Below are 107879 nucleotides of genomic sequence, written 5' to 3'. Positions count from 1 at the left end.
TTTCGGTCGGACGAAAATTGTTCGCGCCTTATGCAAAAAACCTTCAAAATTAAACTCATTATCTGCTACTTAGCATTGATTGACTGACGTCAAGGTTCGACCAATCCTGTGCCATCACGATTGACCAATCCTACAGTACGGTCCCCTGATGGTTGGCCAATCGGTGTGTGTGTGTGTGGGCGGGACTAATCGTTTTCATCTCCGGGATGTGCCAGCCATTGTTTCACTGCTTCCAGCTTCAACTACTCTCCTTATCCAGCTTTGAAAAAGTTAGTATCTCTTTTAAAAATAACATAAGATTTACCAAAAACGTTTTATAAGTACTTTCACTTTCATCTTTCAAGGTATTAAAAGGTAGAAATGTTGCCCGGCAGCAGATTGACAAAGACACAGAGACAGGGCCCAAAAGCCTGGGACTCGCTTTAAAATGTTGCCCGGCAGCAGATTCACAGAGGGACACAGAGAGGCCCCAAAGCCTGGCACTCGATTTAAACCGCCCGGCCCAAAACAGCCCTGGCAAAGCCCATTGAGGGACACAGACAGGGCCCAAAAGCCTGGGACTCGATTTAAAATGTTGCCCGGCAGCAGATTCACAGAGGGACACAGAGAGGCCCCAAAGCCTGGCACTCGATTTAAACCGCCCGCCCCAAAACAGCCCTGGCAAAGCAGGGCTCCCCCAGCTAGTTTAGTTAATAAAGTTTGACTTTCTTACATCCAGATCATTTTGTCCGTTTTAATATATCATTAATTATAAGTTCCTCCAGTCAGAACTGGAAGGGTGGGTTTAGCGATTCGAAACCGCTGTTTGGTATTGGTCTCAGTGCAGTGGGAAAAAAAGGCTGCTTGACCAGGTAAATTATCGTAAACCTGGTAAAAGATGCCCCCCTACAGCGTTTCCGGTTATCCAGCATAAAGGCCACGGAGCGCTGATCGGTTATAAGTGTGAAATGGCGACGAGCGAGAAAATGACTCCATTTACGTACCGCTTCGATGATAGCCGTAGCCTCCTTCTCAACAGGAGGATAATGGAGCTCGCTACCCTGCAAAGTTCTGGACAGAAATGCAACGGGTCGACCACCTTAGTTCAAGGTAGCAGAGATCAGCACATCCGATGCATTGCACTCGACCACGAAAGGAAAATTTTCATCAATGGAACGAAGCGTGGCTTTTTCCAGTTGTCGCTTGAGGAGGTTGAAAGCTGAAATAGTCGTTGCCTCCAATGGAAATGACTTAGCGTGAAGCAGGGGCTGGATCTTGTTGGAGAAGTAGGGTATCCATTTCGCATAATAGGTGAACATGCTGAGTGCCCGAGGAAGTGAGCCGAGATTCGTAGGGGGAGGGAACTCCTGAAGCAGACAAAGTTGCTCCGGATCCGGTTTGATGACACCGTTGCCCACCCAGTAGCCAAGGATGTTGACTGATGGTACTGATTTCACAGATTTGGACTCATTTAAGGTTAAGTTGCGACGGCGGAGAACGTCAAAAAATTTCTGGAGGTTGGCATCATGCTCCTTCTGGTCATGACCTGCAATGGTGATATTATCCAGATATGGAAAAGTGTCCATTAAGTTCTCCTGTTTGACTAGGCTATCCATTGCCCGTTGAAAGACGGCCACCCCATTGGTGACCCCAAATGGAAGGCGACAAAACTGGTAAAGCCGACCATTGGTCTCAAAGGCTGTATACTTTTTGTCAGAGTCCTTTAACGGTACTTTATGATGTGCGCTCTTTAAATCAAAAGTTGAAAATACCTTGTAGTTGGCAAGGTTATTGACCATGTCATCGGTGCGTGGTAGTGGGTAGGCATCCAGGTCGGTATACTGGTTAATAGTTTGCAAGTAATCGATGCAAAGATGTTTCTTGTGTTGCTTCAGAGGATTTTTAACAATGACGACTTGAGCCCGCCAGGAAGATGAACATGGCTCAATGATACCATCAGCTAGAAGGCGAGAGATTTCTGCCTCGATAAAGGCTCGATCATCTTGGCTGAAATGTCGTGATTTAGTGACTATGGGCTTACATCAGGAGGAAAGATTGGCAAACAAGGAGGGCTCATTGAGCGAAGCCGCTGAAAGCGCACAAAACGGCACTTTGGAAATAGTAAGCTCTGGCTTTGACCCTCCAAACTCGAAAGTGAGTCTTTTGTGTTGTTTCTGGAAATCCTGTCCCAGGAGCACATCACTGCATAGGTTCTTGAGCACCCCGAGCCGGGTGGAGAAATAAGTGCGGCCATTGAGGATAAGGTCGACAAGACAAAAGCCGAAAGAATTGGTGGTCAGTGTCATCAGAGCCATTGCAATTTCCCTGTCCGAGGGGTAAATACGCAGTTTTAATTTACCGACAGCCCGCTCACTAATGAAGCTGTCAGAGCTGCATGAGTCAATTAGTGCACTCAAAATGTGTCCATTTACTGAAACCTTCGTGGCTGCATGGGACAGACTTTGGGGGAAAACAGCTGTGATGGGAGGAGGAGCAGTTTTACCTTTGACAGCTGTAACCTTAGTAGTGGTTCTTGGGGGAGGAGCAGTTTTATAGATTGCAGCTGTAACCTTAGTAGTGGCTCTCGGGGGAGGAGCAGTTTTATAGATAGTAGCTGCAAAACTAACAGGAGCTCTCGACCGGTATACCTTAGAAAAGTAGCCTTTCTTACTAACAGTGGCTCTTGACTGGCATACCTTAGAAAAGTGTCCTTTCTTGCTGCAATGATTGCAGGTTGCGTTGCGAGCAGGACAAAATTTCCTATAATGGAACGCACCTCCACAGAAGAAACACTTCCTTCCAGATTGCCAAGATGCCGCTAGGGCGGGATCGTCATCAATGTAGGTTTCTAGGGTAGGGTTGCCATCAGCCAGGTTGGAGTCATCATCCGTGAGGGCTTCCGCCCGAGGCCTATCGAAAGAGTCACTAAAAGTGATAGCAGCAGCCCATGCACGTGGTGAAAGATAGGTGTCTGCATTCCTCTTTGCTAAGTCCAGAGAACATGCCTGGTCATAGGCAGCCTGTAACTTAAGGGTTTTATTCTCCAACAGACGCTGACGTATGAAGGGAGACGCAATCCCATTAATAAAGGAATCACGAATTAACTCCTCCTGGTACTGCTCAGCTGTAACAGCTTTAAGATTACAATCCTTGCTGAGCCTGCGAAATTTCTGAAGGATTTCGTCATGTGATTCCCCGGGTTGTTGTCGAGTTGTGGCCAGTAGATGCCGAGCAAAAATTTATTTGGGGACTTGACATATAGCTGCTGTGGTATTTGGATAGCGACGTCATAGTCTACACAGTCTTCGATATAATCAAACACATGAGGGGATACATAATTCACAAGTATCTCTAATTTATCAGGAACATTTTCACCACACACTCTGAGGAAGTTGCTGAAAGTACGATACCAGTGTTTCCATACCTTAGCAGCTGTAAGTGAATTCGGGTCCAGGTCGAGACGGGCGGGGCTGAGTAGTTTCTCCATGATGGATCGATTACTTGTCTGAGTTGCCTTCTATGGTTCAAGTCGTAGCTGGCTGTTCCCGAAATCACTCAAAGTGTGGAGTCGATATCAAGTTGATTAAATTGACGTAATAAAACTCACTACGCACTTGGTTTGAGCATAAAGCAAGGCTTTAATCAACTTGTTTCAGAACATGGAGGTCTAGTTGTATTTCACTAGCTCCTTGCCTTACAAAATGTCCCTGGCAAGCTGGGGCCCAAGCCCAAGTATTTATACTCCTTGGACGGCGCCACCAGCTGGCCGTCCAGTGTTATTTCATTAGTTTTTTGATGATGAGATTTATAACAGCCTCCCCTTGAAAACATTGAGCATCTCCGCTTCCACCACTTCTGTCGGCAGTGAATTCCAGGTCACCACTCGCTGCGTAAAAAAGTTTTTCCTCACATCCCCCCTGTATCTCTTGCCCAAAACCTTAAATCTGTGTCCCCTAGTCCTTGTACCGTCAACTAGTGGGAACAGCCGTTCCCCATCTAGCCTATCCAAACCCGTTATAGTCTTGTACACCTCGATCAAATCACCCCTTAACCTCCTTTGCTCTAATGAAAACAAATCCATATTCTCCAACCTGTCCTTATAGCTAAGATCCCCCATCCCTGGAGCTATTCTGGTAAATCTCCTCTGCACTCTCTCAAGGGCCTTCACATCCTTTCTAGAGTGTGGTGACCAGAACTGGATGCAATACTCCAGTTGTGGCCTAACCAGCACTTTATAAAGGTTCAGCATAACTTCTCTATTTTTGTTCGCAATACCTCTATTTATGAAGCCCAAGATCCCATATGCTTTGTTAACCACTCTCTCAATATGTCCTGCCACCTTCAGGGACCTATGCACATTAACTCCCAGGTCCCTCTGTCCCTGCACACTCTTTAAAACTGTGCCATTAAGTGTAATATGCATCTCTCTGTTCACTACTTTTGAATTCTATAACCCTAGACATAAATCCCAGTGCTTTGTTAGCATTTTTAATTGCTTTGCTGACCTGCGATGTTGCTTTTAATGATTTGTTATTAACATTCTGTCATAATGCTCCAAGCAGTTATATGCTTGACTTTAAAACATACACACAAAAAAAAAGTGCTTCTGAGTTAAAGAGGACCCCGAGCTTCCGGTCGCCTGTCACTTTAATTCACCGTTCCATTCCCACTCAGACCTCACCGTCCTCAGCCTCTTGCATTGTTCCACGGAAGCTCAGCGTAAGCTCAAGGAACAGCACCTCATCTGACGATTAGGCACTTTACAGCCCTCTGGACTCAACATAGAGTTCAACAATTTCAGATCATAACCTCGGCCCCTATCACATATATATTTTTTATCCACACTTTTTGTTTGTGCGTTTTTTTCCCACATGGCAGCTGTCTTTCATTCTGCCAGCGCAATTCACACTCCATCTAGAGCCATCCTTTGTTTCTTAACCTGTCCCATTACCATCTCCTCTTGCCCTGAATACCTCTTAATGCCTCTTTTCTTCTCCTGCCTTCCATCCTATCACAGACCTTCCCTTTTGTTCTTTCATCCCCTCCCCCATTTCCCAGCCCCTAAACCTGCTTTCCATTTCCTGCTTGTTTCCAGTTCTGATGAAAGGCCTTCGACCTGAAATGTTATCTCTGTTTCTCTCTCCACGGATGCTGCCTGGCCTGCTGAGTTTTTCCAGCGTTTTCTGTAATTAGTTGAATTAGTTGGTTTCAGTCGAGGCAGTGATCAGGGTGTTACAATTGGCTCGAATGCCCCTGAGCTAGGGAGTGAAAAAATCAGCCAGGGCTCCCACTCCTGATTGCTATTCAATGATCCCCCTGGAGGAAAGTGGAGGGAAGTGCAAAGTGTGGACACAAGTGTCGAGTATTTCCTCAGGAGTTCTCTCGATCAGCCACTGTAAGCTTGACGGAAGATTGGCGTAAACCCTGTTTATGCGTCTATCTGAAGTTTCTGCTGATCCTCCACAGAAGTTAAGGCAGCCAATCAGGGGAACCCCTGAAGAAATGCTTGGCGTAGGTGAGGGCACTATCTGCTCCATTGTGAATAATTTATCAGCACTCATTGTCCAGGCTCACATATGAAGAATAGCCACTTGGGCAAGGTACCAGAGGGTTGTTGGTGCTAATGGAACTGGACCTTATTCACCATCTTTGGCAGCAGCGGCGACGGCGGAAATCTCGGCAAAGCGGTGAGGTATAAAAGAGCGGTGAGGCTCAGGTAGGCCTCAGAGCGGCAGCGGCGGTGGCGGGAATCTCGGCGGAGCGGCGAGGTATAAAAGAGCGGCGAGGCTCAGGTAGGCCTCAGAGCGGCAGCTGGGGTGGCAGGAATTTCGGCAGAGCGGCGAGGTATAAAAGAGCAGCGAGGCTCAGGTAGGCCTCAGAGCGGCAGCTGGGGTGGCAGGAATTTCGGCAGAGCGGCGAGGTATAAAAGAGCAGCGAGGCTCAGGTAGGCCTCAGAGCGGCAGCGGTGGCGGCGGGAAACTCGGCGGAGCGGCGAGTTATAAAAGAGCAGCGAGGCTCAGGTAGGCTTACTAATCTCCAATCTCAGAGAGAGGGAAAGTAATCGAAGTATGACATCACCAGAAAGCAGGTAAGTGATTGGTTGGTGAGTATTTCTCTCTTTTTTAAACTTTAACTCTGTGGTTTATACTTTCTAAGCTCTCTGTGGTGTAGCGGAGACTGTTTGTAGACCAGGGCCCTTAAATATATCATTTAACTGTAGTGTAATTGGTGGGATTGATTTGATTTAATTTAATTTGAATTAATTAAAGGGTAAGTCATGGCAGTACAGCTTGGTGCCATGGTATGCTCCTCCTGCGCTATGTGGGAACTCAGGGACACGTCCTGTGTCCCTGACAATCATGTGTGCAGGAAGTGTATCCAGCTGCAGCTACTGGCAGATCGCATTGCGGCGCTGGAGCTGCGATTGGATACATACTGGACCATTCACGATGCTGAGGGCATCGTGGATATCACGTTTAAGCAGTTGGTCACACCGCAGGCAAAGGTTGGACAGGCAGAAAGGGAATGGATGACCAACAGGCAGAGTAGTAGGCGCAGGCAGGTAGTGCAGGGGTCCCCTGTGGCCATCTCCCTCTCAAAAAGATATACCACTTTGGATACTGATGGGGGGATGGCTTACCAGGGGAAGGCAGCAGCAGCCAACTTCATGGCACCAGGGGTGGTTCTGCTGCACAGGACGGGAGGAAAAACAGTGGGAGAGCTATAGTGATAGGGGATTCTATTGTAAGGGGAATAGATAGGCGTTTCTGCGGCCGCAAACGAGACTCCAGGATGGTGTGTTGCCTCCCTGGTGCAAGGGTCAAGGATGTCTCAGAGCGGCTGCAGAACATTTTGGAAGGGGAGGGTGAACAGCCAGTTGTCGTGGTGCATATAGGTACCAACGATATAGGTAAAAAACGGGATGAGGGCCTAAAAGCTGAATATCGGGAGTTAGGAGGTAAATTTAAAAATAGGACCTCAAAGGTAGTAATCTCAGGATTGCTACCAGTGCCACGTGCTAGTCAGAGTAGAAATAGAAGGATATTTCAGATGAATACGTGGCTAGACGAATGGTGCCAGGGGGAGGGATTCAAATTCCTGGGACATTGGAACCGGTTCTGGGGGAGGTGGGACCAGTACAAAATGGACAGTTTGCACCTGGGCAGGGCCGGGACCGATGTCCCAGGGGGAGTGTTTGCTAGTGCTCTGGGAGAGGGTTTAAACTAAAATGGCAGAGGGTTGGGAACCTGAGCTGGGAGACAGAGGAAAGGGAAACAAGGATAAAAGCAAAACACAGGAAGGAGAAAAACAAAAGTGGCAGACAGAGAAATCAAGCGTTTAAATCAAACATGGCCACAGTAAATAATAATTCTAAAAGATCTAAGAGCGTTAAAAAAACAAGCTTGAAGGCTTTGTGTCTTAATGCGAGGAGCATTCGTAATAAGGTGGATGAATTAGCTGCGCAAATAGAGGTAAACGAATAAGATATGATTAGGATTACGGTAACATAGCTCCAGGGTGGCCAAGGCTGGGAACTCAACATCCAGGGGTATTCAACATTCAGGAAAGATAGGCAAAAAGGAAAAGGAGGTGGGGTAGCATTGCTGGTTAAAGAGGGGATTAACACAATTGTAAGGAAGGATATTAGCTCTGATGATGTGGAATCTGTATGGGTAGAACTGAGAAATACCAAGGGGCAGAAAATGTTAGTGGGTGTGGTATATAGACCTCCATACAGTAATGCGGAGGTCGGGGATGGCATTAAAAGGGAAATTAGAGAAGCGTGCAATAAGGGCACAGCAGTTATCATGGGTGACTTTAATCTACATATAGATTGGGCTAACCAAATTAGTAACAATACTGTGGAGGAGGAATTCCTGGAGTGTATACGGGATGGTTTCCTGGACCAATATGTCGAGGAACCAACTAGAGATCAGGACATTTTAGACTGGGTATTATGTAATGAGAAAGGATTAATTAGCAATCTTGTTGTGCGAGGCCCCTTGGGTCAGAGCGATCATAATATTTAATAGAATTCTTCATTAAGATGGAGAGTGAAGTAGTTGACTCAGAGACTAGGGTCCAGAATTTAAATAAAGGAAACTATGATGGTATGAGGCGCGAGTTGGGTAGGATTGATTGGGGAATGTCACTCAAACGGTTGACAGTGGATAGGCAATGGCATTTAAAGATCGCATGGATGAACTACAGAATTTGTTCATTCCAGTTCGGCATAAAAATAAAACAAAAAAGGTGACTCAACCGTGGCTAACAAGGGAAATTAGAGATCGCATAAGATCCAAGGAGAGGACATATAAATTGGCCAGAAAAAGCAGTAAACCTGAGGATTGGGAGCAGTTTAGGATTCAACAAAGGAGGACAAAGGGATTAATTAAGAAGGGGAAAATAGAGTATGAGAGTAAGCTTGCAGGGAACATAAAAACTGACTGTAAAAGCTTTTATAGATATGTGAAGAGAAAAAGATTGGTGAAGTCAAGCATAGGTCCCTTGCAGTCAGAATCAGGGGAATTTATAATGGGGAACAAAGAAATGGCAGACCAATTAAATACATACTTTGGTTCTGTCTTCACAAAGGAGGACACAAATAACCTCCTAGAGAAGTCGGGGAACATAGGGTCTAATGAAAGGGAAGAACTGATAGAAATCAGTATTTGTAGGGAAATGGTGTTAGAGAAATTGACGGGATTGAAGGCCGATAAATCCCCAGGGCCTGATAATCTACATCCTAGGGTACTTAAGGAAGTGGCCCTAGAAACAGTAGATGCATTACTGGTCATCTTCCAAAATTCGCTAGACTCTGGAACAGTACCCATGGATTGGCGAGTAGCTAATGTTACCCCACTGTTCAAAAAAGGTGGTCGAGAGAAAACGGGGAATTATAGACTGGTAAGCCTGACATCGGTAGTGGGGAAAATGCTAGAGTCCATTATAAAAGATGTAATAGCAGAGCACTTGGAAAACAGTGACAGGATCGGACAAAGTCAACATGGATTTACAAAAGGTAAATCGTGCTTGACTAATCTACTGGAATTTTTTGAAGATGTAACTGGTAAAATAGATAAGGGAGAACCAGTGGATGTGGTGTATTTGGACTTTCAAAAGGCTTTCGATAAGGTCCCGCATAAGAGATTAGCGTGTAAAGTTAAGGCACATGGGATTGGAGGCAAGGTATTGACTTGGATAGAGAACTGGTTGGCAGACAGAAAGCAAAGAGTTGGAATAAACGGTTCTTTTTCCGAGTGGCAGGCAGTGACTAGTGGGGTAGCGCAGGGATCGGTCCTTGGACCCCAGCTATTCACAATACATATTAATGATCTGGACGAGGGAACTAGATGTAATATCTCCAAGTTTGCAGACGACACAAAGCTGGGTGGGCGTGTGTGCTGTGAGGAGGATGCCGACAAACTCCAGTATGATTTGGACAGGTTGGGTGATTGGGCGGAAGCATGGCAGATGCAATATAACGTGGATAAATGCGAGGTTATCCACTTTGGTGTCTAAAACAAGAAGGCAGATTATTATCTGAATGGCAATAGATTGGGAGAAGGGGAAGTGCAACAAGACCTGGGTGTCCTTGTGCACCAGTCGCTGAAGGTAAGCATGCAGGTGCAGCAGGCGGTTAAGAAGGCAAATGGTATGTTGGCCTTCGTAGCGAGAGGGTTTGAGTACAGGAACAAGGATGTCTTGCTGCAGTTGTACAGGGCCTTGGTGAGACCACATCTTGAGTATTGTGTGCAGTTTTGGTCGCCTTATCTGAGGATGTTCTTGCCATGGAGGGAGTGCAGCGAAGATTCACCAGGCTGATACCTGGGATGGCAGGAATGACGTATGAGGAGAGATTGGGTCAATTGGGCTTGTACTCGCTGGAGTTTAGAAGAATGAGAGGGGATCTCATTGAAACTTATAAAATTCTAACAGGACTAGACAGACTAGATGCAGGAAGGATGTTCCCGATGGTCGGGGAGTCCAGAACCAGGGGTCACAGTCTAAGGATAAGGGGTAAGCCATTTAGGACAGCGATGAGGAGGAATTTTTTCACCCAGAGACTGGTGAACCTGTGAAATTCTCCACCACAGAAGGCAGTAGAGGCCAATTCATTAAATATATTGAAGAAGGAGTTGGATATATTTCTTAAGGCTAAAGGGATCAAGGGATATGGGGTGAAGGCAGGGACAGGGTACTGAGTTAGGATAAGCCATGACCTCATTGAATGGCGGAGCAGGCTCGAGGGGCCAAATGGCCTACTCCTGCTCCTATCTTCTATGTTTCTATGTTTCAGGGAAGGAGGGGAGGGAAAGAAAGGGGTAAAACAGAAAATAAAGTCAAAGAATGGTGATAAAATATATTAAAAGGGATATGTTGTGAAGTAGTATTTCAGGTAAATTTTTGTAGAAATCCCTTCTACCAAACACATTCCTAGGCCTGATTAAGCTAGATCCAGTTATATAGAGACTGCATCCAGAATATTTTGCACAGATTCACAGGAATTACAAACAGAATGATATACTAGGTCTTCAGCTGGAGTTATCTACTGAAATCCCATTTTCCTTTTCAGGTGCTTTCCCAAAATTATCCAACAGCATCTTTGGATTCAGTGTCCCTAAAGGTCCTAATTTTTTGTTTGCAGTGCATATGGGTTCAGTATCATTCCCTGAAGGTCCTGGTGTGGTGTTTACAGTGAGTTCACTGTCTGTAAAGCTCCTGGTGTGGTGTCTACCACATATCCGCAGCATAACTAAGACCGCCTATTCCCACCCCCGTAACATTGCCCGTCTCCACCCTTGCCTCAGCTCATCCGCTACTGAAACCCTCATCCATGCCTTTGTTACCTCTAGACTGGACTATTCCAATGCACTTCTGGCTGGCCTCCCACATTCCACCCTATGTAAACTTGAGGTCATCCAAAACTTGGCTGCCTGTATCCTAACTCGCACCAATTCCCGTTCACCCATCATCCCTGTGCTCGCTGACCTACATTAGCTCCCTGTTAAACAGCGCCTCGATTTCAAAATTCTCATCCTTGTTTTCAAATCCCTCCATGGCCTCGCCCCTCCCTATCTCTGTAATCTCCTTCAGCCCCACAACCCTCCCGAGATATTTGCGCTCCTCTGATTCTGCTCTCCTGAGCACCCCTGATTATAATCATTCAACCATTGGTGGCCATGCCTTCTGTTGCCTAGGCCCTAAGCTCTGGAATTCCCTGCCTAAACCTTTCCTACTTTAAGACGCTCCTTAAAACCTACCTCTTTGACCAAGCTATTGGTTAACTGCCCTAATTTCTCCTTATGTGGCTCGGTGTCAAATTTTTTGTCTTATAATACTCATGTGCAGCGCCATGGGACATTTTACTACATTAAAGGTGCTATAAAAATACAAGTTGTTGTTGTTTACAGTGAGTTCAGTGCCTCTAAAGGTCCTGGTGTGGAGTTTGCAGTGAGTTCAGTGCCTCTAAAGGTCCTGGTGTGGAGTTTGCAGTGAGTTCAGTGCCTCTAAAGCTCCTGGTGTGGAGTTTGCAGTGAGTTCAGTGCCTCTAAAGGCCCTGGTGTGGAGTTTGCAGTGAGTTCAGTGCCTCTAAAGGCCCTGGTGTGGAGTTTGCTGTGGGGTCAGAGTCTCTAAAGCTCCTGGTTTGCAGTGGGTTCCGTGCCTCCAAAGGCCCTGGTGTGGAGTCTGCAGTGCCTCTAAAGCTCCTTGTGTGGAGTTTGCGGTGGGTTCAGTGCCTTTAAAGCTCCTGGTGTGGAGTTTGTCTGCTTGCAGTGCCTGTGAGTTTTGTGGCATTCCCTGAAAGCTGACTGGAGCCGCCGGGCTGAAGTTTGCTAATCGCTCTGAGCCTCACGTCATTGGAGGAGTTGTCCGGGAGTGCAAAGATGGCAACTGCGGAGCACAGCCTGAAGAGAATGGTGTGGCAAAGTAAGTGATATACGGGGAGCAGGGGACCCGCGGCCAGGCTCCGGGACTCCCCGCCCGGCTGTGCTGCCAGTCTGGCTGCAGCTTGCGGCGGCTCCTCGAGCGCTCGGAGCCCGTTAACTAACACGGAAGTGGCCGGTCCGAGGCAACAGGTTGGCGCAGAGGGCGGAAAAAAATGTCGCTCTGCAAACCGAGCTTTCGGCCGGAGCCTCCCGTCACTCACCGCCTGCAATTTGCAGCATTCAACTGAAAAAGGTGGTGTTTTTTAGTGGCTGAAGATAACGAAAGGTCACTTTAAGTAGAGGAGGGGAACACATTAAAAGGAGTTTCTGCAGTGTTCCACTAATCCGTCCCTTAAAGTCGTCATTTGGTGTGTTTGAAACAAAAACAATCCCCCTCACAAGTTGGAAAATTGCGCCCCTGGTCAGCTGCAAAAGCAAGAAGTTGGGAATGTTAATAGTGGGTTTGCATTTCTGAGTGACAGCCCTGGTCCCGGCTCAGTGCCGTGCGCACAGGCACAGCCCGCAAAGCCGGCCCAGCAGTTTTATCCAAAGTGATCTGAAAGCGAATAGCTTGGTGCTGTACAGGCCGCCAGACTCCTTCCCTGGCCTGTGCTCCTGGCTCAGGTCACATTGGGGCGGGGCTGGGCTGGGCCCTGAGTTAGGGACTGGACATTTGGTCAGGGTTGTTTGATTGTAACTCTACTGGCAAGTGCACACAGTCAGGCCAAGATAGCAGCGGGCTTGGTTGGCTGTGCTGCACCCTATGCTGAACAGCATGAAGACACTCACTGTCTAGACTCTCTTATAATTACAACTTGGGGGAGGTTCTGCAGGGCACTTTGTAACTGTGAAATTATACTTTGGGAGAAGAGGATTAGAGCAAGGGAGAAAATTGACAGGAATTAAAAAGGAAACCAAAAAAAATCAAAAGTCTTAATTTCACAAAAATCTCGGGTTGTGTACAACGCTGGCAAAAGCCATGTTTATTGTCCATAGCTGCTTGCCCTGGGAAGGTGGGTTGACCAGCTGCAGTCCTTGTGGTTATGGTGTTAAAGAAAAATAAATGCTTGCATTTATATAGCACCTTTCACAACCACTGTATGTCCCAAAGTACTTTACAACCAATGAAGGACTGTTGTAGGGGATTTTGATCCAGTGACAAAGAAACAGCGATATATGTTCAAGTCAGGGTGTGTAACTTAGAGGACTGTTTGGAGGTGATGGTGTTCCCATAATTTTGCTGCTCTTGTCCTTGTTGGTTGTACAGGGCTGGGAAGTGCTGGTGAGATAAGCTGGTGAGTTGCTGCTGTGCATCCTGTAGTTAGTACAACTGCTGCTAGAAGCCATGGGGTGTGCATATTGAATCCAATGGCAGGAGTGTCGATGAAGTGGTCTGGACGGGGTTGAGTTTCTTGAGTATTGATGCAGCTGCACCCATCCAGGCAAGTGATCAATTTATAGTCACACTCCTGACTTGAACCTTGCAGATGCTGGAGAGGATTTGAGCAGTCAGGCTGTGAACAACTTGTTGCAGAGTACCCAGTCTCCGCCCTGCTGTTATAACCATGACATGTCTGCTTCAGTAGTTTCTGGTCAATGGTGACCTCCAGGATGTTGATGGTGGGGGACTTGACAATGGTGATGCTGCTGAAGATCAGAGGGTTCTTGTTGGAGATGGTTATTACCTAGCACTTATGTTGTACAACAGTTACCTACATTATGGATGTTGTCCAAATCCTGCTGTAACCTGACACAGGTGCATCATTACCAGAGGAGTTGCAAATGGAGCTGAACACTAGAATCATCAGTGAGCAGCCTCACTCCTGACCTTATGATGGAGGGAAAGTTACTTGTGAAGCAGCCAAAGGTGGTTGAGCTAATGATGCTGTCCTGACGAACTCCTGCCATGATGTGCTAGGCCTGTGATGATTGTCCTCCAACAACCCCAACCATCTACCTTTTGAGTCACCATGACTCCAACCGCTGGAAGGTTTCCCCTTTGACTCCTCCCCCATTGACGTCAGCTTTGCTGGGGATCCTTCGTGCCATACTTAGTCGAACACTGCCTTTACATAGGATTACATAGGATATACAGCATAGAAACAGGCCATTCAGCCCAACCAGTCCATGCCGGCGTTTATGCTCTACAGGAGCCTCCTCCCGTCTTTCCTCATCTAAATCTATCAACATAACCCTCTATTCCCTTTTTTCCTCGTATGCTTGTCTAGCCTCCCCTTAAATGCGTCTATGCTATTTGCTTCAACCACTCCCTGTGGTAGCGAGTTCCACATTCTCACCACTCTTTGGGTAAAGAAGTTTCTTCTGAATTCCCTATTGGATTTCTTGGTGACTATCTTATATTGATGGCCTATAGTTATGCGCTTTCCCACAAGTGGAAACATTCTCTTTGTAGCCACTCTATCAAAAATTTTCATCATTTTAAAGACCTCTATTAGGTCATCCCTCAGCCTTTTTTCAAGAAAAAAGAGATCCAGCCTGTTCATCCTTTCCTAATATGTATACCCTCGCATTTCTGGTATCATCCTTGTAAATATTCTCTGCACCCTCTCCAGTGCCTCTTATCTCCTTTTTATAATATGGCGACCAGAACTGTACGCAGTATTCGAAGTGTGGTCTAACCAAGTTTCGATACAGGTTTAGCATAACTTCCCTATTTTTCAATTCTATACCTCTAGAAATAAACCCTAGTGCTCGGTTTGCTTTTTTAATAGCATTGCTAACCTTTGTCGCAACTTTTAGTGATTTGTGTATTTGTACTCCGAGATCCCTTTGTTCCTCTACCCCACCTAGACTCGCACCCTCCAAGTGACCTCCCTATTCTTCCTACCAAAATGTAATACCTCCCATTTATCTGTGTTAAACTTCATTTACCAAATTATATTCCCACTCTGCAAGTTTATTAATATCCTCCTGCCATTTGTTGCAGTCCTCTTCAGTATTGACTATTCTCCACCACCCCCCCCCCCCCACCCAATTTGGTGTCATCCGCAAATTGTGTTTTTGATTCCAAAGTCTAAATCATGAATGTAAATTGTGAACAGCAGTGGTCCCAGCACTGATCCTTGTGGAACACCACTGCCCACCTTCTGCCACTGTGAATAGCTACCCTTTACTCCTACTCTCTGCTTTCTGTCCTGAAGTCAGCCAGCAATCCATTCTGCTACTTGTCCCCTGACTCCGCATTCTCTGACCTTGTTCATCAGTCTATTATGGGATACCTTATCGAAGGCCTTTACATCTACTGCATTACCATTGTCTACTCTCTCTCTTACCTCTTCAAAAAATTCAATAAGGTTGGTCAAGCAAGACTTTCCCTTTTGAAATCCATGCTGAATATTCATTATTATATTTTTGGTTTCTAGATGTTCTTCTATTTTCTCCTTTAGTAGGTATTCCATTATTTTTCCTACTACCGATGTTAAGCTGACTGGTGTATAATTCCCTGGACATGTTCTATCCTGCTTCTTAAATATCGGTATTACGTTAGCTATCCGCCAGTCCTCTGGCACTACACCTTTTTCTAACGAATTATTAAATATGCGTAGTAATGCCTCTGCTATCTCTTCCCTAGATTCTTTTAAAATGTGTGGATGCAATCCATCCGGACCAGGGGTTCGAGCCTCTTTGAATTTGATTAGTTTATTTACTATATCTCCTTTTTTATTTTAAATGACTTATCTCATTACTAGTCTCATCATCCAATGTCATGTCCACCTGTTCTATCTCCCTGGTAAATACTGAAGCAAAATAATTATTTAATATTTCTGCCATCTCTCTATCATTACCTGTGGTATTATCCTGTCTATCCCTTAATGGCCCTATTCCCATCCCAACCTTTTTTTTATTGATGTGCCTGTAAAATATTTCACTCTTTTGTTTTATGTTCCTTGATAATTTAATTTCATAGTTCCTGTTTGCCTTCCGAATTGCTTTTTTGACTTCTCTCCTAATCTTTTCATATTCTCTCTTATCATGCACTCCCCTGCTGTCTATGTACTTAATGTATCTTCTTCTTAGGCAGTCCCTCGGAACCGAGGATGACTTGCTTCCACACTAAAAATGAGTTCTCAGGTGATTGATGAGTCCAATGAGGGACCTACAGTCTCTGTCACAGGTGGGGCAGACAGTGGTTGAAGGGGCGGGTGGGTGGGGTGCTTGGGTTGACAACTTAATGTATGCCTCTTTCCCTACCCTCAATTGTTCCCTTATGGCTTTATTCATCCATGTAGTCTCATTACTGTTTAGTTTGTTCTTTCCTTTCAGCGGAATATATTTTTCCTGCACTCTGCCTTGATGTTAAGGGCAGCAACCTTAATCTCTTCTGGGATTCAGCTCTTGTGTCTGGATCGAGGTTGGCCTTGAGCCAACTGGTTCTGACAGAACCTGTACTGTAGCATTGGCGAGCGGATGATTGATGAGTAGGTGTTATTTGATGGCTCTATCCTTCCATCACTTTGCTGATGTTTGGGAAGAGACTGAGAATGGTAATTGGTTGGGTTAGAGTTATCCTGATTTTTTTGTGGATAGGACATACCTGTGCAATCTTCCACATTGTCAGGTAGATGCCAGTGTCTTAACTGAACTGGAATCGCTTGGCCAAGGAATGGCTCGTTCTGATGGGCAGATTGTCAGCACTACAGCCAGGATATTGTCAGGATCCATAGCCTTTACTGTTTCTAATGTAGTCAGCTACTTCTTACTGTCATGTGGATTAATCTAGAAATATCCTGTACAGTTCCAGTGTTAAAGCACTGGAATACATGTTGAGCTTCTTAAAAAGACACTCTTTCTATCTTGGCAGGCACCTTAAATGTTATGAATATATAATTTACAAGTTATACAATGATGTTTTTGCAATGCTGTGATGCATTTAACATAAATTGTTATCTCGGTGAGTGTTTCCGAAATGCTTTTGATCAATTGTACCCTATAAAATCCATTGTTCTGTTCAGTACAGTTTTGTTACATAAATCTTTCCACTAACATTGGAAGCTAAAAGCATCTGTATACAGTGACCACCTAACATGACTTCAACAGTAAATCAATTCTGATCATTTGATCCTATATTAAGAAATGAAATATACTATCCATCTGTAGAGACTGAAGTCAGTTGTGTATCTGATATTATATCACCACCTCAACCTATTAATAGATGCTACAAATTTAGGTCAGAAAATGTAACTAAACTACTGTACATAAGTCAAGTGCCACTTTTCCCATTGTGAGTGTCCAGTTGATTGTTTATAAAATGCTATAACAATTCCTAGGTATCCAAAAATAAAAGGTTAGCAGTTTTAAAAATACCAAAAGGAGATTTAGCCTCGCTGTAGAATGTGAAATTTGCCATATGGAGTGCAAATGAGCACAGGGTTTGAATTTGTAATATCACTTTAACAGGAAAAAGTGATTTAAAAATTAAAAATTGCACTTTGGGGATAACCGGTGACCACCTTTTGAAATACTTTTAAAAAAAAAAAATTTTTTTAAATGACTACCAAGCATCAGTCAGTCAACTAGGTGGTGCAGTCATGTGCGTCACCCTGAAACGCTAGTTATACAGTACTAGTTCTAGCGTGTGGCCACTTTCAGAAAAGCTTTGGCAAATTGCTCCGCAATGCCACAGGACAGTCAAGCAGGTTCCAGAAGATCCATGATGCTCGTCTAGGTGAACTTAACCTAGGCTCACCCTGACATACCCTAATGTTGGGCTTATTAAGTCCATTTTTTTTTTAGAAGACTGAAGCACACTGTGGTTACCATATCCTGTTCCACAGGGTAACAAGCCCCTGAGAAAATAACACTTCTTGATAGCCAGTCTGACATTTTGTAGGCATGCCCTCCAGACTTGCTATCACTATACATTTTGAGTATCTTAGATTTTCATAATTTCAAAAACCTCAATCATATATCCACCAAATCTACATTTTTCAACTCTAATTCTCCAAGCCTTTCCAAAAGATGTAAGTTTAATTATCAACTTCACTGGATATAGGAAGGAAGGACATGGGAACAGGAGTAGGCCTTCACCTCGAGCCTGTTCCACTATTCCTCTTCACCCTCTCTAGAGCTCACAATCTATAACTGGATGTGAGGACCAAAACTTGACATACTCCAAGTAGGAATGTACCAAAAAATGGGTTTGTGTGAAAGCATTGCATAGCTTAAGTTTTGTACTTGTCAACCCAGCAATCCTTCCATAACTCTATTTGGTTTTTAATACAGTTACCGCGCATTGCATTTTAGTGACCTGTCAATGACTACTCCAAGCCCTTTCCTGCCTGTAATTTAATTGAGTACCCACACAGGAAGTGAACATGCTTTGAGTTGTCTACCCCCATGTGCACAACACACACTCCTCCACATTAAATTACAGTAGCCATTTATGAGCCCATTCATTTATATAAATCATCTTTCAGTCTCCCAATTGTTTCCGTATTGCTGAAACTTTTCTATATTTTATCATCTGCAGATTTAATAGTCTTGAATCACATCTTTTGTGCACTGCAGAAATATTAGCATGGCTTTTTACACTTGGGATATTATCACAACTTTTTGTGCATTTTACATATGTTATCGCACCTTTTTGTACAATGTAGGGATATTATCACCACCTTTTGTACTGTGTAGCGATATTATCACACCGTTTATTTACACTGTAGGGATATCACACTTCTTTGTACACCTAGGGTATTATCACATTTTTGTGCACTGTAGCTATATTGCACCTTTTTATTAGAAAGAAACAAAGCAATGGGTCACTGTCCATGAAGGCAGTTGGATTTGATTTCTTATTTGTTAATTTTATTTTGTGCATTTGTGAAATGCCTTTGGTGTATTGATTCAAATTCAAGGCTACATTTCCATCTGGATTAAAAGTTTATTCAAATATGAAATGTGCCTCCCCAAAAATGATTCAGATGGGTTACTCTTGGGAAGGATTACTGGAAGGGAGGTGTCTGCTGTGGGTTGTGTTGATTTGCACAAACCTAAGAATGTAAACATGCAGATTTGATATTAATGATTGTAAGTTGATTCCATGTCCCAGCAATAGTCCAGCTGGTTTCTTTTGTGACACACCTGGAAGTGAGGGAGGTATCAGTAATCATTTATATAAAAAAAAAGTCCCATCTCCAATAATCAGGAAGTGAGCAGCAAAATGTTAATAGTGTGATATTGTGTTTCTATTATTTAACTTTTCTTAAGTGATTAAGCAGTAGTCAAAAGATAAATTATACAAGTGCACTATTAGAGTATGCCTAGATTCATAGAAACTTACTGTAATTAAATTACAGAAGGAGGCCATTTGGCCCGTTGTGCTTGTGCTGGCCCTTTGAAAGAGCAGTCGTGTTTAGTCCCACACCCCCGCTTTTTGTCTGTAAACCTGTAAGTTCCTCATCCTCAAGTACCTGTTCAACTCTGTTTTAAAATTATTTATGGAATCGGCTTCCACCAGCTTTTCAGGTAGAGCGTTCAAGATCCCGACAAATCTGAGTGAAATAATTTCTCCTCATCTTCCCTCTTTTTCCAATGAGTTTGAATCTATGACCTCTAGTTATTGACCCACTCGCCAGAGGGTATGTTTTTTCCCTATTTACTTTATCAAAACCCCTCATCATCTTGAAAACCTCTATTAGGTCACCTCTTGACCTTCTCTGTTCCAAGGAGACCAGTCCTAACTTTTTCAACTTCTTCTCATAACTGAAGTCCCTCATCCCTGGTAACATCCTGGTAAACCTGCTCTGTACCCTTTTTAATGCCTTTACATCTTTCCTGAAATGTGGTGCCCAGAATTGTCCACAATACTCCAGCTGAGGCCTAACCAGTGATTTATAAATTTCTAGCATGATCTCTTTGTTTTTATATTCTATTCCTCTATTTATAAACCAAGTAACCCATATGCTTTTTTGACCACCTTATCAACTTGCCCTGCCACATTTAAGGATTTGTGTATATGGACACCAAGGTCTCTCTGCTCATCTACACTTTTAAAAAAATGTGCCATTTATAGTATACTGTCTTTCCATTTTAGTCCTCCCAAAGTGCATCACTTCACATTTCTCTGTATTGAACTCCATTTGCCATGCTTCTGCCCATTTCACCATCCTGCCTATGTCAGCCTGAAGCCTACAACTATCCTCATCATGATCTAATACTTTGTCAAGTTTCCTATCATCTGAAAACTTTATAATTTACACCCAAGTCTAGGTCACTTATAAAAATTGTAAAGAGTAATGGACCCAAAACTGACCCTTGGGGAACACCACTGCAAACTACTTCCCAGTCTGAAAAACATCCATCCACCACCACCCATTGCTTCCTGCCACTGAACCAATTTTGTATCCATACCGCCACTTTCCCCTTAATTCCATGGGCTTCCATCTTCTTAATAAGCCTCCTGTGTGGCACTTTGTCGAATGCCTTCCGAAAGTCCATATATACAACATCTACTGCACTACCTTGATCAACCTTCTCTGTTACCTAATCAAATAATTTAATCCAGTTTGTCAGACTCAATTTACCTTTAACAAATCCATGCTGGCTCTCCTTAATTAACCCATGCCTTTCCAAGTGAAACTTTATTTTGTCCCTGATAATGGTTTCCAATAACTTCCCCACCACTGATGTTAGGCTCACCCCTTTTTTGAATAGTGGTATAACATTAGCAACCCTCCAGTCCTCTGGCATGACTACTGTATCCAATGAGGATTGAAAGACCAAAGCCTGCCTCTGCTATTGCTACCTTTTGCTTCTTTCAACAACCTAGGATGCATTCCATCTGGACCAGGTGATTTATCAACTTTCAGTAATGCTAATCTTTTTAGAACGTCTTCTCTGTCTATTATTATCCTGTCCATAACTTCCCTCTCCTCTTTTAGTGTAGCCTTCACATCATCTGCTTATCTTGTGAAGACACATGCAAAGTACTCATTTAATACTTTTGACATGTCCTCTGCCTCCCCATGAAGATTTCATTTTGGATCCTTAATAGGCCCAATCTTTTCCCTAGCAAACTGCTTACACTTTATATGTTTATAAAAAGTTTTAGGGTTCAATTTAATGTTGCCTGTTAATCTTTTCTCGTAATCTCTCTTTGCCTCCCATATTAACTTTTCCAATTCCTCCTGTACTTTCCATACTCTTCCTGGTTATTAACTGAATTTGTCATAAGCCCCCTTCTGTTTTATTTTAACTTTTATTTCTTTTGTCATTCAGGGCACATTAACTTTGGATGCTCTACCTTTTCCCTTCAAAGCAATATGCCTAGTTTGTACTTGAACTATCTCTTCCCTGAATGTCCCCCATTGCTCCGTTACTGCTTTACCCTGCAATCGCCTTTTCCAATCTACCTGTGCTAGCTAGGTCCCTTCTTAAATCACTGAAATGAGCTCTTCCCCAGTTTAGCATTTTTACCTCCAATATTTTCTGGTCTTTCCATAATTACTTTAAACCAAATTATGTTGTGGTTGCTGTTAGCTAGATGATTTCCTGCTGTAACACAATGCACTTGTCCTTCATTTCCCAGAACCAGATCCTTCCTTCCTTGTTGGATTGGAGACATATTGATCGAGAATGTTCTCCTGTGCATTTATCAGAAATTCTTCTCCTTCCCTACCCTTAACACTACGTTTTTCCCGGTCTATATTAGGGTAATTAAAGTCTTCTAATATTACTGACTCTATTTTTGTTACACGCCTTTGAAATTTGCTGACAAATTTGCTCATCTATCTTCTTCTCCCTGTTTGGAGCTCTAAACTCCCAACAATGTAGCAGCTCCCCTGTTAAAACTGTTTTTCCACCTGCAAAGTGAAGCTTGCAGGCAAGAAAATCTGCTGATTAATGAAGTAAAATGGTGATTTATGGTCATGTAATAGTGATTAAAATTACTTTTCGCTGCCCCACCCCATTTTCACTGTCTGTCAGTTTGAGAAACCCTTAAATGGAATTTAGGTTAAATAGATTAGGCTGTCAGAATATAAATATGATACAGTTCATAGAATGTCTTTGTGCTATTGAGAAATGTTAACCCTGTGACTGTAAAGTATTTCAGAAAGGAGAAAATGCAGAGTGAATGTTAAAAGAAAATTCAGAACCGAATGTGGCCACTGTAAATACTGGGATTCATGGCATTTACGTTATCATTTAAAACATGACGCTGATAAATCTTCTTTCCAGGATTAATTGTAATTAAGAAAGATGAAAAAATTCTAATGTCTTTTGTAACCAATCATATCGGTTATATTTAAGAATGAGCACAAACTTTAACCTAATGTTTGCATAAGGTAAATGTAGAATATTGCACTTCACTTACTCTGTTATTAGCTCTAACTCTCTCATGAAGAATTTTCATGTTTACCCCTTACTCTGAATTTCCTCCTATTTAACATCCCAGAAATGTTTAATCTCAAGTTATTTTCAAGGGGAGGGAATTTAACCCTTTGAGACAGCAGAAGCTCTTCTGCACCAAAGATAAATTAGGTAAATATTGTGATAAATTACAAAATGTTTTTTGCATTTTTGTAGCCCTAATTATTTTCACTAGGTAGCCAATATGATCATCCCTGGGGACATTAATAAACAGTAATCCAAAATAATCTTTTAAACTGCATGGGAACTTGTCATTTCAGGTCTGACTTGCCAAATGTTGAACACTGCAAGTATACAGTGGGCAACTGAAAGACTTGGGTTAAAAGTGATAATGTAGAGATGATGGACTAGGCTGTGATTCAAGATATTTTTGAAACTACGTCATAAAACTGTACATAAATACTCAAATGATATGATATAGAAAATGCAGTTAGAAGCAGCAGAGGACCTGCTATTGCCAATTATGCCTCTATTTGAATGAAGAAAGGTTTCAATTGCAATTTTTTTCTTGCAGAGATCAAGAAACTTGTGATCGATGACTGTACGAAAGAAGGAGAGTGGAAGGTGTGGCAAGTACTTGATTACAGCAAACTAGAATTAACCTGATCTAATGTTTGAACACGTTTGATGAATAATTTAGCACTTAACAAAAAAAGTAATTGATGCCGTAAAAATGTAATGTCTGCTGATTCTGATATGCCAGCCAATAAGTGACAGCATGGAGTTTTGGAATTCGGGCTCAATTCCCTTCACTCTGCTGCATTCTAAATGTCTGTTGTGCTGAATGAGGAGGGGAAACTGATTTCCAGTGGACCACTCATGCACACATCTCGTGATGACTAGTCAGGAGCAGCAGTGGAGCAGGCTGTCTGTCTGTTCCCCCCCTTTTGGAGGTGGGTGGTGGCAGGTGGGTGGTGGAAGGTGTGAGGCGGGGGTGGCGGAAGGCGGGTGGCGGAAGGTGTGTGTGGCGGAAGGTGTGTGGCGGAAGGTGGGTGGTTCAGGTAGGTCCACAGGAAACCTTGTACAGTACATTAAAAAAAACTAATGAATATAAGTCATTATTTTGTGAATGAACTGAGGCATCTACAGTGCACTTAATACTATCCACCCTGTGTGTACCAACATCACTTCAAAAGAGGCTGAGCGTTGGAAGTCTTATCAAATGTGATATTTGAGGAGGAACTACTCAACTGTGAAACTGTAGGGACCATCACCAATTTATCCACAGTCAGTCTCGGTTTACCCAAATATATTTGGAATACCCAAATTTGCTACGGATTGCAAATATCTGGATTAATTTTACACCAGTTTAAAAAAAAAAAAATTATATATAAAGAAATGGAAAACAACTTAAATTCAGCATATTCATTTATTAAAAAGTAAACCTGCCCACCAAAAAGTTAGCAAGCAGTTGTTGACAGACTTAACAGATTGCAGATGTTCAGAAATGCAGCCAGCAGTAGTTTAAACTATATAATTTTATTGCACTTTAAAAGTAATTCATTGTGTGAACCACTTTTGGATCTTTCAAAGTGAAAGGTGCTATGAAAATGCAAGGTTTACATTTTTCCTGGTAACTGTTGGAATCTGGATAAGAAGCTTATACTACAATCAAATCTCAATTGTCTCTAACGGCTCAATGAAAATATCTTTTATGCCGCTCTGTCTTGATTCTTGGCTACTTTGACTATCCATAAATTTAACATTGTTGGTGAAATGGCTAGTGACAGGGCATGGATATTGCTGCACATAGCCAAAGATTGAAAGGCATCACAAAAGGTCATTGATGATGGAGTGGGCAGCAGATCTGGATTATTTTCCCCTGAACACACTCTACTGTGTCAGGGTTCATAACAAAAAGGAACCAGGCCCATAGAATAGCATTGACCTCATTATTACACAGTCTGAGCAGGTAAATTAGATGCCAGAAAGTGCAAGACAGCAGGATGAGAAACTGATTTCCAGTGGACCACTCATGCACACATCTCGTGATGACTAGTCGGGAGCAGCAGTGGAGCAGGCTGTCTGTCTGTTCCCCCCTTTTGGAGGTGGGTGGTGGCAGGTGGGTGTGTGGTGGTGGCAGGTGGGTGGTGGAAGGTGTGAGGCGGGGGTGGCGGAAGGCGGGTGGCGGAAGGTGTGTGGCGGCTAATGGGCAGCAAATCAATCTAACACGCAGCTAATTTAGTTTGGTTTAATTAATCGGGAGATAAACAAGGCTGACTGTAGATGATAACTCAGTTTGAACATGACCCCCTCTAATTCAATGATCTTGATTAGCACGTCACTGATGTGGTCATATCTTAAAAATGGCATCCTTAAACTTTCTTCTTTTACACCTTTATTCTCTATTCCAATGTACTGATAATTTATAATATATAATATAAAAACAGAAAATGCTGGAAATACTCAGCAGGTTAGGCAGCATCTGTGGAGAGAGAAACAGAGTTAACGTTTCAGGTCGATGACCATTTGTCATCTCTGTTTCTGTCTCCACAGATGCTGCCTGACCTGAATATTTCCAGCATTTTCTGTTTTTATTTCAGATTTCCAGCATCTGCAGTATTTTGCTTTTGTTCTGGCAATTTATGCCTTCTTTCGTGCAAATAGTATATTAAACATTCAGATTTTATAATCAATTCAGAATTGAGAATATTAACATTGCGATTGTACTTTTTAAACTTGAAATATAAGTGATCGGTCCTAGCGAGCCCATCTTGCAATGAGATGGTTGGTTTTCCTTAATTTTGTGTACAATATAATACATGACACTAAGGTGAAGTACTGATCTATCACTTGTGGCGATGGGTAGTGGAAGCCATTTAAGATGATGAATTAAGAGTATCACACAAGAAGTATATTTGTGTTTTCTCTACCCCACCCCAACATATTAGTAACAATGCACTAAATAAGCCTATTGACAGCACTGGAGTGTTCCAGGTTTGATCCTTGGTCTGTCATAAGTTAGTTGATCTTGGCTAGCGTGGCATAGGGAGCTTGTCAACCAACCCCATGCTGAGGATGGGAAAAATCAGGTAGCCTGTCCTACTCCTGATCGCTTTCCAGGAACTCCTGTTGGAACATGTGCATAAGGGGATGTTGTGCGAGGACAGGATAAGGACAGTTGTGATGCCCCCTGCCCCACAGTCAACAGTCTGCCAATCCTCATTGTTGAGGTATACACATTAGGAATAGCCATTTCAAAGTGGCATGTTTCGGTGGAGCCGCACCCAACCTTGAGAGGAGAAAAATAAATAGCTGTAAAAGACTAGTGCAGTCTGAAGGCAGAGTGTTTCTGAAGAGTTTGGCTTAGTTTCTATTTAAACTGTTAACCAACTGAAAGTTTAGTAAACTCTATTGCAAGATGCCTAAGCTGTCACTTTTCACTTGCAGATACTTGTTTTGGACCATTATACAACAAAGCTTCTTTCATCTTGCTGTAAGATGTCTAATCTTATGGCTGAAAGGATCAGTGGTACGTACTTGCTTTAAGAACACCTTTTATTATCTGATGATGTGTGATGCTGGATAATCTTGTATTTTCTTTATTTTAGTTGTCAGTTTATTGTAAGCTCACCTATTACACAACTTATAAAGGGGACACATACATGACAGCTGTTTTTAACATTTGCTTTTTTCCTTCCTCTTCTCGTGGTTTTATTTATATTTTCCCAAATTGTAATTTCAGTCTTCCGTATTCAGTTCTTCAATTCACTCATTTTACTTAGGAAGTGAAAGTTAAAGGAACTATTCTCCCTTTATATTTGGTTGTTCTTTCAGTTCCACTGAGTCTCCTTACGCCCAAAGTACTTCTCATTCTTCCTTTGCTAATGACAAGAAAAACTGAAACTGGACCAACAATTTAATGATCCTTTAAAACTGTAGTTTAAAATTAGCAATTTCTTTGCCATGGTGTGAGAGGGGGAACAAATTGAATTTTCAGTCGGATATAAATGGTGTTAAAAGTTTAAATTTAAATTTAAACTTTTAAGGTCCAAGAATACACACAAAATAATTGAAACCGATCATCAAACTGGATCAACTCCACATTTTGTAGATTAGGAGGATTAGTGCCTGAAGTAAGGATGTTATTTTTCTAACATTATGCTGTGACCCATTTAGATTACATTGGAATCTACCCAAACGGAAGACCTTAATCTGTCAGCGTCTGTCTTTCTTTATAAAACTGCCCTAAATTTGAAAAGATTGAACAAAGTGAAAGCCAATTAGAGTAGTAACACAAAGACAATGCTATATTATGCATCTTGCTGACTAAATCCGATCGCCATAGGTGCATGTTGAAACATTCTGACGATGTTTCTATCCTACAGGTGATTCTGACCGTGCCATTTGCAAGTGATATGTAGTGGACTAGCGTGCAGGTTGACATAATCTGTTTATGCCAGAAGTATGTCTTTGAATTTAATAAATTACATATTTTCAAACATAATCTAAGCTGAAACTCTTGTGCAATACTGAGGGAGTGCTGCATTGTCGGAGGCGCCGTCCTTTAGATGGGATTCAAACCAGTCTGCCTATTCCAGTGGTGGCAATATTCAAAGAAGAGCGGAGAGTTCTCCGTGTGTTGGTCAATGTTCCTCCCTCAATTAATGTCAACAAAAATAGATTAATTAGTCATTCATCTCATTACTGTTTGTGGGACCTTGCTGTGTGCAAAATGGCTGCAACATTTGACTACATAGCAAGTCACTGCACGTCATAGTAATTAATTGTATACAAATTGTTTTGAGATGCTCCTGATGCTATATAAATGCCCTTCTCTCCCAGGTGTGTGAATGTTGCTTTTCCCAAACAGTTGTCTGGTTGATGTGTGTGGTTAAAAATAAAAATCTAAATGATTAAACTTCATTTAATCACAAACATGAGGGGAAACAAATTGCTCCCTAAATGTTCTTTCCCGCTTAAGATATGCTGTGGATGTCCATTTTATTCCTTTAAATGATCTACTAACTCAAGTGATGAGTTGGTCTATCCTTATGAATGAAATAAATTGTTTGTTCCATTATTCTGAGTTGTATGCTCTGTTTACACCATGAAGGTGGGGATACAAATATAAAATTCTCTTTGGAACCCGTTGTTTTAACTGTGTGTGCAGTTAATACTACGGCTGCATATTAATTCATTCCAGTCCTCCTCCTCTGCTCTCCTGGAGGTGGTGATTCGTGCTGGGGTATGGCCCTTTGGACACTGACAGCTATTGGGTACTTCTCCCAAGTGGCCATTTTTCATATGTGAGCAGCCACAGTAAATGTTAAGAGGGTACTGTACCATGGGAAGGTGCCAATTCTGTCATCTCCTCCTGACCACTCACCGTTGTTACTAACTGGGTGATGGTAACAGAGATTCAGGTGGAACTGTCTACATGTGACTTCACAAGATTTGTGTTGGCACACAATTGTAAATCTGCTCATGATGTAAATATTGCATATGATTTTTCTAGAACCACGATCTGTACTCTGACCGTTTCTGTTCACAGTTGTTGAAGACCTATACAAGAACCGTGAGCCAGTTCCAAACGTGAAGGCTATCTACTTCATTACTCCAACAGAAAAGGTATAATTTTCAGGATAAATTAAGAAAACTCTCAGTAAAGTGTGCTTCTGGTACAGTATTATAGAACTATAACTCAGAAGATTTCTTTTCACTGCCTCTTGTGAACATTTTAATTTCTACATGGGGGGTGGGGGGAAGTATTTCTGCAATTGTGTTGTAAGATCATAGATGGAAAAGAGAAAATTGTCTTCACCTGTTTTGTGTACTGAACCTCATTTATTGTTAAACTGAATCATAGAAAGTTACAGCACGGAAGGAGGCCATTTCGGCCCATCGTGTCTGCGCCGGCCAACAAAGAGCTTTCCAGCCTAATCCCACTTCCCAGCTCTTGGTCTGTAGCCCTGCAGGTTAGAGCATCCCAAGTGCACATCCAAGTACTTTTTAAATGTGGTTAGGGTTCCTGCCTCTACCACCCTTTCAGGCAGTGAGTTCCAAACCCCCACAACCCTCTGGGTGAAGAAATCTCCCCTCAAATCCCCTCTAAACCTTCCACCAATTATTTTAAATCTGTGCCCCCTGGTTTTTGACCCCTCTGCTAAGGGAAATAGGACCTTTCTATCCACTTTATCTATGCCTCTCATAATTTTATACACCTCTAAGGTCTCCCCTCAGCCTCCTCTGTTCCAAGGAAAACGGACCCAGCCTACCCAGTCTTTCCTCATAGCTAAGATTCTCTACTCCCAGCAACATCCTTGTAAATCTCCTCTGTACCCTCTCTAGTGCAATCACATCTTTCCTGTTAATGTGGTGACCAGAACTGCACGCAGTACTCTAGCTGAGGCCTAACTAGTGTTTTATACAGTTGAAGCATACCCCCCCCCCCGCTCTTGTATTCTATGCCACGGCTAATAAAGGCAAGCATTCCATATGCCTTCTTAACCACCTTATCTACCTGGCCTGCTACCTTCAGGGATCTGTGGACATGCACTCCAAGGTCCCTTTGTTCCTCTACACTACTCAGTGTCCTACCATTTAATGTGTATTCCCTTTCCTTGTTAGCCTTCCTCAAATGCATTACCTCACACTTCTCCAGATTGAATTCCATTTGCCACTGTTCTGTCCACCTGACCAATTTATTGATATCTTCCTGCTGTCTACAGCTCCCTTCTTCAGTATCAACCACAGCCGATTTTAGTATCATCTGCAAACTTCTTAATCATACCACCTATATTCAAGTCTAGATCATTGATATATACCACAAAAAGCAAGGGACCTAGTACTGAGCCCTGCGGAACTCCACTGGAAACAGCCTTCCAGTCACAAAAACACCATCAACCATTACCCTCTGCTTCCTGTCTCCGAGCCAGTTTTGAATCCAACTTGACACTTTGCCCTGGATCCCATGGGCTTTTAACTTTTGTGACCAGTCTGCCATGTGGAACCTTATCAAAAGCCTTGCTAAAGTCCATATACACTACATCAATCGCACTACCCTCATCTACCCTCCTTGTTATCTCCTCAAAAAATTCAGTCAAGTTTGTCAGACACGACCTTCCCTTAACAAATCCGTGCTGACTATCCTTGATTAATCTGTGTCTTTCTAAATGAAGATTTATCCTGTCCTTCGGAATTTTTTCCAATAATTTTCCCACCACCGAGGTTAGGCTGACTGGCCTGTAATTACTCGGTCCTTTTCTCCCTTTTTAAACAAGGGTACCACATTAGCAGTCCTCCAGCACCACACCTGAAGCCAGAGAGGATTGAAAAGTGATGGTCAGGGCCTCTGCTATTTCCTCTTGCTTCACTTAACAGCCTGGGATACATTTCCTCCAGGCCTGGGGATTTATCCACTTTTAAAGCTGCTAATCCCCTTAATACTTTCACTGTTTATTTCATCTAATATTTCACACCCCTCCCCCCTGATAGCAATGTCTGCTTTGCCCCTCTCTTTCGTGAAAACAGATGCAAAGTATTCATTAAGAACCCTACCGATGTCTCCCGCCTCCACACACACATTACCCTCATGATCTCTAATAGGCCCTACCCTTTCTTTAGTTATTCTCTTACTCTTAATATATTTATAAAACATCTTTGGGTTTTCCTTGATTTTACTTGCCAAGAATTTTTCATGCTCTCTCTTTGCTTTCCTAATATCCATTTTAATTGCACCTGCACTTTCTGTACTCCTCTAAAGATTCTGGAGTATTTAGCCCTCGGTATCTGTCATACGCCCCCCTTTTTTTCTTTATCCTACCCTATATGTCCCTAGAGGGGGATCTAGATTTGTTAGTCCCACCTTTTTTCTTTAAGGCACATATTTGGTCTGAACCCTCCGGATCTCCTCCTTGAATGCCTCCCACTGCTCTGACACTGATTTACCTTCAAGTAGCTGGTTCCAGTCCACTATGGCTAAACCCCCTCGGAGCTTAGCAAAATTTGCTTTTCCCCAATTTAGAATTTTTATTCCTAGTCTATCCTTGTCCTTTTCCATAACTACCTTAAATCTAACAGAATTATGGTCACTAGCACCAAAATGCTCCCCCACTGATACGCCTTCTACCTGCCCAGCTTCATTCCTTAAAACTAAGTCCAGAAACGTCCCCTCCCTTGTTGGGCTTGCTACATACTGGCTAAAAAAGTTCTCCTGGATGCATTTTAGGAATTCCACACCCTCTATACCCTTCACGCTAATTTTATCCCTGTTAATATTGGGGTAGTTGAAATCCCCTACTATTACTGCCCTATAGTTTTTGCACTTCTCAGAAATTTGTCTACATATTTGTTCTTCTATCTCCCTCTCACTGTTTGGGGGTCTGTAGTACACTCCCAGCAGTGTGATTGCCCCTTTTTTGTTTTTCAATTCGACCCATAGGGACTTGTTTGATCACTCCAACATATCATCCCTCACAGCTGTAATAGTTTCTTTAATCAGTACCACCACCCCCCTCCCTTTTTACCTCCCTCTTTCCCATCTGAAAATCCTGTAACCAATGTTGAGCTGCCATACCTGCCCCTCTTTCAACCACGTCTCTGTAATAGCTATAATGGGGCAGGAATTCCTCCCCAAACGCGTGAGTACGGAAGGGGTAATCAGGCGTCTGGCCGGAGGAAATGCCGGTTTTCAGCATACACAGCGCATGCGCTGAAAACCGGCATTTCCTCTCCTCTAACCCAAGAGGTGAAGAGGCTAGCGCGTGCGCTGTAGGGGGCAGCGCGTGCGTCTTGGATTTCCTCTGTTTTGGGGGATTTGCGCATGTGTAAAGGCCTCCGGTCTTTACGCTTGTAAAAAGCACACGTAAGTATTTATTTTTACAGGTAAGTGGTGTTTTAGTGCAATTTAGAATTTTTTTTTTCCACAGGTTTATTATTTTAATGAATCTACAATAAGGTAAGTTTAGTTTTAGACCCTTTTTATTAAAAATTTATTTTTTTCAAAAAAAAATTATTGTTTAAATTATTTTTTTAAACTTATTTATACTTAATTTAATGATTGGGATGTTTTTTAAAATTTTATTTAAAGTTTAAGTAGTGTTTTGGGGTGCAGTACTTCTCATGAGTTTGACAGTTCTTACACTCAAACTTATGAATGAAGTTTCCCCTCCCCTGATTGGCTGAACAGTGCTCACCTGATCCCAGCCGGCACATCGCACTAACTACGCCGCTGGGTCAAGTTAGCACAGCGCGCCGACACCAGAACCGGGCCACTGACAGGAAATCCACTGCGGGCCAGGTTTCAGATGTCGGCGCGCAGTGTGAGCGCACATCGGGGGCTTGCACGCGCGGCAAGCCCCCGACACCAAGTTCTGGGCCATTATCATAGTCCCAAGTATCTACCTGTGCCCTCAGCTCATCTGCCTTGTTCGCTATACTCCTTGCATTGAAGTATATACCATTTAGTATAGGCATACCTCCTTGTTGACTACTATCTAGCCCTTGATTCCTCTGTCCTTCCAATTTACTTTCTACGTTTTTGTTTTCCAATTTCAGTTTTTCTTCCCTCCCTATTGACTCTATACTTAGGTTCCCATCCCCCTGCCAAGTTAGTTTAAACGCTCCCCAACAGCACTAGCAAACCCTCCCACGAGGATATTGGTCCCGTTCCCGTTGAGGTGCAACCCGTCTGGCTTGCGGAGGTCCTACCTCCCCCAGAAACAGTTCCAATTCCTCAGGAATCTAAAGCCCTCCCTCTTACACCATCTCTCCAGCCACTCATTCATCTGATCTATCTTCCTATTTCTGTACTCACTAGCATGTGGCACTAGTAGTAATCCGGAGATTACTACCTTTTTGAGGTCCTGCTTTTTAACCTCTTTCCTAGCTCCCTAAACTCTGCCTGCAGGACCTCATCCCTCTTCCTACCTATGTCGTTGGTACCGATATGGACCATGACCTCTGGCTGTTCACCCTACCCCCTCAGAATGCCCTGCAGCCGTTCAGTGGCATCCTTGACCCTGGAACCAGGGAGGCAACATACCACCCTGGAGTCACATCTGCAGCCGCAGAAACGCCTTTTCTGCTCCCCTAACTATTTAATCCCCTATCACTATTGCTCTCCCTCTCTTTCTCCCCGCCCGCCCCCGCCCCCCCCCCCCCCCCCCTGCCTGTGCAGCTGAGCCTTCCATGGTGCTGTGGACTTGGCTCTGGCTGCACTCCCCAGAGGAACCATCCCCCTCACCAGTACTCAGCGCCGAATACTGGTTGGTGAGCAAGATGGAGGTAGCGGACATGAGAGGGAGTGAGAGCGGAGCCTGAGGATATAAAGAGCGAGGCCCGAGAGCGGAGGCAGCGGACCTGGCAACAAAAACAAGGAGTGACATCACAGGAAAGCAGGGAAGTGATTGGTTGATCAGTATTTCTCTCTTTATCTTGGGCATTGGTTTAAATTAAGAGCCGGGATTAAAAACTAAATGTTCAAAAAGAGGGAGCTGATTGGTGAGTATCTAGTAAGTGTTTTTACTTGGCTTGCTTAAAGTTTTTAAGTTTATTCCAGCTAGGATAGTAAATAGTGTTGAGATACCGTGGCAAACGTGGGAGTCGAGACCAGAGTTGGTGAAACACAACTGCTTTAATCTACATCATGGCAAAGAGAAACTGGAAAAGCCCGCGCAACCACTTAAATACTCCCCAGACAGGACGTGCTCCCGGCAGCCTGTCCCTGCGGGAAACAAGTTGCTGGAGGAAAGGGCCCCCGGCTGGGGGCGTCTGCTTAAACTGTCCGTGCCGCCGTGAGCGGATTATGTCCAGTGGTGGCGTGTCGCCACAGAGCTCCCCCCAGAATCCGCTTAGGAGGAGTGGACGAGTCGTGACGGTGGTCTGATGGTTCTGCCGCAGCGGCTCTGAGTGGTCGCCGGTCTAGTTGGTTGGGCCGGGCGGTTCGCCGCCGGCTGTGCTGGCTTGCTGGCGGGACGGCCTCTAGTTGGAGGTCGGGCCACGGGGACCTGTTCCCCTGGTTCTGTGTGTGCTGGTTTGAGCCGGTCGATGGAGACTGTGTCGACCCTGTCGCCGAGTCGCAGCTTGAAGACCTTGTCCCCGGTTTGTAGTACCTCGTACGGGGGTCGCAGGGGTCCGCGGTGCACGTCGTGTCTCACGAAGACGAAGCGCGCCTGCTGTAAGTTTGGCGGGACGTGAGGTGCGAGTTCGCCGTGTCGGTTGACCAGAAGTGGGGCGAACTGTTGAGCGGAAGAGAAAGAGTTGAGCCGCTGCTGTTCGGCCGACCAAGGCGTGGTAGCCTCCGGGAGGAATTCGCCTGGTACGCGCAGCGGTTGTCCGTAGACTAACTCCGCTGCCGAGGACTGGAGGTCTTCCTTGACCGCGGTGCGTAGGCCTAGTAGCACCCACGGTAGGCGGTCAGTCCAGGTACTGTCCTGCAGGCTGGCGCGGAGTGAGGCCTTGAGTGACCTGTGGAAGCGTTCACAGCCCATTGGCCTGCGGGTGGTACGCCGTGGTTCGGTGGAGCGTCACCCCGAGGTTGCGTGCTGTGGCCGTCCAGAGTTCGGAGGTGAACTGGGCGCCTCTGTCGGAGGTTATGTCGGCTGGTACGCCGAACCTTGCGACCCAGGTGTTAACGAACGCCTTGGCGATGTCGGCTGTGGTGGTGGAGGTCAGCGGCACTGCCTCAGGCCAGCGTGTGTAGCGGTCGACCATCGTGAGGAGATAAGTTTGGCCTTGCGATGGCGGCAGAGGACCGACTATGTCGACGTGTACGTGGTCGAAGCGGCGGCTGGGTACCTCGAAGTCTCCCAGGGGTGCTTTTGTGTGCAGCTGTACCTTAGCCCGTTGGCAGGCGAGGCAGGAGGTGGCCCAAGTCCGAACATCTCTGCTGAGGCCGCGCCAGACGAAGCGCTGGGAGAGGAGTTTGACGGATGCGCGGGCACCCGGATGGGAGAGCCCGTGTAGCGCGTTGAAGATGCGGTGGCGCCAGGTTGCAGGGACGACCGGCCTGGGTTGGCCGAGTGAGACGTCGCAAGTGACTGCCGTGGCTTCGGGCCCGTGCGCGACCTTGGCTAGGCGTAGCCCTGGCAGGCTGGTAGCCGCCGAGAGGAGGTCTGGGTCCGTGAGCTGGGCCGCTGCTAGTTGCGCGTAGTCGACCGCGAGGTGATTCGCGCAGATGGCGGGACGGGAAAGGCAGTCGGCGACAACGTTGTCTCTACCGGAGACGTGCTGGATGTCCGTAGTAAACTCGGACACGGCCGCGAGCTGGCGTTGCTGCCTAGCGGACCAGGGTTCGGTGTGCTTGGCCATCACGTATGTGAGCGGCTTGTGGTCCACGTACGCAGTGAAGGGGCGGCCCTCCAGGAGGAACCTGAAATGGCGGACTGACCGGTGGAGCGCGAGGAGCTCTCGGTCGAAAGTAGAGTATTTGACCTCCGGGGGGCGCAGTTGGCGGCTGTAGAAGGCAAGTGGCTGCCACGCGCCATTGACCCACTGCTCGAACACGGCTCCGACCGCGTGGTCGGAGGCGTCGGTAGTGAGCGCGACCCGGGCATCGGCCCTCGGGTGCGCGAGCAGGGTGGCGTCGGCGAGCGCGTTTTTGGTGGCGTCGAAGGCGGCTGATGTGTCAGTGGTCCAGGCTACGGCCATCTTGCCGGATTTACCTCGGAGGGAGTCGTATAGGGGCTTCATGAGGGCTGCAGCTCTGGGGATGAACCTGTTGTAGAAGCTCACCATCCCGAGGAACTCCTGGAGGCCCTTGATGGTTTTGGGGCGGGGGAATTGCTGGACAGCCCGCACCTTGTTGGGCAGGGGGACGGCCCCAGCAGGGGTGATGTGGTGACCGAGAAAATCGATCTCGGTTAGGCCGAATTGGCACTTCGCCGGGCTGAGGATGAGCCCGTGTTGGCCTAGGCGCCCGAACAGGATGCGAAGGTGTTCGAGGTGTTCCTGTTTGGAGGAGCTGGCCACGAGAATGTCGTCTAGATAGACGAATAGGAAGTTCAGGTCCCAGAGGACTGAGTCCATAAGGCGCTGGAAAGGCTGGGCTGCATTCTTGAGGCCGAAGGGCATCCTCAGGAACTCGAACAGGCCGAATGGGGTGATGACGGCCGTTTTGGGGATGTCCGCGAGGTGTACGGGGACTTGGTGGTAACTGCGCACCAGGTCGACCTTGGAAAAGATGGTTCGTCCGGCCAGTCGGGCCGAGAAGTCCTGGATGTGCGGCACTGGGTATCGGTCGGGGGTGGTGGCATCGTTGCGGCGGTAGTCCACGCAGGGGCGCTAGCCTCCGCCGGGCTTGGGGGCGATGTGGAGGGGCGAGGCCCAAGGGCTGCTGGAGCGGTGGATGATGCCGAGTTGCTCCATGGTGGTGAACTCGGCCCGCGTGATTTCCAGCTTGGCCGGGTTGAGTCTGCGGGCGTGGGCAGAGACCGGGGGGCCGGTGGTGGGGATATAGTGCTCCACACCGTGTTTGGCAGCTTTGGCTGAAAAGGTCGGGTTAGTGAGGGCGGGAAACTCGGCTAGTAGGGCCGAGTAGTCGTCCGTGGCTTTGGCGAGGCAGTAGGTCGTCAGGCCGGCCGAACAGGCCGGGGTGAATGCGCCAGGGATGGGGGCCACAGTGTTGATGTCGACGAGGCGGTGCCTCGGAATGTCGAGAAGGAGGCCGTGGGCGCGTAGGAAGTCGGCGCCGAGGAGTGGGCAGAGGACCTTGGCTGTGAGGAACTCGTAGCGGCAGCCTGCGAGGTCGAGCGTGACCATGCGGGTGCCGTATCTGCGGATGTCAGAGCCATTGGCTGCGGCCAGCGTGATACCCCGTGCGCCGCGTTGGATTTCGAGGGCAGAGGCGGGGGTGATGCTGTGCTGGGCTCCTGTGTCGCACAGGAATCGGCGGTTGGTGCTGTCGTCGGTGACGTACAGTAGGGGCCCCTTTTGCCCCGCGGCCATCGTGGGGGCCGGTGCGGGGGGTGGGTTTGAAAGTGCACGGTGGCGTGCAGCGTTGGGCCCTAGTGCCAAAACGGGTGTGGTAGTAGCAGTGACCCGGAGTGGAAGGGCGGTCGGGCCTAGTGGGCCGGGTAGACCGTGAGGTCGGGCGCGACGTCGCGGGCGGTTTGCGCGGAGAGCAGCCGGTCGGCCTTTTCGGCTGCCTCATTCAGGTCCGTAGAGCCAGACTCCACAATGAGCGGGCGGATGCTGCCGAATGAAAAGCGTGCGAAAGAGGGCGCCGGGGTTTTTGTCGTCCGAGAGGGACAGCATGTGGGAAAGCAGGTCCGACGGTGAAGCGTCACCAAGGCCTGGGAGGTCGAGGAGTTGCGCTGGTAAGAGGGCGCCTGAAATTTTTTAAGAAGCGCGGCCTTCAGATGTTCGTACTTGCCTTCCACTGGTGGATCCTGCAGCGCTGCCCAAACCTTGGGAACTGTGGCGTAGGTGAGAGAGGCGACGAGGTAGTCGTACTTCGTGGCATCGACTGTAATGCTTCTCAGCCGGAATCTGGACTCGGCTTGAACGAACCAGGCCTCTGCCAGGTTCTCCCAAAAGTCCGGTAGTTTAACCGTGACTGCGTTTGTATCTGCCATGCTAGCTTAGGATTCGTCCTGAGTGTCGGGGTCACCAGTGTTGAGATACCGCGGCAAACGTGGGAGTCGAGACCAGAGTTGGTGAAGCACAACTGCTTTAATCTACATCATGGCAAAGAGAAACTGGAAAAGCCCGCGCAACCACTTAAATACTCCCCAGACAGGAAGTGCTCCCGGCAGCCTGTCCCTGCGGGAAACAAGTTGCTGGAGGAAAGGGCCCCCGGCTGGGGGCGTCTGCTTAAACTGTCCGTGCCGCCGTGAGCGGATTATGTCCCGTGGTGGCGTGTCGCCACAATAGTCTGTTAATTAGAGGTATGACAGGGCAGCTCACACCCGTGGAATGCACATCCTGTGCCCTGTGGGAAGTCTTGGACACCTCCCATGGTCTGGATGACCACATGTGCAGGAAGTGTCGCCAGCTACAGCAGCTTGAGCACCGGGTTATGGAGCTTGAGCGGCGGCTGCAGTCACTGCTGTGCATCCGCGAGGCTGAGAGCTACGTGTGGATAGTACGTTTCGGGAGTCGTGGTCCATATCGGTACCAAATGCAACCTCTTCTGTAGCTTTGGTGAAGCTGATGCTCTGTTGCTTCATACTGTTCAGTGTTTAATACAGAACAAGCTTAGATAAGCATCTAGCTGCATCATTTAGAATGTTTTGGAAGAGTTGGGCAATACCTACATTATAAAGATCCAAACAACATGGACCCACAATAAATTTCACAGTAGGAACAACCAAAATTGAACAAACCACTCACTACACATACTTGGGCTTAAAAATCAGTTCTATGGGAAACTTCAAACTGGCTGTGAATGAACTGAAAGAGAAAGCAAGAAGGGCTTTCTATGCCATCAAAAAATCAATCCAAATAGAAATCCCAATTAGCATTTGGCTCAAAATTTTCAAATCAGTAATTGAACCAATTGCACTCTATGGCAGTGAGGTCTGGGGACCACTAACACAGCAAGATTTTGCAAAATGGGACAAACACCCAATTGAGATCCTACATGCGGAATTCTGTAAAAGTATCCTCCGGACTCAAAGGAAAACAGTAAACAACGCATGCAGGGCGGAACTAGGCCAATACCCATTAATAATCACTATCCAAAAAAGAGCCACCAAATTTTGGAATCACCTACAAATGAGCAACCCCCAATGCTATCACTACGACGCCCTGAAATGCCAAGAGCTGACCATAAAGAAGAATACCCTCAGTCAACTAGTCCTGGGACTCAATAAAGTAACTAATAACAATACTAACAATAACCAGCCCCAGGACAGTGACAGGGTAACACAAAGAATTCGACCCAACACAATCGTCGCTAAGCAAAAGGAAAAATATCTCTCATATTGGGCAGAAACAACAAAAACCCAAAGCAAACTCAATTGCTACTTGGCCCTAAACAGACAATACAACATAGCTGATTACCTGACCATGGTAAAGGATAACAAACTGAGAAGAACCTTGACAAGGTACAGACTTAGCGAACATAGCCTAGCGATCGAAAAAGGCAGACACAGGCAGACCAGGCTGCCAAGAGAAGACAGGATATGCTCTCACTGCAGTCAGGGAGTAGTTGAGACAGAGATGCACTTCCTCACAGCCTGTGGAAAATATCAGGGCATCAGAGAGAATTTCTATCAAAAATTCTCACAAATATGCCCTGAATTCAGAAATCTGACTGACAACCAAAAACTCCCATTCCTACTGGGGGAGGAGAGAAGCTGTGTAACACTGGCGGCACACTATGTTACAGCTTGCCATGAACAGAGGGACAACCAGTAAACTAAGACAAGAGTATATATAAACAAGGCGAAAATATATTTATAAACTCAGGGATATACCTGTTTATACACTGTATGAATGGAACCGCGTTTATGTGTTCAACCATAAATGTATTTTGATGCTTTGGCAACATAAGATGTACCTTATCATGCCAATAAAGCGATTTGTATTGTATTATTGTATTGTATTGTATTGTATAAGGGAAGGTGAAATGAAGCATGATTTTGATGTGTCCAATGACTGCCTGCAGTTTTGTGATTTGTCCCATTTCCTTTAGAAGTACCAAGGCTCAATGTTTGCATGGTGTAATTGCTAATACTTTTCTACCACTCTAATTGGAAGTTAACATTGGCTTTCTCCAGGCTAGCTTTCCACATTTCATGTATCTTGATTGTTTACACTTGGTATATTTTCACAAAACACACCTGTACAAAGCCACTTCTCAAAATAGTTTCTTTTCTCTCCCAACCAAGTTGCTGATTTACAAATGGAGCATGATAGAAACCGGTCGAATGGTGCACCATTTTTCTCTTCTGCTTATGTCTTGCATCGTCTGTGCATGATAGCCTTCTCCTATGTCCTTGCTTCTGCTATTCTATGGCAAGCTGCTAGGTGTGGTGCAAGGGAGGCTTCAGGGTGTGGTGAGTGTTGTGGTTCTCCTTACCTGACACCCTGTGGGGAGCTCAGCACCTCCCCATGATGGGATAGAGGACTTGCCATATTGTGAATTGTGAGCACAGTTGCAATGTGCCTGCTTTTTAGGAACATTTTTCATGGATCTGTTTGTGTTTTATGTTGTCACCGAAATGGTTTTGAATTTTCTATTTCTAGCAATCTTTCTTTGTTCCTAATCTATAGCTAAAGTTTATTTTTTTTTAAAAAGGTACCAGTGCTCAAACGCTTATGAATAAGGTTCTGTCTTTTTTTTCTCAAGTGAACACTTAATTCATGTTCTAAATTTGCAGCCATCTTTTCAAATTGGTTTGTTGCTTTTTGCATTTGTTTCTTTGTCTGAATTCTAGCACTGGTTGTTAAGCTCCCACATTCAACTTGCCTACTAGAAAATGTTTCTCTTGTAATTTAAAGCTAACTTAGTACCATCTCGAGATGACTGTGACTGTTATGACTGATAGCTGTGATCTGTTGGATTAAGCAAAAGGATCTGACCATAGTTAACATTGAATTTTCAAAAGTATAATGGGTATTTCTGTAAACGATGTTGGCTATGTAAAGTGGCATTTTAACACTGTGGTTATATTGAAGCAATACATTTTTAATAGAGTACAACTACCAGGTTTCCCATTTGACCAGAGTACGTCTGCTAGGAATTGAGCTGGAGACAAAAATAAGGTGCAATGTGTTATATCCGTGTATCTTAATGTTGTGTCCTTCAATAATCAGACAACAGACTGCAGGGAACGATCAACAGGTGTTGACTGAATGAGGGTTCAAACTGCAACTGACTGTACAGATCACTACTCAGGGTTTATATACAGGTGTGGTCACTGCTGGTACTACAGGATACAGGAGCTGTAAAAAGTAGTTCTCCCCCTTAAAGGTACATACATTACAATTCCTCCCCTTTTAGATTAACAGTACCATAACAGTCATTTAACAATTAAATATCAAACTAATTACAATTAACACTTTTAACATGCAACATTAACTGAAAATAGTCTATTTATAAATTCAGTCTTTGGGGAGGCTACCTGATTCTTTCTGGATAACGCCTTTCCCGAGTGTCTCACTCTTGGTGCGGAGGCGATTCTAACACCCTGTCGTCAGTTGATTCATCGGCTTCCAATGCTATTGTTTCTGAGGTAGATGCGACCTGTACGTCGGGTTCCTCACCAGGTACGTATGGCCGAGACATGGGGTTGACTCGTTCCTGTGACTCTAGGATCTGGTCAGCATGGCGTCTCACAATGTTCTCCCCAACATCCACTGTGTACATTATACATTAGTGGCCCCTGCCATGTGTATATCGTTCCTGGTTGCCATTTCTCTGTTCGGTAGTCGCGGGCCAAGACTGGTTGCCCTACATTGAAGCTCCTTGTCTGCTTCTCATTGATGTGCTGGAATTGCTTACTCTCAACATCTCTTCGTACATTTGGTCTGAGCAAATCCAGACGAGATCTTGACCTTCGGTTAAAGAACATCATGGCCGGGGCCTGGTTGGTGACTGCATGTGTCACATTTCTGTAGGCTAACGGGAAATTGTCCACCTTATGCTGCAGTGGAATGTCGTCATCGCACATGGCCCTTACTGCTTTTTTAAAGGTTTGTACGAACCTCTCAGCCAATCCATTTGTGGCTGGATGATACGGGGTGGATGTGTAATGCCTTACCCCATTCCTTTTCATAAATCTTCGAAACTCTTCGGACACAAACTGTGGTCCGTTATCAGAGCAAATCTGCTCTGGCAAGCCGTTCCTGGCAAAAATGGTCTGTAGGACTGCAATAGTTTTCTCCGTGGTGGTGGAGGACATTTTGATCACCTCGGGCCATTTCGAGTGCGCATCCACGGCTATTAAAAACATTGAGTCCGTGAATGGACCAGCAAAATCAATATGCACCCGTTGCCATGGAGATGAGGGCCACTCGCATGGGTGTAGAGGGGCATGTGGTGGTGCATTTTGGACCTTCTGGCATTCTGAGCAGCTCTTTGTCAGGTCCTCGATTTGCTGATCGATCCCTGGCCACCACACACAAGCCCTAGCAAGGCTTTTCATTTTCACCCCTCCCAGATGACCTTCGTGAAGCTCATTGAGCACTCTCTCCCTTAACTTCGGTGGAATTACCACTCGGGATCCACACATCAAGGTCCCCTGGCATACTGACAGCTGTTCTCTTCTGGATGAGAATGCTGGCAACAGTGAGTCGCCATGTGCTGGCCATCCCTTCACCGTCAAATCATATACCCGAGACAGTGTCGGGTCATTTCGGGTCTCCTTCTCTATACCAGCGTTAGTTACTGGCAAGCATTCAACTATAGTCGAATGAAATATTTCGACAGGATCCACTGCTGGTGCTTCCTCCGCAGTAGGCAGTGGCAGGCGTGATAGCCCATCAGCGTTTCCATGCTGTTTCGTGCCCTTCTACTCGATTTCATATTGGTGCGCCCCTAGAAAAAGGGACCATCTTTGTAGCCGTTGCGCAGTCATCACCGGAACGCCCTTCTTTGGATTAAAGATGGAGACAACTGGTTGGTGGTCAGTCAGCAAGGTGAACTTCTGCCCGTGCAGATAGTAATTGAACTTTTTCACTCCCCACACTAGGCTGAGGGCCTCCCTGTCAATCTGGGCGTAGTTACGCTCGGCTGAGGTTAGTGACCGAGACGCAAAGGCTCCTGGCCTCTCCAAGCTGTCCGGGAATTTGTGCGACAGCACCGCTCCAATGCCATAGGGTGATGCATCACACGCCAACCGAATTGGTAGTGCTGGGTTGAAATGAGCCAACACCTCTTTTGATGTGATCAATGCTTTGTTCTTCTGGAAAGCTCGTTTACATTCGTCACTCCACTTCCATGGTACCCCCGTTTGCAGTAGGGTGTCCAGTGGGTGTAGTACGGTAGACAAATTCGGCAAGAACTTATGGTAGTAGTTCACCAGCCCGAGGAACGACCTCAGTTGTGACATATTTTCCGGTGCTGGAGCCTTGACTACTGCCTCAATCTTTTCAGGGGACTTATGTAACCCCTCTTTATCAATAACGTGGCCACAATACGAGATCTGCTTCTGGAAAAACTCTCATTTGTGGCGATTAGCTCGGAGCCCATATTCCTTCAGTCTAGTGAGCACCTGCTCCAGGTTGGCGAGGTGATCACTGTCATTTCTGTCCGTGACCAGGATGTCGTCCAAATAACACTGGGTCCCTGGAATCCCTTGCAGGCCTTGTTCCATTGCCCTTTGCCAAATAGCCGGAGCTGATGCTACCCCGAACACCAGCTGGTTGTATTGGTAGAGACCTTTATGAGTGTTGATCGTGAGGTACTGTTTCGAGGCTTCTTCTACCTCCATTTGCAGGTACGCCTGGGCCAGATCAATCTTAGTGAAGCGTTTCCCTCCAGATAGCGAGGCGAAAATATCTTCAATCCGCGGAAGCGGATATTGTACAGTGTGAAGGACTGGGTTCACTGTCACCTTAAAGTCCCCACAGACGCGAACCTTCTTTGGTTCCCCAGGCGTATTACTCAACGACCTCTTCATTACAGGAACGATGGGTGTAGCCCACTCGCTCCAGTCCACTTTGGACAGTACTTCTGAACGTTCCAAACCTTCCAGCTCTGCTTCGACGGCTGGGCGGATCGCATAAGGTACCGGTCTGGCCTTAAAAAAAACTTTTTGGGCTTGCATTTTCCTCTATTTTGATCATCGCTGTTATGCCTTTTAGTGTTCTGAGTCCCTGCTGGAACACTTCTTGTGCGTCAGTTAGCATTTTTGACAGTCGACCAGGTGTGACGTCGTCATCCTTTTTGGCATCTACAGTCAGTGCTTGTATGGAATGCCAATCTAGCTGTACCTTCCGGATCCATTCACGTCCTAGTAGTGGTGGTCCTCCATCTGGCAATACATATAGGTCCATTTTTGGCGTTTCCTTGCCGTTATATATAACGTTCACCCTTATTTTTCCTTTGGGGTAGACTTTTTGCCCCGTGTACGTCTTCAAGACAATCTCTGTATCTCTCAAGGGTATATGTGAGAATAGCCGCTTGTAGTCCCTTCGGTTTATGACTGTTAGGGCTGATCCTGTGTCCAATTCCATTTTCACTTGGACTCCTGCTATCTTGAGCGTGACCCAGATAGTTTGGTGATCCTCCGTTTTGATCACATTATGTAGTTTCAGACAACCCAGCTCCTTGCTTCCGGAGTCTGCATCACTCTTCTGTTCATCTGAACTACTCTCCGTCACCTTATGTACCTTCTTGTACTTCTCCTGTGGAGATTTCTTGCTGCTGGTTTTCTTTCCTGACCTGCAGACTCTTGCTATGTGTCCTACTTTTCCACACTGCCTGCACACTTTGTCCTTGAACCAGCAATCATTATGGTCATGTGTTGTTCTGCCGCAGCGATAGCACTTCACTGTTCCGTATGACATTTCATTTGTGCCATATTCTTGCGGTCTCCTTTGTATCTCTGCAGCGCCCCGTGCTGCTGCTTCGTGTGATACTGCAATGCTGAAAGCCTTGTCCAGCGTAAGATCCTTTTCTGATAGAAGCCATTTCTGGGTTCCTTCACTTTGAAGCCCACACGCAAACTTGTTCCTTAAAGTATCTGCTAGTCCCGTTCCAAACTGGCAGTGTTTCGATAGCTTGCGCAGTTCTGTTAAATACTCAGCATTACTTTCATCTTTATGCTGGTTCCTTTTGTGAAACTTAAATCTTTCTGCTATCAGCAGCAGTGTGGGGTTTAAGTGGTCCTGTAGGATTGACACACTGTTTTCAAAATCCTTTTCTACTGGCTTCTCTGGGGTTACTAGGTTTCGTAGTAAGCTAAACGTTTTGGCACCCATTGAATTCAACAATACCAGCGCTTTCTTGTCATCTGGCACTTCATTCGCCTTGCTGTATACTTCTATGCGTTCGACATATGTCATCCAATCTTCGAATTCATTGTCGAACGCTGTGATACTGCCACTCTTCGGCATTTTTGGGTGTGGTTAGACTGGCTTAAAATGGCGTCTCCCGCGCTTTCCTTTCTTCCCCGCTGTGGCTTAAAATGGCGTCTCCCGCGCTGCTGCCAACGCCGCTCTCGGCGGTCCTCGTGGCAAATGGCGATGCCCTGTGGGTTTCGTGCGCTGCTCCTGCGCTGCTGCCAATGCCACTCTCTCTGCGGTCCTCGTGGCAATGGTAGTGCCTCGCGTTTTCCTGCGTGCCTCTCTCCCCCGTTGACGTTGCTCGGCCCTTGAACACTGGCTGCGCTCTGCTCTCTCTTGTCTCTCTCTCCGTTGACGGCGCTCGGTCCTGAACACCGGCTGCGCCCTGTGCACTCTGCCCTCTCTCTTTTCCCCCCCCCCCCCCCCCCCCCCCCCCCCCGTCAACGCTGCTCGGCCTTTTTCTGTGCCACTCGGTTGGCTCTAGCCGCCGCTGTCCGGGAAGGGTCTGCGCTGTACCTGTTGCCAGCCCGTTTTGCTGGACCACCGTGACTGGAAAGCCAAGCCTGGCTCTCGACAGCCTCCCCTGCAATGCTCAAATCTCCGCTGGATGACTGGGCGGTTGCCCGTGGTCGACGCCCATGCTTCTGGACTCGACCTCCTTCCACTGTTCTCCAGGAGCGAATCCCTGGGAGGTGATGCAGAGTTGCAGTTAGGTTCGAATCTGCATTGTCGCCAATGTTATATCCGTGTATCTTAATGTTGTGTCCTTCAATAATCAGACAACCGACTGCAGGGCACGATCAACAGGTGTTGACTGAATGAGGGTTCAAACTGCAACTGACTGTACAGATCACTACTCGGGGTTTATATACAGGTGTGGTCACTGCCGGTACTACAGGATACAGGAGCTGTAAAAAGTAGTTCTCCCCCTTATAAAGGTACATACATTACACAATGTTCTTGATGTTTCTCTCATATATGTAAGTCCAGTTAATAATTTGCTAAGTTTAGTGATTGCTTTGAACGTAACCACTGAAAGGAGTTGAGCAAATTTGTTATTGAGGGAAATGTTTGGTTGGTTTTGTTGTACTGGCTGGTTCTTGATGGTCCCTGGTTGTTGATTAGTAGCTTTGTTGACTGTCTAATATATGGAACTACTTTTTAATTGTTTTGCATTTAGTCAGTAAGAAATTAGAATCAATCAGCATGGTTAACAGATCAGTTTAAATAACCACTATCAGTTTTCTGCCCTATAGTCATATGACATCTTTGTGGTGTGACCCTCAATGGATGTATGCTAGATGCAATAGAGATGAATCAAACCCCTTGAACACATATGGAAAAAAATGGTTATATTAATTTTAGAGCAAATACTTGTTCCAACCCCAAAAATGATATCAATTGTTGTGCCTTAGGGCATTTGATTATAAATGAGGGAAAAATGTATTCAAGTAAATATTTGTGAACTAATGTACTTGAAAGGCAATGTTTGCTACCCCATTTATTCTTTTACTTTTCAGTCGGTAGATGTACTGATAAATGACTTCAGAAAGAAGAATTCCTACAAGTATAAAGCCGCCTACGTTTACTTTACTGACTGTAAGTAGCTTCATTGTTATCCAGTGTGCTTCCTTTTTGAAACAATTGCAGCACTACATTGTATGTGCCTTAACCCAGGCATGCCCAAACTGCCACCCTGGGGACACACATGGCCTTCAAAGTCTAGACAAGTCAGTACTGGTTTATTGGTTGAATTTTGTGGGCCTGGAGGCTTGGAAAGGGCGGTTCTTTATGTTGCTGCCTCATTGGTGGATAAATCCTAAATCAGAACTCCAAGATCTGTTAGTATCAGCAACTTCAGATGCGTATGCAAAGAAATAGGAGCATAGATTTAAACTTTATATGTGGCCCCTGAGGGTCCATAGTAGGCACCTGTGCGGCTTGAAAGACAAACCTTGGGCTCCCTTCCCTTTAATCCATTATGTCCTATTTTGCTGGTGCCAAAGGAACAATCAACTATGTTTTGTAAATGTAATGTGTTTTTTTTTCCCAAATGTATAATGTTTGTGTGAATGAAATGTTAATAAGCATTGACATTAAAGCTGTGTGACCCTCACATGGCTAAACCTGTGACTTAAGTTTCTCATTTTATCAATTGCCCAAAATTGTGTCTCAAATATTTTGAAGAGGTTTTAAAAAAATCGAGGTAGTTTTTGTTTTCTTCAAAATAAATGTTTATGCGGGACCCACCAGCTTTTGCCCCCAAAGACATCTGAACGAAATGTGTGACTTGTGTCGTATTTTAAAATAAATAGGTTGACACAAATGTGTGAGCAACACTGGAATAAAAGGTAAGGTTTGTGAATTCAGTTCTATGGACCTTGAGATTTTGAATGAATTTATGTCTTTTGCTTCAGCTGGTGATCACTGACTAATGGAATTAAAATATTATGGATCTTGAAAGATTGTGTATAGGAGTGTCATAATATTTCAGCAGTAATTTATTGTTCGAAAAGGAAATATTAATGACCAAGATGTACAGTTCAATGCATTTTCTTCTGAATAAACATGAGCTCTAAAAGTTTGGCTGGCACATGCAGTGACTTGTATTAATGGTAAATGAAAATTAATGTTTTTATAGTTTTTGCAATTAATATTTTGTATCTACGATTTTAGCAATGAAAAGGACGTGCCCTGGTTTTCAGAACCTCATTTATGCTCATTCAGGTTTATTAGAATAAAGCATATAGTTTGATTTGCTGCACTCTCAATATAGTGACTTCAGTTCAACTCCCAACACAGAGCCTTAATAGACAGGAGCACAGATGGGAAAAAGATTTTTTTATTGCGATTGTATTTACAGTAAACTCTTTCTTATCCGGCACCTATGGGACCAGGATGGTGCCGGTTGATGAAAAATTCTGGATAACAGAGGGGTATACCTACCAAGGCAATTTTTAACACAAACAAAAATAAAAACCACTGACTAACTTGGCCACCGCGGGAGACTTGAACTCGGCAAAACAAGTGCTGGATGGATTCGGCAAGATTACCGGCTATCTATTTTGCCGGTTATTAAAGTATTCCAGATGATTAAGTGCCGTTTAAACAAGAGTTTACTGTACATAGACAGTCAAGTCAGCTGTGTTAGTCCAAGTGTTCTTAGCATTCAATAGCTGAGTGAAGAACTTTGTGCAGGTCCATTAAGGAGCCAGGCAGCCCTTGCAACTTGCAGGTGTATGGCCTACAACTTCTAACTGGCCACAGCAGCAAAGGGGTGTTGGGGAGTGGGGGGGGTGGGGGTGGGAGTCATGAAGGCCCCACTTCCAGTAATTTGCAGCACATCTGATCATTCTGCATCTGAAGCCATTGAGCTTTACCCACAGATAATGTGGAAGGTCAAAACTAGGGGGCTGGGCTGTCACTAAATAGGCATAGGGTATGTTTGAAGCTCGTTCTTACTACCTAGTACGCCATTTGATGTGATATCTAGGGTCCTTAAGGAATTGTCCAAACGGAGGGCCTTGAATTCCTGGAAGGTGATAGCTTGGTGGATTAAATACATTTAAATAGAGATTGCTGTGGCATAGCTTGCACCTTAAGGAGCAGATTCTTCAAGGCAGCCTGGTGTCAGGAGGATTGATGTTGGGCAGGACCAGCAGCCAGGCCAGGTTGGTTGGTCTCATAATACCTATTATTATACTCGTGGTGTAATGCAGCTGAGTGTCTACTAGTCCTGTGTGAGAAGAGCTGAGCCATACCAGGGAGCAATAGTCTGCTGCAAAATAATATAAGGCAAGCCCAGAGTTTCTTAGTGTCTGCGCATTGTTCCTCCAGGTTGAACCAGCTAGTTTGCTGATCAAGTTGTTTCTTGTCTTTACTTTCAGCGAGGACTTGGTAAAGTGTTCCTTGAAAATAAAGGTATGGTCTAGGGTAACAATTAGATGCACGACCCAAGGTCCAGCTATGCCCATTCAGGAAGATGTTGAGCTTTTTGTTGGCCTTTGTATGGTTTAGGTGAAAACAGCTGGAAACTGTCTTTTTGACACTTGGTTTAAGTCTCCATCTTTTCCAGTAGTGAGCTATCTCTTGCATGTCGGCATTTAGGACTTCTAGGTGACTTAAATCTTGGTCCTATGCTGTCAGATAGATGTCGTCTCCATAAATAAAATGCCTGTAAGTGGGGTTGGGAAGATTATTTGTGAAGAGGTTGAAAAGTGTTGGTGCTAGAACTGAGCCCTGAGAGCCCATTATTTTGGGGTTTCCAGGAGCTTGGAAGCAAAGCCCTATCAGCCGAAGTTCCGCAGCCATGGCAATCCATTGCCAATGACGACTTGTACAGAAGGCCTGTATGCTAGATCATGTCACATGCAGCAGTAAGAGCCAGGAGTACTGGAACCTGTCTTCTGCCTGGCCTGCAAGACATTCTTGATGTAGGTGGCAGTGCCAGCATGTGATCAAGGTCCCGTGGTTTGGTCTGAAACGTGTTTGACCTACACTTAGGATATCATCAACCGTGAGGGCAATTCTTTGAAGGATAAGCCTTTCAAGTATTTTGTACCCGCAATTTAGCAAAGAGACGGGGCAGTAACTTGGTACAAGTCAATAGTCATTCTCCGGTTTTACATAGAAACATAGAAGATAGGAGCAGGAGTAGGCCATTCTGCCCCTCGAGCCTGCTCCGCCATTCAATGCGATCATGGCTGATCATCCAAATTCAGTACCCTGTCCCTGCTTTCTCCCTATATCCCTTGATCCCCATAGCCTTAAGAAATATATCTAACCCCTTCTTGAATATATTTAATGAATTGGCCTCAACTGTCTTCTGTGGTAGAGAATTCCACAGGTTCACCACTCACTGGCTGAAGAAATTCCTCATTTCTGTCCTAAATGGCTTACCCCTTATCCTTAGACTGTGACCCCTGGTTCTGGACTTCCCCGCCATTGGGGGCAGCCTTCCTGCATCTAGTCTGACAAGTCCTGTTAGATTTTTATAAGGTTCAATGAGATCCCCTTTCATTCTTCTAAACTCTAGCGAATATAAGCCTAAACGACCTAATCTCTCTTCATACGCCATCCCAGGTATCAGCCTGGTGAATCTTCGCTGCACTCCCTCCATGACAAGAACATCCTTCCTCAGATAAGGCGACCAAAACTGCACACAATACTCAAGATGTGGTCTCACCAAGGCCCCTAACAACTGCAGCAAGACATCCTTGCTCCTGTACTCGAATCCTCTCGCTATGAAGGCCAGCATACCATTTGCCTTCTTAACCGCCTGCTGCACCTGCATGCTTACCTTCAGCAACTGGTGCACAAGGACACCCAGGTCTCGTTGCACTTCCCCTTCTCCCAATCTATTGCCGTTCAGATAATCTGCCTTCCTGTTTTTGCCACCAAAGTGGATAACCTCGCATTTATCCACATTGTACTGCATCTGCCCAATCGCCCAACCTGTCAAAATTGCACTGGAGTTTCTCTGCATCCTCCTCACAGCACACACGCCCACCCAGCTTTGTGTCATCTGCAAACTTGGAGATATTACATCTAGTTCCCTCGTCTAGATCATTAATATATATTGTGAATAGCTGGGGCCCTAGCACTGATCCCTGCGGTACCCCACAAGTCACTGCCTTCCACTCGGAAAAAGACCCGTTTATTCCAACTCTTTGCTTCCTGTCTGCCAACCAGTTTTCTATCCAAGTCAGTACCTTGCCCCCAATCCCATGTGCTTTAACTTTGCACGCTGGTCTCTTATGCGGGACCTTATCGAAAGCCTTCTGAAAGTCCAAATACACCACATCCACTGGCTCTCCCTTATCCTACCAGTTACATCCTCAAAAAATTCCAGTAGATTAGTCAAGCATGATTTACCTTTTTGTAAATCCATGTTGACTTTGTCCGATCCTGTCACTGTTTTCCAAGTGCATTACATTACATTACATTACATCTTTTATAATGGACTTTAGCATTTTCACACACTACCGATGTCAGGCTTACACCCATTCATTCCCCATTTTTTCTCTACCACCTTTTTTTAAATAGTGGGGTTAACATTAGCTATCCTGCAATCCATGGGAACTGTGCCAGAGTCTAAAGAATTTTGGAAGATGACCAGCAATGCAGCTACTATTTCTAGAGCCACTTCCTTAAGTACCCTAGGATGTAGATTATCAGGCCCTGGGGATTTATCGGCCTTCAATGCCGTCAATTTCCCCAACACCATTTCCCTACAAATACTGATTTCATTCAATTCCTCTCTCTCATTAGACCCTATGTTGCCCGACATCTCTGGAAGGTTATTTGTGTCCTCCTTTGTGAAGGGGGAGGGATTCAAATTCCTGGGACATTGGAACCGGTTCTGGGGGAGGTGGGACCAGTACAAACCGGACAGTTTGCACCTGGGCAGGGCCAGGACCGATGTCCTAGGGGGAGTGTTTGCTAGTGCTCTGGGGGAGGTTTAAATTAAAATGGCAAGGGGTTGGGAACCTGAGCAGGGAGCCAGAGGAAAGGGAAACCAGGATAAAAGCAAACGATAGGAAGGAGTAAAACAAAAGTGGCAGTCAGAGAAATCAAGGGTTTAAATCTGACATGGCCACAGTAAATAATAATTTTAATAAGTCTAAGAGCGTTTAAAAAAAAACAAGCCGGAAGGCTTTGTGTCTTAATGCGAGGAGCATTCGTAATAAGGTGGATGAATTAGCTGCGCAAATAGAGGTAAACAAATATGATTTGATTGGGATTACGGAAACATGGCTCCAGGGTGGCCAAGGCTGGGAACTCAACATCCAGGGGTATTCAATATTCAGGAAAGATAGGCAAAAAGGAAAAGGAGGTGGGGTAGCATTGCTGGTTAAAGAGGGGATTAACACAATTGTAAGGAAGGATATTAGCTCTGATGATGTGGAATCTGTATGGGTAGAACTGAGAAATACCAAGGGGCAGAAAACGTTAGTGGGAGTGGTATATAGACCTCCAAACAATAATGCGGAGGTTGGGGATGGCATTAAAAGGGAAATTAGAGAAGCGTGCAATAAGGGCACAGCAGTCATCATGGGTGACTTTAATCTACATATAGATTGGGCTAACCAAATTAGTAACAATACTGTGGAGGAGGAATTCCTGGAGTGTTTACGGGATGATTTCCTGGACCAATATGTCGAGGAACCAACTAGAGATCAGGCCATCTTAGACTGGGTATTATGTAATGAGAGAGGATTAATTAGCAATCTTGTTGTACGAGGCCCCTTGGGTCGGAGCGATCATAATATGATAGAATTTTTCATTAAGCTGGAGAGTGAAGTAGTTGACTCAGACGAGGGTCCTGAATTTAAATAAAGGAAACTACGATGGTATGAGGCGCGAGTTGGGTGGGATTGATTGGGGAATGTCACTCAAAGGGTTGACGGTGGATAGGCAACGGCAAACATTCAAAGACTGCATGGATGAACTACAGAATTTGTTCATCCTAGTTTGGCATAAAAATAAAACAAAAAAGGTGACTCAACCGTGGCTAACAAGGGAAATTAGGGATAGCATAATATCCACGGAGAGGAGATATAAATTGGCCAGAAAAAGCAGTAAACCTGAGGATTGGGAGCAGTATAGGATTCAACAAAGGAGGACAAAGGGATTAATTAAGAAGGGGAAAATAGAATGAGAGTAAGCTTGCAGGGAACATAAAAACTGACTGTAAAAGCTCTTATAGATATGTGAAGAGAAAAAGATTGGTGAAGTCAAGCATAGGTCCCTTGCAGTCAGAATCAGAGGAATTTATAATGGGGAACAAAGAAATGGCATACCAATTAAATACATATTTTGGTTCTATCTTCACAAAGGAGGACACAAATAACCTCCCAGAGATGTCGGGGAACATAGGGTCTGACAAAAGGGAGGAACTGAAAGAAATCAGTATTTGTAGGGAAATGGTGTTGGGGAAATTGACGGGATTGAAGGCCGATAAATCCCCAGGGCCTGATAATCTACATCCTAGGGTACTTAAGGAAGTGGCCCTAGAAATAGTAGATGCATTGCTGATGATCTTCCAACATTCGATGGAATCTGGAACAGTACCCATGGATTGGAGGGTAGCTAATGTTACCCTACTGTTCAAAAAAAGGTGGTAGAGAGAAAACGGGGAATTACAGACCGGTAAGCCTGACAACCGTAGTGGGAAAATGCTAGAGTCCATTATGAAAGTTGTAATAGCAGAGCACTTGGAAAACAGTGACAGGATCAGACAATTTCCCGTTTAATGCCATCCCCAACTTCAGCATTACTGTTTGGGGATCTGTATACAACTCCCACTAACGTTTTCTGCCCCTTGGTATTTCTCAGCTCTACCCATACATCATCAGGGCTAATATCCTTCCTTACTATTGTGTTAATCTCCTCTTTAACCAGCAATGCTACCCCACCGCCTTTTCCATTTTGCCTGTCCTTCCTGAATATTGAATGCTCCTGGATGTTGAATTCCCAGCCTTGGTCAACCTGGAGCCATGTCTCCATAATCCCAATTATATCATATCCGTTTACATCTATTTGCGCAGCTAATTCATCCACTTTATTACGAATGCTCCTCGCATTCAGACTCAAAGCCTTCAGGCTTGTTTTTTTTTTAACACTCTTAGATCTTTTAGAATTATTATTTACTGTGGCCATGTTTGATTTACAACCTTGAATTCTCTGACTTCCACTTTTGCTTTTCTTCCTGTCTTTTGCTGCTGTCCTTGCTTCCCTTTCCTCTGTCTCCCTGCACAGTTTGCCAACCCCCTGCCATTTTAGTTTAAACCCTCCCCAACAGCACTAGCAAACACTTCCCCTAGGACATCGGTCCCGGTCCTGCCCAGGTGCAAACCGTCCAGTTTGTACTGGTCCCACCTCCCTCAGAACCGGTTCAATGTCCCAGGAATTTGAATCCCTCCCCCTTGCACCATTCTTCTAACCACGTATTCATCTGAAATATCCTTCTATTTCTACTGACTAGCACGTGGCACTGGTAGCAATCCTGAGGTTACTAGCTTTGAGGTCCTATTTTTTAATTTACCTCCTAAATCCATATATTCAGCTTTTAGGCCCTCATCCCATTTTTTACCTATATCGTTGGCACCTATATGCACCACGACAACTGGCTGTTCACCCTCCCCCTCCAGAATGCCTGCAGCCGCTCCGAGATATCCTTGACCCTTGCACCAGGGAGGCAACATACCATCCTGGAGTCTCGTTTGCAGCCGCAGAAACGCCTATCTATTCCCTTACAATCGATTCCCCTATCACTGTAGCTCTCCCCCTCTTTTTCCTCCTGTCCCGTGCAGCAGAACCACCCATGGTGCCAGGAAGTTGGTTGCTGCTGCCTTCCCCCGATAAGCCATCCTCCCCAACAATATCCAAAGTGGTATATCTGTTTGAGAGGGGGATGGTGCAGGGGACCCCTGCACTACCTGCCTGCGCCTACTACTCTGCCTGGCGGTCACCCATTCCCTTCTTGTCTGTGCAGCCTTTACCTGCGGTGTGACCAACTGATTAAACGTGATATCCACGATGTCCTCAGCATCACGAATGCTCCAGTATGTATCCATTTGCAGCTCCAGCGCCGCAATGCGGTCTGCCAGTAGCTGCAGCTGGATACACTTCCCGCACACATGGTCGTCAAGGACACAGGAACTGTTGCTGATTTCCCACATAGTGCAGGAGGTGCATGCCACGGGGCCGAGCTTTGCTGCCATGACTTGCCCTTTAATTAATTTAAATTAAATCAATACCACCAATTATACTACAATTAAATGATATACTCAAGGGCCCTTGTTTCCTAGCACTCCCCGCTACACAACAGAGACCTTAGAAATTATAACCACAAAATTAAGACCTTATAAACTTTATAAACTATGAACCTTAACTGTCAAACTATAGAGTAGTATAAGTACTCACCCAATCAACTGCTTCCTCCTGCCTGCGTCGTGTTTTGAATCGTGACGTGGCTCTGGAACACCGCCGCCAGTCTGCAAGATTGGAAAGCCTCTGTAAAAAAAGCCTGCAAAAGTGAGTTTAAATACTCACTGAACCTCCGCTCTCACCGCTCCAGATACTGGCCTGACTTTGGCAAACTTATACCTACATTGGAGGCAGTTCAGAGATGATTCACTAGGTTAGTTCCAGAGATGAGGGGTTTACTTATGAGGAAAGGTTGAGCAGGCTGGGCCTATACTCATTGGAATTTGGAAGAATTAGAGGTGATCTTATATGAAACATATAAGATACTGAGGGGGCTCGACTAGGTAGATGCAGAGAGGATGTTTCCCCTCGTGGGGGAATCTAGAACTCTGGGGCATAGTTTCAGAATAAAAGGTCGCCCTTTTAAAACTGAGATGAGGAGGAATTTCTTCTGAGGGTTGTAAATCTCTGGAATTCTCTGCCCCAGAGAGCTGTGGAGGCTGGGTCATTAAATATATTTAAGGTGGAGATAGACAAATTTTTGCAAGATAAGGGAGTGAAGGGTTATGGGGAGCGGGCTGGGAAGTGGCTTTGAGCCCAAGATCAGCCATGATCTTATTGAATGGCGAAGCAGGCTCGAGGGGCCAAGTGGCCTATTCCTGCTCCTATTTCTTATGTTCTTATGTAAACTGTTTTGCCCTGCGCCATATCTTGGGTATCTTATTTTTATCTAGAGCCATCCAGGGGAATATGTTGATGCAGGGTACTTGCAGAGTATTGTACTCCGGGGCCTCAGTGTTAAAGCTCTATCTCAAATCTGTGCTTCCATCTAGCAAGGCTCTGCACTGAGAGACTCTCATTGCTAAATTGACCTATCTTCTTGCCCAGGCCTCTGCTGGTCCCGCTCCACAGACACCCAGGGTGTCTGGGCATTTTTTAATGTACACCTGTTCCAAGTGAGGAAGAATTTTGTCTTTGCCTCTGTTTAGTACTTGGTACTGCAGAGTGGTTGAAATTAGTGGCCTGGAGTTTCTGCTCGGTTGTACTGGTTTTTTCAGCGCAATTCACCCAAAATCGGTGAAATCGGCACAACTGATTGTGGAATTTTAAGAGCAAATTACTTTCAGCACAAATCGAGATTCCGCGATCTTTAACGCTGGTTTAAAAAAATCGTGCTAGAAGCCGGCTCCGCCCACAAAACTGGCCACGCCCCCAGATTGAACTAATCACCATGGTGAGTTTCCTCTAATTATGCTCATTTGCAGGCCTTCGAGGAGGCTCTAAAAATTAAGCATGTTTTTAGGTGCAAGGACACTAATAGGCATATTTTAAAAGCTTTTGAATTTAATTTTTTTTAAATTTACTAAGAAACTGATGACTGTACCCCAATATAACTTGCAAATGCTTCTGTATAGTTTTTTTTAAGTCTTAAACTCAGGTTACTCACAGGTGGTGGACACGACACTCTGATTAAAATGCTTATTTTTTGTGATAAACCCATGTTCAGCTGTAATAATCAAACTGCAACAAGTTGCCGCTCTTAAATATATCAGAATATTTTTTAAAGCAAAAGTTTTTATTTTTAAAAATTACGTTCTAAAATGCTGCCCGATTGCGTGTTGGTTCACGGCAGATATTACATCCGGTGATATGCAAATGAGTTTGAGCGGAAACGAGTGAGGAAAAAACACTTCTCAAAACAAGCGCAATTTGTGCCCGGATTGCAGACTGTGCCCAAAGCAGAAACTCTACCCCAGTGTGTGTAACTGTGGATACAGACTCATTCAACTTTACCCCAGTGTGTGTAACTGTGGATATAGACACATTCAACTTTACCCCAGTGTGTGTAACTGTGGATATAGACGCATTCAACTTTACCCCAGTGTGTGTAATTGTGGATATAGATGCATTCAACTTTACCCCAGTGTGTGTAACTGTGGATATAGACACATTGTATGTCACTGCCTCAATATATTGTCGTTCCTAGTTTAATCATGTTCATATTAAGGAAGAAATGTATTGATTGCTGAAGTGCAGAATAGCAGATATACAGTTTTGTTGAAATAACCTCTTTTTTAAATTCTAGATTGCCCCGATAACCTCTTTAGTCAGTTAAAGACCACGTGCTCGAAAGCCATAAAATGTTGCAAAGAAGTTAACATTTCCTTTCTTTCATACGAATCTCAGGTACTTTAAGTATTTTTTGCTGCTAAAAATAATTTCTGTGCTAAATAACTTGTGTTTATTGCAGCACACTCTAAACAAAGCTGTTTTGTTTTTGCTGTTTGGGTGAGAGCAGTGTAGCAACCTTTCACCTTTTACCCAAGAACAGCAGCAAGGCAGTTAGGTTACATACATTGTAAAAACCTCCCTATAGGGCTTACATTAATGCAAATCCACTTGGATTTTCTTATATTTCAGTTAAGACACATTCTACAGATTTGTTGCATATTTGTTCAATTATACCTGCTTATTTGGGTTAAGTATGCATTTGGAAGCACAACACATTCAGCAGAATCACTTAACGAGCTACAGTTATACAGAAAGGCATTAAAGTTCTCATTTGAATGATGCTGCGTTCAAGACTTTGTGTGCCATTAGTTATCCTTTAGCCCTCGAACCTTGTAGAGATACATTCCACTAAACATTTCGGCCTTTTCATTTATTTATATAGCCATTTAATTTTGGCATGATATTTGCTTTCCTGTGCACAAGACTTTTACCTCACTAGATACAGAGTGTACTCAAATCTGTGAACAACTTGTTACTGTCAATGTTGCTACAGTACTTGGTTGGCTAATGGATGAGATCTGATTCTTGTTTCTTGTGATTCCAGGATGCCAAAAAACCATCAAGGCCATGCATAGCTGCCCCATTTTTTTGTTGGCTCTCATTCCCAAAAACCTGCCCTTCCCCACCCCCCTTGGGAAAGACAAGAAAAAACACAAGAAACCTGCAGTCAATTCAGGAATTCTCTGTTCAAAGTTCCTCTCCAATCCCCCAGAAGTGATCAGCTAAGCCCCAGAAGCCCCAAACCCAATAGTTGGTTTCCAGAATAATTAGTTTTGCCTTTCATATTCCGTAATCACCTAATTTTCCAAGAATTTGTCGAACATGTCACTGAGAAGGAAAGGCCATTTTTTTCCCCTTCTGCGGCCAAGCTGACAGAGGCTGGCAAACTCACTCAAAGCAAGAGGCTAAAGTATGAACACTAGCCAAGGTCAGAATTCAAGCTTGGTCTGTCTGTCTTGGTGAAAAGACAAATCTCTAGTGTTTGGGATCCAGAGTTATATATGTCTGATCAGCACAAAGTGATTTGGATGGAAAGGAAGTGTTGACCGCCTCATTAAATTGAGTGGAAGTATTGAGGAGGGAAACAGCAGTTTCCTTAGGGAAATGGCAGTGAGAGCACACACTTAGAAGAGATTGCAATCTAAATTGTGAAAGGAATATGGCTGGATGGCTGTCAATAGTCTTAGTGAGGAAAGCTAAATTTAACATTACAGCAATATATTTTTCATATGTAGAGGATGAGGCCATTGTCGGGCCTTATCCTGGAGCCATCCTTTTAAGATGAGCTGCAGTTAATGACCTAGAATTTGCTGGAGCGGGGCATCTCACGATGAGTGTCGTGAGTTATAAAGTCATAACGGCACAGAAGGAGGCCATTCGGCCCATCGAGTCCGTGCCGGCTCTCTTTTTAGAGCAATCCAGTCAGTCCCATTACCCCGCTCTATCCCCGGAGCCCTGCAAGTTTATTTTCCTAAAGTGCCTATGCAGTCTCCCCTTGAAAACATTGAGTGTCTCCGCTTCCACCACTTCCATCGGCAGCGAGTTCCAGGTCCTCGCCACTCGCTGGGTAAAAAAGTTTTCCCTCACGTTCCCCCCCCCCCCCCCCCTCACCACTCGCTGGGTAAAAAAGTTTCCCCTCCCCCCCCCCCCCCCCCCCCCCCCCATATCTCTTGCCCAAAACCTTAAATCTGTGTCCCCTAGTCCTTGTACCATTGACTAGTGGGAACAGCCTTTCCCGTCTAACCTATCCAAACCCGTCATAATCTTGTACACCTCTGTCAAATCACCCGTCAACCTCCTTTGCTCTAATGAAATTGAGTTGGGGTTTTTTTCATCACCCTTCAGCTCCAATTCATTTTACAGCACAAATCACTGGAACTGAGAGTTGGCAACGGGCATCTGGAACCTTGGTGAACAACGGGGCCAATAGTCTATCTCCTTAACCAATAAGATTTAAGGATAGAGAAAGAAACCGAGCGAAAGATGGAGAGGGAAATCGGGTTAATTCGAGTCAAATTAGATAGAGAGAAATAAGGAGAGGGAAAGAAAGATTGGATTATGAGAGAGAGAGAGAGAGAGAGAGAGAAAAGAGACAAAGGAAAAGTAAGACATTTTTAAATTAAAATTTGATTTTTAAAATACCTCTAGGAACAATTTACTACCTGCAGGAATGAGACTCCACCATGTCAAATTGTTCCCTTTCCGGGCCTCTGAGGTTTAGTGGCGTTGCATAAAATAAATCTCGTCATTAAAGGGATGCTTGCGTTGTGAAATATCAGCCCTAACTTTTTTGCGGCTAGATCAAGTCGTATTTACTGCGCAGATCCAGCAATTTCTTGAAACTCATGGGGAAGTTGACGATGCAATCCCATTTTTGCGAGGCTAGTGGCAGACTCCCGATTCGCAACTCGCGGCATATCTCTTCCTCGCCACAAATTGCTGGTTATTTTACACACTACTAAGGGTGTGCGCCTTTAACTCACCATTATTTTGCCAGCAAATACTGGCCCATTGCTTTCTAAGTAAAGTTACAGAAATCTTGAAGTAACTACCATTTTAAGTACTAAACCTGAACTCTTCTCTCCGCTCTAGCTTGGAATAGCAGCAGTTCAGTGTTTTCAAGGAATTAGAGGCTCACATCATGGCAAAATATTTTGCTGCTTAAATAATTAGGAACATTTGTTGCATCAACATCTCATTTTTGCTGTTTATTTGTGATGTATTCTTTCCTTGTGTTTCACATTTTAGCTGTGGATCCTTTACAACTGTTGCCAAAATAAAATGCTGGCATAAATTGAATATTGCACGATCAGATTCTGAAGTGGTGGGTGGTAACACCACGTTTCACAGGGATCTCGGTTACAATGATCCTATAAATGTTCTTTTCACTTTAATCTCATGGGACATTTAGATGGGGGGGGGGGGCAGTTTTTTGATGTGCCATCAATCTGTCTGCCAACTTGTTTTCTCAAATGAAACATTCAGCGGATTTTTAAAAGGTGCTTTGCCGCACTTCATCCTCTCAGCTTGGGAAGGGAAAGTGACCTATTTATTTCTCTCTCCTAGGTCTCTGCCCAATGACATTCTGGAAGTAGCTATTCAGTAGGGTAATTTTACCCTACAAAGAAAAATTGCCACACAAAATTGGGAGGTGGGGGGAAGGCAATAATTTTTAATTTAACAATCAAAGTTCAGAAAGTAGGACAAGGGCACTTCTAAAAATGGGCATGCTTGAGTGAGCAAACTGCTCTTTTGCTTGACTCTGCACATCATTGGTTTCAAGGGCCTTTTGTTACCTCTAGACTTGACTATTCCAGCGCATTCCTGGCTGGCCCACATTCTACCCTACGTAAACTTGAGGTCATCCAATACTCGGCTGTCCGTGTCCTAACTCGCACCAAGTCCCGTACACCCATCACCTCTGTGCTCGCTGACCTACATTGGCTCCCGGTTAAGCAGCGCCTCGATTTCAAATTTCACATTCTTGTTTTCAAATCCCTCCATGGCCTGGCTCCTTCCTATCTCTGTAATCTCCTTCAGCCCCACAACCCCCCGAGATATCTGCGCTCCTCTAATTCTGCCCTCTTGTGCATCCCTGATTATAATCGTTCAACCATTGGTGGCTGTGCCTTCTGTTGCCTAGGCCCTAAGCTCTGGAATTCCCTGCCTAAACCTCTCTGCCTCGCTACCTCTCTTTCCTCCTTTAAGACGCTCCTGAAAGCCTACTACTTTGACCAAGCTTTTGGTCATCTGCCCTAATTTCTCCTTATGTGCTTGGTGTCAAATTTTTTGTCTTTTAATATTCCTGTGAAGTGCCTTGGGACATTTTACTAGGTTAAAGGCACTATATAAATACAAGTTGTTGTTGTTGTTGAGTTGACAGATGGAAGAATGATTGGCACCAACGGAATTGGAACAATGTGTGCAGCAATGTTCGCTTCCTAAAAGGAAATTCTACTAAATTATAAAGACCAAAGAATGGCTCTTGTGGCTGAAGTACATTTAATTTATAGGAGACAAGTTAAGATGTATTGAAACACAAACTATCTAGGAATAATTGAAATATTATTCACATTAACAATGCTTTTCAAGGATTCTAATGTGTGATTTCCAGTTCTGTGACTGCCTTGTCTGTATAATATTAGTATGGTCCATGAAATGCATTGTGGTTGACCGATATATTATGAAAACAAAGCACTTAGTTTAATGATGTGTGTGAAATTGTGTATCGAGAGATCACAGAATCACAGAATCCCCACAGTGCAGATAGAGGCCATTTCGGCCCATCGAGCCTGCACCGACACATATCTCACCCTATCCCCGTAACCCCACGTATTTAATCCCCCTAACACTAAGGGTCAATTTATCATAGCCAAATCAACCTAACCCGCACATCTTTGGACTGTGGGAGGAAACCGGAGCACCCGGAGGAAACCCACGCAGACACAGGGAGAATGTGCAAACTCCACACAGACAGGTATTGTGAAATCTGCCTGAGGCTGGTATACATGCCAACTGCCCACATTTTCAGGGCAGTGTCTGTTTGTCTGCCTTTATGAACAAAAATCAGCAGCGCTCCTTCCCCCACTCCCAATACAGCTTGTGGTTTTTGCCCTTCAGTGCTGCTTAGAATCATAGAAACATAGAATAGTACAGCACAGAAGGAGAACCATTCGGTCCATCAAGTCTTCACTGGCTCTTTCGAAGAGCAATCCAATTAGTCACACTCACCCGCACTTTCCCCATATCCCTGCTATTTTTTCTTCAAGTATTTATCCAATTCACTTTTGAAGGCTAGTATTGAATCTGTATCCACCACCCTATCAGGCAGTGCATTCCAAATCCAAATCACTCGTTGCATAAAAGTGTCTCTCCTCATGTCACCTCTGGTTCTTCTACCAATCACCTTAAATCTGTGCTCTCTGATTATCAACTCTTCAGCAATTGGAAACAGTTTCTCTTTATTTACTCTATCTAAACCCTTCATGATTTTAAACACCTCTATCAAATCTCCTCTTAGCCTTCTCTGCTCTAAGGAGAACAACCCAATCTTCTCCAGTCTATCCACGTAACTGTAATCCCTCATCCCCAGAACCATTCTAGTAAATCTCTTTGTACCCTCTCCAAACTATTCACATCCTTCCTAAAGTGTGGTGCCCAGAATTGGACACAATACTCCAGCTGGGGCCGAACTAGTGTTTTATATAGGTTTAGCATAACTTCCTGTCTTGTACTCTCTGTCTCTATTTATAAAGCCCAGGATCCCAAATGCTTTATTCACTGCTTTGTTAACCTCTCCTGCCACCTTCAAAGATTTGTGCACAGACACTCCCAGGTGTCTCTGTTCATGCACCCCAATGTTCCTGTTAAGCTGCACAGCCACACAGCGGTATGGAGCTCCCACAGGCCGCTCGCTGGCTTTTCAGTTGTAATAACCACGCGTGAACATTTGAATGGGCTGCGCAGCCACATAATAAGGCCGTGCACCCAAAAGAAAATTACAGGGAACATTGCTTGCACCCTCTTTAAAATTGTACCATTTAGTGTGTATTGTCTCTCCTTATTCTTCCTACCAAAATGTATCCCCTCACAACTTCCTGTGTTGAATTCCACCAGCCATGTGTCCGTCCATTCCACCAGCCTGTCTATGTCCTCTTGACATCTATTACTATCTTCCTCACTGTTTACTACGCTTCCAAGTTTTGTGTATTCTGCAAATTTCAAAATTGTGCCTTGTACCTCTAATTCCAAGTCATTAATGTATATCAAAAAAAAGCAATGGTCCTAGTACTGAACCCTGAGAAACACCACTGTATACCTTCCTCTAGTCTGAAAAACATTCATTAACCACAACTCTCTTTCTGTCCCTTAGCCAATTTTGTTTCTCTGAAAGAAGAGGTAGTTGAGATACTGGATGGGATAAAAATTGATAAAAGAGGAGATACTAGAAAGGCTGGCTGGCTACTTAAAGTAGATATGTCGCCAGGACCGGATGGGATGCATCCTAGGATGCTGAGGGAAGTAAAAGTGGAAATTGCGGAGGTACTGACCATAATTTTCCATGGCAGAATGGATACGAAATTGGCTAAGTGACAGGAAACAGAGTAGTGGTGAACGGTTGTTTTTCGGACTGGAGGAAGGTACACAGTGGGGTTCCCCAGGAGTCAGTACTAGGACCACTGCTTTTCTTGATCTATATTAATGACTTGGACTTGGGTGTACAGGGCACAATTTCGAATTTTGCAGATGAGACAAAACTTGAAAGTATAGTGAACAGTGAGGAGGATAGTGATAGACTTCAAGAGGACATAGACAGGCTGGTGGAATGGGCGGACACGTGGCAGATGAAATTTAACGCAGAAAAGTGCAAAGTGATACATTTTGATAGGAAGAACGAGGAGAGGCAATATAATCTAAAGGGTACAATTCTAAAGGAGGTGCATGAACAGAGAGACCTGGGGGTATATGTGCACAAATCATTGAAGGTGGCAGGGCAGGTTGAGAAAGCGGTTGAAAAAGCATACGGGATACTGGGCTTTATAAATAGAGGCACAGAGTACAAAAATGAGGAAGTTGTGATGAACCTTCATAAAACACTGGTTTGGCTTCAACTGGAGTATTGTGTCCAATTCTGGGCACCACACTTTAGGAAGGATGTGAAGGTGCAGAAAAGATTTACAAGAATGGTTCCAGGAATGAGGGACTTCAGTTACGTGGATAGACTGGAGAAGCTGGGGTTCTCCTTAGAGCAGAGAAGGTTAAGAGGAGATTTGATAGAAGTGTTCAAAATATTGAGGGGTGTAGATAGAGAGAAACTGTTCCCATTGGTGGAAGGGCCGAGAACCAGAGGACACAGATTTAAGGTGATTGGCAGAAGAACCAAAGGCGACATGAGGAAAAACTTTTCACGCAGTGAGTGGCTAGGATATGTAATTCACTGCCTGAAAGGGTGGTGGAGGCAGATTCAATCGTGGCATTCAAAAGGAAAAGAATTTGCAGGGTTATGGGGAATGGGCAGGGGAGTGGGACTAGCTGAAGTGCTCTTGCAGAGAGTTGGCATGGGCCAAATGGCCTCCTTCTGTGCTGTAACCATTCTATGATTCTATGCTGCTACTGCCCCTTTTATCCCATGGACTTCAATTTTGCTAACAAGCCTAATATGTGATACTTTATCAAACGCCTTTTGAAATTCCATATACGCAACATCAACTGCACTGCTCTCATCCACCCTCTCTGTTACTTCATCAAAAAACTCAAATCAAATTAATCAAACATGATTTGCCCTTAACAAATCTGTGCTGACTCTCCTTTATTAGTCCATGCTTGTCCGAGTGGATGTTAATTTTCTCCTGGATTATTGTTTCTAAAAGCTTCCCCATCACCAACGTTAAACTGACTGGTCTGTAATTGCCAGGTTTATCCTTCTCCCCTTTTTTGAACAAGGGTGTAACCGTTGCAATCTTCCAGTCCTTTTGAGACTGCCCCTGTATCTAAGGAGGATTGGAAGATTGTGGTCAGCACCTCTGCAATTTTTACCCTTCCCTGAGAAACCTAGGATGCATCCCATCCGGACTGGGTGACTCATCCACTTTATGTACTGCCGGCCATTCTAGTACCTCCTCTGTCAATTTTTATCTCATCCAGTATCCTGACAACCACCTCATTTACCATAGCTTTGGCAAAGTCATCTTCCTTGGTAAATCTTTCTCTACATTATCCTGGGCACATTGCCAAATGTTTACCTGGATATCTGGGCGAGTGAAAATACTTTTACAGTCATAGGGATTTGGGACTCGCCTATGAGAGTAATCAAAAAGATGGAAGCCAAAAAATCTAGATTAAGAGTAGAAAATATGTAAAAATGTTAGTGCAGGATTTGCTGCTTCTGAAACTGTGTTGGCTGCCACTTATATATGTTATGCGCTCACGTGTGACCACTAAATTTGTTCCTAGTGATCAATTCAGTTATTTTGCCAGTTGTTGATGAAAGACTAATGGGTCTGTAATTATTGGGGTAGTTTTATTGTCTGTCTTGAAAATAAGTGCCACATTGGCTTAATTTCAATTGAATGGGACCTCCCCCGTATTTATTGAGTCCTCCATGCTGACTGTTAGCACTTCATAGAATCATGCCAAGTCTCACTTAGCATCCTTTGGTATATAGCATCCAGCCTTGGACATGTATTGGATTTTAGCCCCTAAATCTTGGATGTCTATGCAAGTGATATCAAAATCATTAGGCGTACCTGTTAACATTTATTTTTCTTCCACCCTCAACCAGGTGTTCACCTTTGACATTCCTGACGCATTTCACTCTATTTATAGTCCAACATCAACAGATAAAAATAACACAATGGAGATGGTGGCTGAGAAAATTGTGACACTGTGTGCAACTTTGGATGAAAATCCTGGAGTGCGATATAGAAAGGAGCGTGGAAATGATTACAGGTCCATTTTGACTTTTTTTTAAAGGAGTGTAGATGAACTCTTTGTTCTCCTTGATTTAATAGCCAATGAATGAATGAATTGCACTATCAAAATTTAGTTTCCAGTGTCTTTTTGGTGTGTGATGGTGACTCCATAATCTATTCTATGACTACACATTTAATTTGGACTACCTGAAACCAGCAAAGTTCTAATGCAACAACTTGATTTAAATTATGTTATATAGTTTCACTTCATCGCTCTGATTCCCAATGGCTCTTAGTAAATTTCTTGCCCTATGTGCAGTTGAGTCATATAAAGGAGGTCAATGGTTCTATTACCCTCTCAAACAGGGCAATTGCTGTAATTGGCCTCCGAATCCCTGGCCTAGGAGGGGGGAAATTGGCTCGAGTGCCTGCCTGCTCCTGTTTGCATGTGTGGACATTGGATAAGGACAGGATCAGGTTTCCTGTGAATGCCCCCTCTGAGTGAACGGCCTGCCAACACTCGCTCCCTGTCTAGGTTCACAGATGAAGAATGGCCACTTATGCAAGGTACAGTACAGGAAACTCTTTGGTATCTGGTACCGGGATGGTGCCGGTTGATTAAAAATTCTGGATGACAGAGAGGGTTATCTACCGAGGCTATTTTTAACAAACAAAAATAAAAAAAATCAAGAAATGTGCAGTATACAGTAATTGGGTACTCACCTACAGAATGTTGTGTTAAATGGATGGTGGAAGATGCTTGATTAAGTACAGTACTGCCAGTTGAGGGTAATCCATAACTCTTTAATTACTTAACAGTCAAACAAAACTTATACAGACAGTATACAGTACTGTAGTTGACTGTACACTTATTCCAAGTCAGCTGGTTCATCAGGAATATCCATGCCAGCTGGGTCATCAGGATCATGCACTTCAACAGATTCTTCAGGCACTTCCACTGCTTCAACTCTTTTGGAAGCTTTCTTAAACATGTCCCGAATGTCTGCTTGCGCAACCCTTTGCCCCTACCCAAGCACTGAATCCTGTTGCAAGAGATGCAGATCATCATCATAATAAAGCAAGTCGGCTTCCTTCCATTCTGAACCACCAACAGCGCCAAGAAGCCGCATAGTGGCAGTTTGGAGAACTACCCCCACTGACTAACTCGGCCACCGCGGAAGACTCTGACTCGGCAACATTTCCAGTTATTGAGGTGTTGTTTTCGGAGTATGAATTTTGCCGTTTAATAGAGAATTCCGGATATTTAGGTGCCGTTTAAACGAGAGTTTCCTGTAGTGTGTCTGGGTTCTGTGGAAGCATACCCCAGCATGAGTCAGCATCTTCAGGAGGGGAGATAATTGGAGAATAAAGGAAAAGATTCTTTGGTACTAACATTGTGTTAACACCCAAAAATCATCTTGGGAAACGTTGCTGTGTGGCAGGATGTGGGTGTGTACTTAGAATGCACTGCACTCACTTCTTGTCTCTGTCATGTGGAGGCTCTGCCCTTTCCCATAGGGAAGGGGGAAAATCCGAGGGCAAGTTACCTACCCATGCCATTTATACATGCAGGCAGGTGGCTCAAGAGTAGCATCGCCGAGACTCGAACAAATTATCCATTTTGTCAGCCAGGGAATTGCCTCGTGAAGAAAATGACTAAAAGGAGCTACTTAAAATGGGGCGAACTGTACATTCTCCACTGCACAAAAATTGTACGGCTCTGTTGCTAAGTACAGTACACAGACTGCATTGTGACCTGTGCAAACCGAACCTTGGCCCACCTTGGTGTGTGTGATTCAACTGTACATAGGGCAACAAACTTGCTAACAGCCATTGGGAACCAAAGTACCCTTTAACCATGTAAAGGAGATAGAAAGAAAAACTTTTATTAAGAAAGGTAGCTAATTGGGAGGTACATCAATTACCAGAAATTAGGTGTGTACTTTCTACTGAATATTTTTGGGTGTAGCATTCTACTCATGGTTTATCATCTTTTAACAGAACTAATGTAGCTGTAAATTTGAACATTTGTTGCCAGAATTGCAAATTTAACTGTTACACAGTTTCATTATGTGTAATACCTGTAGTTAGGTAACTTTCTTACTAAAAGATTGAACTTTAAAACTTGTTTTGTACATGCTGTTGTTGCAGTTATTTTCTAATAGAACAGGGATTGTAATCTACTGTTTGACTTGGTTCCTATTTGTTGACCGCAGATTGTTAGTTCACAAGATAAACATGGATGAGGAAGAACATAAGAACATGAGAAATACGAGTAGGCCAATCGGCCCCTCGAGCCTGCTCCACCATTCAATAAGATCATGGCTGATCTGATCCTAACCTCAAATCTTCTATCACTCTCCATCCCACCCGAACCCATGTGATCTCCCGGGAGAGGCGAAAAACCAGCTTAAAAAATCCAATGGCCAATTTGGGAGAAAAAATCTGGGAAATTCCTCTCCGACCCATCTAGGCGATCGAAACTCGTCCAGGAGATCACTCTGTCCCTATATTTTCTACAGTACTTACCTTCTGTAAAGGCGATCTCCACCCCAGCCAGGAACAGGAATAAAACCATCTCCTGAAATCGAACACAGAGTTAGAACACAAGAAGAAGGAGCAGAACCAGGCTACACGGCCCCTGGGCCCGCTCCACTACCCACAGGGCCATGACCATTCCGAACCTAGACTCATGTCCAATTTCCTGCCCGCTCCCCGTAACCCTTAATTCCCTTTACTTCTAGGAAACTATCTATTTCTGTTTTAAATTTATTTAATGATGTAGCTTCCACAGCTTTCTGGGACAGCAAATTCCACAAACCTACCACCCTCTGAGTGAAGAAGTTTCTCCTCATCTCAGTTTTGAAAGAGCAGCCCCTTAGTTCTAGTTTCACCCATCATTGGGAACATCCTCACCGCAGCCACCCGATCAAGCCCCTTCACAATCTTATATGTTTCAATAAGATCGCCTCTCATTCTTCTGAACTCCAATGAGTAGAGTCCCAATCTACTCAATCTCTCCTCATATGTCAACCCCCTCATCCCCGGGATTAACCGAGTGAACCTTCTTTGTACTGCCTCGAGAGCAAGTATGTCTTTTCTTAAGTATGGACACCAAAACTGTATGCAGTATTCCAGGTGCGGTCTCACCAATACCTTGTACAACTGCAGCAATACCTCCCTGTTTTTATATTCTATCCCCCTAGCAATAAAAGCCAACATTCCATTGGCCTTCTTGATCACCTGCTGCACCTGCATACTAACTTTTTGAGTTTTGTGCACCAGGACCCCCAGATCCCTTTGTACTACAGTACTTTCCAGTTTCTTGCCATTAAGATAATAACTTGTTCTATGATTTTTCCTGCCAAAGTGCATAACCTCACACTTTCCAGTATTGTATTCCATCTGCCAAATCTCTGCCCACTTACTTAGCCTGTCTATGTCCCGTTGCAGGTTTTTTATGTCTTCCTCACTCACTACTTTCCCTCCCATCTTTGTATCATCTGCAAACTTTGATATGTTACACTCGGTCCCCTCCTCCAAATCATTAATATAGATTGTAAAGAGTTGGGGACCCAGCACTGACCCCTGCGGAACACCACTAGTTACTAATTGCCAGTCTGCGAATGAACCATTTATCCCAACTCTCTGCTTTCTGTTAGAGAGCCAATCCTCCACCCACGCCAGAATATTACCCCCAATCCTGTGATTTTTTTATCTTGAGCAGTAATCTTTTGTGTGGCACCTTGTCAAATGCCTTTTGGAAGTCTAAATACACTACGTCTACTGGTTCTCCTTTATCCACCCTGTATGTTACTTCCTCAAAGAACTCAAGCAAATTTGTCAAACATTACTTCCCCTTCATGAAACCATGCCCAGTTTGTCCTATTAAATTATGTTTATCCAAATGTCCCGTTACTGTCTCCTTAATAATGGACTCGACATTTTACCAACCACAGATGTTAGGCTAACAGGTCTATAGTTTCCAGCCTTCTGCCTACTACCCTTTTTAAATAAGGGTGTTACATTAGCAGTTTTCCAATCTGCCGGGACCTTTGCTGAGTCCAGGGAGTTTTGGAAAATTACCAATGCATCCACAATCCCTACCGCCACTTCCCTCAAGACCCTAGGATGTAAGCCATCAGATCCAGGGGATTTATCCGGCTTAAGTCCCATTATTTTACCAAGTACCACTTCCTTAGTGATTTTAATCGTATTTAGCTCCTCTCCCCCTAGAGCCCCGTGTTTGTCCAGTGTTGGGATATTCTTAGTGTCCTCTACTGTAAAGACTGAGACAAAATATTTGTTCAGCGTTTTTGCCATCTCCATGTTTCCCACCATTAATTTCCCAGTCTCATCCTCTAAGGGACCAACATTTACTTTAGCCACCCTGTTTCTTTTTATATAACTATAGAAACTTTTGCTATCCGTTTTTATATTTTTTGCTAATTTACTTTCATAATCTATCTTCTCTTTCGTAATCAATCTTTTAGTTATTTTTTGCTATCTTTTAAAGACTTCCCAATCTTCTATCCTCCCACTAGATTTGGCTACCTTATATGCCCTTGTTTTTAGTCGGATACTATCCTTAATTACTTTACTTAGCCACGGATGGCTAGCTTTTCTTTTACACCCCTTTTTCCTCAGTGGAATATATATTTTTTGGAAGTTGTAAAATAACTCCTTAAATGTACACCACTGATCATGTACTGTCTTATCCTTTAATCTATTTTCCCAGTCCACTCTAATCAATTCTGCTCTCATACCTTCATAGTCTCCTTTATTCAAGCTCAGCACGCTTGTTTGAGATCCAACCTTCTCACCCTCTAATTGAATATGGAATTCAACCATGTTATGGTCACTCATTCCAAGGGGATCCTTTACTAGGACATTTTTAATTAATCCTGTCTCATTACACAGGACCAAATCTAAGGTTGCTTGCCCCCTGGTCGGTTCAGTTACATACTGCTCAAGAAACCCATCCCTAATACACTCAATGAACTCATCCTCAAGGCTGCTCTGCCCAATTTGATTTGTCCAGATAATATGATAGTTAAAATCCCCCATAATTATAGATGTTCCCTTATTACAAGCCTCCACTATTTCCTGATTAATACTCCGTCCAACAGAGTTGCAACTGTTCGGAGGCCTATAGACTACGCCCACTAGTGTTTTTTTCCCCTTATTATTCCTTATCTCCACCCAAACTGTTTCACTATCCTGCTCCTTTGACCCAATATCATTTCTCTATTAGTGATTCCTTCCTTTATTAACATAGCCACCCCACCTCCCCTTCCTTCCTGCCTGTCATTCCTGATTGTTAAATACCCTGGTATGTTTAATTCCCAGTCATGGTCACCCTGCAGCCATGTTTCTGTAATGGCCACAAGATCATACCCATATGTAGTTATTTGTGCCGTTAACTCATTCATTTTGTTACGAATGCTATGTGCATTCAGATAAAGAACTTTCAAATATGTTTTGTGACACTTAGTTCCTGTTTTTTCCCCTTTTATTACTTTACCTTTTACTCTACCTTCTGTCTCTTCCTGACACGTTCTGTTTTTTAATTCCCCCACTGCTACCTAAGTCTATGACCTTCTCCGTTGTCATTTCTATTATTTGCTCTCTAGAAACCGCCCCCCCACTAATTAGTTTAAAGCCCTCTCTACAGCCCTAGTTATATGATTCGCCAGGACTCTAGTCCCAGCACTGGCCAAGTGGAGTCCGTCCCAATGGAACAGCTCCCTCCTGTCCCAGTACTGGTGCCAGTGTCCCAAGAAGCAAAACCCATTTCTCCCACACCAGCCTTTGAGCCACGCATTTAACTCTTTAATTTTATTTATCCTAGCCAAATTCGCTCGTGGCTCAGGTAATAACCCAGAGATTATTACCCTTGAGGTTCTGTTTTTTAATTTCACCCCTAGCTGCTCATACTCCTTTAACAGAACCTTCTTCCTTGTCCTATCTACGTCGTTTGTACCAACATGGACCACGACAACTGGATCCTCCCCCTCCCACTCCAAGTTTCTTCCAGCCCAGAAGAGATGTCCTTAACCCTGGCACCGGGCAGGCAACACAGCCTTCGGGACTCCCGCTCTTGACTGCAGAGAACCCTATCTATCCCCCTAATGATACTATCCCCTACCACTACAACATTTCTTTTTACCCCCTCCACTTGAATGGCCCCCTGTACCACGGTGCTGTGGCCAGGTTGCTCATCCTCCCTGCAGTCCCCGCTCCCGCCCTCACAGGGAGTAAAAACCTCAATCCTGCTTGACAAGAGCAAGGGCTGCGGCTCCTTCAACACTACCTCCTGGATCCCTGTACCTGCCTCACTCATAGTCACACCGTCCTGTCCCTGACCACGGACTACATCTGCAGTAATTAATTTCATAGGTGTGACCATCTCCTGAAACACTGAGTCCAGGAACTTCTCCCCCTCCCTGATGTGTCGCAGTGTCTGAAGCTCGGTCTCAAGCTCTTTAACATGGAGCTTGAGTTCCTCTAGCAGCAAACACTTATTGCAAATGTAATCACCGTCAGCCTCAATGGGGTCCACCAGCTCCCACATTTTGCAACCGTGACACATCACCTGTTCACCCATATCTATGTAATTAATTCAATTTCTTATTATTAGTTATGAAGACCCTCTGCCCCGATATAGATGATAATATTACACCACTATTTAATAGGACTTACCAACTTAAAGGTATAGAAGAGAAGGAAGAGGACCTACCAACCAGCTGATCACCAACCTCCCTCGTGAATGCTGTCTGGGGGACCTGTCTGGTTGAATTGTCTCGCTGCTCCGCTTCCGCAGTGTTGGATTAGCCTGAGAGAGGGAAGCAAAACAGAGCAAAAAGCACCCCCTCACCTCCCACTTGCCCGAACTCTGCCACTTACCAAACTCTACTTACACTCAATGCGACTTGCACTCAGCCTACCGCACTAAGCCCGCCCCTTTTTATACCCGGATTCTACTTCCGGTTTAAACTCCCCAACAGCTTAATTTACTTTTTTTTTTAAAATAAATTAAAAAAAATTAAACTTGCTTCAAATAATTAACTTTTTTACTCACTAAAATTCAGTAAATGCACTTAAAAGACTTTTTCTGCCACTTACCAAACTCTGCTTAAACTCAATGCGATTTGCACTTCAGGTCATCTTAATTCATGCATCTAAAATGACCCTCATTTGTTGAGCACAAATTGTAAATGAACAACTGATCCCACCTCCACCCAAATCCTGTGTAAATGCAAAAGGGCATTCCGTGGTGGTGGGAAATGGGTGGTAGCGGATCTGTTGCCCATTATACACCCTGCCTCATTTTCCTTTCCAATTAGTGGAAGGGAAAATCGGGCAGGGTGTATGACGGGCAGCCGATCCATTAGAGGTTGTTTTCTGCCGTCACTGAAAGCTAAAATCGGTCCTAAGAATGACTAAGAATATCGAAAAACTGAATTAAAATCTAAACACAGGTTGGTCTCCAAATTTGCAGACGACACAAAGCTGGGTGGGCATGTGTGCTGTGAGGAGGATGCAGTGAAACTACAGGATGATTTGGACAGGTTGGGTGATTGGGCAGAAGCATGGCAGATGCAATATAATGTGGATAAATGTGAGGTTATCCACTTTGGTGGCAAAAACAGGAAGGCAGATTATTATCTGAATGGCAATAGATTGGGGGAAGGGGAAGTGCAACGAGACCTGGGTGTCCTTGTGCACCAGCCGCTGAAGGTAAGCATGCAGGTGCAGCAGGCAGTTAAGAAGGCAAATGGTATGTTGGCCTTCGTAGCGAGAGGCTTTGAGTACAGGAACAGGGATGTCTTGCTGCAGTTGTACAGGGCCTTGGTGAGACCGCACCTTGAGTATTGTGTGCAGTTTTGGTCACCTTACCTGAGGAAGGACGTTCCTGCCGTGGAGGGAGTGCAGCGAAGATTCACCAGGCTGATACCTGGGATGGCATAAATGACATATGAGGAGAGAGTGGGTCGATTGGGCTTGTACTCGCTGGAGTTTAGAAGAATGAGAGGGGATCTCATTGAAACTTATAAAATTCTGACAGGACTGGACAGACTAGATGCAGGAAGGATGTTTCCGATGGTCGGGGAGTCCAGAACCAGGGGTCACAGTCTAAGGATAAAGGGTATGCCATTTAGGACAGAAATGAGGAGGAGTTTCTTCACCCAGAGAGTGGTGAACCTGTGGAATTCTCTACCACAGAAGGCAGTAGATGCCAATTCATTAAATATATTCAAGAAGGAGTTGGATATATTTCTTAAGGCTAAAGGGATCAAGGGGTATGGGGAGAAAGCAGGGACCAGGTACTGAATTTGGATGATCAGCCATGATCACATTGAATGGCGGAGCAGGCTCGAGGGGCCGAATGGCCTACTCCTGCTCCTATCTTCTATGTCTATGGTCTGCATTTGAAAAATTATAACTTGGTTATAATTGGACAGAACATTACTTATGAAGGCTCATACCCAAAATATGGTATTTTTCTTTCTGATTCTGACTGACTTGCTGTCCATCATCAGCATTTTCTGTATTTATTTAAGGTTTCGCATCGTTTGACTCCTCCGTTGGTTGTGTCATCTGCAGCTGTTTTCTTCTGCAGTCTTATTTTATGCGTTGGCATTATTTTGGAATTAAGGTGTTGCAGGCCATGGAGTCATGGAGCACAGAAAGAGGCCCATCGTGTCCGCGCCGGCCATCAAGCCCTATCTATTCTAATCCCATTTTCCAGCACTTGGTCCGTAGCCTTGTATGCTATGGCATTTCAAGTGCTCATCTAAATGCTTCTTGAATGTTGTGAGGGTTCGTGTCTCTACCACCCTTTCAGGCAGTGAGTTCCAGATGCCAACCACTCTCTGGGTGAAAAAGTTTTTCCTCAAATCCCCTCTAAACCTCCTGCCCCTTATCTTGAAACTATGCCCCCTGGTTATTGACCCCTCTACTAAGGGTAAAGGTTCCTTTCCATCTACTCCCCTCATAATTTTGTACACCTCAATCAGGTCCCCCCTCAGCCTTCTCTGCTCTAAGGAAAACAACCCCAGCCTGTCCAGTCTCTCTTCATAGCTGAAGCGCTCCAGCCCAGGTAACATCCTGGTGAATCTCCTCTGCACCCTCTCCAATGCAATCACATCCTTCCTATAGTGTGGCGACCAGAACTGCACACAGTATTCTAGTTGTGACCAAACTAGCGTTTTGTACAGCTCCATCATAACCTCCCTACTCTTATATTCTATGCCTCGGCTAATGAAAGCAAGTATCCCATATGCCTTCTTAACCACCTTATCTACCTGTCCTGTTGCCTTCATGGATCTATGTACATGCACACCAAGGTCCCTCTGATCCTCTGTCCTTCCGAGGGTCCGACCATTCATTGTGTATTCCCTTGCCTTGTTAGTCCTCCCGAAATGCATCACCTCACACTTCTCAGGGTTAAATTCCATTTGCCACTGTTCTGCCCATCTAACCAACCCGTCTATATCGTCCTGTAGCCTGAGACTTCCCTCCTCGCTATTTACCACTCCACCAATTTTCGTGTCATCTGCGAACTTACTGATCATACCTCCTACATTCATATCTAAATCATTAATGGTGGTGGCTGAGAGTTATTTGCCCAATGAGAACCGATTAATAAAAGATGAAATTTTATTAATAATTTGTTTCTAATGATATGCAAGCTTCTGTGGTGACTTCTACTTCGTGAATAATTTCTGTCACGGTAGAAAGATGAAATGGATCAGAATTTTCTTTCTCTTCCATCCTAATATTTTTGTTGTTGTATCCAGGGCCACTGAAAATAATGCAGAGATTCTGGCACATCGGGTAGAGGAAAAGCTGGCAGAACATTACAAAATAGATGAGCAATGCAATATAAAGGTAGGAAATGTGTAGAACTTAACTTTTAGATTGAATCACAATTTATTTTCAATTGCTCAATTTGATGCAAGAATGCTGAGGCAAGCTAATTGGTTGATTGTCTCTTGCGACATATCAGCCCCCTTGCATGCAGTTGTGCAGCCTGGTGTCATTGTAGCAGCTTTGGATCGGATGGGCCTTTGGTGCTCTGTGGGCTGAGCTCGCCACTGAGATTGGGGCTACCACAGCATTAGTGTGGCGTGGCTCCACAACTGTTGCCTAACCCCAAACTTACTTTGTCTTAGCTGTAGATGAGATGTAATATACCCCATCGTTCAGATCTCTCTCCAGCAGAACCACAAACGGTATATGCATAAACATGCCTGCTTCTTCCACACCCTATCATGAGTGACATCCTAGCCGTACTTTGGCCAGCAGTACACCAACTGATCTGATGGGAATGTGAATGCAGGCTGTCGTACTCTCTAGGTGCCACTTGTTCCGCGTTAAATATGGTTGTGCTAGTGTGACATAGGACAAAGTGTAATAGAGCTGATCAGGACACGAGACTGGATGGTATACAGACTCTCACAATGAGTCCTGTACTAAAGCAGTTTGAAATTTAAGTGTGTGGGGGCGGGGGGTGTGGTTGGGGGTACTTGTTGATTATTTACCTGCATGAGCATTTATATTGTATGTTAATAACTATTTTGTGGCGTGTAATATTTCAGGGAAAAACACAGTCACAGCTTTTGATAATTGACCGTGGCTTTGATCCAGTGTCGACGATCTTGCATGAGCTAACCTTTCAGGCCATGGTATATGACCTAGTTCCAATTGAAAATGAGGTTTATAGGTAAGAACTGTAGAATATTTTGAATACAGTACTGCTCTGATGCAAATATCTCGGGGGGAGGGTGGAGCCACAAAATAATTGTTAGGAAAATATTACAGCCTGGAGTTTCCGCTAGGAGCGGAATCAGGAAAATGCGTCCAGAATGTGCTGGACACTGCGCCGGTTTTGTCGAGGTGAAGTCACATCCACGCTTTTGCTCAAACCCTTTTGCATAAGCCTGAATGTAAAATCTCGCATGAATCGGCACAACTCAATCTGAAAATTTGTTCAAATTATTGCTGCAGCTGAAGAACCAGGCAATCTGTGGTTTCATTTGACTGCTGGTCGCCGGTCTTCTGTACCAAGGGCAAATCAATTGACTGAATTTGAACTCATTTAAACTGAATTTAAAGTCATTGTAACATCAATATGAGAAACAGACCTGAGTGAAGCTTCAATTGACTGCTGGACACTGCAGCTGTAGGTGATCAATGATTGACTAATGTGGCCACAAATGCCTGTGCGCCCGAAATTCTGACGCAATGTGATGAACACCCCCGAACGAGCGCAGTCGGTGGAAGCTCGCCTTGCCGACCTGGGGGCATGGTCAGTTTTGTGAGCAGGGACTGCATCAGGCGAATTGGCTTTTGAACCAGTGTAAAAGTTTGCGGAAACTCGAGTGTAAGTGGTTATGACTTGTACTTTTTACAAGTATGTATAAAGGAAGACAGTAGCAAAAGTAAGTGTTTGTCCCTTAGAGGCTGAGACAGGTGAAATTATAATGGGGAATAAGGAAATGGCTGAGACTTTAAAAAATATTTTGTATTGGTCTTCACAGTAGAAAACACAAAAAGCATACCAAAAGTAGTGGGGAACCAAGGGGCTAACAAGAGTGAGAAACTCCTTATCTGAGAAAGGACATGCATGCCTTAGAGGCAGTGCAACGAAGGTTCACTAGATTGATCCCTGGGATGAGAGGGTTGTCCTATGAGGAGAGATTGAGTAAATTGGGCCTGTACTCTCGAGTTCAGAAGAATGAGAGCTGATCTCATTGAAACATAGAAGATTCTGAGGGGGATTGACAGGGTAGATGCTGAGAGGCTGTTTTCCCCTGGCTGGAGTCTAGAACTAGGGGGCATAGTCTCCGGATAAGGTTTCGGCCATTTAAGAGTGAGATGAGGAGGAATTTCTTTACTCGGAGGGTTGTGAATCTTTGGAATTCTCTACCACAAAGGGCTGTGGATGCTTGAGTCATTGAGCAAATTCAAGGCTGATCGATAGATTTTTGGGCTCTAGGGGAATCAAGGGATATGGGGATCGGGCGGGAAAGTGGAGTTGAGGTCGAAGATCAGCCATGATCATCTTGAATGGTGGAGCAGGCTCGAGGGGCTGTATGGCCTACTCCTGCTCCTAATTCTTTTGTTCTTATGGGCGTAACTCGTTTTAAATTTTGCAATCTTTTGCGCTATTTCAGTCGATTCTGCCCAGATTACACTGATATCTCGGCGGAAAACATGCGGAAACTCCAGGCCTACCAATTTTCCTGGCTCCCCCCGTCAATGTGTTGACTTTTGCTGAACTATGGTGCATTTAGGTTTGAGTTTTACTCTTATCATCAATTCCGTTCAAAAGTTTTTCCTGGTCAAAAATAAAACGCAGGTGTTTGTTGTCAGAAAGCCTCCGATCTAATCATGAAAAGAACAAATAAAACCTTTTAAAGTAAATAAACAAACTGTCTTCACAAAGTATAATGCTAAAAGGAGCTGGCATTGGTTTCTTCCTCAGCACCTCCTCTGCCATAAAACCTTGTTTCACTGTCTGAATGTGACGCATGCACTGAACCTATGTTAAATGCCAGTGTTACCTGTTGGCTCAGAGAGATGAAGTACTTCTTGCATCAGTGAGAAGTTGCAGCGTGTCACTGTTGATGTTTTTGGGTTAAACAGGTTTATTTGTAATTTTGGACTTCATATTCTGGGGTAGTGGGTAATTATGGGGTTTAAAGCATAAAATCACAAGGCTTATTCCTATGTCATCCTTGGTCATGAAGGTTGGCAGTTAGGTGATCACGTCAGATTTCACAACTGAGTCTGATTCTTTCCTCACCTGACCTCTATCATAGGCAGCTATGCACTGGTAAACTTGCTGATTGATTGGGTGAGTGTGGTTCTCTGAATTAAAATGCCATAAATTTTTATTCTGTGATAAAGGAATGACATTAAATCCTGTTTTTGTTTTACTTTTAATAGGTATCAAACAAAGGATGAATCCACATCCAAAGAGGCTCTTTTGGATGAGGATGACGAACTCTGGGTAAAATTGCGGCATTTACATATTGCCGAAGTTGTCGAGTATGTATAAACCTCTTCTATTACGACTTTGAAATATTAAAACATTGCAAATGTTTTCTTTCTTCATGGTCGATACCAGATGTAAAATGTGTCTGAATATCAGTACCCTTTGAGAGCTGATTGCCACCAGTGGTGTGTTGGAGCTGTCTGACATAAAGCTCCATGGTACTATTTAGCCAAGGCTTTTGCTGTGATACTGTTCATAATTTGTGAAGGAAGTACATGTAGCAAAATATCATCGCAAAATTTGGTTTTGGACAAAATAAACTTGGAAAAAACAGCCAATATAAGTTAAACAGAACTACTTCCAGCAGCGATCCCCTATGTTACGGTTTGTGCTGTAAGTTGAATATGTGTATTTGTGTAATATATAAATGCCATGAAATAAAGCAACTATCAGATAGTGTAATGGGAACGGCTCACCGAACTGCAGTTTAGTGCACCATAATTTCTGGCGATCCCCAATTCTTGTAATTCCCTCAGTGGCAGAGAACCTCTTTTGTAATGATATCACTTGCTCCTGTGCACTTTTCATGATATTCTATAAGGCAGGCTTAGATTTGTCGATGAGCTTAATTTGAAACTTTAAAGATTTGCCATCAGGAGTTTTTAAACTTGCATATTTATATTTTAATAATATACCGTCAACAAAAGCACACAGTCTGGGTTTGTGTACATTTTTAATTTGGTATCTTGCACCTAATGTGTCCGTCACACACTAGACGTAGTTGTTTGCAAATTTTGGGGGGGAAATAAAGAAAGCTAGTCATTGAACTGGGACCTGAAACATGCTTTCCAGTTCTGCAAAGTTCCCTCACCAAATAATTAAGCCCCAATTAACCTGAAGCTTTATTTACTTGACAACAATTAGACATTGATGCCTTAAAGGGGCACAGCATACCGTAGTAGCAGAATAATACATTGCCCATTTTATTATACAGGAAACTTTCTGATATCCGGCACTGACTGGACCGAGCTGGTGCCGTACCATCAAAAGTGCCGGACATACCAGCGTTAATGTTGAAACATACGGAACTGAAAAGCTCTGTGAATCAACAAACCCTTAGCAACAGCTTCAAAACAGTCGGCTGCAGCTGCAAGCGTCTCTAGCTGAAGCTGTTGCTATAGCTACAGACCTTGCAATGCCTGACTGGGGGGGGAAAAAAAGCAATGAGAACTTAAAAAAAACTTATAGAAAACGGCTCCTGATTTTTGCCGTTGGATCGAGTATTCCGGACATATAACCTCCGGATAAACCAAAGTTTCCTGTATAACACTCCTATCCCACTAAATAGCATATCATCTGACTTACTATGAGCAATACCACAGGAGATCTGGCGTTCTTTTAAAACCCATGGAAAGGGGCTGGAGCAACAACACACTGGTAGGCCATGGTTTTCTGCTCAGAGTCTTCACATTGTGACTTCCCAAATGCTGTTGTCATGTCAGGTGGAAGATAGGCACTTTGTCACAGAGATGTAAAGAAAAATTAGAGGGAGAGCCACCCTGGAGTTATGCATATTAGGGTAAATCATATCTATAATTGGTGAAGGACTTAGAGATGGTTGCCTTTGTGGACCAGAGAGGATTGTAAATATTAATGTAAGACAAAACTACTTCAGTTTAAACAATCTACAATAAAAATGGTGCAGTATAGCGCAGTGTGCTTTTTGGGAGGAAGGGAGCGAGAGAAACACAAGTTTGATTTATTCCTCTCTCTCCTCCACCCCCCATTGCTGATCTCTCAGTCCCAGCCACAGGAGCCCAGACCTCTCTAAGGAGGAAGGGAATTCAAAAAGCCCATTATCATTGGGCATCTCTCCACCATAAATGGTATGAGCAGGGAAGAAGAAATCTACCTTAATACCTTTTGCAAAATCGTAGCGTCTACAACAGCTGATGTAATGTTGCAGTTTGTGTAGATTCGAGATCACTTTAATTGAGGCCTTTTAGCTGACTGGTGGTTTAATGAACTATTATAAAGTACAATTAGCTGCAGTAATTTGGTTCTGGTCGGTCATTGTAATGACCCTTTTCTGCCAAAATGGTGAAGCAGCCACTATTGTTGCTGTGGTATAGATTATCTGATAACTGCTGGCCTGGAGTGTATAGTGATTTAGTCATAGAGCTGTTATGCCTCAAGCTGAAGTTGTACTGTACAACTGAAAGAAAGATTAAATATCCATTCTTCAAGATATCAGCCACTAAATCACAATAACAGCCAATGATGTGCAATAAAGTAACCATCCCAACAAAAGTATTTGATTTAAAAAAAAAAAAATCAAGTTAATGCATTGAAGCAATAGCAAAATACCGCGGATGCAGGAAATCTGCTGGGAGAAAACCGTGCATCAGTTATCGCAATGTTGCTTGCAAGTGAAGTATTTTTTCATGGAGATGTTGCTTCTTTTAAGTAGTTACTCATTGATTAGCAATCAAAATTTAAATCTGAAAGCACGCTATGTGATCCCAGTAGGATTAGTTTGCAATTTGATTAAATTAATCCCAGTTTTTAGCAGGCGCAATGCTAAAGACATTTTTTTAGACATTTTAAAAAGTAAGCATTTTATTAACTTTTTTTTAAAATAGAAAAATACCCAAGTTGGTAAAGGAACTTTCCAAAAGCAACAAGACAACAGAAGGAAAAGTAAGTATTAATGCACATTTTATATAACAAGCATTCCATGAGCTTTACATCGTGAGATTGCCCAAAGAGTTAGACTGACAGGTGAACCAGCATTGAGGGCTAGTCACAGGCTGCCATTTTAATCGCCCCACCATTGCCAGCTTGACTGGCACAGCAGTTGCAGCCTCTGTAATTCAGACAAGTGTGTGTCCTCACCTGCTGACCCTGGATCAAGGCTAGCATAAGAAGTTTGAAGGTTGATCCCTCCTGCTGGTAATCACTACATCTGGTATTTCCAAACCATTACCACTCCTCATTCTGAGCGATGGTACCCGGTTCAACTGCTTTCAGAGCAATGAAGGGGGAATGGAAATATCTCGACACCTTTTGTAGGTTCCATCCTTGTTTCTACTCCTAAATGGCCTAGCTCCTATTTTAAAACTCTCCCCTGTTGTTCTGGATTTCCTCTGCCAGAGAAAATAGTTTCTCTGTATCTACCCTATTGAATCCCTTTATCATTTTAAACGCCTCGATTTGATCACCCCTCAACCTTCTAAACTCAAAGGAGTACAAGCCAAGTTTCTGCAACCTGTCCTCCTACTTTAACCCTTTAATCACTGGTGTCAATATGCACTGTACCCCCTTTCAAAACCAATATATCTTTTAAGTGCATTTACTGAATTTTAATGAGTAAAAAAGTGAATTATTTGAAGTAAGTTAAAAAATTTTAGAGTAAATTAAGCTGTTGGGGAGTTGAAACCGGAAGTAGAATCCGGGTATAAAAAGGGGCGGGCTTAGTGCGGTAGCGCTGAGTGCGGTTGCATTGAGTGTAAGTAGAGTTTGGTAAGTGGCAGAGTTCAGACAAGTGGGAGGTGAGGGGGTGCTTGCTGCTCTGTTTTGCTTCCCCCTCGCTTCCCCCAATACTGCGGACGTGGAGCAGCGAGACAATTCAACCAGACAGGTCCCCCAGACAGCTTCCACGAGGGAGGTTGGTGATCAGCTGGTTGGTAGGTTCTCTTCTTTCTCTTCTTTCTCTTCTATACCTTTAAGTTGGTAAGTCCTATTAAATAGTGGTGTAATATTATCATCTATATCGGGGCAGAGGGTCTTCATAACTAATAAGAAATTTAATTAATTACACAGATATGGGTGAACAGGTGATGTGTCACTGTAGTGAAATGTGGGAGCTGGTGGACCCCATTGAGGCTCACGGTGATTACATTTGCGATAAGTGTTTGCTGCTAGAGGAACTCAAGCTCCATGTTAAAGAGCTTGAGACCGAGCTTCAGACACTGCGACATATCAGGGAGGGGGAGAAGTTCCTGGACTCAGTGTTTCAGGAGATGGTCACACCTATGAAATTAATTACTGCAGATGTAGTCCGTGGTCAGGGACAGGACGGTGTGACTACGAGTGAGGAAGGTACAGGGATCCAGGATGTAGTGTTGAAGGAGCCGCAGCCCTTGCTCTTGTCAAGCAGGATCGAGGTTCTTACTCCCTGTGAGGGCAGGAGTGGGGACTGCAGGGAGGATGAGCAACCTGGCCACAGCACCATGGTACAGGGGGCCATTCAAGTGGAGGGAGTAAAAAGAAATGTTGTAGTGGTAGGGGATAGTATCATTAGGGGGATAGATAGGGTTCTCTGCAGTCAAGAGCGGGAGTCCCGAAGGCTGTGTTGCCTGCCCGGTGCCAGGGTTAAGGACATCTCTTCTGGGCTGGAAGAAACTTGGAGTGGGAGGGGGAGGATCCAGTTGTCGTGGTCCATGTTGGTACAAACGACGTAGATAGGGCAAGGAAGAAGGTTCTGTTAAAGGAGTATGAGCAGCTAGGGGTGAAATTAAAAAACAGAACCTCAAGGGTAATAATCTCTGGGTTATTACCTGAGCCACGAGCGAATTTGGCTAGGATAAATAAAATTAAAGAGTTAAATGCGTGGCTCAAAGACTGGTGTGGGAGAAATGGGTTTTGCTTCTTGGGACACCAGTACTGGGACAGGAGGGAGCTGTTCCGTTGGGATGGACTCCACTTGGCCAGTGCTGGGACTAGAGTCCTGGCGAATCATATAACTAGGGCTGTAGCCAGGGCTTTAAACTAATTAGTGGGGGGGAGGTTTCTAGAGAGCAAATAACAGAAATGACAACGGAGAAGGTCATAGACTTAGGTAGCAGTGGGGAAATTAAAAAACAGAACGTGTCAGGAAGGGACAGAAGGTATGGAGTAAAAGGTAAAGTAGTAAAAGGGGAAAAAACAGGAACTAAGTGTCACAAAACATATTTGAAAGTTCTTTATCTGAATGCACGTAGCATTCGTAACAAAATGAATGAGTTAACGGCACAAATAACTACATATGGGTATGATCTTGTGGCCATTACAGAAACATGGCTGCAGGGTGACCATGACTGGGAATTAAACATACCAGGTTATTTAACGATCAGGAATGACAGGCAGGAAGGGAGGGGAGGTGGGGTGGCTATGTTAATAAAGGAAGGAATCACTATAATACAGAGAAATGATATTGGGTCAAAGGAGCAGGATAGTGAAACAGTTTGGGTAGAGATAAAAAATAAGGGGGAAAAAAACACTAGTGGGCGTAGTCTATAGGCCTCCGAACAGTTGCAACTCTGTTGGACGGAGTATTAATCAGGAAATAGTGGAGGCTTGTAATAAGGGAACAGCTATAATTATGGGAGATTTTAACTATCCTATTAACTGGACAAATCAAATTGGGCAGAGCAGCCTTGAGGATGAGTTCATTGAGTGTATTAGGGATGGGTTTCTTGAGCAGTATGTAACTGAACCGACCAGGGGGCAAGCAACCTTAGATTTGGTCCTGTGTAATGAGACAGGATTAATTTAAAATGTCCTAGTAAAGGATCCCCTTGGAATGAGTGACCATAACATGGTTGAATTCCATATTCAAGTAGAGGGTGAGAAGGTTGGATCTCAAACAAGCGTGCTGAGCTTGAATAAAGGAGACTATGAAGGTATGAGAGCGGAATTGATTAGAGTGGACTGGGAAAATAGATTAAAGGGTAAGACGGTACATGATCAATGGTGTACATTTAAGGAGTTATTTTACAACTTCCAAAAAATATATATTCCACTGAGGAAAAAAGGGTGGAGAAGAAAAGCTAGCCATCCGTGGCTAAGTAAAGTAATTAAGGATAGTATCCAACTAAAAACAAGGGCATATAAGGTAGCCAAATCTAGTGGGAGGATAGAAGATTGGGAAGTCTTTAAAAGACTGCAAAAAATAACTAAAAGATTGATTAAGAAAGGGAAGATAGATTATGAAAGTAAATTAGCAAAAAATATAAAAACGGATAGCAAAAGTTTCTGTAGTTATATAAAAAGAAACAGGGTGGCTAAAGTAAATGTTGGTCCCTAAGAGGATGAGACTGGGAAATTAATGGTGGGAAACATGGAGATGGCAAAAACGCTGAACAAATATTTTGTATCAGTCTTTACAGTAGAAGACACTAAGAATATCCCAACACTGGACAAACAGGGGGCTCTAGGGGGAGAGGAGCTAAATACGATTAAAATCACTAAGGAAGTGGTACTTGGTAAAATAATGGGACTTAAGCCGGATAAATCCCCTGGACCTGATGGCTTACATCCTAGGGTCTTGAGGGAAGTGGCGGTAGGGATTGTGGATGCATTGGTAATAATTTTCCAAAACTCCCTGGACTCAGCAAAGGTCCCGGCAGATTGGAAAACTGCTAATGTAACACCCTTATTTAAAAAGGGTAGTAGGCAGAAGGCTGGAAACTATAGACCTGTTAGCCTAACATCTGTGGTTGGTAAAATGTCGAGTCCATTATTAAGGAGACAGTAACGGGACATTTGGATAAACATAATTTAATAGGACAAACTGGGCATGGTTTCATGAAGGGGAAGTAATGTTTGACAAATTTGCTTGAGTTCTTTGAGGAAGTAACATACAGGGTGGATAAAGGAGAACCAGTAGACGTAGTGTATTTAGACTTCCAAAAGGCATTTGACAAGGTGCCACACAAGATTATTGCTCAAGATTAAAAAATCACGGGATTGGGGGTAATATTCTGGCGTGGGTGGAGAATTGGCTCTCTAACAGAAAGCAGAGAGTTGGGATAAATGGTTCATTCTCAGACTGGCAATCAGTAACTAGTGGTGTTCCGCAGGGGTCAGTGCTGGGTCCCCAACTCTTTACAATCTATATTAACGATTTGGAGGAGGGGACCGAGTGTAACATACCAAAGTTTGCAGATGATACAAAGATGGGAGGGAAAGTAGTGAGTGAGGAAGACATAAAAAACCTGCAAAGTGACATAGACAGGCTAAGTAAGTGGGCAGAGATTTGGCAGATGGAATACAATACTGGAAAGTGTGAGGTTATGCACTTTGGCAGGAAAAATCATACAGCAAGTTATTATCTTAATGGCAAGAAACTGGAAAGTACTGTAGTACAAAGGGATCTGGGGGTCCTGGTGCACGAAACTCAAAAAGTTGGTATTCAGGTGCAGCAAGTGATCAAGAAGGCCAATGGAATGTTGGCTTTTATTGCTAGGGGGATAGAATATAAAAACAGGGAGGTATTGCTGCAGTTATACAAGGTATTGGTGAGACCGCACCTGTAATACTGCATACAGTTTTGGTGTCCATACTTAAGAAAAGACACACTTGCTCTTGAGTCAGTACAAAGAAGGTTCACTCGGTTAATCCCGGGGATGAGGGGGTGGTCAGATGAGGAGAGGTTGAGTAGATTGGGACTCTACTCATTGGAGTTCAGAAGAATGAGAGGTGATCTTATTGAAACATATAAGATTGTGAAGGGGCTTGATCAGGTGGATGCGGTGAGGATGTTCCCAATGATGGGTGAAACTAGAACTAGGGGGCATAATCTTAAAATAAGGGGCTGCTCTTTCAAAACTGAGATGAGGAGAAACTTCTTCACTCAGAGGGTGGTAGGTTTGTGGAATTTGCTGCCCCAGAAAGCTGTGGAAGCTACATCATTAAATCAATTTAAAACAGAAATAGATAGTTTCCTAGAAGTAAAGGGAATTAAGGGTTACGGGGAGCGGGCAGGAAATTGGACATGAGTCTAGGTTCGGAATGGTCATGGCCCTGTGGGTAGTGGAGTGGGCCCAGGGGCCGTGTAGCCTGGTTCTGCTCCTACTGTGTTCTAATTCTGTGTTAGATTTCAGGAGATGGTTTTATTCCTGTTCCTGGCTGGGGTGGAGATCGCCTTTACAGAAGGTAAGTACTGTAGAAAATATAGGGACAGAGTGATGATCTGGAAGAGTTTCGATCGCCTAGATGGGTCGGAGAGGAATTTCCCAGATTTTTTTCTCCCAAATTGGCCATTGGGTTTTTTACCTGGTTTTTCGCCTCTCCCGGGCGATCACATGGGTTCGGGTGGGATGGAGAGTGATAGAAGATTTGAGGTTAGGATCAGATCAGCCATGATCTTATTGAACGGTGGAGCAGGCTCGAGGGGCCGATTGGCCTACTCCTACTCCTATTTCTTATGTTCTGAGGTTCGGGGCCCAAAACCGAGCACAGTACGCCAAATGGGATCTGACCAAGGTTCGGTACAACTGAAGCATTACATCCTCGCTTTTGTATTCCAACCCCCTTGAGATAAAGACCAACATTCCATTAGCCTTTTCGATTACATTTTATGTCTGTGCACTAGCTATTAGTGATGTGTGTACATGAACAATCAATGGCTTTGATCCAGATATTCAATGAAAGTAGTCGAACTTGCAGATGATACCAAAGCAGGAGGGGCAGTGGAGGAATTTCAGAATGATCTGGATAAAATATGTAATGGGCAGACCAATGGCAGGTAAGTTTAATGTGAACAAGTGTAAAGTACTTCACATGGGAAGGAAAAATAAGAGATACACATACTCCAAGAATGGAGCTGAAAGAGACCAGAGAGTCTTGGTCGACTCAACACTCAACGGGTCCAAATAATGCAGAGCAGTAATCAACCAAGCCAATAGAATGTTGAACATTGCCCAAACAGTAGAATACAAGTTAGTGGAAGGTGTGGACAAATGTACAGTGCTCTGGTCAGCACACACCTTGAGTAACGTGTCCAGTTTCTGGTTGCCAAGTCACGAGGGAGAAATTGAAGTGCTGGAGACCATGCAGAGAAGCGCCACAAAGCTGATTCCCTGTGTCTAAGGTGTAAACCATGAGGAAAAAACAGAAACTTTTCAGCCTGGGGAGGAGGCATTTGAGAGATGATCTTAGCAGTATATAAGCTAGCTAAGGAAATGGAAAAATTAAATCTGAAATATTTGATAATATTACATGTATGGAAATGCAGGTGAAAATCCTGGAATATTTCAAGAAACAATTAGATGCTGAAAGGGGATTTTAATATGAATGGATGAACTAAGATGGGCTGAATCGCCTTCCTCATCCATAACAATCTTGTGAAATAAAGATCCTTTTATTCCAACTGCTGAATTGCATTCTCTTCATAAGCCCCCAAAACTGCAGCAATGTAAAGTATGTCAGCCAACCGCCAAATGTAGGTAGCTGTAGCTTCCATCTTCAAATGAAAACTCATTTAATAATGCTTGTTTGTGATTTTTCTGGAAATGTTTTTGTCTTCCAGGTTACCCTAAGTTCTTTATCTCAAATGATGAAAAAGTTGCCTAATTACCGAAAACAAAAGAGCAAGGTATAAAAGAATGTTGCTTTGATTTCTATGTATTGTACAATATATTATCGCGAGACAATGGCCCAGATTTTGCGGTGGTAATGACGGTGAAACTGTCAGCATTCGCCATCATTACGCCTCTGAAACTGACCACAACTTCGGGATTTAGCGCATGCGCAGATAAACGCGAAAATCCAGAAGTTGCGGTCAGTCATTCCCTGATTTGCCACAGGTTGTGCTGTGGAACTCCCCAGAGCCGGCAATCAATTCAAATCACCCTGAAGGACAAAAACTTCCCCTATTACGCTGGAATATCACTGTTTAAACCCCCCCCCCCCACCTCACAAAAGTTAAAACTTGTTGAAAAAGGTGTAACTGGGTTTTTAACGCCATACTGACTGCTGAACAACCATTCTGGCCCTGAAAAATTAATTTTATATTTGTGGAATGTCAAATTTTTCTTTAAATATGATTAAAAATTACATGGTTTTTAAAAAAAAAAATTAAGTTTATTTGATATTTCAGCTTCTACCATAATCCTACGTATATGTCCCAATCTGTATTTTGCTCTCTCTAAATTAGAATCTGTGCATTTTACTTCCTGGTTTGCTGTCTGAGAATTCTTCAATGGCCCCGAAATTCGGGTCTCCACGGTTGAGTACGCACGGAGTACTCACCCGTAAGCCCAATGGAAGTGTCAGTTTCCTGCATGCACTGCGCATGCGCGGGAAACCGGCACTTCCGATCCCCTGAACGAAGGGGTTCAGAGGTCGTGCGCGGGAGAGGCTGCGCGTGCACATCGAACTTCAGTTTCTTTTGTAGGATTTCCCGGGAGGGTAAGTCTCCAGAAGTTAGACATGTAAAAAGCAGGCGTAAGGCCTGCTTTTTACAAGGTAAGTGGTGAATTAATTAAAATTAAAACATTTTTTCCACAGGTTTATTATTTTTAAATATTTTAAAGCAAGGTAAGTTTATTTTTAGCCCCATTAGAAAATAAAATTATTTTTTTCAAAAATTTAAATTGTTTAAAATAATTATTTCATGTAATTTATAGTTTATTTTAAAAATGTGATGGTTTTTAAAAAATGTATTTGAAGATTTATTGCTGTTTGGGGGCCGTAGTATTTATAAGTCTTGACAGCACTTCCTGTCAATCTTATGAATGGAGCATTCCCTGCTCCGATTGGCTCCCCATGGCCCATGTGATCCCAGGGGACGCATCGAACTAACTGCGTCCCTGGGATACGCAAGCACTGCGCGCCGGTAGCCGGACCAGGCCCCGGATCGGAATTCCACGGGGGCCCACAGTTCAACGGCCGGTGCGCAAGGTAAGTGTAGATTGGGGGTTTGCACCCGCAGGAAGCCCCCGACCCGAATTTCTGGGCCAATGTGATTGGCTGCTCAGTGTGCTTGATGACCTCATTGTTGCTGGACACTGGAGATTCGCTTGATTTGGCGCCAGATTCAAACAAAGGTCGGGAGAGCTGAAATTCATGCCACAGCGATCACTAGATCTTTGTGGGCAGCTTTCTTCAAGGTCAGTGGCGAGCGCCATCGCTTCGCCGCTGACCGCAAATTCCGGGCGAATGACTGTGATACCTGCACAGTGAGCTGTCCTACTGTGAAAGGGTGAGAGGGCAGTCCTTGATGTCTCGATAAAACAGCTGAGCCTGAAGTTTGGAGAGTGATTTGATGAGGCTTTTTAAATCAGATTTAGATTTAAGGTGTTTTCTTTAACTTGTGTTTTTTTCCCCCACTGTAGCAAACAGTCCACCTGACTTTAGCTGAAGACTGTATGAAGCATTTCCATGGGATAGTAGAAAAACTGTGCAAGGCTGAACAGGTAAACAATATTCTTTGAGCTTCCATACGCCGGACGTTAAACTATAAATTATTTTGCGATGTTGTATCATAAAGTGGCTTTTTGTCAATTAAAAGATTGAGACAGGTTTTTAAGCATAAGTTACCAAATTAAGCTACTGGTTCAAGGATTTGTTGGGTATTGACTTCCGTTATTAGTAAGTAAATGTCTCTTTTTTTTAAGGACCTAGCTATTGGAACTGATGCACAAAGGCAAAAAATAAAGGACCCCATGAGAATCATTCTGCCCATTATGCTGGATAAGTCTATCGGAAGTTATGACAAATTAAGGATCATCTTACTCTATATCTTCCATGTAAATGGTACAGTAAATGCGGCATGCGTTCAGTATCTGGTACTCATTTTCTTTCCTTCCTATAAATCCAGTGATGCTAAGATTAGCAATTTTACAAGTTTAAAAAAAGACATCTGTAAATGGTTTTGTATGAATGACACCAACTCGTGATGTTTGCTGCAGATATTCTTTTTAGCAAGATGATGGGCCTTATTAAAGGGGTGCAATTTGCCATTGTTTTGCAAGGAGCAGATATAATGATGTGATTGGTGACATAGTGACTTAATTTATCACTCATGGCAGCTGGTGCTATAATAACTTTTAACATAGGTTTAATTAAAGCTGCACTGGTAGTGGAATAAAATGCAAAATCTTCCAGAGCTCCCTGGCCAAGGAACATAATTAAAGCCAATACAACAACATTTATCTTAAAATTAAGATCTGTTAAATAGGGATGGGAGAGTTTGGGCACATCATTTTGAGTTCTGCATTTTGAATTGAGAGAGACTGAAGTTTCTACCAGTTTTCTCTTCCTGTGCCCTTTATAGCGGTAATTTCCCCTGTAATATATAGGAATTCCTGTAGTTTTTCACTACTGAGTACAAACTAATACTCTTAGCCCGAGATACACATGAGGATCATTGAGTTAATCGTATAATCTACGTAAGTGTGGAATTTCCACTAATCTAGAAGTATAAGGTGGCAGTGCTTTGTTGTATCAGTCTATAGCCAGACAAAAAGAAAATGAAGGATTATTAATGACCCTATTCCTTTTATATCACATGTTGTTGCCCAATTATTATGATCATGTTTGTAAACAGGTTTGAACCTGACCTGAAGGTGTAAGTTAATACAGTAACAGTATAATCTTGCAAATTTCAAAGATTTCTTGCTCTCTGTCTTGAAGCAACTAATACAGGTAGACTATCCTTTATCTGCACTTCCAAAAACCTCTCAAAACTGAAAGTTTTTTCGTGGAGCATAAGTCGTGTGCACGACATGACCCGAGTGGCACCAAACATGACAGGAGTGGTCCGGGAGCTCTGCCTTTCCCTGTGAGCAGGGCAGAGGGTCACAAAGTTCCCTCCTGGGTAGGAGATTGCAGGCCGAGCCGGGCAGTGTGAAGGAGGTACCGGGAGAGTGAACCCAACAATACAGCGGCCTGTCCGATAGCTGCAGCGGCCCGTCCGATAGTCTTTTCTTTTCTCCCCCCCCCCCCCCCCCCCCCCGACCTGATTTGCGGGCCAGCTTAGTGTAGGAGTCAGCCGATATCCGGCTTTCCCACAACTGGCGGCGGCAGTCGAGCCCCAGACCCCCGCTAAGTCAAGGAATTCAGATACGGAGCAGGGGGAGCCGGAAACCTCGATCTAACGACAGAAATCAGCAGCCGTTTTGTTAGGTTTTTTTTCTTCCCCTAGCATTTTTTTTTAAACAGTCAGGCTGTGGAAAGAGTCTCTGTAGCTTAGCAACAGCTTCAGAGATGCTTCCAAGGCAGGGCCTGAGTGTTTACAAGCTGTTGCTAAGCAACAGTGTTTGTTGTCAGATACTGAGATGAAAACCTTCTGAAATCTGAAAACTGAAACACAGCTGGTCCCAAGGTTTTCGGATAAAGGATAGTCTACCTGTAGTGGGATAATTAGGCCCTTTAGAGAAAGCTACTAAAACTATACGACAAGGGTCTTCAGCTTTCATATTCTGTCCTTGTGGATTGAATCTTGGATCATTAACGTTTTGAATTTCATTACATTTTCCCATTTTTGCATGTCAGAAATGCCAAATAAATTGTTTGTGTGCCATAGATAATATTGTCCTATCCCTCTTACCCTATTCAACGAAGTAATATTTTTGGTGTGTTAACTAAGCCTGAATTCATTTGTTTTTCTGAAAAAGGTGATGGTTATTTTTATGAATCTTGTCAGGTTTGTAGATCCATTTCTTCAACATCCTCGACCCCGCCCCAGAACTTCCAACAGCTGGTTATACAGTATAATGTGCTTCTATTTAGCAGCTTGGCTAAGCACATACAGAAATTCTTTTAATGGCTTGTCTGGCAGATTCAAGCTTATTGCACTGTTGGAATTTGGAAACAATAGAGAGTGTGAGATGCAGGTCAGGTGTTTGGAAAGTAAAATTGATGGGATTCCATGATATGATCTCGGATACTGCATAATATATATATTTTTAAATTGACACCCCTAAAAATAGTTAACTGTATTCACTGTGTTTTTACTATTTGTTTTCTCTTAAAGGCACTACAGAAGAGAATCTTAGCAAGCTCACCCAGCACGGCAAGATTACAGAAGACCGTGACATCATTGAAAATTGGAAATTTCTTGATGTACCCATCCTCTCTGTAAGTTAAACCACCAATACAGTTTAAATTGCTTAATATTTTTACACTTGGTTTTAGTTGGACTTCGGACTGGAACTCAAGCAGGTCTTGTCACTACAGTAACTTCTAAAAACTGTTAGAATTGTTTTCTCGTCTTGGAGAAACTGTGTTAATGGGCAGCTTTAAATTGACAGATGCATTTCACTGCCATTCACATCCTTCCATCTTTTTAATATTTTTCCTTTTGCATAGGTGGGCCAATATTCTTCTTTAAATGAAACATTTAACATAAGTATGTTAACTGTTTAGAGTGAAAATTGTGATTGCGATGCTGTGAACATTTGCTTAAAGTGTTGCACTAACGCATGTGTATTTCCAGTCGAATGCCCAGCAACGTAAACCTCTGCGGAAAGATCGCAGTGATGAGGAGAGCTACCAGCTTTCCAGGTGGACTCCATTCATTAAAGATATCATGGAGGTAATATTAACCAAAGTATAAATGCATAATATGTTTTCCTTAGTTGAGTGTGTTGATATATTTTATAGGGTGAACTCACTTGGGCATAAATGCTTATTCCATTTAAAGATGCAGAGTTCAAGAATTAGCATTTCAAACTTTTTTTTCATTTGATTTACAAACACACAATACAGTGACAAAATTTAGGTTGAAAAGCATAATTGTCTTGCTTACACTCGCCATTATTACAAATAGTTTCCTGAAAGTGAAGCAGCTACAGGTGCCGTTTTCTTCAGTTAGTATGTTGCTCTATTGTGGAACCATATCATTAGCACATAAAGCAATAATTTATATTTTTAATTGCTAATAATTTTGCAGGCATTAGAAATATTGTCTTTAGCCTTTCTTTCCCTCCCCTCCCACAAGTTCTTTAAATTATGTGTCAACACCTAAGAGTTACTTCTTTCCCTTATTTCCTTTAATGGAGAAAGTAATATTGCATCCGTTGGATTGGATTGGGTCTTTCACGTTGATTGCCTTAATTAACTTCACTACCAATAAATCCGAGACACGAACGGTTGCAATGAAGAGAGAGGTGCATGCTGGAGGCTACAGAGAGGGGTCACATGTCAAACAACAAGCTTTGTCCTGTATCTTATCCAGGAGCCCCAGACAAATGTTGAAGCCTTCCAAGATAGAGGTGTAGTCTTTAATTATAGAGTTAACAATTATTGAGGGAAGGAAAAAACATTTGACTTGAAACAGTAACCAAGCTTCAAGGGAAGACGTGGAAATTCTATTTGATAACCTTGAACTCTCAAACTCCCTTGGCTATCAGATTTAAGTATGGATTGGGGTTGTTTGGGCTTGATATTCTCTCAATTCAGGAACCGTTCCTTTAGATTGGAAAATTGCGCATGTCACTCCGCTATTTAAGAATGGCAAGAGAGGGAAACGGAGGAATTCTAGACCAGTTAACCTAACATCTATTGTTGGGAAATTGCTAGAGTCGATAATTAAATTTTGGGTGACTGAACACCTTGAAAATTTTCAGTTGATCAGAGAGAGTCAGCATGGATTTATGAAAGGTAGGTCATGCCTGACAAACCTGATTGAATTTTTTGAGGAGGTGACTAAAGTAGTGGACAAGGGAATGTCTATGGATGTTATTTATATGGACTTCCAGAAGGCATTTGATAAAAGTCCCACATAAGAGACTGTTAACTAAGGTGGAAGCCCACTGAATTGAGGGCAAATTATTGATCTGGTTAGGAAATTGGCTGAGCTGCAGGAGACATGCAGTAGAGATAATGGGTAGGTACTCAAATTGGCAGGATGTGACTAGTGGTGTCCTACAGGGATCTGTGTTGGGGCCTCAACTATTCACAGTATTTATTAACGATTTAGATGATGGCATAGAAAGTTATGTATCCAAATTTACTGATGACACAAAGATAGGCGGCAGTGTAGATGAAAGCATAAAATTACAAAGCGATATCGACAGATTAAGTGAATGGGTAAAACTCTGGCAAATGGAGGTCATCCACTTTGGACCTAAAAAGGATAGAACAGGGTACTTTCTAAATGGTGAAAAGCTAAAAACAGTGGAGATACAAAGAGACTTGGGGGTACATAGATCATTAAAATGTCATGAACAGATACAGAAAATAATCAAAAAGGCTAATGGAATGCTGGCCTTTTATATCTAGAGGACTAGAATACAAGGGGGTAGAAGTTATGCTGCAGCTGTACAAAACCCTGGTTAGACAACACCTGGAGTACTGTGAGCAGTTCTGGGTTCTTAGGAAGGATATATTGGCCTTGGAGGGAGTGCAGCATAGGTTTACCAGAATGATACCTGGACTTCAAGGGTTAAGCTACAAGGAGAGATTAAACAAATTAGGGTTGTATTCCCTAAAACTTAGACGGTTAAGGGCTTATCTGATTGAAGTTTTCAAGATATTAAGGGGAACAGATAGGGTAGATAGAGAGAAACTATTTCTGGGGATTCTAGGACTAGGGGGCATAGTCTAAAAATTAGAGCCAGATCTTTCGGGAGTGAAATTAGGAAACACTTCTACACACACGGTGGTAGAAGTTTGGAAATCTCTTCCGCAAGTGTCAATTGATGCTAGGTCAATTATTAATTGTAAATCGTAGATTGATAGCTTCTTGTTAACTAAAGGTATTAAGGGATATGGGCCAAAGGTGGGTTGATGTGCCTCAATGAATCCGAGACTCGACGTTAACGGAGCAAAGCAAGGCTTTTATTAACTCAGAAAGTAATACACATTGGAGAAGTGTCTCTCATCCAGAGATCTGCTGTACTGCTGTGAGACACGCTGGGGCTTGCTTAAGTAGGGGCCAGGTATGGGCGGAGCCCTACACACAATACAATACAGGTAAGGAAATGAAACTGAAACTAAACTAAACACAGGGAATACAGTGCCTGATGAATGGCATATTTCATCACATTCACCCCTTCTACAGATTTAGTCTGTTCGGGGGTTTGATAGTCCTCTGTGACCGACGTAGCTGTTGTGGTGCCGCGGGTGTCGGCTGGGTGTCCCCGGTGGCCTCCTGGGTCTCTGCCGGGGGCGCCGCCAGGGTTGTTGAAGGGGTAGTTGGTGGGGGCACCGTTGGTCGATGTTCTTCCGGGGGTGGTGAAAGGATAGTGGGTGGGTAAGAATTGCTGTGATCGTTGTTGCTGTTGTTGTCGTGGTTGTTGTCGTTACCGGCTGGGGCGATGTCTTTTATGGACACGGTGTCCTCCCTTCCGTCGGCGTGCCGGACATACGCGTATTGGGGGTTGGCGTGGAGTAGGTGCACTGACTCCACGAGGGGGTCCGTCTTGTGGCCCCTCACATGCCTTCGTACAAATACCGGACCTGGGGTGGAGAGCCATGACGGCATGGATACGCCTGAGGTGGATTTCCGGGGAAAGACAAACATTCGTTCATGAGGCGTGGCATTAGTGGCAGTACACAATAGCGACCGTATCGAATGGAGCACATCTGGGAGGACTTCCTGCCAGCGGGAGATAGGGAGGCCCTTGGTCCTTAGAGCTAGTGACTGCTTTCCATACTGTCCCGTTCTCTCGCTCCACCTGGCCGTTACCCTGGGGGTTGTAGCTGGTGGTACGGCTCGTGGCGATCCCCCTGGACAGCATGTACTAGCGTAGCTCTTCACTCATGAAGGACGCCCCCCTATCCGTATGGATGTAGCTCGGCATACCGAACAGGCAGAACAGGCTGTTGAGGCATTTAATGACCGTGGCGCTGGTCATGTCTGGGCAGGGGAAGGCGAATGGGAAACTGGAGTATTCGTCCACAATGTTCAGGAAGTAAACATTGCGGTCGACTGACGGGAGGGGGCCCTTGAAATCTAAGCTGAGCCGCTCAAAGGGCCGTGTAGCTTTGATTAAGTGGGCTCTATCTGGGCGGTAGAACCGAGGCTTGCACTCAGCGCAAGTGCGGCAGTTCCTGGTCAGAGACCGAACTTCCTCAATCGAGTAGGGTAAGTTGCGGGACTTTATGAAGTGGAACAGCCGTGTGACCCCTGGGTGGCAGAGGTCGTTGTGGAGGGTCTGTAGCCGATCCCCGGTGGCGCTGGCACACATCCCTCGTGAGAGGGCGTCGGGGGATTCGTTAAGGGCCCCTGGCCGGTAAATGATGTCATAATCGAAGGTGGAGAGCTCGATCCGCCACCTAAGAATCTTATCATTTTTAATCTTCCCCCTCTGTTTATTATTGAACATAAACGCTACCGACCGCTGGTCGGTAAGTAGGGTGAAGCGTTTGCCGGCTAGGTAGTGCCGCCAGTGGCGCTCTGCCTCCACGATGGCTTGGGCCTCCTTTTCTACGGAGGAGTGTCTGATCTCGGGCCCTTGGAGGGTCCTCGAGAAGAAAGCTACGGGCCGCCCCGCCTGGTTGAGGGTGGCCGCCAAGGCAAAGTCAGACGCATCACTTTCCACTTGAAAGGGAGTGTTCTCGTCCACTGCCTGTAGCGTGGCCCGCTCAATATCCCGCTTAATGCTTTTGAAGGCGGCGTGGGCCTCAGCAGAGAGCAGAAAAGAGGATGCTTTCAAGAGGGGGCGGGCTTTGTCGGAGTAGTTGGGGACCCATTGGGCATAATAAGAAAATAACCCCAGGCACCTTTTCAGGGCTTTGGGAGTGTTTGGCAGGGGGAGCTCCCGTAGGGGGCGCAATCGGTCGGGGTCTGGTCCGATTTCCCCATTCTCCACCACGCTGCCTAGTATGCAGAGGCGCGTGGTGTTGAAAACGCACTTGTCCTCGTTGTAAGTGAGGTTGAGTTTTTGTGCGGTTTTCAGGAACCTCTCGAGGTTCGAGTCGTGATCCTGCTGGTTGTGACCGCAGATGGTGACGTTGTCGAGGTAGGGGAAGGTTGCCTGCAAGTGGTGGTCATCAACCATGCGGTCCATCTCCCTCTGGAAGACCGAGACCCCATTCGTCACCCCAAAGGGGACTCTGAGGAATTGGTAGAGGCGTCCGTTCGCCTCGAAGGCGGTGTACGGGCGGTCCTCTGGTCTGATAGGGAGCTGGTGGTACGCTGACTTGAGGTCGATGGTGGAGAACACCCGGTATTGGGCGATTTGGTTCACCATCTCGGATATGCGGGGTAGCGGGTAGGCGTCTAGCTGGGTGTATAGATTAACCATCTGGCTATAATCTATCACCATCCGCTTCTTCTCGCTACCCCTCACCACTACCACTTGGGCGCGCCACGGGCTGTTGCTGCGTTCGATAATGCGCTCCTTCAGGAGCCTGTCTACCTCGGTCGCGATAAACCGCCTGTCCTCCCAGCTGTACCTCCTGCTTTTGGTCGCTATTGGCCGGCAGTTGGGAGTAAGGTTCGCGAATAGCGAAGGCGGCTTTACCTTCAGGGTAGCCAGACCGCACACTGTGAGGGGCGGCTGGGACCCACCGTAATTGAGCGTGATGCTTTGGTGGTGGCACTGGAAATCCAGGCCCAAGATCACGCTCGCACATAGATTCTTCATGATTAGTAATTTAAAATTATCGTATACAGTTCCGTTAACGGACAATTGTACCGCGCAGTAACCCATAATGGTCGATGTCTGGGTTTTATCAGCCATAGAGATGGTGCCCCGAGCAGGGACCACCGTTAGAGAGAGTTGTTGTGCTAGTTCAGGGTGGATAAAACTCTCCGTGCTTCCACTGTCAATTAAACATTTAACCCCGCACCCGTTTACCTCGATGTCCACCGTTGATTTGGATAGCGGGTGCGGTCTGGTCTGGTCCACTGTGACCAATGCCACTGTAGGGCCCTGATTGAGACAAGATGGCGTCCACGCTGTCTGCTCACAAGATGGCGGACCCCACGAGGTCGGGCAAGATGGCGTCCAAGCTGGCCGCTCCCACGGCGCACACGCGGCGGTGGCGGGTTTTCCAGCGGGGTTCCCTCTGCACACCTTCCCGAAGTGCCCCTTCTTACCGCACTTAAAGCAGGTGGTGCCTTTCGCCGGGCACAGGTTTCTGATGTGCTTCGGCTGCCCGCAGAAGTAGCAGTTGGGGCCCCGACACGTCGCGGCTGTCGTAGGGCTTCTGGGGGGAGAGCGGGGCCCCGACGGTGTCGGGCTGCCGGGCGGGGAAGATGCCTTCCGAGATGGCGGCGCCCTTGGTGCACACGTGGCGGCGCGGGCCGAAGAGTAGGCGTCCGAGTTTCTCTGGGCCACATCCAGGGATCGCGCTGTGTCCACAGCCTGTTTCAGGTCCAATCCCGTTTTTTCCAGTAGTCTCTGCCGGATGTAAGTGGAGCTGAGGCCTGCGATAAAGGCATCACAAACAAGCTCGTCAGTGTACACTGCGGCTTTTACATCTTGGCACTTGCAGTCTTTGCCAAGCATTTTCAGGGTGACTAGGAACTCATCCAGCGATTTCCCCAGGTCGCTGTGTGCGAGTAGCGAGCAGATGCCTAGCGTACACCTCGTTCGTAGGCTGCTGGTAATGCGCCTTTAGGATGTCGCAGGCGGCCGGGTACGTGTCGGCGTCTTGGATGAGGGGGTAAACCCGGTGGCTTACCCAATTCCGCAGGATTCCGAGTTTCATACTCTCAGCGTCCGTAGCGCCTGTGATGGCTGCGGAATTGTCCAGGAAGAATTCCATACACTTAAACCGGTGTCCGAATCGTGCCGATCCGTCCGAAGCATGCGGGTCCAAATCCAAACGTTAAGGTTTCAAGAGTTGGTCCATTGCGTTGAAAATTGAGTTAATAAAATTGATGTGCCTCAATGAATCCGAGACTCGACGTTAACGGAGCAAAGCAAGGCTTTTATTAACTCAGAAAGTAATACACATTGGAGAAGTGTCTCTCATCCAGAGATCTGCTGTACTGCTGTGAGACACGCTGGGGCTTGCTTAAGTAGGGGCCAGGTATGGGCGGAGCCCTACACACAATACAATACAGGTAAGGAAATGAAACTGAAACTAAACTAAACACAGGGAATACAGTGCCTGATGAATGGCATATTTCATCACACGGGTATATATAGATAGGTCACAAATCAGCCATGATGTCATTGAATGGTGGAACAGGCTCGAGGGGCTGAATGGCCTACTCCTGTTCCTACTTTCCTATGAGATATTTAGCAACTGTGTGTCCTACCAAATTCAAAGCAATGAGCTTGCTGTTTCTCCATCAACGAGATCAAGGAGGAATAAAGGTTGTGTGCAGTGAGGGCATGCGATCTGAGAGAAGTTAATGAATGTTCAGCATTATCAGCAAATTATCAGCACACTAGTGGATAAGATTGAATGGTTGGTCATTCCTAATATCAGCATACTCCTGGGAGAGAGTGAAGACCTCTTGGATTGGTAGAACAGAATCTGAGGGGTAACCCCCAACTGCAACAGGGAGAGAGTGATTTAAGAGGAATCCAGATAACCATGAACATAGTTTTGATGAGACCAAATGATAACTTGTTCAGATCTGCGCAGTGCAAGCCCCCACCAAAGCTTTTGGTCCAAGGCAATGATAGGAGATTCACCAAAGTGTTCAAGAGCGAAGTTCCAAAGGTAAATAACATAGGCTAGAAGATCACCAGTAGAACAGTCATGAGAACATACGAACATACGAATTCGGAGCAGGAGTAGGCCACTCGGCCCCTCGGGCCTGCTCCGCCATTCAGTAAGATCATGGCTGATCTGATTACTCCACATTCCTGCCTACCCCCAATTAAACCAATTTGACTATTGTGGATTTGGCCAGGAATTTCAGGATGATGGATAATTTGAGAGTTAATAGCAACTTTCATGGCTTTACAGAGTACAGATGTAAGATCATTAATTGAAAGGCAAGAGGGATCACTTTTCTTAGGGATAGAATGAACACAGGCAATTTCAAAGGAAAAGAAAAAATGCATTGGGAATAATCGCAAGTGAGAAAATAAAGTTCTGTCTCTTGGAATCCCAGACCCCCAAAACACACTTCCAGAACTGGGTTCCAAATAATGGAAACAGACATGGCGATCATACTCGGGTATGTACCTGCGATTGAGTTACTTGTCCTTCTGACAGCTTATTGCAGGGGAATATTTGGCCAAATCATACCCCACACTTCTAATTTTCAGCCTGAGAATGTCTCTTTTGTTAATCTGGTTATAGACTGTGTACTATTGACACAGAGATCTTGTAGAAAGGGGACGTTCAGTTGAGTGAATTTACATGGAAAGACAGAAGTTCACAAGGGTTTTAGTTAAAGGCTTTAGTTCTCTTCCCTCATTATTTGGTTCAGTATGGGTTTTTTTTAATGTGTACTCCATTCTTTAATCCTTTCCTCTCCATTTGTGCCACACACCATTCCTTGGCCAAGAAAGCAGGTAGGTGACCTGTTTTTTGTGGTGCTTTGTAACTGGCCATGAGGTGATCTGCTTTTTGGAGCAAGTATCTGCGCTCCCGCCTCCCGCCTCCTAGCATGAAGTTCCCCTTCAAAAACCAAGAAACTTCAATTAATTAATATTACCAAAAACAGTTACTTTGATAATTCAGAATTACCATGTTCTCTAAGCCCTTTCAAAATGTTGGGTTAATGGTACTAACGTGACCTTAAGTAACTTAACACCTTGATATTTAAAGCTGGAATAATTCTCGCTGTAGCCTCAGTCTGTCACTTATGTCAATTCAATCTGTGCAGTTGCAGTTTGGGGAAAATATTTTACAGGAAATAAAACTGATGCACTTGACAGGTGACTTTTCTTTTGGCTTCTAAAATGACACCTGTGTTGAAAGCGGTTCTAAAGCGGTTTCGTCACATTTCTTTGATTAATGTCATTAAGCCTTGGGGCAGCACACACATTGAAGTGGAGATATTTGAAACACTGTGGCCGGAATTTTGTCTATCTGGGCGGGTCCAATGCGCCTGGTGTCCGTGGCAGGTCGCGATCCCGCTGGTGAAAATGAACTTACTTAATAGGGCCTATTAAACCTGTCCAGCGCGTTACCTGGCCCAATGAGCTGGAGCGGGTCTGGTGATGTCAATCATGACATGTTTTCAGCCAGGATCCTTAAAGGGACCATGACCACATTACATTTGAAGTTTAACCTAACGACAGCGTTGGAGTGCTGCAAACACTGACACTGACCGCACAGAGGTGCAGGGCTGCACCCAGGTTCTCCGATGACTCCCTCCATATGCTTATGGAGGGAGTCACAGCATGCAGGGAGGTCCTCTTCCCTTCCGATGAGTGGAAGAGACCTCCCTAGGAGACCAAAACAGCCTGGTTGCAGATTGCAGAGGAGGTCACAAGCAGGGATGTGTTCAGGAGGACTTTGGTGCAGTGCCGCAAACGTTTCAAAGATCTCAGTAGATCAGGAAACGTTAGTACAAACCCACACTCCACTGCATCCTGCTGTGCCTCTCCTCACATCCCCATCACTCTGCCTTCCCTAAGCTACTCCTGCACATCCTTACTCATACCTTGCATGTCCACCCATCCCTCTCTCTCTACCTACATTATCACTTCCCCATTTCACTAGTCACCCATCACACTCCCCCCTCATCCTAGTGCAATCATACCAACTAACAACACACAAGGGTAGCCAATTGGGTGTTTTATGCAATGTTTATGTAAAGTTTCTGTTAATGTGGTGTCAAACATAAAAATCTTTATTTTCAACACTGTGTTCTTGGACAGATTTATATGCACCTTAGGAAGTGGCTTAGTGAGTTGCAGTGAATGGTGAGACATAACGGTACCCCCTGCAATGGTAATGAGTGTGGAAGGAATGGCTTGGACATTGTAGGGATGCTTTACGGTGTTGGTGACAACCTGGCAAATCATGTGGCAGTGATATGGGTGTACAGTGTAAAGTTAATGAAATCTGGCCATGGTGTGGCCATCCCTGGCTTCCCGGCATCAATGCGCTCGGCTGCTGATGCCCAGTATCCTGTGTAGCATCAGGTGATTGTGGAGAAGGTTGGTGTTGTTGTTGGTGTGCCTGGTGCTGCTGGTGTTGGGGCTGATCATGGTGGGATTCTGAGGACCAAGGTGAGACAGTATAAAGGGCACCCATGTTGATGGAATAGATGGCAGGTGAAGTAGAGAGGACAGAAGCATTCTGTCAATGGTGAGAGGGTTCTTCCAATGAGGTGACACTGGATGGAGACTTTGCTGGAAAGACTTGCAGCCTGCAGAATCTGTGTTGGAAATAGACTGAGCAACAGCTTCGGCCTGAGGAAAGTGATCAGCTGTCAGGTGGGAGCTTTCACTGAACCTTTGATGCTAAAGCTAAAGCAATGGCCATGGAACTCCCGCCTTAGGTTGACAGATGTGGTTCCCGAGCTGCGTGAATCCCGCAGCTATGCAGAAAAATTAAAAAAATAAATGAGAAAAGGCTCTTCAGTGCCTGTAAACTACCTGATAATCAACTCAATTGGGTCCCCTGCCGATCGGGTCGGCTCTGCAATGACCGATGCGCCTGGGGGAAAGGTACGTGGGAACAAGATGACAGCGGGTTCCCGACCCGCTGTCAAAAATAACAACTTTCCCACCCCACTCGCCACTGATTGTGCCCGCTAACACCCCAGAAAATTCTGGCCTGTCTCTATACTGCTTTTTGTGACGTTTATACATTGTCATGTATTTGCATTTTCAGAATTGCAGCCAAGTCATTTTGTCAACCTAACATACTTGAGCAATAATTTGCGAAAGTACTGAATATTTTCAGAGTTTACCATGTCACTCATGAGTCACAGCAAAATTGTATGCCCAAACAATCACTGGCGCTATTAAACCTTGATATTCGATTCCATTGGATAGAAGGGATTTTTTTTGTTTGCTGTCCTATTTTATTTCATAAGGATTGGTTTGCGTGGGGTTTGAGCTCTACTGCAGGACTAGATCGATGCCCCTGTACAGAACTGAATTTGTCCTGCATTATAAAGAAGGTGCTATCCTTCAGTTAAACCAAGGTCCCATCTCCCTATCCAGGTGGATGTTAAAAATCCCATTGTACTATTTGAGGAAGAGCAGGTAGCTGATCCTGACCTATGTTCTTCCCTCAACCAACATAACCAGAACAGATGAACTGGTCATTCTTCTCATTTGTTGGTTGTAGGATGTTGATGTGTGCAAAGTGGCTGCTGTGTTTGCCTACATTCAGTGACTGCTGTCTGAAGCATATTAAACACTTTAGATGTTCTGGGAAATGCAATCAGCTACTATAGAAATGCAAGTTAGTGTGGAACTAAGCAAGAACCTAGATAGGGTCAGCAGACTGTGGGGTCTTCACAGCTCCGCCAATCCTGTCCTCGCCAGACGGCCACTTTCCAGCAACATTCGCAGGACAGTGATTTTAAAAACAAAAAACTGGGATGGATGCTTTGTCTTCTCTCCCTGGCCAAAAGACAATTTGAAGCTAACTCTAGCACCCATATTGCTGCCTTAGAAGAGATCAGCTAACTCAGTGCAGACTGGAGACAGAAACTGGGAGCTTTTTGGCCCAAATGGCTCAGTTCTACACTGCGGTACAGGAAAAGTTCTGATATCCGGCACCGACGGGACCGGCGTGTTGCCGATCTATCAAAAGTGCCGGACATGCAAAGTCAACGTTGAAGCATACGGAGATGAAAATCTCCGTATTTGACAACAAACACTGTTGCTCAGCAACAGCTCGTAAACACTCTGCCCGTACCTTGAAGCGTCTCTGAAGCTGTTGCTAAGCTACAAAGACACTTTCTAGAGCCTGCCTGTTAACAGAATGCTAGGAGAAGAAAAAAAAAACTAACTAAAACGGCTGCTGATTTCTGCCGTTAGAGCAAAGTTTCCGGCCATACAACCTCCGGATAAACCAAAGTTTCCTGTACTTATACCCACTGAGACATTAGGGCAGCCAACAAGAAATACATTTTTAACAGAGCCAGAGAATATGTACACACAAGCTAGGGGTCATGATTTATGTCCCAAGAGTGGATCTAACTAGTTGTAAGTGAGATATGGTCAGTGTCATAAGAATATTGTTCGTATCCAAGGAATCCTCATTGTACATTCTGTCTACAATAAGAAATTAGAACAACAAACCTTAGATGTCAATCACAATTTAAATAGGAACTGTATCCATGTGTAGATTGCAGATAGAGTTGCTATCTTCCTGGTTTTAAACTGGACAGTCCAGTTTTGGAGTGAGCTGTCTAAATTTCTCAAAGGTAAAATGGACACCAAGGACGAGGCTTTGCAACTCGCCCGCCAAATACTTGGTGGATCCCAGATTGATCTGAGTAGGGCCAAAGGCAGTCTGGTCTTTCCTATCACTTCAGTGACCACAAAGTCCTAGAGAGGGGAGAAATTGCCCATCAGTTTTTAGTGTCTCTGGAATCGATACATTTTATCTACCACAAACGATTTTAATGTAGATTTGAAATTTTCTAAAAAATCTACTGCAGCAATACTTTTAATTGTAACTTGGTGCTAGATGGAATTTGTAATAAATTTCACCTCATAGTTGTGTTTTTTGCTCTGCTGCAAGAATGGCACATTTAAGGCCCAAGGGAGATACCAACAGAATTAGATACATTGATAGTTTAAGTTTATCTTGTCAACACAGCCTTTTTCCAATTGATAACCTTTTTGTACTAGCCTGGAGAGAGTCCAGCATTGATACACCAGGATTAGGGGACTTGGGTTCAATGGGACCTGGATAAACTTGTGTTAAATTGCCTGGAAAAGAAGAGATTAAAGATCCTATTGGGGTGTTTAAAATAATGAAAAGTTTTTAAGCAGATAGGAAACCACTCTAACCTCTGGTAGGGGAATCCAGAACAAGAGGGTGTAACCTGATACATAAAACAAAGCTGGTTAAAAGTAAATCCAGATTTTTTTAAAATCAGACAAAACATTGTGAGAATGTGGAGTGCACTAACCAAAAGACCATTGATGCAGAATAAACAATAGTATCTGAAAGGGAGGTACATGGTTTTTTGGGAAGTAAGGGTAATTGAAGGATATGGAGAAAGGCAAAGAACTGAGGTTAAAAATGAGATGAAGAGCTGTCATGGCTAACAAAATGGTACTAGAAGTACGATGGGCCGAATGGTCCTATGTATCTAGTTTTCAAACAGTCGGTTGTTCAAGATAAAGTTGCATTCTTATGTTTCAAATCTGTACTATAGCCATTCCAGCTGTCTTTGCTACACATTTTAGTGTCTGTTTGGAATCTAAGAACATTGAACACTATTTTATCATTCATGTTAGAATGGTATTTGAGTCGAGTTGTCTTTTGTACAGGATTCCATTGCAAACAAGCTTGATTCGCAGGATTGGCCTCATTGCTCAGGATGTAGTGCTGCTTGGAATGGCTCAGGAGCTGTAAGGTATGGATTTTCTACAACAATGAAACTTATGAAGCTTTTAGCAACTTCAATTAAGTTAACAAAAAATATGAAGCGAAAGGGCAAATTGTTAATTATAAATTTATCAAATGTTCCTGTAAATTTAGGCTTTAGCCTTTTAGTGACCAACTTAGTACAAATAAAATGTTATAAACCTTTTCAATGCCCCACCTATTCAATAAGATTATATATTGTTTCAGATGTACCTATAGGAACTTAATCCATGCTATGCTATTAGAAAATGGCCATAGATGTAGTTGTGGTGATTTGGTTGTTTTTTAATGAAAGGAGAATTGGAACTTTGCCAAAGAACCTCCGGACAGAATTTCTATTGTGTTACACTTTTGGACTGAAAGATGACATTTTGCAATTCAGTAATGCAAGAATTCTAATAAAACAATAATATACAGTATAGACACAAAACTCTCTATTTCAGATAAAGTGTTGCATACAAGTGTTGCTGTTCTGTGATCATCTTTGACAGAATGTGTCCATAGCCTTTAATGGGCTGGGGTGGAAATGTTCCAAGGAGTGTAGTGCCCTTCTTTCATTCTGATCTGTCTCATAGTGATGTTGAGCTCATGCTCAGGAGTTGGTTGTGTAGCCTCTTCTTAGTGAAGTTGGGTGTCTTTTATTGCCCTTTGAATTTCCATCTCTTATTGTTCTTTAAAAAAAATCCAGATAGATAAATGCCTTTCCTGTTACTAGGGGAAACGTATCACCTACTCTGGACTTGATTGACCTCAGTAGGTCTATGGGTATTTAGTGATGAGTACCTACAACTGTTTTGCATTCAGAATGTTATACTCTGGAATCGTAGAATAGTACAGCACAGAAGGAGGCCATTCGGCCCATCGAATCCGCACCGGCTCTTTCAAAGAGCAATTCAGTTAGGCCCATTTCCCCGCTCCTTCCCCTGCAATGTTTTCTCCTTCAAGTATTGAACACTGTTTCCGTTTCTGGGTTTTTTTCTGTATGAACTTCCTAATTTCTTCAAACTGGTAAGTTTTAGACAAAAAGTTCATGTAACAATGCCCCAGATGTTAACTATTCTTTCTACTTAGTGCTCGTCAGGGAAACAAAAGCAATCTCCAAGATGATCGCAGAGGTGGTTTAAAACTAATTATATTCATAATAGGAGGTGTAACTTACTCTGAGATACGCTGTGCATATGAAGTTTCTCAGGCCAATAAGTCTTGTGAAGTCATTGTTGGTAAGTACTTGAAAATCTCTTCAACAGTTTTACCTTGCGTACTTAGGCTTTATTCTAGCTGTTGATAGTAACGTTATTATTAGCTTTTATGTTTGATCCATTGTAACCTAATTTAAGCATAAAGCAAATATATAGTGAATATTTATGCAAGAGTGGGAAAATAATCTGGGTTTGGGTAAAGTGTAATAAAGTTTTAAACCAAAGTACATGGGGATAATGTATCACATGCAGTTTCATGTTACTAAAATTGACTCTCATTCATATTCAGGGTCAACTCATATTCTTACATCCACAAGACTACTAGATGATCTGAAGAAACTGAACAAATGAAAGTGCCACATATGAATTAAAACCAGCCGTTGTATAGACTTCAGTTAACATGATTTAACATAAGAATCTGTGCAATTAATCTTGTTTGCCTAAAATATTTTGACGAATGGAATACGCAGCTTGTATTGACCAGTGCACAGTTCCTAATGTAATGTAATTAAAATATTAATACTGTAAATTAAGGATCTGGAAGGGTCAATATTGGCGTAAAGTATTTCTACTTTAGACCTACTACCTAAAACTCCATGGGTTGTACACAAAAGGATGTCATTCTAATTCATAACTCTGACTAACACTAGTAATGCATGTGTATTTTTAAAGTGATGACTATATGGGAGCCTTTTCTGAGATTTATGTTGATTGTAGTTCTTGTACATTTTATAGTAATGTTTTGAATATATTGCCCAAAAGATATATTTATGTTTAACATGGGTCTTAAATAAAATTGTTAAATTTGCAACTTGCAGTTATTAAAAAAACATATATTCTATGTAATGTTGTTGCAATGTAAATGCTTTAGCAAAAGCCTTAAAACTTTGTCAAAACTAGGAATTTATTTTGGGATAATACAGTGGACTTTTTTAATGGTTTGAAGTATGCAACCCTGCCAAGTAAACATATTTAGAACTGGTTGCAATCCAAAATGTTATTTCAGCACAACACCAGAATAATGGGAATGCTCATCAGCTACAGAAGTACAGTACCTGGAAACTTTAAAGTTGTACCATTATGTATATGTACAATACAATGCATATTTCATCCTTTAGGTGTTAATCCAATTATGTGCTACCTAGAATGTGCAGTCGTTTTTTTTTCCTGAGCTATGCTAATGTGACTAGTGTACATGCAAAATAAGTGGGCGGGGGGAGGGGGGGAATTCTACCTATGTATTGAAACACTTTGTGTAGGGCTATTCCAACTGCCTTTATTTCTTTAGCAGTTAAATGATCGAAACAGGAATGTGTTTCAACATTTTGTTGTGCAAAATACTGAATTGCCTAGCAAAGTATAAAATGTTTTGAATCCAGTACATGTCTTCTGACTAGCTAATAAACTAAAAACTACAAAGAGGTGTGTGTGTTTATTGTAATAATAACATGAGCACCTTCTGTGAATTTGAACCTGAACAATTGAATAGAATGCATTGTGTCCACTTTCAACTATTTAATGAGATATTTAGAGAGGTACATTTCTGTTGACTGGAAATGTTAATTGAGCAGCACAACAGAGCACATTGGTGAGCTAATATGCTGTTCAAGGGAGTGATGTGACATGGTTTGTGATTGCAATTCCTGCCCACTGAGTTCTTTATCTCAGCAGTTTTTGGGGGAAGTTGGAAAGTAGATGAATCATTTTCATAGAT

At 44.0% G+C, this 107879-nt stretch overlaps 1 protein-coding gene across 2 annotated transcripts; it reads left to right on the top strand.

Moving 5' to 3' along the window:
* Window positions 1-251: 251 nt before the first annotated feature.
* On the top strand, window positions 252-107584 carry stxbp3 (syntaxin binding protein 3). 2 transcript variants are annotated; one of them, XM_085982438.1, is made up of 19 exons: window positions 252-269; window positions 22807-22856; window positions 25683-25764; window positions 27787-27863; window positions 45710-45788; window positions 56206-56306; window positions 64693-64859; window positions 74626-74716; window positions 75427-75551; window positions 77780-77881; window positions 80471-80528; window positions 87121-87186; window positions 88928-89008; window positions 89210-89348; window positions 91570-91673; window positions 92032-92130; window positions 104870-104955; window positions 106038-106186; window positions 106455-107584. In XM_085982438.1, the coding sequence occupies exons 3-19, from the start codon at window positions 25734-25736 to the stop codon at window positions 106514-106516; spliced, it is 1617 nt and encodes a 538-aa protein (XP_085838564.1). In that variant the 5' UTR covers window positions 252-269; window positions 22807-22856; window positions 25683-25733; the 3' UTR covers window positions 106517-107584. The 2 variants fall into 2 exon arrangements, with proteins under 2 accessions (XP_085838564.1, XP_085838563.1); XM_085982437.1 differs by lacking the exon at window positions 252-269 and adding an exon at window positions 11397-11907.
* The last annotated feature ends 295 nt before the right edge of the window (window positions 107585-107879 follow it).

Source organism: Somniosus microcephalus, chromosome 3 (genome assembly GCF_052327205.1).
Source record: "Somniosus microcephalus isolate GS21.2 chromosome 3, FLI_Smic_1.0, whole genome shotgun sequence".
Lineage (NCBI taxonomy): Eukaryota > Metazoa > Chordata > Chondrichthyes > Squaliformes > Somniosidae > Somniosus > Somniosus microcephalus.
The sequence above is the reverse complement of the archived record's forward strand: the minus strand, read 5'-3'. Positions and strand labels throughout refer to the sequence as shown.

What these genes read in the sequence shown, in the direction of transcription:
- stxbp3 (XM_085982437.1), top strand. Translation starts at nt 11,865, where the DNA reads ATGGCAACTGCGGAGCACAGCCTGAAGAGAATGGTGTGGCAAA. An exon ending in GAAGAGAATGGTGTGGCAAA is followed by an intron (nt 11,908 to 22,806) that starts GTAAGTGATATA and finishes TTTTTCTTGCAG; the next exon opens with AGATCAAGAAACTTGTGATC. An exon ending in TTCTTTCATACGAATCTCAG is followed by an intron (nt 56,307 to 64,692) that starts GTACTTTAAGTA and finishes ACCCTCAACCAG; the next exon opens with GTGTTCACCTTTGACATTCC.